This window comes from Aulonocara sp. 'chitande type north' Nkhata Bay, linkage group LG23, assembly GCF_057382095.1.
Source record: "Aulonocara sp. 'chitande type north' Nkhata Bay isolate Kocher_YH1m ecotype deep benthic linkage group LG23, A_spYH_male_GT1.1, whole genome shotgun sequence".
Taxonomy (NCBI): Eukaryota; Metazoa; Chordata; class Actinopteri; order Cichliformes; family Cichlidae; genus Aulonocara; species Aulonocara sp. 'chitande type north' Nkhata Bay.
The window spans coordinates 32,244,411-32,388,589 of NC_141365.1; positions in this window are offsets into that span (position 1 = coordinate 32,244,411).

Consider the following 144,179-nt stretch of genomic DNA (forward strand, 5'->3'; position numbering starts at 1 on the left):
TTTTGATAGAAGACTCAGAAACTCATGTTTATGGCTTTATCTTATAGAACTCAATATCCCCGTGCTGGGCAAACAGGTTTTGCAGCTGTTTGAGCTAAGATTTTAAAATTATTCACATAATGAAAACCTATACTTTGTTTCAGGCGAGTTTCCCATTCAAATGCATGTAACAGTGAGAAACGCACTGTCTTGGCGAAAGAAAGCATTTTCGTACAACTTCATATAAATCGCTGTAACTTTTGATAGAAGACTCAGACAAAAATGTTTATGGCTTTATCTTATAGAACTCAATATCCCCGTGCTGGGCAAACAGGTTTTGCAGCCGTTTGAGCTAAGATTTTAAAATTATTCACATAATGAAAACCTATACTTTGTCTCGGGCGAGTTTCCCATTCAAATGCATGTAACAGTGAGAAACGCATTGTCTTGGCGAAATAAAGCGTTTTTGAACAACTTCATATAAATCGCTGTAACTTTTGATAGAAGACTCAGACAAACATGTTTATGGCTTTATCTTATAGAACTCAATATCCCCGTGCTGGGCAAACAGGTTTTGCAGCCGTTTGAGCTAAGATTTTAAAATTATTCACATAATGAAAACCTATACTTTGTCTCGGGCGAGTTTCCCATTCAAATGCATGTAACAGTGAGAAACGCATTGTCTTGGCGAAATAAAGCGTTTTTGAACAACTTCATATAAATCGCTGTAACTTTTGATAGAAGACTCAGACAAACATGTTTATGGCTTTATCTTATAGAACTCAATATCCCCGTGCTGGGCAAACAGGTTTTGCAGCCGTTTGAGCTAAGATTTTAAAATTATTCACATAATGAAAACCTATACTTTGTCTCGGGCGAGTTTCCCATTCAAATGCATGTAACAGTGAGAAACGCATTGTCTTGGCGAAATAAAGCGTTTTTGAACAACTTCATATAAATCGCTGTAACTTTTGATAGAAGACTCAGACAAACATGTTTATGGCTTTATCTTATAGAACTCAATATCCCCGTGCTGGGCAAACAGGTTTTGCAGCTGTTTGAGCTAAGATTTTAAAATTATTCACATAATGAAAACCTATACTTTGTTTCAGGCGAGTTTCCCATTCAAATGCATGTAACAGTGAGAAACACACTGTCTTGGCGAAAGAAAGCATTTTCGTACAACTTCATATAAATCGCTGTAACTTTTGATAGAAGACTCAGACAAAAATGTTTATGGCTTTATCTTATAGAACTCAATATCCCCGTGCTGGGCAAACAGGTTTTGCAGCCGTTTGAGCTAAGATTTTAAAATTATTCACATAATGAAAACCTATACTTTGTCTCGGGCGAGTTTCCCATTCAAATGCATGTAACAGTGAGAAACGCATTGTCTTGGCGAAATAAAGCGTTTTTGAACAACTTCATATAAATCGCTGTAACTTTTGATAGAAGACTCAGAAACTCATGTTTATGGCTTTATCTTATAGAACTCAATATCCCCGTGCTGGGCAAACAGGTTTTGCAGCCGTTTGAGCTAAGATTTTAAAATTATTCACATAATGAAAACCTATACTTTGTCTCGGGCGAGTTTCCCATTCAAATGCATGTAACAGTGAGAAACGCATTGTCTTGGCGAAATAAAGCGTTTTTGAACAACTTCATATAAATCGCTGTAACTTTTGATAGAAGACTCAGACAAACATGTTTATGGCTTTATCTTATAGAACTCAATATCCCCGTGCTGGGCAAACAGGTTTTGCAGCCGTTTGAGCTAAGATTTTAAAATTATTCACATAATGAAAACCTATACTTTGTTTCAGGCGAGTTTCCCATTCAAATGCATGTAACAGTGAGAAACACACTGTCTTGGCGAAAGAAAGCATTTTCGTACAACTTCATATAAATCGCTGTAACTTTTGATAGAAGACTCAGAAACACATGTTTATGGCTTTATCTTATAGAACTCAATATCCCCGTGCTGGGCAAACAGGTTTTGCAGCCGTTTGAGCTAAGATTTTAAAATTATTCACATAATGAAAACCTATACTTTGTCTCGGGCGAGTTTCCCATTCAAATGCATGTAACAGTGAGAAACACACTGTCTTGGCGAAAGAAAGCATTTTCGTACAACTTCATATAAATCGCTGTAACTTTTGATAGAAGACTCAGAAACACATGTTTATGGCTTTATCTTATAGAACTCAATATCCCCGTGCTGGGCAAACAGGTTTTGCAGCCGTTTGAGCTAAGATTTTAAAATTATTCACATAATGAAAACCTATACTTTGTTTCAGGCGAGTTTCCCATTCAAATGCATGTAACAGTGAGAAACGCATTGTCTTGGCGAAATAAAGCGTTTTTGAACAACTTCATATAAATCGCTGTAACTTTTGATAGAAGACTCAGAAACTCATGTTTATGGCTTTATCTTATAGAACTCAATATCCCCGTGCTGGGCAAACAGGTTTTGCAGCTGTTTGAGCTAAGATTTTAAAATTATTCACATAATGAAAACCTATACTTTGTTTCAGGCGAGTTTCCCATTCAAATGCATGTAACAGTGAGAAACACACTGTCTTGGCGAAAGAAAGCATTTTCGTACAACTTCATATAAATCGCTGTAACTTTTGATAGAAGACTCAGACAAAAATGTTTATGGCTTTATCTTATAGAACTCAATATCCCCGTGCTGGGCAAACAGGTTTTGCAGCCGTTTGAGCTAAGATTTTAAAATTATTCACATAATGAAAACCTATACTTTGTCTCGGGCGAGTTTCCCATTCAAATGCATGTAACAGTGAGAAACGCATTGTCTTGGCGAAATAAAGCGTTTTTGAACAACTTCATATAAATCGCTGTAACTTTTGATAGAAGACTCAGACAAACATGTTTATGGCTTTATCTTATAGAACTCAATATCCCCGTGCTGGGCAAACAGGTTTTGCAGCCGTTTGAGCTAAGATTTTAAAATTATTCACATAATGAAAACCTATACTTTGTCTCGGGCGAGTTTCCCATTCAAATGCATGTAACAGTGAGAAACGCATTGTCTTGGCGAAATAAAGCGTTTTTGAACAACTTCATATAAATCGCTGTAACTTTTGATAGAAGACTCAGACAAACATGTTTATGGCTTTATCTTATAGAACTCAATATCCCCGTGCTGGGCAAACAGGTTTTGCAGCCGTTTGAGCTAAGATTTTAAAATTATTCACATAATGAAAACCTATACTTTGTCTCGGGCGAGTTTCCCATTCAAATGCATGTAACAGTGAGAAACGCATTGTCTTGGCGAAATAAAGCGTTTTTGAACAACTTCATATAAATCGCTGTAACTTTTGATAGAAGACTCAGACAAACATGTTTATGGCTTTATCTTATAGAACTCAATATCCCCGTGCTGGGCAAACAGGTTTTGCAGCTGTTTGAGCTAAGATTTTAAAATTATTCACATAATGAAAACCTATACTTTGTTTCAGGCGAGTTTCCCATTCAAATGCATGTAACAGTGAGAAACACACTGTCTTGGCGAAAGAAAGCATTTTCGTACAACTTCATATAAATCGCTGTAACTTTTGATAGAAGACTCAGACAAAAATGTTTATGGCTTTATCTTATAGAACTCAATATCCCCGTGCTGGGCAAACAGGTTTTGCAGCCGTTTGAGCTAAGATTTTAAAATTATTCACATAATGAAAACCTATACTTTGTCTCGGGCGAGTTTCCCATTCAAATGCATGTAACAGTGAGAAACGCATTGTCTTGGCGAAATAAAGCGTTTTTGAACAACTTCATATAAATCGCTGTAACTTTTGATAGAAGACTCAGAAACTCATGTTTATGGCTTTATCTTATAGAACTCAATATCCCCGTGCTGGGCAAACAGGTTTTGCAGCCGTTTGAGCTAAGATTTTAAAATTATTCACATAATGAAAACCTATACTTTGTCTCGGGCGAGTTTCCCATTCAAATGCATGTAACAGTGAGAAACGCATTGTCTTGGCGAAATAAAGCGTTTTTGAACAACTTCATATAAATCGCTGTAACTTTTGATAGAAGACTCAGACAAACATGTTTATGGCTTTATCTTATAGAACTCAATATCCCCGTGCTGGGCAAACAGGTTTTGCAGCCGTTTGAGCTAAGATTTTAAAATTATTCACATAATGAAAACCTATACTTTGTTTCAGGCGAGTTTCCCATTCAAATGCATGTAACAGTGAGAAACGCATTGTCTTGGCGAAATAAAGCGTTTTTGAACAACTTCATATAAATCGCTGTAACTTTTGATAGAAGACTCAGACAAACATGTTTATGGCTTTATCTTATAGAACTCAATATCCCCGTGCTGGGCAAACAGGTTTTGCAGCCGTTTGAGCTAAGATTTTAAAATTATTCACATAATGAAAACCTATACTTTGTTTCAGGCGAGTTTCCCATTCAAATGCATGTAACAGTGAGAAACACACTGTCTTGGCGAAAGAAAGCATTTTCGTACAACTTCATATAAATCGCTGTAACTTTTGATAGAAGACTCAGAAACACATGTTTATGGCTTTATCTTATAGAACTCAATATCCCCGTGCTGGGCAAACAGGTTTTGCAGCCGTTTGAGCTAAGATTTTAAAATTATTCACATAATGAAAACCTATACTTTGTCTCGGGCGAGTTTCCCATTCAAATGCATGTAACAGTGAGAAACACACTGTCTTGGCGAAAGAAAGCATTTTCGTACAACTTCATATAAATCGCTGTAACTTTTGATAGAAGACTCAGAAACACATGTTTATGGCTTTATCTTATAGAACTCAATATCCCCGTGCTGGGCAAACAGGTTTTGCAGCCGTTTGAGCTAAGATTTTAAAATTATTCACATAATGAAAACCTATACTTTGTTTCAGGCGAGTTTCCCATTCAAATGCATGTAACAGTGAGAAACGCATTGTCTTGGCGAAATAAAGCGTTTTTGAACAACTTCATATAAATCGCTGTAACTTTTGATAGAAGACTCAGACAAACATGTTTATGGCTTTATCTTATAGAACTCAATATCCCCGTGCTGGGCAAACAGGTTTTGCAGCTGTTTGAGCTAAGATTTTAAAATTATTCACATAATGAAAACCTATACTTTGTTTCAGGCGAGTTTCCCATTCAAATGCATGTAACAGTGAGAAACACACTGTCTTGGCGAAAGAAAGCATTTTCGTACAACTTCATATAAATCGCTGTAACTTTTGATAGAAGACTCAGACAAAAATGTTTATGGCTTTATCTTATAGAACTCAATATCCCCGTGCTGGGCAAACAGGTTTTGCAGCCGTTTGAGCTAAGATTTTAAAATTATTCACATAATGAAAACCTATACTTTGTTTCAGGCGAGTTTCCCATTCAAATGCATGTAACAGTGAGAAACGCATTGTCTTGGCGAAATAAAGCGTTTTTGAACAACTTCATATAAATCGCTGTAACTTTTGATAGAAGACTCAGAAACTCATGTTTATGGCTTTATCTTATAGAACTCAATATCCCCGTGCTGGGCAAACAGGTTTTGCAGCTGTTTGAGCTAAGATTTTAAAATTATTCACATAATGAAAACCTATACTTTGTTTCAGGCGAGTTTCCCATTCAAATGCATGTAACAGTGAGAAACACACTGTCTTGGCGAAAGAAAGCATTTTCGTACAACTTCATATAAATCGCTGTAACTTTTGATAGAAGACTCAGACAAAAATGTTTATGGCTTTATCTTATAGAACTCAATATCCCCGTGCTGGGCAAACAGGTTTTGCAGCCGTTTGAGCTAAGATTTTAAAATTATTCACATAATGAAAACCTATACTTTGTCTCGGGCGAGTTTCCCATTCAAATGCATGTAACAGTGAGAAACGCATTGTCTTGGCGAAATAAAGCGTTTTTGAACAACTTCATATAAATCGCTGTAACTTTTGATAGAAGACTCAGAAACTCATGTTTATGGCTTTATCTTATAGAACTCAATATCCCCGTGCTGGGCAAACAGGTTTTGCAGCCGTTTGAGCTAAGATTTTAAAATTATTCACATAATGAAAACCTATACTTTGTCTCGGGCGAGTTTCCCATTCAAATGCATGTAACAGTGAGAAACGCATTGTCTTGGCGAAATAAAGCGTTTTTGAACAACTTCATATAAATCGCTGTAACTTTTGATAGAAGACTCAGACAAACATGTTTATGGCTTTATCTTATAGAACTCAATATCCCCGTGCTGGGCAAACAGGTTTTGCAGCCGTTTGAGCTAAGATTTTAAAATTATTCACATAATGAAAACCTATACTTTGTTTCAGGCGAGTTTCCCATTCAAATGCATGTAACAGTGAGAAACACACTGTCTTGGCGAAAGAAAGCATTTTCGTACAACTTCATATAAATCGCTGTAACTTTTGATAGAAGACTCAGAAACACATGTTTATGGCTTTATCTTATAGAACTCAATATCCCCGTGCTGGGCAAACAGGTTTTGCAGCCGTTTGAGCTAAGATTTTAAAATTATTCACATAATGAAAACCTATACTTTGTCTCGGGCGAGTTTCCCATTCAAATGCATGTAACAGTGAGAAACACACTGTCTTGGCGAAAGAAAGCATTTTCGTACAACTTCATATAAATCGCTGTAACTTTTGATAGAAGACTCAGAAACACATGTTTATGGCTTTATCTTATAGAACTCAATATCCCCGTGCTGGGCAAACAGGTTTTGCAGCCGTTTGAGCTAAGATTTTAAAATTATTCACATAATGAAAACCTATACTTTGTTTCAGGCGAGTTTCCCATTCAAATGCATGTAACAGTGAGAAACGCATTGTCTTGGCGAAATAAAGCGTTTTTGAACAACTTCATATAAATCGCTGTAACTTTTGATAGAAGACTCAGAAACTCATGTTTATGGCTTTATCTTATAGAACTCAATATCCCCGTGCTGGGCAAACAGGTTTTGCAGCTGTTTGAGCTAAGATTTTAAAATTATTCACATAATGAAAACCTATACTTTGTTTCAGGCGAGTTTCCCATTCAAATGCATGTAACAGTGAGAAACACACTGTCTTGGCGAAAGAAAGCATTTTCGTACAACTTCATATAAATCGCTGTAACTTTTGATAGAAGACTCAGACAAAAATGTTTATGGCTTTATCTTATAGAACTCAATATCCCCGTGCTGGGCAAACAGGTTTTGCAGCCGTTTGAGCTAAGATTTTAAAATTATTCACATAATGAAAACCTATACTTTGTCTCGGGCGAGTTTCCCATTCAAATGCATGTAACAGTGAGAAACGCATTGTCTTGGCGAAATAAAGCGTTTTTGAACAACTTCATATAAATCGCTGTAACTTTTGATAGAAGACTCAGACAAACATGTTTATGGCTTTATCTTATAGAACTCAATATCCCCGTGCTGGGCAAACAGGTTTTGCAGCCGTTTGAGCTAAGATTTTAAAATTATTCACATAATGAAAACCTATACTTTGTCTCGGGCGAGTTTCCCATTCAAATGCATGTAACAGTGAGAAACGCATTGTCTTGGCGAAATAAAGCGTTTTTGAACAACTTCATATAAATCGCTGTAACTTTTGATAGAAGACTCAGACAAACATGTTTATGGCTTTATCTTATAGAACTCAATATCCCCGTGCTGGGCAAACAGGTTTTGCAGCCGTTTGAGCTAAGATTTTAAAATTATTCACATAATGAAAACCTATACTTTGTCTCGGGCGAGTTTCCCATTCAAATGCATGTAACAGTGAGAAACGCATTGTCTTGGCGAAATAAAGCGTTTTTGAACAACTTCATATAAATCGCTGTAACTTTTGATAGAAGACTCAGACAAACATGTTTATGGCTTTATCTTATAGAACTCAATATCCCCGTGCTGGGCAAACAGGTTTTGCAGCTGTTTGAGCTAAGATTTTAAAATTATTCACATAATGAAAACCTATACTTTGTTTCAGGCGAGTTTCCCATTCAAATGCATGTAACAGTGAGAAACACACTGTCTTGGCGAAAGAAAGCATTTTCGTACAACTTCATATAAATCGCTGTAACTTTTGATAGAAGACTCAGACAAAAATGTTTATGGCTTTATCTTATAGAACTCAATATCCCCGTGCTGGGCAAACAGGTTTTGCAGCCGTTTGAGCTAAGATTTTAAAATTATTCACATAATGAAAACCTATACTTTGTCTCGGGCGAGTTTCCCATTCAAATGCATGTAACAGTGAGAAACGCATTGTCTTGGCGAAATAAAGCGTTTTTGAACAACTTCATATAAATCGCTGTAACTTTTGATAGAAGACTCAGACAAACATGTTTATGGCTTTATCTTATAGAACTCAATATCCCCGTGCTGGGCAAACAGGTTTTGCAGCCGTTTGAGCTAAGATTTTAAAATTATTCACATAATGAAAACCTATACTTTGTCTCGGGCGAGTTTCCCATTCAAATGCATGTAACAGTGAGAAACGCATTGTCTTGGCGAAATAAAGCGTTTTTGAACAACTTCATATAAATCGCTGTAACTTTTGATAGAAGACTCAGACAAACATGTTTATGGCTTTATCTTATAGAACTCAATATCCCCGTGCTGGGCAAACAGGTTTTGCAGCTGTTTGAGCTAAGATTTTAAAATTATTCACATAATGAAAACCTATACTTTGTTTCAGGCGAGTTTCCCATTCAAATGCATGTAACAGTGAGAAACACACTGTCTTGGCGAAAGAAAGCATTTTCGTACAACTTCATATAAATCGCTGTAACTTTTGATAGAAGACTCAGACAAAAATGTTTATGGCTTTATCTTATAGAACTCAATATCCCCGTGCTGGGCAAACAGGTTTTGCAGCCGTTTGAGCTAAGATTTTAAAATTATTCACATAATGAAAACCTATACTTTGTCTCGGGCGAGTTTCCCATTCAAATGCATGTAACAGTGAGAAACGCATTGTCTTGGCGAAATAAAGCGTTTTTGAACAACTTCATATAAATCGCTGTAACTTTTGATAGAAGACTCAGAAACTCATGTTTATGGCTTTATCTTATAGAACTCAATATCCCCGTGCTGGGCAAACAGGTTTTGCAGCCGTTTGAGCTAAGATTTTAAAATTATTCACATAATGAAAACCTATACTTTGTCTCGGGCGAGTTTCCCATTCAAATGCATGTAACAGTGAGAAACGCATTGTCTTGGCGAAATAAAGCGTTTTTGAACAACTTCATATAAATCGCTGTAACTTTTGATAGAAGACTCAGACAAACATGTTTATGGCTTTATCTTATAGAACTCAATATCCCCGTGCTGGGCAAACAGGTTTTGCAGCCGTTTGAGCTAAGATTTTAAAATTATTCACATAATGAAAACCTATACTTTGTTTCAGGCGAGTTTCCCATTCAAATGCATGTAACAGTGAGAAACGCATTGTCTTGGCGAAATAAAGCGTTTTTGAACAACTTCATATAAATCGCTGTAACTTTTGATAGAAGACTCAGACAAACATGTTTATGGCTTTATCTTATAGAACTCAATATCCCCGTGCTGGGCAAACAGGTTTTGCAGCCGTTTGAGCTAAGATTTTAAAATTATTCACATAATGAAAACCTATACTTTGTTTCAGGCGAGTTTCCCATTCAAATGCATGTAACAGTGAGAAACACACTGTCTTGGCGAAAGAAAGCATTTTCGTACAACTTCATATAAATCGCTGTAACTTTTGATAGAAGACTCAGAAACACATGTTTATGGCTTTATCTTATAGAACTCAATATCCCCGTGCTGGGCAAACAGGTTTTGCAGCCGTTTGAGCTAAGATTTTAAAATTATTCACATAATGAAAACCTATACTTTGTCTCGGGCGAGTTTCCCATTCAAATGCATGTAACAGTGAGAAACACACTGTCTTGGCGAAAGAAAGCATTTTCGTACAACTTCATATAAATCGCTGTAACTTTTGATAGAAGACTCAGAAACACATGTTTATGGCTTTATCTTATAGAACTCAATATCCCCGTGCTGGGCAAACAGGTTTTGCAGCCGTTTGAGCTAAGATTTTAAAATTATTCACATAATGAAAACCTATACTTTGTTTCAGGCGAGTTTCCCATTCAAATGCATGTAACAGTGAGAAACGCATTGTCTTGGCGAAATAAAGCGTTTTTGAACAACTTCATATAAATCGCTGTAACTTTTGATAGAAGACTCAGACAAACATGTTTATGGCTTTATCTTATAGAACTCAATATCCCCGTGCTGGGCAAACAGGTTTTGCAGCTGTTTGAGCTAAGATTTTAAAATTATTCACATAATGAAAACCTATACTTTGTTTCAGGCGAGTTTCCCATTCAAATGCATGTAACAGTGAGAAACACACTGTCTTGGCGAAAGAAAGCATTTTCGTACAACTTCATATAAATCGCTGTAACTTTTGATAGAAGACTCAGACAAAAATGTTTATGGCTTTATCTTATAGAACTCAATATCCCCGTGCTGGGCAAACAGGTTTTGCAGCTGTTTGAGCTAAGATTTTAAAATTATTCACATAATGAAAACCTATACTTTGTTTCAGGCAAGTTTCCCATTCAAATGCATGTAACAGTGAGAAACACACTGTCTTGGCGAAAGAAAGCATTTTCGTACAACTTCATATAAATCGCTGTAACTTTTGATAGAAGACTCAGACAAACATGTTTATGGCTTTATCTTATAGAACTCAATATCCCCGTGCTGGGCAAACAGGTTTTGCAGCTGTTTGAGCTAAGATTTTAAAATTATTCACATAATGAAAACCTATACTTTGTTTCAGGCGAGTTTCCCATTCAAATGCATGTAACAGTGAGAAACGCATTGTCTTGGCGAAATAAAGCGTTTTTGAACAACTTCATATAAATCGCTGTAACTTTTGATAGAAGACTCAGACAAACATGTTTATGGCTTTATCTTATAGAACTCAATATCCCCGTGCTGGGCAAACAGGTTTTGCAGCCGTTTGAGCTAAGATTTTAAAATTATTCACATAATGAAAACCTATACTTTGTTTCAGGCGAGTTTCCCATTCAAATGCATGTAACAGTGAGAAACACACTGTCTTGGCGAAAGAAAGCATTTTCGTACAACTTCATATAAATCGCTGTAACTTTTGATAGAAGACTCAGAAACACATGTTTATGGCTTTATCTTATAGAACTCAATATCCCCGTGCTGGGCAAACAGGTTTTGCAGCCGTTTGAGCTAAGATTTTAAAATTATTCACATAATGAAAACCTATACTTTGTCTCGGGCGAGTTTCCCATTCAAATGCATGTAACAGTGAGAAACGCACTGTCTTGGCGAAAGAAAGCATTTTCGTACAACTTCATATAAATCGCTGTAACTTTTGATAGAAGACTCAGAAACACATGTTTATGGCTTTATCTTATAGAACTCAATATCCCCGTGCTGGGCAAACAGGTTTTGCAGCCGTTTGAGCTAAGATTTTAAAATTATTCACATAATGAAAACCTATACTTTGTTTCAGGCGAGTTTCCCATTCAAATGCATGTAACAGTGAGAAACGCATTGTCTTGGCGAAATAAAGCGTTTTTGAACAACTTCATATAAATCGCTGTAACTTTTGATAGAAGACTCAGAAACTCATGTTTATGGCTTTATCTTATAGAACTCAATATCCCCGTGCTGGGCAAACAGGTTTTGCAGCTGTTTGAGCTAAGATTTTAAAATTATTCACATAATGAAAACCTATACTTTGTCTCGGGCGAGTTTCCCATTCAAATGCATGTAACAGTGAGAAACGCATTGTCTTGGCGAAATAAAGCGTTTTTGAACAACTTCATATAAATCGCTGTAACTTTTGATAGAAGACTCAGACAAACATGTTTATGGCTTTATCTTATAGAACTCAATATCCCCGTGCTGGGCAAACAGGTTTTGCAGCTGTTTGAGCTAAGATTTTAAAATTATTCACATAATGAAAACCTATACTTTGTTTCAGGCGAGTTTCCCATTCAAATGCATGTAACAGTGAGAAACACACTGTCTTGGCGAAAGAAAGCATTTTCGTACAACTTCATATAAATCGCTGTAACTTTTGATAGAAGACTCAGACAAAAATGTTTATGGCTTTATCTTATAGAACTCAATATCCCCGTGCTGGGCAAACAGGTTTTGCAGCCGTTTGAGCTAAGATTTTAAAATTATTCACATAATGAAAACCTATACTTTGTCTCGGGCGAGTTTCCCATTCAAATGCATGTAACAGTGAGAAACGCATTGTCTTGGCGAAATAAAGCGTTTTTGAACAACTTCATATAAATCGCTGTAACTTTTGATAGAAGACTCAGACAAACATGTTTATGGCTTTATCTTATAGAACTCAATATCCCCGTGCTGGGCAAACAGGTTTTGCAGCCGTTTGAGCTAAGATTTTAAAATTATTCACATAATGAAAACCTATACTTTGTCTCGGGCGAGTTTCCCATTCAAATGCATGTAACAGTGAGAAACGCATTGTCTTGGCGAAATAAAGCGTTTTTGAACAACTTCATATAAATCGCTGTAACTTTTGATAGAAGACTCAGACAAACATGTTTATGGCTTTATCTTATAGAACTCAATATCCCCGTGCTGGGCAAACAGGTTTTGCAGCCGTTTGAGCTAAGATTTTAAAATTATTCACATAATGAAAACCTATACTTTGTCTCGGGCGAGTTTCCCATTCAAATGCATGTAACAGTGAGAAACGCATTGTCTTGGCGAAATAAAGCGTTTTTGAACAACTTCATATAAATCGCTGTAACTTTTGATAGAAGACTCAGACAAACATGTTTATGGCTTTATCTTATAGAACTCAATATCCCCGTGCTGGGCAAACAGGTTTTGCAGCTGTTTGAGCTAAGATTTTAAAATTATTCACATAATGAAAACCTATACTTTGTTTCAGGCGAGTTTCCCATTCAAATGCATGTAACAGTGAGAAACGCATTGTCTTGGCGAAATAAAGCGTTTTTGAACAACTTCATATAAATCGCTGTAACTTTTGATAGAAGACTCAGACAAACATGTTTATGGCTTTATCTTATAGAACTCAATATCCCCGTGCTGGGCAAACAGGTTTTGCAGCCGTTTGAGCTAAGATTTTAAAATTATTCACATAATGAAAACCTATACTTTGTTTCAGGCGAGTTTCCCATTCAAATGCATGTAACAGTGAGAAACACACTGTCTTGGCGAAAGAAAGCATTTTCGTACAACTTCATATAAATCGCTGTAACTTTTGATAGAAGACTCAGAAACACATGTTTATGGCTTTATCTTATAGAACTCAATATCCCCGTGCTGGGCAAACAGGTTTTGCAGCCGTTTGAGCTAAGATTTTAAAATTATTCACATAATGAAAACCTATACTTTGTCTCGGGCGAGTTTCCCATTCAAATGCATGTAACAGTGAGAAACGCACTGTCTTGGCGAAAGAAAGCATTTTCGTACAACTTCATATAAATCGCTGTAACTTTTGATAGAAGACTCAGAAACACATGTTTATGGCTTTATCTTATAGAACTCAATATCCCCGTGCTGGGCAAACAGGTTTTGCAGCCGTTTGAGCTAAGATTTTAAAATTATTCACATAATGAAAACCTATACTTTGTTTCAGGCGAGTTTCCCATTCAAATGCATGTAACAGTGAGAAACGCATTGTCTTGGCGAAATAAAGCGTTTTTGAACAACTTCATATAAATCGCTGTAACTTTTGATAGAAGACTCAGAAACTCATGTTTATGGCTTTATCTTATAGAACTCAATATCCCCGTGCTGGGCAAACAGGTTTTGCAGCTGTTTGAGCTAAGATTTTAAAATTATTCACATAATGAAAACCTATACTTTGTCTCGGGCGAGTTTCCCATTCAAATGCATGTAACAGTGAGAAACGCATTGTCTTGGCGAAATAAAGCGTTTTTGAACAACTTCATATAAATCGCTGTAACTTTTGATAGAAGACTCAGACAAACATGTTTATGGCTTTATCTTATAGAACTCAATATCCCCGTGCTGGGCAAACAGGTTTTGCAGCCGTTTGAGCTAAGATTTTAAAATTATTCACATAATGAAAACCTATACTTTGTCTCGGGCGAGTTTCCCATTCAAATGCATGTAACAGTGAGAAACGCATTGTCTTGGCGAAATAAAGCGTTTTTGAACAACTTCATATAAATCGCTGTAACTTTTGATAGAAGACTCAGACAAACATGTTTATGGCTTTATCTTATAGAACTCAATATCCCCGTGCTGGGCAAACAGGTTTTGCAGCTGTTTGAGCTAAGATTTTAAAATTATTCACATAATGAAAACCTATACTTTGTTTCAGGCGAGTTTCCCATTCAAATGCATGTAACAGTGAGAAACGCATTGTCTTGGCGAAATAAAGCGTTTTTGAACAACTTCATATAAATCGCTGTAACTTTTGATAGAAGACTCAGACAAACATGTTTATGGCTTTATCTTATAGAACTCAATATCCCCGTGCTGGGCAAACAGGTTTTGCAGCCGTTTGAGCTAAGATTTTAAAATTATTCACATAATGAAAACCTATACTTTGTCTCGGGCGAGTTTCCCATTCAAATGCATGTAACAGTGAGAAACGCACTGTCTTGGCGAAAGAAAGCATTTTCGTACAACTTCATATAAATCGCTGTAACTTTTGATAGAAGACTCAGAAACACATGTTTATGGCTTTATCTTATAGAACTCAATATCCCCGTGCTGGGCAAACAGGTTTTGCAGCCGTTTGAGCTAAGATTTTAAAATTATTCACATAATGAAAACCTATACTTTGTTTCAGGCGAGTTTCCCATTCAAATGCATGTAACAGTGAGAAACGCATTGTCTTGGCGAAATAAAGCGTTTTTGAACAACTTCATATAAATCGCTGTAACTTTTGATAGAAGACTCAGAAACTCATGTTTATGGCTTTATCTTATAGAACTCAATATCCCCGTGCTGGGCAAACAGGTTTTGCAGCTGTTTGAGCTAAGATTTTAAAATTATTCACATAATGAAAACCTATACTTTGTTTCAGGCGAGTTTCCCATTCAAATGCATGTAACAGTGAGAAACACACTGTCTTGGCGAAAGAAAGCATTTTCGTACAACTTCATATAAATCGCTGTAACTTTTGATAGAAGACTCAGACAAAAATGTTTATGGCTTTATCTTATAGAACTCAATATCCCCGTGCTGGGCAAACAGGTTTTGCAGCCGTTTGAGCTAAGATTTTAAAATTATTCACATAATGAAAACCTATACTTTGTCTCGGGCGAGTTTCCCATTCAAATGCATGTAACAGTGAGAAACGCATTGTCTTGGCGAAATAAAGCGTTTTTGAACAACTTCATATAAATCGCTGTAACTTTTGATAGAAGACTCAGACAAACATGTTTATGGCTTTATCTTATAGAACTCAATATCCCCGTGCTGGGCAAACAGGTTTTGCAGCCGTTTGAGCTAAGATTTTAAAATTATTCACATAATGAAAACCTATACTTTGTCTCGGGCGAGTTTCCCATTCAAATGCATGTAACAGTGAGAAACGCATTGTCTTGGCGAAATAAAGCGTTTTTGAACAACTTCATATAAATCGCTGTAACTTTTGATAGAAGACTCAGACAAACATGTTTATGGCTTTATCTTATAGAACTCAATATCCCCGTGCTGGGCAAACAGGTTTTGCAGCCGTTTGAGCTAAGATTTTAAAATTATTCACATAATGAAAACCTATACTTTGTTTCAGGCGAGTTTCCCATTCAAATGCATGTAACAGTGAGAAACACACTGTCTTGGCGAAAGAAAGCATTTTCGTACAACTTCATATAAATCGCTGTAACTTTTGATAGAAGACTCAGACAAAAATGTTTATGGCTTTATCTTATAGAACTCAATATCCCCGTGCTGGGCAAACAGGTTTTGCAGCCGTTTGAGCTAAGATTTTAAAATTATTCACATAATGAAAACCTATACTTTGTCTCGGGCGAGTTTCCCATTCAAATGCATGTAACAGTGAGAAACGCATTGTCTTGGCGAAATAAAGCGTTTTTGAACAACTTCATATAAATCGCTGTAACTTTTGATAGAAGACTCAGAAACTCATGTTTATGGCTTTATCTTATAGAACTCAATATCCCCGTGCTGGGCAAACAGGTTTTGCAGCCGTTTGAGCTAAGATTTTAAAATTATTCACATAATGAAAACCTATACTTTGTCTCGGGCGAGTTTCCCATTCAAATGCATGTAACAGTGAGAAACGCATTGTCTTGGCGAAATAAAGCGTTTTTGAACAACTTCATATAAATCGCTGTAACTTTTGATAGAAGACTCAGACAAACATGTTTATGGCTTTATCTTATAGAACTCAATATCCCCGTGCTGGGCAAACAGGTTTTGCAGCCGTTTGAGCTAAGATTTTAAAATTATTCACATAATGAAAACCTATACTTTGTTTCAGGCGAGTTTCCCATTCAAATGCATGTAACAGTGAGAAACACACTGTCTTGGCGAAAGAAAGCATTTTCGTACAACTTCATATAAATCGCTGTAACTTTTGATAGAAGACTCAGACAAAAATGTTTATGGCTTTATCTTATAGAACTCAATATCCCCGTGCTGGGCAAACAGGTTTTGCAGCCGTTTGAGCTAAGATTTTAAAATTATTCACATAATGAAAACCTATACTTTGTCTCGGGCGAGTTTCCCATTCAAATGCATGTAACAGTGAGAAACGCATTGTCTTGGCGAAATAAAGCGTTTTTGAACAACTTCATATAAATCGCTGTAACTTTTGATAGAAGACTCAGAAACTCATGTTTATGGCTTTATCTTATAGAACTCAATATCCCCGTGCTGGGCAAACAGGTTTTGCAGCCGTTTGAGCTAAGATTTTAAAATTATTCACATAATGAAAACCTATACTTTGTCTCGGGCGAGTTTCCCATTCAAATGCATGTAACAGTGAGAAACGCATTGTCTTGGCGAAATAAAGCGTTTTTGAACAACTTCATATAAATCGCTGTAACTTTTGATAGAAGACTCAGACAAACATGTTTATGGCTTTATCTTATAGAACTCAATATCCCCGTGCTGGGCAAACAGGTTTTGCAGCCGTTTGAGCTAAGATTTTAAAATTATTCACATAATGAAAACCTATACTTTGTTTCAGGCGAGTTTCCCATTCAAATGCATGTAACAGTGAGAAACACACTGTCTTGGCGAAAGAAAGCATTTTCGTACAACTTCATATAAATCGCTGTAACTTTTGATAGAAGACTCAGACAAAAATGTTTATGGCTTTATCTTATAGAACTCAATATCCCCGTGCTGGGCAAACAGGTTTTGCAGCCGTTTGAGCTAAGATTTTAAAATTATTCACATAATGAAAACCTATACTTTGTCTCGGGCGAGTTTCCCATTCAAATGCATGTAACAGTGAGAAACGCATTGTCTTGGCGAAATAAAGCGTTTTTGAACAACTTCATATAAATCGCTGTAACTTTTGATAGAAGACTCAGAAACTCATGTTTATGGCTTTATCTTATAGAACTCAATATCCCCGTGCTGGGCAAACAGGTTTTGCAGCCGTTTGAGCTAAGATTTTAAAATTATTCACATAATGAAAACCTATACTTTGTCTCGGGCGAGTTTCCCATTCAAATGCATGTAACAGTGAGAAACGCATTGTCTTGGCGAAATAAAGCGTTTTTGAACAACTTCATATAAATCGCTGTAACTTTTGATAGAAGACTCAGACAAACATGTTTATGGCTTTATCTTATAGAACTCAATATCCCCGTGCTGGGCAAACAGGTTTTGCAGCCGTTTGAGCTAAGATTTTAAAATTATTCACATAATGAAAACCTATACTTTGTTTCAGGCGAGTTTCCCATTCAAATGCATGTAACAGTGAGAAACGCATTGTCTTGGCGAAATAAAGCGTTTTTGAACAACTTCATATAAATCGCTGTAACTTTTGATAGAAGACTCAGACAAACATGTTTATGGCTTTATCTTATAGAACTCAATATCCCCGTGCTGGGCAAACAGGTTTTGCAGCCGTTTGAGCTAAGATTTTAAAATTATTCACATAATGAAAACCTATACTTTGTTTCAGGCGAGTTTCCCATTCAAATGCATGTAACAGTGAGAAACACACTGTCTTGGCGAAAGAAAGCATTTTCGTACAACTTCATATAAATCGCTGTAACTTTTGATAGAAGACTCAGAAACACATGTTTATGGCTTTATCTTATAGAACTCAATATCCCCGTGCTGGGCAAACAGGTTTTGCAGCCGTTTGAGCTAAGATTTTAAAATTATTCACATAATGAAAACCTATACTTTGTCTCGGGCGAGTTTCCCATTCAAATGCATGTAACAGTGAGAAACACACTGTCTTGGCGAAAGAAAGCATTTTCGTACAACTTCATATAAATCGCTGTAACTTTTGATAGAAGACTCAGAAACACATGTTTATGGCTTTATCTTATAGAACTCAATATCCCCGTGCTGGGCAAACAGGTTTTGCAGCCGTTTGAGCTAAGATTTTAAAATTATTCACATAATGAAAACCTATACTTTGTCTCGGGCGAGTTTCCCATTCAAATGCATGTAACAGTGAGAAACACACTGTCTTGGCGAAAGAAAGCATTTTCGTACAACTTCATATAAATCGCTGTAACTTTTGATAGAAGACTCAGAAACACATGTTTATGGCTTTATCTTATAGAACTCAATATCCCCGTGCTGGGCAAACAGGTTTTGCAGCCGTTTGAGCTAAGATTTTAAAATTATTCACATAATGAAAACCTATACTTTGTTTCAGGCGAGTTTCCCATTCAAATGCATGTAACAGTGAGAAACGCATTGTCTTGGCGAAATAAAGCGTTTTTGAACAACTTCATATAAATCGCTGTAACTTTTGATAGAAGACTCAGAAACTCATGTTTATGGCTTTATCTTATAGAACTCAATATCCCCGTGCTGGGCAAACAGGTTTTGCAGCTGTTTGAGCTAAGATTTTAAAATTATTCACATAATGAAAACCTATACTTTGTTTCAGGCGAGTTTCCCATTCAAATGCATGTAACAGTGAGAAACACACTGTCTTGGCGAAAGAAAGCATTTTCGTACAACTTCATATAAATCGCTGTAACTTTTGATAGAAGACTCAGACAAAAATGTTTATGGCTTTATCTTATAGAACTCAATATCCCCGTGCTGGGCAAACAGGTTTTGCAGCCGTTTGAGCTAAGATTTTAAAATTATTCACATAATGAAAACCTATACTTTGTCTCGGGCGAGTTTCCCATTCAAATGCATGTAACAGTGAGAAACGCATTGTCTTGGCGAAATAAAGCGTTTTTGAACAACTTCATATAAATCGCTGTAACTTTTGATAGAAGACTCAGACAAACATGTTTATGGCTTTATCTTATAGAACTCAATATCCCCGTGCTGGGCAAACAGGTTTTGCAGCCGTTTGAGCTAAGATTTTAAAATTATTCACATAATGAAAACCTATACTTTGTTTCAGGCGAGTTTCCCATTCAAATGCATGTAACAGTGAGAAACACACTGTCTTGGCGAAAGAAAGCATTTTCGTACAACTTCATATAAATCGCTGTAACTTTTGATAGAAGACTCAGAAACACATGTTTATGGCTTTATCTTATAGAACTCAATATCCCCGTGCTGGGCAAACAGGTTTTGCAGCCGTTTGAGCTAAGATTTTAAAATTATTCACATAATGAAAACCTATACTTTGTCTCGGGCGAGTTTCCCATTCAAATGCATGTAACAGTGAGAAACACACTGTCTTGGCGAAAGAAAGCATTTTCGTACAACTTCATATAAATCGCTGTAACTTTTGATAGAAGACTCAGAAACACATGTTTATGGCTTTATCTTATAGAACTCAATATCCCCGTGCTGGGCAAACAGGTTTTGCAGCCGTTTGAGCTAAGATTTTAAAATTATTCACATAATGAAAACCTATACTTTGTTTCAGGCGAGTTTCCCATTCAAATGCATGTAACAGTGAGAAACACACTGTCTTGGCGAAAGAAAGCATTTTCGTACAACTTCATATAAATCGCTGTAACTTTTGATAGAAGACTCAGACAAAAATGTTTATGGCTTTATCTTATAGAACTCAATATCCCCGTGCTGGGCAAACAGGTTTTGCAGCCGTTTGAGCTAAGATTTTAAAATTATTCACATAATGAAAACCTATACTTTGTCTCGGGCGAGTTTCCCATTCAAATGCATGTAACAGTGAGAAACACACTGTCTTGGCGAAAGAAAGCATTTTCGTACAACTTCATATAAATCGCTGTAACTTTTGATAGAAGACTCAGAAACACATGTTTATGGCTTTATCTTATAGAACTCAATATCCCCGTGCTGGGCAAACAGGTTTTGCAGCCGTTTGAGCTAAGATTTTAAAATTATTCACATAATGAAAACCTATACTTTGTTTCAGGCGAGTTTCCCATTCAAATGCATGTAACAGTGAGAAACGCATTGTCTTGGCGAAATAAAGCGTTTTTGAACAACTTCATATAAATCGCTGTAACTTTTGATAGAAGACTCAGAAACTCATGTTTATGGCTTTATCTTATAGAACTCAATATCCCCGTGCTGGGCAAACAGGTTTTGCAGCCGTTTGAGCTAAGATTTTAAAATTATTCACATAATGAAAACCTATACTTTGTCTCGGGCGAGTTTCCCATTCAAATGCATGTAACAGTGAGAAACGCATTGTCTTGGCGAAATAAAGCGTTTTTGAACAACTTCATATAAATCGCTGTAACTTTTGATAGAAGACTCAGACAAAAATGTTTATGGCTTTATCTTATAGAACTCAATATCCCCGTGCTGGGCAAACAGGTTTTGCAGCCGTTTGAGCTAAGATTTTAAAATTATTCACATAATGAAAACCTATACTTTGTCTCGGGCGAGTTTCCCATTCAAATGCATGTAACAGTGAGAAACGCATTGTCTTGGCGAAATAAAGCGTTTTTGAACAACTTCATATAAATCGCTGTAACTTTTGATAGAAGACTCAGACAAACATGTTTATGGCTTTATCTTATAGAACTCAATATCCCCGTGCTGGGCAAACAGGTTTTGCAGCCGTTTGAGCTAAGATTTTAAAATTATTCACATAATGAAAACCTATACTTTGTTTCAGGCGAGTTTCCCATTCAAATGCATGTAACAGTGAGAAACACACTGTCTTGGCGAAAGAAAGCATTTTCGTACAACTTCATATAAATCGCTGTAACTTTTGATAGAAGACTCAGACAAAAATGTTTATGGCTTTATCTTATAGAACTCAATATCCCCGTGCTGGGCAAACAGGTTTTGCAGCTGTTTGAGCTAAGATTTTAAAATTATTCACATAATGAAAACCTATACTTTGTTTCAGGCGAGTTTCCCATTCAAATGCATGTAACAGTGAGAAACGCATTGTCTTGGCGAAATAAAGCGTTTTTGAACAACTTCATATAAATCGCTGTAACTTTTGATAGAAGACTCAGACAAACATGTTTATGGCTTTATCTTATAGAACTCAATATCCCCGTGCTGGGCAAACAGGTTTTGCAGCCGTTTGAGCTAAGATTTTAAAATTATTCACATAATGAAAACCTATACTTTGTTTCAGGCGAGTTTCCCATTCAAATGCATGTAACAGTGAGAAACACACTGTCTTGGCGAAAGAAAGCATTTTCGTACAACTTCATATAAATCGCTGTAACTTTTGATAGAAGACTCAGAAACACATGTTTATGGCTTTATCTTATAGAACTCAATATCCCCGTGCTGGGCAAACAGGTTTTGCAGCCGTTTGAGCTAAGATTTTAAAATTATTCACATAATGAAAACCTATACTTTGTCTCGGGCGAGTTTCCCATTCAAATGCATGTAACAGTGAGAAACACACTGTCTTGGCGAAAGAAAGCATTTTCGTACAACTTCATATAAATCGCTGTAACTTTTGATAGAAGACTCAGAAACACATGTTTATGGCTTTATCTTATAGAACTCAATATCCCCGTGCTGGGCAAACAGGTTTTGCAGCCGTTTGAGCTAAGATTTTAAAATTATTCACATAATGAAAACCTATACTTTGTCTCGGGCGAGTTTCCCATTCAAATGCATGTAACAGTGAGAAACGCATTGTCTTGGCGAAATAAAGCGTTTTTGAACAACTTCATATAAATCGCTGTAACTTTTGATAGAAGACTCAGAAACTCATGTTTATGGCTTTATCTTATAGAACTCAATATCCCCGTGCTGGGCAAACAGGTTTTGCAGCTGTTTGAGCTAAGATTTTAAAATTATTCACATAATGAAAACCTATACTTTGTTTCAGGCGAGTTTCCCATTCAAATGCATGTAACAGTGAGAAACACACTGTCTTGGCGAAAGAAAGCATTTTCGTACAACTTCATATAAATCGCTGTAACTTTTGATAGAAGACTCAGACAAAAATGTTTATGGCTTTATCTTATAGAACTCAATATCCCCGTGCTGGGCAAACAGGTTTTGCAGCCGTTTGAGCTAAGATTTTAAAATTATTCACATAATGAAAACCTATACTTTGTCTCGGGCGAGTTTCCCATTCAAATGCATGTAACAGTGAGAAACGCATTGTCTTGGCGAAATAAAGCATTTTCGTACAACTTCATATAAATCGCTGTAACTTTTGATAGAAGACTCAGAAACACATGTTTATGGCTTTATCTTATAGAACTCAATATCCCCGTGCTGGGCAAACAGGTTTTGCAGCCGTTTGAGCTAAGATTTTAAAATTATTCACATAATGAAAACCTATACTTTGTTTCAGGCGAGTTTCCCATTCAAATGCATGTAACAGTGAGAAACGCATTGTCTTGGCGAAATAAAGCGTTTTTGAACAACTTCATATAAATCGCTGTAACTTTTGATAGAAGACTCAGAAACTCATGTTTATGGCTTTATCTTATAGAACTCAATATCCCCGTGCTGGGCAAACAGGTTTTGCAGCCGTTTGAGCTAAGATTTTAAAATTATTCACATAATGAAAACCTATACTTTGTCTCGGGCGAGTTTCCCATTCAAATGCATGTAACAGTGAGAAACGCATTGTCTTGGCGAAATAAAGCGTTTTTGAACAACTTCATATAAATCGCTGTAACTTTTGATAGAAGACTCAGACAAAAATGTTTATGGCTTTATCTTATAGAACTCAATATCCCCGTGCTGGGCAAACAGGTTTTGCAGCCGTTTGAGCTAAGATTTTAAAATTATTCACATAATGAAAACCTATACTTTGTCTCGGGCGAGTTTCCCATTCAAATGCATGTAACAGTGAGAAACGCATTGTCTTGGCGAAATAAAGCGTTTTTGAACAACTTCATATAAATCGCTGTAACTTTTGATAGAAGACTCAGACAAACATGTTTATGGCTTTATCTTATAGAACTCAATATCCCCGTGCTGGGCAAACAGGTTTTGCAGCCGTTTGAGCTAAGATTTTAAAATTATTCACATAATGAAAACCTATACTTTGTTTCAGGCGAGTTTCCCATTCAAATGCATGTAACAGTGAGAAACACACTGTCTTGGCGAAAGAAAGCATTTTCGTACAACTTCATATAAATCGCTGTAACTTTTGATAGAAGACTCAGACAAAAATGTTTATGGCTTTATCTTATAGAACTCAATATCCCCGTGCTGGGCAAACAGGTTTTGCAGCTGTTTGAGCTAAGATTTTAAAATTATTCACATAATGAAAACCTATACTTTGTTTCAGGCGAGTTTCCCATTCAAATGCATGTAACAGTGAGAAACGCATTGTCTTGGCGAAATAAAGCGTTTTTGAACAACTTCATATAAATCGCTGTAACTTTTGATAGAAGACTCAGACAAACATGTTTATGGCTTTATCTTATAGAACTCAATATCCCCGTGCTGGGCAAACAGGTTTTGCAGCCGTTTGAGCTAAGATTTTAAAATTATTCACATAATGAAAACCTATACTTTGTTTCAGGCGAGTTTCCCATTCAAATGCATGTAACAGTGAGAAACACACTGTCTTGGCGAAAGAAAGCATTTTCGTACAACTTCATATAAATCGCTGTAACTTTTGATAGAAGACTCAGAAACACATGTTTATGGCTTTATCTTATAGAACTCAATATCCCCGTGCTGGGCAAACAGGTTTTGCAGCCGTTTGAGCTAAGATTTTAAAATTATTCACATAATGAAAACCTATACTTTGTCTCGGGCGAGTTTCCCATTCAAATGCATGTAACAGTGAGAAACACACTGTCTTGGCGAAAGAAAGCATTTTCGTACAACTTCATATAAATCGCTGTAACTTTTGATAGAAGACTCAGAAACACATGTTTATGGCTTTATCTTATAGAACTCAATATCCCCGTGCTGGGCAAACAGGTTTTGCAGCCGTTTGAGCTAAGATTTTAAAATTATTCACATAATGAAAACCTATACTTTGTCTCGGGCGAGTTTCCCATTCAAATGCATGTAACAGTGAGAAACACACTGTCTTGGCGAAAGAAAGCATTTTCGTACAACTTCATATAAATCGCTGTAACTTTTGATAGAAGACTCAGAAACACATGTTTATGGCTTTATCTTATAGAACTCAATATCCCCGTGCTGGGCAAACAGGTTTTGCAGCCGTTTGAGCTAAGATTTTAAAATTATTCACATAATGAAAACCTATACTTTGTTTCAGGCGAGTTTCCCATTCAAATGCATGTAACAGTGAGAAACGCATTGTCTTGGCGAAATAAAGCGTTTTTGAACAACTTCATATAAATCGCTGTAACTTTTGATAGAAGACTCAGAAACTCATGTTTATGGCTTTATCTTATAGAACTCAATATCCCCGTGCTGGGCAAACAGGTTTTGCAGCTGTTTGAGCTAAGATTTTAAAATTATTCACATAATGAAAACCTATACTTTGTTTCAGGCGAGTTTCCCATTCAAATGCATGTAACAGTGAGAAACACACTGTCTTGGCGAAAGAAAGCATTTTCGTACAACTTCATATAAATCGCTGTAACTTTTGATAGAAGACTCAGACAAAAATGTTTATGGCTTTATCTTATAGAACTCAATATCCCCGTGCTGGGCAAACAGGTTTTGCAGCCGTTTGAGCTAAGATTTTAAAATTATTCACATAATGAAAACCTATACTTTGTCTCGGGCGAGTTTCCCATTCAAATGCATGTAACAGTGAGAAACGCATTGTCTTGGCGAAATAAAGCGTTTTTGAACAACTTCATATAAATCGCTGTAACTTTTGATAGAAGACTCAGACAAACATGTTTATGGCTTTATCTTATAGAACTCAATATCCCCGTGCTGGGCAAACAGGTTTTGCAGCCGTTTGAGCTAAGATTTTAAAATTATTCACATAATGAAAACCTATACTTTGTTTCAGGCGAGTTTCCCATTCAAATGCATGTAACAGTGAGAAACACACTGTCTTGGCGAAAGAAAGCATTTTCGTACAACTTCATATAAATCGCTGTAACTTTTGATAGAAGACTCAGAAACACATGTTTATGGCTTTATCTTATAGAACTCAATATCCCCGTGCTGGGCAAACAGGTTTTGCAGCCGTTTGAGCTAAGATTTTAAAATTATTCACATAATGAAAACCTATACTTTGTCTCGGGCGAGTTTCCCATTCAAATGCATGTAACAGTGAGAAACACACTGTCTTGGCGAAAGAAAGCATTTTCGTACAACTTCATATAAATCGCTGTAACTTTTGATAGAAGACTCAGAAACACATGTTTATGGCTTTATCTTATAGAACTCAATATCCCCGTGCTGGGCAAACAGGTTTTGCAGCCGTTTGAGCTAAGATTTTAAAATTATTCACATAATGAAAACCTATACTTTGTTTCAGGCGAGTTTCCCATTCAAATGCATGTAACAGTGAGAAACACACTGTCTTGGCGAAAGAAAGCATTTTCGTACAACTTCATATAAATCGCTGTAACTTTTGATAGAAGACTCAGACAAAAATGTTTATGGCTTTATCTTATAGAACTCAATATCCCCGTGCTGGGCAAACAGGTTTTGCAGCCGTTTGAGCTAAGATTTTAAAATTATTCACATAATGAAAACCTATACTTTGTCTCGGGCGAGTTTCCCATTCAAATGCATGTAACAGTGAGAAACACACTGTCTTGGCGAAAGAAAGCATTTTCGTACAACTTCATATAAATCGCTGTAACTTTTGATAGAAGACTCAGAAACACATGTTTATGGCTTTATCTTATAGAACTCAATATCCCCGTGCTGGGCAAACAGGTTTTGCAGCCGTTTGAGCTAAGATTTTAAAATTATTCACATAATGAAAACCTATACTTTGTTTCAGGCGAGTTTCCCATTCAAATGCATGTAACAGTGAGAAACGCATTGTCTTGGCGAAATAAAGCGTTTTTGAACAACTTCATATAAATCGCTGTAACTTTTGATAGAAGACTCAGAAACTCATGTTTATGGCTTTATCTTATAGAACTCAATATCCCCGTGCTGGGCAAACAGGTTTTGCAGCCGTTTGAGCTAAGATTTTAAAATTATTCACATAATGAAAACCTATACTTTGTCTCGGGCGAGTTTCCCATTCAAATGCATGTAACAGTGAGAAACGCATTGTCTTGGCGAAATAAAGCGTTTTTGAACAACTTCATATAAATCGCTGTAACTTTTGATAGAAGACTCAGACAAAAATGTTTATGGCTTTATCTTATAGAACTCAATATCCCCGTGCTGGGCAAACAGGTTTTGCAGCCGTTTGAGCTAAGATTTTAAAATTATTCACATAATGAAAACCTATACTTTGTCTCGGGCGAGTTTCCCATTCAAATGCATGTAACAGTGAGAAACGCATTGTCTTGGCGAAATAAAGCGTTTTTGAACAACTTCATATAAATCGCTGTAACTTTTGATAGAAGACTCAGACAAACATGTTTATGGCTTTATCTTATAGAACTCAATATCCCCGTGCTGGGCAAACAGGTTTTGCAGCCGTTTGAGCTAAGATTTTAAAATTATTCACATAATGAAAACCTATACTTTGTTTCAGGCGAGTTTCCCATTCAAATGCATGTAACAGTGAGAAACACACTGTCTTGGCGAAAGAAAGCATTTTCGTACAACTTCATATAAATCGCTGTAACTTTTGATAGAAGACTCAGACAAAAATGTTTATGGCTTTATCTTATAGAACTCAATATCCCCGTGCTGGGCAAACAGGTTTTGCAGCTGTTTGAGCTAAGATTTTAAAATTATTCACATAATGAAAACCTATACTTTGTTTCAGGCGAGTTTCCCATTCAAATGCATGTAACAGTGAGAAACGCATTGTCTTGGCGAAATAAAGCGTTTTTGAACAACTTCATATAAATCGCTGTAACTTTTGATAGAAGACTCAGACAAACATGTTTATGGCTTTATCTTATAGAACTCAATATCCCCGTGCTGGGCAAACAGGTTTTGCAGCCGTTTGAGCTAAGATTTTAAAATTATTCACATAATGAAAACCTATACTTTGTTTCAGGCGAGTTTCCCATTCAAATGCATGTAACAGTGAGAAACACACTGTCTTGGCGAAAGAAAGCATTTTCGTACAACTTCATATAAATCGCTGTAACTTTTGATAGAAGACTCAGAAACACATGTTTATGGCTTTATCTTATAGAACTCAATATCCCCGTGCTGGGCAAACAGGTTTTGCAGCCGTTTGAGCTAAGATTTTAAAATTATTCACATAATGAAAACCTATACTTTGTCTCGGGCGAGTTTCCCATTCAAATGCATGTAACAGTGAGAAACACACTGTCTTGGCGAAAGAAAGCATTTTCGTACAACTTCATATAAATCGCTGTAACTTTTGATAGAAGACTCAGAAACACATGTTTATGGCTTTATCTTATAGAACTCAATATCCCCGTGCTGGGCAAACAGGTTTTGCAGCCGTTTGAGCTAAGATTTTAAAATTATTCACATAATGAAAACCTATACTTTGTCTCGGGCGAGTTTCCCATTCAAATGCATGTAACAGTGAGAAACGCATTGTCTTGGCGAAATAAAGCGTTTTTGAACAACTTCATATAAATCGCTGTAACTTTTGATAGAAGACTCAGAAACTCATGTTTATGGCTTTATCTTATAGAACTCAATATCCCCGTGCTGGGCAAACAGGTTTTGCAGCTGTTTGAGCTAAGATTTTAAAATTATTCACATAATGAAAACCTATACTTTGTTTCAGGCGAGTTTCCCATTCAAATGCATGTAACAGTGAGAAACACACTGTCTTGGCGAAAGAAAGCATTTTCGTACAACTTCATATAAATCGCTGTAACTTTTGATAGAAGACTCAGACAAAAATGTTTATGGCTTTATCTTATAGAACTCAATATCCCCGTGCTGGGCAAACAGGTTTTGCAGCCGTTTGAGCTAAGATTTTAAAATTATTCACATAATGAAAACCTATACTTTGTCTCGGGCGAGTTTCCCATTCAAATGCATGTAACAGTGAGAAACGCATTGTCTTGGCGAAATAAAGCATTTTCGTACAACTTCATATAAATCGCTGTAACTTTTGATAGAAGACTCAGAAACACATGTTTATGGCTTTATCTTATAGAACTCAATATCCCCGTGCTGGGCAAACAGGTTTTGCAGCCGTTTGAGCTAAGATTTTAAAATTATTCACATAATGAAAACCTATACTTTGTTTCAGGCGAGTTTCCCATTCAAATGCATGTAACAGTGAGAAACGCATTGTCTTGGCGAAATAAAGCGTTTTTGAACAACTTCATATAAATCGCTGTAACTTTTGATAGAAGACTCAGAAACTCATGTTTATGGCTTTATCTTATAGAACTCAATATCCCCGTGCTGGGCAAACAGGTTTTGCAGCCGTTTGAGCTAAGATTTTAAAATTATTCACATAATGAAAACCTATACTTTGTCTCGGGCGAGTTTCCCATTCAAATGCATGTAACAGTGAGAAACGCATTGTCTTGGCGAAATAAAGCGTTTTTGAACAACTTCATATAAATCGCTGTAACTTTTGATAGAAGACTCAGACAAAAATGTTTATGGCTTTATCTTATAGAACTCAATATCCCCGTGCTGGGCAAACAGGTTTTGCAGCCGTTTGAGCTAAGATTTTAAAATTATTCACATAATGAAAACCTATACTTTGTTTCAGGCGAGTTTCCCATTCAAATGCATGTAACAGTGAGAAACACACTGTCTTGGCGAAAGAAAGCATTTTCGTACAACTTCATATAAATCGCTGTAACTTTTGATAGAAGACTCAGACAAAAATGTTTATGGCTTTATCTTATAGAACTCAATATCCCCGTGCTGGGCAAACAGGTTTTGCAGCCGTTTGAGCTAAGATTTTAAAATTATTCACATAATGAAAACCTATACTTTGTCTCGGGCGAGTTTCCCATTCAAATGCATGTAACAGTGAGAAACGCATTGTCTTGGCGAAATAAAGCATTTTCGTACAACTTCATATAAATCGCTGTAACTTTTGATAGAAGACTCAGAAACACATGTTTATGGCTTTATCTTATAGAACTCAATATCCCCGTGCTGGGCAAACAGGTTTTGCAGCCGTTTGAGCTAAGATTTTAAAATTATTCACATAATGAAAACCTATACTTTGTTTCAGGCGAGTTTCCCATTCAAATGCATGTAACAGTGAGAAACGCATTGTCTTGGCGAAATAAAGCGTTTTTGAACAACTTCATATAAATCGCTGTAACTTTTGATAGAAGACTCAGAAACTCATGTTTATGGCTTTATCTTATAGAACTCAATATCCCCGTGCTGGGCAAACAGGTTTTGCAGCCGTTTGAGCTAAGATTTTAAAATTATTCACATAATGAAAACCTATACTTTGTCTCGGGCGAGTTTCCCATTCAAATGCATGTAACAGTGAGAAACGCATTGTCTTGGCGAAATAAAGCGTTTTTGAACAACTTCATATAAATCGCTGTAACTTTTGATAGAAGACTCAGACAAAAATGTTTATGGCTTTATCTTATAGAACTCAATATCCCCGTGCTGGGCAAACAGGTTTTGCAGCCGTTTGAGCTAAGATTTTAAAATTATTCACATAATGAAAACCTATACTTTGTCTCGGGCGAGTTTCCCATTCAAATGCATGTAACAGTGAGAAACGCATTGTCTTGGCGAAATAAAGCGTTTTTGAACAACTTCATATAAATCGCTGTAACTTTTGATAGAAGACTCAGACAAACATGTTTATGGCTTTATCTTATAGAACTCAATATCCCCGTGCTGGGCAAACAGGTTTTGCAGCCGTTTGAGCTAAGATTTTAAAATTATTCACATAATGAAAACCTATACTTTGTTTCAGGCGAGTTTCCCATTCAAATGCATGTAACAGTGAGAAACACACTGTCTTGGCGAAAGAAAGCATTTTCGTACAACTTCATATAAATCGCTGTAACTTTTGATAGAAGACTCAGACAAAAATGTTTATGGCTTTATCTTATAGAACTCAATATCCCCGTGCTGGGCAAACAGGTTTTGCAGCTGTTTGAGCTAAGATTTTAAAATTATTCACATAATGAAAACCTATACTTTGTTTCAGGCGAGTTTCCCATTCAAATGCATGTAACAGTGAGAAACGCATTGTCTTGGCGAAATAAAGCGTTTTTGAACAACTTCATATAAATCGCTGTAACTTTTGATAGAAGACTCAGACAAACATGTTTATGGCTTTATCTTATAGAACTCAATATCCCCGTGCTGGGCAAACAGGTTTTGCAGCCGTTTGAGCTAAGATTTTAAAATTATTCACATAATGAAAACCTATACTTTGTTTCAGGCGAGTTTCCCATTCAAATGCATGTAACAGTGAGAAACACACTGTCTTGGCGAAAGAAAGCATTTTCGTACAACTTCATATAAATCGCTGTAACTTTTGATAGAAGACTCAGAAACACATGTTTATGGCTTTATCTTATAGAACTCAATATCCCCGTGCTGGGCAAACAGGTTTTGCAGCCGTTTGAGCTAAGATTTTAAAATTATTCACATAATGAAAACCTATACTTTGTCTCGGGCGAGTTTCCCATTCAAATGCATGTAACAGTGAGAAACACACTGTCTTGGCGAAAGAAAGCATTTTCGTACAACTTCATATAAATCGCTGTAACTTTTGATAGAAGACTCAGAAACACATGTTTATGGCTTTATCTTATAGAACTCAATATCCCCGTGCTGGGCAAACAGGTTTTGCAGCCGTTTGAGCTAAGATTTTAAAATTATTCACATAATGAAAACCTATACTTTGTCTCGGGCGAGTTTCCCATTCAAATGCATGTAACAGTGAGAAACGCATTGTCTTGGCGAAATAAAGCGTTTTTGAACAACTTCATATAAATCGCTGTAACTTTTGATAGAAGACTCAGAAACTCATGTTTATGGCTTTATCTTATAGAACTCAATATCCCCGTGCTGGGCAAACAGGTTTTGCAGCTGTTTGAGCTAAGATTTTAAAATTATTCACATAATGAAAACCTATACTTTGTTTCAGGCGAGTTTCCCATTCAAATGCATGTAACAGTGAGAAACACACTGTCTTGGCGAAAGAAAGCATTTTCGTACAACTTCATATAAATCGCTGTAACTTTTGATAGAAGACTCAGACAAAAATGTTTATGGCTTTATCTTATAGAACTCAATATCCCCGTGCTGGGCAAACAGGTTTTGCAGCCGTTTGAGCTAAGATTTTAAAATTATTCACATAATGAAAACCTATACTTTGTCTCGGGCGAGTTTCCCATTCAAATGCATGTAACAGTGAGAAACGCATTGTCTTGGCGAAATAAAGCGTTTTTGAACAACTTCATATAAATCGCTGTAACTTTTGATAGAAGACTCAGACAAACATGTTTATGGCTTTATCTTATAGAACTCAATATCCCCGTGCTGGGCAAACAGGTTTTGCAGCCGTTTGAGCTAAGATTTTAAAATTATTCACATAATGAAAACCTATACTTTGTTTCAGGCGAGTTTCCCATTCAAATGCATGTAACAGTGAGAAACACACTGTCTTGGCGAAAGAAAGCATTTTCGTACAACTTCATATAAATCGCTGTAACTTTTGATAGAAGACTCAGACAAAAATGTTTATGGCTTTATCTTATAGAACTCAATATCCCCGTGCTGGGCAAACAGGTTTTGCAGCCGTTTGAGCTAAGATTTTAAAATTATTCACATAATGAAAACCTATACTTTGTCTCGGGCGAGTTTCCCATTCAAATGCATGTAACAGTGAGAAACGCATTGTCTTGGCGAAATAAAGCGTTTTTGAACAACTTCATATAAATCGCTGTAACTTTTGATAGAAGACTCAGAAACTCATGTTTATGGCTTTATCTTATAGAACTCAATATCCCCGTGCTGGGCAAACAGGTTTTGCAGCCGTTTGAGCTAAGATTTTAAAATTATTCACATAATGAAAACCTATACTTTGTCTCGGGCGAGTTTCCCATTCAAATGCATGTAACAGTGAGAAACGCATTGTCTTGGCGAAATAAAGCGTTTTTGAACAACTTCATATAAATCGCTGTAACTTTTGATAGAAGACTCAGACAAACATGTTTATGGCTTTATCTTATAGAACTCAATATCCCCGTGCTGGGCAAACAGGTTTTGCAGCCGTTTGAGCTAAGATTTTAAAATTATTCACATAATGAAAACCTATACTTTGTTTCAGGCGAGTTTCCCATTCAAATGCATGTAACAGTGAGAAACACACTGTCTTGGCGAAAGAAAGCATTTTCGTACAACTTCATATAAATCGCTGTAACTTTTGATAGAAGACTCAGAAACTCATGTTTATGGCTTTATCTTATAGAACTCAATATCCCCGTGCTGGGCAAACAGGTTTTGCAGCCGTTTGAGCTAAGATTTTAAAATTATTCACATAATGAAAACCTATACTTTGTCTCGGGCGAGTTTCCCATTCAAATGCATGTAACAGTGAGAAACGCATTGTCTTGGCGAAATAAAGCGTTTTTGAACAACTTCATATAAATCGCTGTAACTTTTGATAGAAGACTCAGAAACTCATGTTTATGGCTTTATCTTATAGAACTCAATATCCCCGTGCTGGGCAAACAGGTTTTGCAGCCGTTTGAGCTAAGATTTTAAAATTATTCACATAATGAAAACCTATACTTTGTCTCGGGCGAGTTTCCCATTCAAATGCATGTAACAGTGAGAAACGCATTGTCTTGGCGAAATAAAGCGTTTTTGAACAACTTCATATAAATCGCTGTAACTTTTGATAGAAGACTCAGACAAACATGTTTATGGCTTTATCTTATAGAACTCAATATCCCCGTGCTGGGCAAACAGGTTTTGCAGCCGTTTGAGCTAAGATTTTAAAATTATTCACATAATGAAAACCTATACTTTGTTTCAGGCGAGTTTCCCATTCAAATGCATGTAACAGTGAGAAACACACTGTCTTGGCGAAAGAAAGCATTTTCGTACAACTTCATATAAATCGCTGTAACTTTTGATAGAAGACTCAGACAAAAATGTTTATGGCTTTATCTTATAGAACTCAATATCCCCGTGCTGGGCAAACAGGTTTTGCAGCCGTTTGAGCTAAGATTTTAAAATTATTCACATAATGAAAACCTATACTTTGTCTCGGGCGAGTTTCCCATTCAAATGCATGTAACAGTGAGAAACGCATTGTCTTGGCGAAATAAAGCGTTTTTGAACAACTTCATATAAATCGCTGTAACTTTTGATAGAAGACTCAGAAACTCATGTTTATGGCTTTATCTTATAGAACTCAATATCCCCGTGCTGGGCAAATAGGTTTTGCAGCCGTTTGAGCTAAGATTTTAAAATTATTCACATAATGAAAACCTATACTTTGTCTCGGGCGAGTTTCCCATTCAAATGCATGTAACAGTGAGAAACGCATTGTCTTGGCGAAATAAAGCGTTTTTGAACAACTTCATATAAATCGCTGTAACTTTTGATAGAAGACTCAGACAAACATGTTTATGGCTTTATCTTATAGAACTCAATATCCCCGTGCTGGGCAAACAGGTTTTGCAGCCGTTTGAGCTAAGATTTTAAAATTATTCACATAATGAAAACCTATACTTTGTCTCGGGCGAGTTTCCCATTCAAATGCATGTAACAGTGAGAAACGCATTGTCTTGGCGAAATAAAGCGTTTTTGAACAACTTCATATAAATCGCTGTAACTTTTGATAGAAGACTCAGAAACTCATGTTTATGGCTTTATCTTATAGAACTCAATATCCCCGTGCTGGGCAAACAGGTTTTGCAGCCGTTTGAGCTAAGATTTTAAAATTATTCACATAATGAAAACCTATACTTTGTCTCGGGCGAGTTTCCCATTCAAATGCATGTAACAGTGAGAAACGCATTGTCTTGGCGAAATAAAGCGTTTTTGAACAACTTCATATAAATCGCTGTAACTTTTGATAGAAGACTCAGACAAACATGTTTATGGCTTTATCTTATAGAACTCAATATCCCCGTGCTGGGCAAACAGGTTTTGCAGCCGTTTGAGCTAAGATTTTAAAATTATTCACATAATGAAAACCTATACTTTGTTTCAGGCGAGTTTCCCATTCAAATGCATGTAACAGTGAGAAACACACTGTCTTGGCGAAAGAAAGCATTTTCGTACAACTTCATATAAATCGCTGTAACTTTTGATAGAAGACTCAGACAAAAATGTTTATGGCTTTATCTTATAGAACTCAATATCCCCGTGCTGGGCAAACAGGTTTTGCAGCCGTTTGAGCTAAGATTTTAAAATTATTCACATAATGAAAACCTATACTTTGTCTCGGGCGAGTTTCCCATTCAAATGCATGTAACAGTGAGAAACGCATTGTCTTGGCGAAATAAAGCGTTTTTGAACAACTTCATATAAATCGCTGTAACTTTTGATAGAAGACTCAGACAAACATGTTTATGGCTTTATCTTATAGAACTCAATATCCCCGTGCTGGGCAAACAGGTTTTGCAGCTGTTTGAGCTAAGATTTTAAAATTATTCACATAATGAAAACCTATACTTTGTTTCAGGCGAGTTTCCCATTCAAATGCATGTAACAGTGAGAAACGCATTGTCTTGGCGAAATAAAGCGTTTTTGAACAACTTCATATAAATCGCTGTAACTTTTGATAGAAGACTCAGACAAACATGTTTATGGCTTTATCTTATAGAACTCAATATCCCCGTGCTGGGCAAACAGGTTTTGCAGCCGTTTGAGCTAAGATTTTAAAATTATTCACATAATGAAAACCTATACTTTGTTTCAGGCGAGTTTCCCATTCAAATGCATGTAACAGTGAGAAACACACTGTCTTGGCGAAAGAAAGCATTTTCGTACAACTTCATATAAATCGCTGTAACTTTTGATAGAAGACTCAGAAACACATGTTTATGGCTTTATCTTATAGAACTCAATATCCCCGTGCTGGGCAAACAGGTTTTGCAGCCGTTTGAGCTAAGATTTTAAAATTATTCACATAATGAAAACCTATACTTTGTCTCGGGCGAGTTTCCCATTCAAATGCATGTAACAGTGAGAAACGCATTGTCTTGGCGAAATAAAGCGTTTTTGAACAACTTCATATAAATCGCTGTAACTTTTGATAGAAGACTCAGAAACTCATGTTTATGGCTTTATCTTATAGAACTCAATATCCCCGTGCTGGGCAAACAGGTTTTGCAGCCGTTTGAGCTAAGATTTTAAAATTATTCACATAATGAAAACCTATACTTTGTCTCGGGCGAGTTTCCCATTCAAATGCATGTAACAGTGAGAAACGCATTGTCTTGGCGAAATAAAGCGTTTTTGAACAACTTCATATAAATCGCTGTAACTTTTGATAGAAGACTCAGACAAACATGTTTATGGCTTTATCTTATAGAACTCAATATCCCCGTGCTGGGCAAACAGGTTTTGCAGCCGTTTGAGCTAAGATTTTAAAATTATTCACATAATGAAAACCTATACTTTGTTTCAGGCGAGTTTCCCATTCAAATGCATGTAACAGTGAGAAACACACTGTCTTGGCGAAAGAAAGCATTTTCGTACAACTTCATATAAATCGCTGTAACTTTTGATAGAAGACTCAGACAAAAATGTTTATGGCTTTATCTTATAGAACTCAATATCCCCGTGCTGGGCAAACAGGTTTTGCAGCCGTTTGAGCTAAGATTTTAAAATTATTCACATAATGAAAACCTATACTTTGTCTCGGGCGAGTTTCCCATTCAAATGCATGTAACAGTGAGAAACGCATTGTCTTGGCGAAATAAAGCGTTTTTGAACAACTTCATATAAATCGCTGTAACTTTTGATAGAAGACTCAGAAACTCATGTTTATGGCTTTATCTTATAGAACTCAATATCCCCGTGCTGGGCAAACAGGTTTTGCAGCCGTTTGAGCTAAGATTTTAAAATTATTCACATAATGAAAACCTATACTTTGTCTCGGGCAAGTTTCCCATTCAAATGCATGTAACAGTGAGAAACGCATTGTCTTGGCGAAATAAAGCGTTTTTGAACAACTTCATATAAATCGCTGTAACTTTTGATAGAAGACTCAGACAAACATGTTTATGGCTTTATCTTATAGAACTCAATATCCCCGTGCTGGGCAAACAGGTTTTGCAGCCGTTTGAGCTAAGATTTTAAAATTATTCACATAATGAAAACCTATACTTTGTCTCGGGCGAGTTTCCCATTCAAATGCATGTAACAGTGAGAAACGCATTGTCTTGGCGAAATAAAGCGTTTTTGAACAACTTCATATAAATCGCTGTAACTTTTGATAGAAGACTCAGACAAACATGTTTATGGCTTTATCTTATAGAACTCAATATCCCCGTGCTGGGCAAACAGGTTTTGCAGCCGTTTGAGCTAAGATTTTAAAATTATTCACATAATGAAAACCTATACTTTGTCTCGGGCGAGTTTCCCATTCAAATGCATGTAACAGTGAGAAACGCATTGTCTTGGCGAAATAAAGCGTTTTTGAACAACTTCATATAAATCGCTGTAACTTTTGATAGAAGACTCAGACAAACATGTTTATGGCTTTATCTTATAGAACTCAATATCCCCGTGCTGGGCAAACAGGTTTTGCAGCCGTTTGAGCTAAGATTTTAAAATTATTCACATAATGAAAACCTATACTTTGTTTCAGGCGAGTTTCCCATTCAAATGCATGTAACAGTGAGAAACACACTGTCTTGGCGAAAGAAAGCATTTTCGTACAACTTCATATAAATCGCTGTAACTTTTGATAGAAGACTCAGACAAAAATGTTTATGGCTTTATCTTATAGAACTCAATATCCCCGTGCTGGGCAAACAGGTTTTGCAGCCGTTTGAGCTAAGATTTTAAAATTATTCACATAATGAAAACCTATACTTTGTCTCGGGCGAGTTTCCCATTCAAATGCATGTAACAGTGAGAAACGCATTGTCTTGGCGAAATAAAGCGTTTTTGAACAACTTCATATAAATCGCTGTAACTTTTGATAGAAGACTCAGAAACTCATGTTTATGGCTTTATCTTATAGAACTCAATATCCCCGTGCTGGGCAAACAGGTTTTGCAGCCGTTTGAGCTAAGATTTTAAAATTATTCACATAATGAAAACCTATACTTTGTCTCGGGCGAGTTTCCCATTCAAATGCATGTAACAGTGAGAAACGCATTGTCTTGGCGAAATAAAGCGTTTTTGAACAACTTCATATAAATCGCTGTAACTTTTGATAGAAGACTCAGACAAACATGTTTATGGCTTTATCTTATAGAACTCAATATCCCCGTGCTGGGCAAACAGGTTTTGCAGCCGTTTGAGCTAAGATTTTAAAATTATTCACATAATGAAAACCTATACTTTGTTTCAGGCGAGTTTCCCATTCAAATGCATGTAACAGTGAGAAACACACTGTCTTGGCGAAAGAAAGCATTTTCGTACAACTTCATATAAATCGCTGTAACTTTTGATAGAAGACTCAGACAAAAATGTTTATGGCTTTATCTTATAGAACTCAATATCCCCGTGCTGGGCAAACAGGTTTTGCAGCCGTTTGAGCTAAGATTTTAAAATTATTCACATAATGAAAACCTATACTTTGTCTCGGGCGAGTTTCCCATTCAAATGCATGTAACAGTGAGAAACGCATTGTCTTGGCGAAATAAAGCGTTTTTGAACAACTTCATATAAATCGCTGTAACTTTTGATAGAAGACTCAGAAACTCATGTTTATGGCTTTATCTTATAGAACTCAATATCCCCGTGCTGGGCAAACAGGTTTTGCAGCCGTTTGAGCTAAGATTTTAAAATTATTCACATAATGAAAACCTATACTTTGTCTCGGGCGAGTTTCCCATTCAAATGCATGTAACAGTGAGAAACGCATTGTCTTGGCGAAATAAAGCGTTTTTGAACAACTTCATATAAATCGCTGTAACTTTTGATAGAAGACTCAGACAAACATGTTTATGGCTTTATCTTATAGAACTCAATATCCCCGTGCTGGGCAAACAGGTTTTGCAGCCGTTTGAGCTAAGATTTTAAAATTATTCACATAATGAAAACCTATACTTTGTCTCGGGCGAGTTTCCCATTCAAATGCATGTAACAGTGAGAAACGCATTGTCTTGGCGAAATAAAGCGTTTTTGAACAACTTCATATAAATCGCTGTAACTTTTGATAGAAGACTCAGACAAACATGTTTATGGCTTTATCTTATAGAACTCAATATCCCCGTGCTGGGCAAACAGGTTTTGCAGCCGTTTGAGCTAAGATTTTAAAATTATTCACATAATGAAAACCTATACTTTGTTTCAGGCGAGTTTCCCATTCAAATGCATGTAACAGTGAGAAACACACTGTCTTGGCGAAAGAAAGCATTTTCGTACAACTTCATATAAATCGCTGTAACTTTTGATAGAAGACTCAGACAAAAATGTTTATGGCTTTATCTTATAGAACTCAATATCCCCGTGCTGGGCAAACAGGTTTTGCAGCCGTTTGAGCTAAGATTTTAAAATTATTCACATAATGAAAACCTATACTTTGTCTCGGGCGAGTTTCCCATTCAAATGCATGTAACAGTGAGAAACGCATTGTCTTGGCGAAATAAAGCGTTTTTGAACAACTTCATATAAATCGCTGTAACTTTTGATAGAAGACTCAGAAACTCATGTTTATGGCTTTATCTTATAGAACTCAATATCCCCGTGCTGGGCAAACAGGTTTTGCAGCCGTTTGAGCTAAGATTTTAAAATTATTCACATAATGAAAACCTATACTTTGTCTCGGGCGAGTTTCCCATTCAAATGCATGTAACAGTGAGAAACGCATTGTCTTGGCGAAATAAAGCGTTTTTGAACAACTTCATATAAATCGCTGTAACTTTTGATAGAAGACTCAGACAAACATGTTTATGGCTTTATCTTATAGAACTCAATATCCCCGTGCTGGGCAAACAGGTTTTGCAGCCGTTTGAGCTAAGATTTTAAAATTATTCACATAATGAAAACCTATACTTTGTTTCAGGCGAGTTTCCCATTCAAATGCATGTAACAGTGAGAAACACACTGTCTTGGCGAAAGAAAGCATTTTCGTACAACTTCATATAAATCGCTGTAACTTTTGATAGAAGACTCAGACAAAAATGTTTATGGCTTTATCTTATAGAACTCAATATCCCCGTGCTGGGCAAACAGGTTTTGCAGCCGTTTGAGCTAAGATTTTAAAATTATTCACATAATGAAAACCTATACTTTGTCTCGGGCGAGTTTCCCATTCAAATGCATGTAACAGTGAGAAACGCATTGTCTTGGCGAAATAAAGCGTTTTTGAACAACTTCATATAAATCGCTGTAACTTTTGATAGAAGACTCAGAAACTCATGTTTATGGCTTTATCTTATAGAACTCAATATCCCCGTGCTGGGCAAACAGGTTTTGCAGCCGTTTGAGCTAAGATTTTAAAATTATTCACATAATGAAAACCTATACTTTGTCTCGGGCGAGTTTCCCATTCAAATGCATGTAACAGTGAGAAACGCATTGTCTTGGCGAAATAAAGCGTTTTTGAACAACTTCATATAAATCGCTGTAACTTTTGATAGAAGACTCAGACAAACATGTTTATGGCTTTATCTTATAGAACTCAATATCCCCGTGCTGGGCAAACAGGTTTTGCAGCCGTTTGAGCTAAGATTTTAAAATTATTCACATAATGAAAACCTATACTTTGTTTCAGGCGAGTTTCCCATTCAAATGCATGTAACAGTGAGAAACACACTGTCTTGGCGAAAGAAAGCATTTTCGTACAACTTCATATAAATCGCTGTAACTTTTGATAGAAGACTCAGACAAAAATGTTTATGGCTTTATCTTATAGAACTCAATATCCCCGTGCTGGGCAAACAGGTTTTGCAGCCGTTTGAGCTAAGATTTTAAAATTATTCACATAATGAAAACCTATACTTTGTCTCGGGCGAGTTTCCCATTCAAATGCATGTAACAGTGAGAAACGCATTGTCTTGGCGAAATAAAGCGTTTTTGAACAACTTCATATAAATCGCTGTAACTTTTGATAGAAGACTCAGACAAACATGTTTATGGCTTTATCTTATAGAACTCAATATCCCCGTGCTGGGCAAACAGGTTTTGCAGCTGTTTGAGCTAAGATTTTAAAATTATTCACATAATGAAAACCTATACTTTGTTTCAGGCGAGTTTCCCATTCAAATGCATGTAACAGTGAGAAACGCATTGTCTTGGCGAAATAAAGCGTTTTTGAACAACTTCATATAAATCGCTGTAACTTTTGATAGAAGACTCAGAAACTCATGTTTATGGCTTTATCTTATAGAACTCAATATCCCCGTGCTGGGCAAACAGGTTTTGCAGCCGTTTGAGCTAAGATTTTAAAATTATTCACATAATGAAAACCTATACTTTGTTTCAGGCGAGTTTCCCATTCAAATGCATGTAACAGTGAGAAACACACTGTCTTGGCGAAAGAAAGCATTTTCGTACAACTTCATATAAATCGCTGTAACTTTTGATAGAAGACTCAGAAACACATGTTTATGGCTTTATCTTATAGAACTCAATATCCCCGTGCTGGGCAAACAGGTTTTGCAGCCGTTTGAGCTAAGATTTTAAAATTATTCACATAATGAAAACCTATACTTTGTCTCGGGCGAGTTTCCCATTCAAATGCATGTAACAGTGAGAAACGCATTGTCTTGGCGAAATAAAGCGTTTTTGAACAACTTCATATAAATCGCTGTAACTTTTGATAGAAGACTCAGACAAACATGTTTATGGCTTTATCTTATAGAACTCAATATCCCCGTGCTGGGCAAACAGGTTTTGCAGCCGTTTGAGCTAAGATTTTAAAATTATTCACATAATGAAAACCTATACTTTGTTTCAGGCGAGTTTCCCATTCAAATGCATGTAACAGTGAGAAACGCATTGTCTTGGCGAAATAAAGCGTTTTTGAACAACTTCATATAAATCGCTGTAACTTTTGATAGAAGACTCAGACAAACATGTTTATGGCTTTATCTTATAGAACTCAATATCCCCGTGCTGGGCAAACAGGTTTTGCAGCCGTTTGAGCTAAGATTTTAAAATTATTCACATAATGAAAACCTATACTTTGTTTCAGGCGAGTTTCCCATTCAAATGCATGTAACAGTGAGAAACGCATTGTCTTGGCGAAATAAAGCGTTTTTGAACAACTTCATATAAATCGCTGTAACTTTTGATAGAAGACTCAGAAACTCATGTTTATGGCTTTATCTTATAGAACTCAATATCCCCGTGCTGGGCAAACAGGTTTTGCAGCCGTTTGAGCTAAGATTTTAAAATTATTCACATAATGAAAACCTATACTTTGTCTCGGGCGAGTTTCCCATTCAAATGCATGTAACAGTGAGAAACACACTGTCTTGGCGAAAGAAAGCATTTTCGTACAACTTCATATAAATCGCTGTAACTTTTGATAGAAGACTCAGAAACACATGTTTATGGCTTTATCTTATAGAACTCAATATCCCCGTGCTGGGCAAACAGGTTTTGCAGCCGTTTGAGCTAAGATTTTAAAATTATTCACATAATGAAAACCTATACTTTGTTTCAGGCGAGTTTCCCATTCAAATGCATGTAACAGTGAGAAACGCATTGTCTTGGCTAAATAAAGCGTTTTTGAACAACTTCATATAAATCGCTGTAACTTTTGATAGAAGACTCAGAAACTCATGTTTATGGCTTTATCTTATAGAACTCAATATCCCCGTGCTGGGCAAACAGGTTTTGCAGCCGTTTGAGCTAAGATTTTAAAATTATTCACATAATGAAAACCTATACTTTGTTTCAGGCGAGTTTCCCATTCAAATGCATGTAACAGTGAGAAACACACTGTCTTGGCGAAAGAAAGCATTTTCGTACAACTTCATATAAATCGCTGTAACTTTTGATAGAAGACTCAGAAACACATGTTTATGGCTTTATCTTATAGAACTCAATATCCCCGTGCTGGGCAAACAGGTTTTGCAGCCGTTTGAGCTAAGATTTTAAAATTATTCACATAATGAAAACCTATACTTTGTCTCGGGCGAGTTTCCCATTCAAATGCATGTAACAGTGAGAAACGCATTGTCTTGGCGAAATAAAGCGTTTTTGAACAACTTCATATAAATCGCTGTAACTTTTGATAGAAGACTCAGACAAACATGTTTATGGCTTTATCTTATAGAACTCAATATCCCCGTGCTGGGCAAACAGGTTTTGCAGCCGTTTGAGCTAAGATTTTAAAATTATTCACATAATGAAAACCTATACTTTGTTTCAGGCGAGTTTCCCATTCAAATGCATGTAACAGTGAGAAACGCATTGTCTTGGCGAAATAAAGCGTTTTTGAACAACTTCATATAAATCGCTGTAACTTTTGATAGAAGACTCAGACAAAAATGTTTATGGCTTTATCTTATAGAACTCAATATCCCCGTGCTGGGCAAACAGGTTTTGCAGCCGTTTGAGCTAAGATTTTAAAATTATTCACATAATGAAAACCTATACTTTGTCTCGGGCGAGTTTCCCATTCAAATGCATGTAACAGTGAGAAACACACTGTCTTGGCGAAAGAAAGCATTTTCGTACAACTTCATATAAATCGCTGTAACTTTTGATAGAAGACTCAGAAACACATGTTTATGGCTTTATCTTATAGAACTCAATATCCCCGTGCTGGGCAAACAGGTTTCGCAGCCGTTTGAGCTAAGATTTTAAAATTATTCACATAATGAAAACCTATACTTTGTTTCAGGCGAGTTTCCCATTCAAATGCATGTAACAGTGAGAAACGCATTGTCTTGGCGAAATAAAGCGTTTTTGAACAACTTCATATAAATCGCTGTAACTTTTGATAGAAGACTCAGAAACTCATGTTTATGGCTTTATCTTATAGAACTCAATATCCCCGTGCTGGGCAAACAGGTTTTGCAGCCGTTTGAGCTAAGATTTTAAAATTATTCACATAATGAAAACCTATACTTTGTTTCAGGCGAGTTTCCCATTCAAATGCATGTAACAGTGAGAAACACACTGTCTTGGCGAAAGAAAGCATTTTCGTACAACTTCATATAAATCGCTGTAACTTTTGATAGAAGACTCAGAAACACATGTTTATGGCTTTATCTTATAGAACTCAATATCCCCGTGCTGGGCAAACAGGTTTTGCAGCCGTTTGAGCTAAGATTTTAAAATTATTCACATAATGAAAACCTATACTTTGTCTCGGGCGAGTTTCCCATTCAAATGCATGTAACAGTGAGAAACGCATTGTCTTGGCGAAATAAAGCGTTTTTGAACAACTTCATATAAATCGCTGTAACTTTTGATAGAAGACTCAGACAAACATGTTTATGGCTTTATCTTATAGAACTCAATATCCCCGTGCTGGGCAAACAGGTTTTGCAGCCGTTTGAGCTAAGATTTTAAAATTATTCACATAATGAAAACCTATACTTTGTTTCAGGCGAGTTTCCCATTCAAATGCATGTAACAGTGAGAAACACACTGTCTTGGCGAAAGAAAGCATTTTCGTACAACTTCATATAAATCGCTGTAACTTTTGATAGAAGACTCAGAAACACATGTTTATGGCTTTATCTTATAGAACTCAATATCCCCGTGCTGGGCAAACAGGTTTTGCAGCCGTTTGAGCTAAGATTTTAAAATTATTCACATAATGAAAACCTATACTTTGTCTCGGGCGAGTTTCCCATTCAAATGCATGTAACAGTGAGAAACACACTGTCTTGGCGAAAGAAAGCATTTTCGTACAACTTCATATAAATCGCTGTAACTTTTGATAGAAGACTCAGAAACACATGTTTATGGCTTTATCTTATAGAACTCAATATCCCCGTGCTGGGCAAACAGGTTTTGCAGCCGTTTGAGCTAAGATTTTAAAATTATTCACATAATGAAAACCTATACTTTGTCTCGGGCGAGTTTCCCATTCAAATGCATGTAACAGTGAGAAACGCATTGTCTTGGCGAAATAAAGCGTTTTTGAACAACTTCATATAAATCGCTGTAACTTTTGATAGAAGACTCAGAAACTCATGTTTATGGCTTTATCTTATAGAACTCAATATCCCCGTGCTGGGCAAACAGGTTTTGCAGCCGTTTGAGCTAAGATTTTAAAATTATTCACATAATGAAAACCTATACTTTGTCTCGGGCAAGTTTCCCATTCAAATGCATGTAACAGTGAGAAACGCATTGTCTTGGCGAAATAAAGCGTTTTTGAACAACTTCATATAAATCGCTGTAACTTTTGATAGAAGACTCAGACAAACATGTTTATGGCTTTATCTTATAGAACTCAATATCCCCGTGCTGGGCAAACAGGTTTTGCAGCCGTTTGAGCTAAGATTTTAAAATTATTCACATAATGAAAACCTATACTTTGTCTCGGGCGAGTTTCCCATTCAAATGCATGTAACAGTGAGAAACGCATTGTCTTGGCGAAATAAAGCGTTTTTGAACAACTTCATATAAATCGCTGTAACTTTTGATAGAAGACTCAGACAAACATGTTTATGGCTTTATCTTATAGAACTCAATATCCCCGTGCTGGGCAAACAGGTTTTGCAGCCGTTTGAGCTAAGATTTTAAAATTATTCACATAATGAAAACCTATACTTTGTCTCGGGCGAGTTTCCCATTCAAATGCATGTAACAGTGAGAAACGCATTGTCTTGGCGAAATAAAGCGTTTTTGAACAACTTCATATAAATCGCTGTAACTTTTGATAGAAGACTCAGACAAACATGTTTATGGCTTTATCTTATAGAACTCAATATCCCCGTGCTGGGCAAACAGGTTTTGCAGCCGTTTGAGCTAAGATTTTAAAATTATTCACATAATGAAAACCTATACTTTGTTTCAGGCGAGTTTCCCATTCAAATGCATGTAACAGTGAGAAACACACTGTCTTGGCGAAAGAAAGCATTTTCGTACAACTTCATATAAATCGCTGTAACTTTTGATAGAAGACTCAGACAAAAATGTTTATGGCTTTATCTTATAGAACTCAATATCCCCGTGCTGGGCAAACAGGTTTTGCAGCCGTTTGAGCTAAGATTTTAAAATTATTCACATAATGAAAACCTATACTTTGTCTCGGGCGAGTTTCCCATTCAAATGCATGTAACAGTGAGAAACGCATTGTCTTGGCGAAATAAAGCGTTTTTGAACAACTTCATATAAATCGCTGTAACTTTTGATAGAAGACTCAGAAACTCATGTTTATGGCTTTATCTTATAGAACTCAATATCCCCGTGCTGGGCAAACAGGTTTTGCAGCCGTTTGAGCTAAGATTTTAAAATTATTCACATAATGAAAACCTATACTTTGTCTCGGGCGAGTTTCCCATTCAAATGCATGTAACAGTGAGAAACGCATTGTCTTGGCGAAATAAAGCGTTTTTGAACAACTTCATATAAATCGCTGTAACTTTTGATAGAAGACTCAGACAAACATGTTTATGGCTTTATCTTATAGAACTCAATATCCCCGTGCTGGGCAAACAGGTTTTGCAGCCGTTTGAGCTAAGATTTTAAAATTATTCACATAATGAAAACCTATACTTTGTTTCAGGCGAGTTTCCCATTCAAATGCATGTAACAGTGAGAAACACACTGTCTTGGCGAAAGAAAGCATTTTCGTACAACTTCATATAAATCGCTGTAACTTTTGATAGAAGACTCAGACAAAAATGTTTATGGCTTTATCTTATAGAACTCAATATCCCCGTGCTGGGCAAACAGGTTTTGCAGCCGTTTGAGCTAAGATTTTAAAATTATTCACATAATGAAAACCTATACTTTGTCTCGGGCGAGTTTCCCATTCAAATGCATGTAACAGTGAGAAACGCATTGTCTTGGCGAAATAAAGCGTTTTTGAACAACTTCATATAAATCGCTGTAACTTTTGATAGAAGACTCAGAAACTCATGTTTATGGCTTTATCTTATAGAACTCAATATCCCCGTGCTGGGCAAACAGGTTTTGCAGCCGTTTGAGCTAAGATTTTAAAATTATTCACATAATGAAAACCTATACTTTGTCTCGGGCGAGTTTCCCATTCAAATGCATGTAACAGTGAGAAACGCATTGTCTTGGCGAAATAAAGCGTTTTTGAACAACTTCATATAAATCGCTGTAACTTTTGATAGAAGACTCAGACAAACATGTTTATGGCTTTATCTTATAGAACTCAATATCCCCGTGCTGGGCAAACAGGTTTTGCAGCCGTTTGAGCTAAGATTTTAAAATTATTCACATAATGAAAACCTATACTTTGTTTCAGGCGAGTTTCCCATTCAAATGCATGTAACAGTGAGAAACACACTGTCTTGGCGAAAGAAAGCATTTTCGTACAACTTCATATAAATCGCTGTAACTTTTGATAGAAGACTCAGACAAAAATGTTTATGGCTTTATCTTATAGAACTCAATATCCCCGTGCTGGGCAAACAGGTTTTGCAGCCGTTTGAGCTAAGATTTTAAAATTATTCACATAATGAAAACCTATACTTTGTCTCGGGCGAGTTTCCCATTCAAATGCATGTAACAGTGAGAAACGCATTGTCTTGGCGAAATAAAGCGTTTTTGAACAACTTCATATAAATCGCTGTAACTTTTGATAGAAGACTCAGAAACTCATGTTTATGGCTTTATCTTATAGAACTCAATATCCCCGTGCTGGGCAAACAGGTTTTGCAGCCGTTTGAGCTAAGATTTTAAAATTATTCACATAATGAAAACCTATACTTTGTCTCGGGCGAGTTTCCCATTCAAATGCATGTAACAGTGAGAAACGCATTGTCTTGGCGAAATAAAGCGTTTTTGAACAACTTCATATAAATCGCTGTAACTTTTGATAGAAGACTCAGACAAACATGTTTATGGCTTTATCTTATAGAACTCAATATCCCCGTGCTGGGCAAACAGGTTTTGCAGCCGTTTGAGCTAAGATTTTAAAATTATTCACATAATGAAAACCTATACTTTGTCTCGGGCGAGTTTCCCATTCAAATGCATGTAACAGTGAGAAACGCATTGTCTTGGCGAAATAAAGCGTTTTTGAACAACTTCATATAAATCGCTGTAACTTTTGATAGAAGACTCAGACAAACATGTTTATGGCTTTATCTTATAGAACTCAATATCCCCGTGCTGGGCAAACAGGTTTTGCAGCCGTTTGAGCTAAGATTTTAAAATTATTCACATAATGAAAACCTATACTTTGTTTCAGGCGAGTTTCCCATTCAAATGCATGTAACAGTGAGAAACACACTGTCTTGGCGAAAGAAAGCATTTTCGTACAACTTCATATAAATCGCTGTAACTTTTGATAGAAGACTCAGACAAAAATGTTTATGGCTTTATCTTATAGAACTCAATATCCCCGTGCTGGGCAAACAGGTTTTGCAGCCGTTTGAGCTAAGATTTTAAAATTATTCACATAATGAAAACCTATACTTTGTCTCGGGCGAGTTTCCCATTCAAATGCATGTAACAGTGAGAAACGCATTGTCTTGGCGAAATAAAGCGTTTTTGAACAACTTCATATAAATCGCTGTAACTTTTGATAGAAGACTCAGAAACTCATGTTTATGGCTTTATCTTATAGAACTCAATATCCCCGTGCTGGGCAAACAGGTTTTGCAGCCGTTTGAGCTAAGATTTTAAAATTATTCACATAATGAAAACCTATACTTTGTCTCGGGCGAGTTTCCCATTCAAATGCATGTAACAGTGAGAAACGCATTGTCTTGGCGAAATAAAGCGTTTTTGAACAACTTCATATAAATCGCTGTAACTTTTGATAGAAGACTCAGACAAACATGTTTATGGCTTTATCTTATAGAACTCAATATCCCCGTGCTGGGCAAACAGGTTTTGCAGCCGTTTGAGCTAAGATTTTAAAATTATTCACATAATGAAAACCTATACTTTGTTTCAGGCGAGTTTCCCATTCAAATGCATGTAACAGTGAGAAACACACTGTCTTGGCGAAAGAAAGCATTTTCGTACAACTTCATATAAATCGCTGTAACTTTTGATAGAAGACTCAGACAAAAATGTTTATGGCTTTATCTTATAGAACTCAATATCCCCGTGCTGGGCAAACAGGTTTTGCAGCCGTTTGAGCTAAGATTTTAAAATTATTCACATAATGAAAACCTATACTTTGTTTCAGGCGAGTTTCCCATTCAAATGCATGTAACAGTGAGAAACGCATTGTCTTGGCTAAATAAAGCGTTTTTGAACAACTTCATATAAATCGCTGTAACTTTTGATAGAAGACTCAGAAACTCATGTTTATGGCTTTATCTTATAGAACTCAATATCCCCGTGCTGGGCAAACAGGTTTTGCAGCCGTTTGAGCTAAGATTTTAAAATTATTCACATAATGAAAACCTATACTTTGTCTCGGGCGAGTTTCCCATTCAAATGCATGTAACAGTGAGAAACGCATTGTCTTGGCGAAATAAAGCGTTTTTGAACAACTTCATATAAATCGCTGTAACTTTTGATAGAAGACTCAGACAAACATGTTTATGGCTTTATCTTATAGAACTCAATATCCCCGTGCTGGGCAAACAGGTTTTGCAGCCGTTTGAGCTAAGATTTTAAAATTATTCACATAATGAAAACCTATACTTTGTTTCAGGCGAGTTTCCCATTCAAATGCATGTAACAGTGAGAAACACACTGTCTTGGCGAAAGAAAGCATTTTCGTACAACTTCATATAAATCGCTGTAACTTTTGATAGAAGACTCAGACAAAAATGTTTATGGCTTTATCTTATAGAACTCAATATCCCCGTGCTGGGCAAACAGGTTTTGCAGCCGTTTGAGCTAAGATTTTAAAATTATTCACATAATGAAAACCTATACTTTGTCTCGGGCGAGTTTCCCATTCAAATGCATGTAACAGTGAGAAACGCATTGTCTTGGCGAAATAAAGCGTTTTTGAACAACTTCATATAAATCGCTGTAACTTTTGATAGAAGACTCAGACAAACATGTTTATGGCTTTATCTTATAGAACTCAATATCCCCGTGCTGGGCAAACAGGTTTTGCAGCTGTTTGAGCTAAGATTTTAAAATTATTCACATAATGAAAACCTATACTTTGTCTCGGGCGAGTTTCCCATTCAAATGCATGTAACAGTGAGAAACACACTGTCTTGGCGAAAGAAAGCATTTTCGTACAACTTCATATAAATCGCTGTAACTTTTGATAGAAGACTCAGAAACACATGTTTATGGCTTTATCTTATAGAACTCAATATCCCCGTGCTGGGCAAACAGGTTTCGCAGCCGTTTGAGCTAAGATTTTAAAATTATTCACATAATGAAAACCTATACTTTGTTTCAGGCGAGTTTCCCATTCAAATGCATGTAACAGTGAGAAACGCATTGTCTTGGCGAAATAAAGCGTTTTTGAACAACTTCATATAAATCGCTGTAACTTTTGATAGAAGACTCAGAAACTCATGTTTATGGCTTTATCTTATAGAACTCAATATCCCCGTGCTGGGCAAACAGGTTTTGCAGCCGTTTGAGCTAAGATTTTAAAATTATTCACATAATGAAAACCTATACTTTGTTTCAGGCGAGTTTCCCATTCAAATGCATGTAACAGTGAGAAACACACTGTCTTGGCGAAAGAAAGCATTTTCGTACAACTTCATATAAATCGCTGTAACTTTTGATAGAAGACTCAGAAACACATGTTTATGGCTTTATCTTATAGAACTCAATATCCCCGTGCTGGGCAAACAGGTTTTGCAGCCGTTTGAGCTAAGATTTTAAAATTATTCACATAATGAAAACCTATACTTTGTCTCGGGCGAGTTTCCCATTCAAATGCATGTAACAGTGAGAAACGCATTGTCTTGGCGAAATAAAGCGTTTTTGAACAACTTCATATAAATCGCTGTAACTTTTGATAGAAGACTCAGACAAACATGTTTATGGCTTTATCTTATAGAACTCAATATCCCCGTGCTGGGCAAACAGGTTTTGCAGCCGTTTGAGCTAAGATTTTAAAATTATTCACATAATGAAAACCTATACTTTGTTTCAGGCGAGTTTCCCATTCAAATGCATGTAACAGTGAGAAACACACTGTCTTGGCGAAAGAAAGCATTTTCGTACAACTTCATATAAATCGCTGTAACTTTTGATAGAAGACTCAGAAACACATGTTTATGGCTTTATCTTATAGAACTCAATATCCCCGTGCTGGGCAAACAGGTTTTGCAGCCGTTTGAGCTAAGATTTTAAAATTATTCACATAATGAAAACCTATACTTTGTCTCGGGCGAGTTTCCCATTCAAATGCATGTAACAGTGAGAAACACACTGTCTTGGCGAAAGAAAGCATTTTCGTACAACTTCATATAAATCGCTGTAACTTTTGATAGAAGACTCAGAAACACATGTTTATGGCTTTATCTTATAGAACTCAATATCCCCGTGCTGGGCAAACAGGTTTTGCAGCCGTTTGAGCTAAGATTTTAAAATTATTCACATAATGAAAACCTATACTTTGTTTCAGGCGAGTTTCCCATTCAAATGCATGTAACAGTGAGAAACGCATTGTCTTGGCGAAATAAAGCGTTTTTGAACAACTTCATATAAATCGCTGTAACTTTTGATAGAAGACTCAGACAAAAATGTTTATGGCTTTATCTTATAGAACTCAATATCCCCGTGCTGGGCAAACAGGTTTTGCAGCCGTTTGAGCTAAGATTTTAAAATTATTCACATAATGAAAACCTATACTTTGTCTCGGGCGAGTTTCCCATTCAAATGCATGTAACAGTGAGAAACGCATTGTCTTGGCGAAATAAAGCGTTTTTGAACAACTTCATATAAATCGCTGTAACTTTTGATAGAAGACTCAGACAAACATGTTTATGGCTTTATCTTATAGAACTCAATATCCCCGTGCTGGGCAAACAGGTTTTGCAGCTGTTTGAGCTAAGATTTTAAAATTATTCACATAATGAAAACCTATACTTTGTTTCAGGCGAGTTTCCCATTCAAATGCATGTAACAGTGAGAAACGCATTGTCTTGGCGAAATAAAGCGTTTTTGAACAACTTCATATAAATCGCTGTAACTTTTGATAGAAGACTCAGACAAACATGTTTATGGCTTTATCTTATAGAACTCAATATCCCCGTGCTGGGCAAACAGGTTTTGCAGCCGTTTGAGCTAAGATTTTAAAATTATTCACATAATGAAAACCTATACTTTGTTTCAGGCGAGTTTCCCATTCAAATGCATGTAACAGTGAGAAACACACTGTCTTGGCGAAAGAAAGCATTTTCGTACAACTTCATATAAATCGCTGTAACTTTTGATAGAAGACTCAGAAACACATGTTTATGGCTTTATCTTATAGAACTCAATATCCCCGTGCTGGGCAAACAGGTTTTGCAGCCGTTTGAGCTAAGATTTTAAAATTATTCACATAATGAAAACCTATACTTTGTCTCGGGCGAGTTTCCCATTCAAATGCATGTAACAGTGAGAAACACACTGTCTTGGCGAAAGAAAGCATTTTCGTACAACTTCATATAAATCGCTGTAACTTTTGATAGAAGACTCAGAAACACATGTTTATGGCTTTATCTTAGAACTCAATATCCCCGTGCTGGGCAAACAGGTTTTGCAGCCGTTTGAGCTAAGATTTTAAAATTATTCACATAATGAAAACCTATACTTTGTTTCAGGCGAGTTTCCCATTCAAATGCATGTAACAGTGAGAAACGCATTGTCTTGGCGAAATAAAGCGTTTTTGAACAACTTCATATAAATCGCTGTAACTTTTGATAGAAGACTCAGAAACTCATGTTTATGGCTTTATCTTATAGAACTCAATATCCCCGTGCTGGGCAAACAGGTTTTGCAGCCGTTTGAGCTAAGATTTTAAAATTATTCACATAATGAAAACCTATACTTTGTTTCAGGCGAGTTTCCCATTCAAATGCATGTAACAGTGAGAAACGCATTGTCTTGGCGAAATAAAGCGTTTTTGAACAACTTCATATAAATCGCTGTAACTTTTGATAGAAGACTCAGAAACTCATGTTTATGGCTTTATCTTATAGAACTCAATATCCCCGTGCTGGGCAAACAGGTTTTGCAGCCGTTTGAGCTAAGATTTTAAAATTATTCACATAATGAAAACCTATACTTTGTCTCGGGCGAGTTTCCCATTCAAATGCATGTAACAGTGAGAAACGCATTGTCTTGGCGAAATAAAGCGTTTTTGAACAACTTCATATAAATCGCTGTAACTTTTGATAGAAGACTCAGACAAACATGTTTATGGCTTTATCTTATAGAACTCAATATCCCCGTGCTGGGCAAACAGGTTTTGCAGCCGTTTGAGCTAAGATTTTAAAATTATTCACATAATGAAAACCTATACTTTGTTTCAGGCGAGTTTCCCATTCAAATGCATGTAACAGTGAGAAACACACTGTCTTGGCGAAAGAAAGCATTTTCGTACAACTTCATATAAATCGCTGTAACTTTTGATAGAAGACTCAGACAAAAATGTTTATGGCTTTATCTTATAGAACTCAATATCCCCATGCTGGGCAAACAGGTTTTGCAGCCGTTTGAGCTAAGATTTTAAAATTATTCACATAATGAAAACCTATACTTTGTCTCGGGCGAGTTTCCCATTCAAATGCATGTAACAGTGAGAAACGCATTGTCTTGGCGAAATAAAGCGTTTTTGAACAACTTCATATAAATCGCTGTAACTTTTGATAGAAGACTCAGAAACTCATGTTTATGGCTTTATCTTATAGAACTCAATATCCCCGTGCTGGGCAAACAGGTTTTGCAGCTGTTTGAGCTAAGATTTTAAAATTATTCACATAATGAAAACCTATACTTTGTTTCAGGCGAGTTTCCCATTCAAATGCATGTAACAGTGAGAAACGCATTGTCTTGGCGAAATAAAGCGTTTTTGAACAACTTCATATAAATCGCTGTAACTTTTGATAGAAGACTCAGAAACTCATGTTTATGGCTTTATCTTATAGAACTCAATATCCCCGTGCTGGGCAAACAGGTTTTGCAGCTGTTTGAGCTAAGATTTTAAAATTATTCACATAATGAAAACCTATACTTTGTTTCAGGCGAGTTTCCCATTCAAATGCATGTAACAGTGAGAAACACACTGTCTTGGCGAAAGAAAGCATTTTCGTACAACTTCATATAAATCGCTGTAACTTTTGATAGAAGACTCAGACAAAAATGTTTATGGCTTTATCTTATAGAACTCAATATCCCCGTGCTGGGCAAACAGGTTTTGCAGCCGTTTGAGCTAAGATTTTAAAATTATTCACATAATGAAAACCTATACTTTGTCTCGGGCGAGTTTCCCATTCAAATGCATGTAACAGTGAGAAACGCATTGTCTTGGCGAAATAAAGCGTTTTTGAACAACTTCATATAAATCGCTGTAACTTTTGATAGAAGACTCAGAAACTCATGTTTATGGCTTTATCTTATAGAACTCAATATCCCCGTGCTGGGCAAACAGGTTTTGCAGCCGTTTGAGCTAAGATTTTAAAATTATTCACATAATGAAAACCTATACTTTGTCTCGGGCGAGTTTCCCATTCAAATGCATGTAACAGTGAGAAACGCATTGTCTTGGCGAAATAAAGCGTTTTTGAACAACTTCATATAAATCGCTGTAACTTTTGATAGAAGACTCAGACAAACATGTTTATGGCTTTATCTTATAGAACTCAATATCCCCGTGCTGGGCAAACAGGTTTTGCAGCTGTTTGAGCTAAGATTTTAAAATTATTCACATAATGAAAACCTATACTTTGTCTCGGGCGAGTTTCCCATTCAAATGCATGTAACAGTGAGAAACACACTGTCTTGGCGAAATAAAGCGTTTTTGAACAACTTCATATAAATCGCTGTAACTTTTGATAGAAGACTCAGACAAACATGTTTATGGCTTTATCTTATAGAACTCAATATCCCCGTGCTGGGCAAACAGGTTTTGCAGCCGTTTGAGCTAAGATTTTAAAATTATTCACATAATGAAAACCTATACTTTGTTTCAGGCGAGTTTCCCATTCAAATGCATGTAACAGTGAGAAACACACTGTCTTGGCGAAAGAAAGCATTTTCGTACAACTTCATATAAATCGCTGTAACTTTTGATAGAAGACTCAGACAAAAATGTTTATGGCTTTATCTTATAGAACTCAATATCCCCGTGCTGGGCAAACAGGTTTTGCAGCCGTTTGAGCTAAGATTTTAAAATTATTCACATAATGAAAACCTATACTTTGTCTCGGGCGAGTTTCCCATTCAAATGCATGTAACAGTGAGAAACACACTGTCTTGGCGAAAGAAAGCGTTTTCGTACAACTTCATATAAATCGCTGTAACTTTTGATAGAAGACTCAGACAAACATGTTTATGGCTTTATCTTATAGAACTCAATATCCCCGTGCTGGGCAAACAGGTTTTGCAGCCGTTTGAGCTAAGATTTTAAAATTATTCACATAATGAAAACCTATACTTTGTTTCAGGCGAGTTTCCCATTCAAATGCATGTAACAGTGAGAAACGCATTGTCTTGGCGAAATAAAGCGTTTTTGAACAACTTCATATAAATCGCTGTAACTTTTGATAGAAGACTCAGACAAACATGTTTATGGCTTTATCTTATAGAACTCAATATCCCCGTGCTGGGCAAACAGGTTTTGCAGCCGTTTGAGCTAAGATTTTAAAATTATTCACATAATGAAAACCTATACTTTGTCTCGGGCGAGTTTCCCATTCAAATGCATGTAACAGTGAGAAACGCATTGTCTTGGCGAAATAAAGCGTTTTTGAACAACTTCATATAAATCGCTGTAACTTTTGATAGAAGACTCAGACAAACATGTTTATGGCTTTATCTTATAGAACTCAATATCCCCGTGCTGGGCAAACAGGTTTTGCAGCCGTTTGAGCTAAGATTTTAAAATTATTCACATAATGAAAACCTATACTTTGTCTCGGGCGAGTTTCCCATTCAAATGCATGTAACAGTGAGAAACACACTGTCTTGGCGAAAGAAAGCGTTTTCGTACAACTTCATATAAATCGCTGTAACTTTTGATAGAAGACTCAGACAAACATGTTTATGGCTTTATCTTATAGAACTCAATATCCCAGTGCTGGGCAAACAGGTTTTGCAGCCGTTTGAGCTAAGATTTTAAAATTATTCACATAATGAAAACCTATACTTTGTCTCGGGCGAGTTTCCCATTCAAATGCATGTAACAGTGAGAAACACACTGTCTTGGCGAAAGAAAGCGTTTTCGTACAACTTCATATAAATCGCTGTAACTTTTGATAGAAGACTCAGAAACACATGTTTATGGCTTTATCTTATAGAACTCAATATCCCCGTGCTGGGCAAACAGGTTTTGCAGCCGTTTGAGCTAAGATTTTAAAATTATTCACATAATGAAAACCTATACTTTGTCTCGGGCGAGTTTCCCATTCAAATGCATGTAACAGTGAGAAACGCATTGTCTTGGCGAAATAAAGCGTTTTTGAACAACTTCATATAAATCGCTGTAACTTTTGATAGAAGACTCAGACAAACATGTTTATGGCTTTATCTTATAGAACTCAATATCCCCGTGCTGGGCAAACAGGTTTTGCAGCCGTTTGAGCTAAGATTTTAAAATTATTCACATAATGAAAACCTATACTTTGTCTCGGGCGAGTTTCCCATTCAAATGCATGTAACAGTGAGAAACACACTGTCTTGGCGAAAGAAAGCGTTTTCGTACAACTTCATATAAATCGCTGTAACTTTTGATAGAAGACTCAGACAAACATGTTTATGGCTTTATCTTATAGAACTCAATATCCCAGTGCTGGGCAAACAGGTTTTGCAGCCGTTTGAGCTAAGATTTTAAAATTATTCACATAATGAAAACCTATACTTTGTTTCAGGCGAGTTTCCCATTCAAATGCATGTAACAGTGAGAAACACACTGTCTTGGCGAAAGAAAGCGTTTTCGTACAACTTCATATAAATCGCTGTAACTTTTGATAGAAGACTCAGAAACACATGTTTATGGCTTTATCTTATAGAACTCAATATCCCCGTGCTGGGCAAACAGGTTTTGCAGCCGTTTGAGCTAAGATTTTAAAATTATTCACATAATGAAAACCTATACTTTGTCTCGGGCGAGTTTCCCATTCAAATGCATGTAACAGTGAGAAACGCATTGTCTTGGCGAAATAAAGCGTTTTTGAACAACTTCATATAAATCGCTGTAACTTTTGATAGAAGACTCAGACAAACATGTTTATGGCTTTATCTTATAGAACTCAATATCCCCGTGCTGGGCAAACAGGTTTTGCAGCTGTTTGAGCTAAGATTTTAAAATTATTCACATAATGAAAACCTATACTTTGTCTCGGGCGAGTTTCCCATTCAAATGCATGTAACAGTGAGAAACGCATTGTCTTGGCGAAATAAAGCGTTTTTGAACAACTTCATATAAATCGCTGTAACTTTTGATAGAAGACTCAGAAACACATGTTTATGGCTTTATCTTATAGAACTCAATATCCCCGTGCTGGGCAAACAGGTTTTGCAGCCGTTTGAGCTAAGATTTTAAAATTATTCACATAATGAAAACCTATACTTTGTCTCGGGCGAGTTTCCCATTCAAATGCATGTAACAGTGAGAAACACACTGTCTTGGCGAAAGAAAGCGTTTTCGTACAACTTCATATAAATCGCTGTAACTTTTGATAGAAGACTCAGACAAACATGTTTATGGCTTTATCTTATAGAACTCAATATCCCCGTGCTGGGCAAACAGGTTTTGCAGCCGTTTGAGCTAAGATTTTAAAATTATTCACATAATGAAAACCTATACTTTGTTTCAGGCGAGTTTCCCATTCAAATGCATGTAACAGTGAGAAACGCATTGTCTTGGCGAAATAAAGCGTTTTTGAACAACTTCATATAAATCGCTGTAACTTTTGATAGAAGACTCAGACAAACATGTTTATGGCTTTATCTTATAGAACTCAATATCCCCGTGCTGGGCAAACAGGTTTTGCAGCCGTTTGAGCTAAGATTTTAAAATTATTCACATAATGAAAACCTATACTTTGTCTCGGGCGAGTTTCCCATTCAAATGCATGTAACAGTGAGAAACACACTGTCTTGGCGAAAGAAAGCGTTTTCGTACAACTTCATATAAATCGCTGTAACTTTTGATAGAAGACTCAGACAAAAATGTTTATGGCTTTATCTTATAGAACTCAATATCCCCGTGCTGGGCAAACAGGTTTTGCAGCCGTTTGAGCTAAGATTTTAAAATTATTCACATAATGAAAACCTATACTTTGTCTCGGGCGAGTTTCCCATTCAAATGCATGTAACAGTGAGAAACGCATTGTCTTGGCGAAATAAAGCGTTTTTGAACAACTTCATATAAATCGCTGTAACTTTTGATAGAAGACTCAGACAAACATGTTTATGGCTTTATCTTATAGAACTCAATATCCCCGTGCTGGGCAAACAGGTTTTGCAGCTGTTTGAGCTAAGATTTTAAAATTATTCACATAATGAAAACCTATACTTTGTCTCGGGCGAGTTTCCCATTCAAATGCATGTAACAGTGAGAAACACACTGTCTTGGCGAAAGAAAGCGTTTTCGTACAACTTCATATAAATCGCTGTAACTTTTGATAGAAGACTCAGACAAACATGTTTATGGCTTTATCTTATAGAACTCAATATCCCCGTGCTGGGCAAACAGGTTTTGCAGCCGTTTGAGCTAAGATTTTAAAATTATTCACATAATGAAAACCTATACTTTGTTTCAGGCGAGTTTCCCATTCAAATGCATGTAACAGTGAGAAACGCATTGTCTTGGCGAAATAAAGCGTTTTTGAACAACTTCATATAAATCGCTGTAACTTTTGATAGAAGACTCAGACAAACATGTTTATGGCTTTATCTTATAGAACTCAATATCCCCGTGCTGGGCAAACAGGTTTTGCAGCCGTTTGAGCTAAGATTTTAAAATTATTCACATAATGAAAACCTATACTTTGTCTCGGGCGAGTTTCCCATTCAAATGCATGTAACAGTGAGAAACACACTGTCTTGGCGAAAGAAAGCGTTTTCGTACAACTTCATATAAATCGCTGTAACTTTTGATAGAAGACTCAGAAACACATGTTTATGGCTTTATCTTATAGAACTCAATATCCCCGTGCTGGGCAAACAGGTTTTGCAGCCGTTTGAGCTAAGATTTTAAAATTATTCACATAATGAAAACCTATACTTTGTCTCGGGCGAGTTTCCCATTCAAATGCATGTAACAGTGAGAAACGCATTGTCTTGGCGAAATAAAGCGTTTTTGAACAACTTCATATAAATCGCTGTAACTTTTGATAGAAGACTCAGACAAACATGTTTATGGCTTTATCTTATAGAACTCAATATCCCCGTGCTGGGCAAACAGGTTTTGCAGCCGTTTGAGCTAAGATTTTAAAATTATTCACATAATGAAAACCTATACTTTGTCTCGGGCGAGTTTCCCATTCAAATGCATGTAACAGTGAGAAACACACTGTCTTGGCGAAAGAAAGCGTTTTCGTACAACTTCATATAAATCGCTGTAACTTTTGATAGAAGACTCAGACAAACATGTTTATGGCTTTATCTTATAGAACTCAATATCCCCGTGCTGGGCAAACAGGTTTTGCAGCCGTTTGAGCTAAGATTTTAAAATTATTCACATAATGAAAACCTATACTTTGTTTCAGGCGAGTTTCCCATTCAAATGCATGTAACAGTGAGAAACACACTGTCTTGGCGAAAGAAAGCGTTTTCGTACAACTTCATATAAATCGCTGTAACTTTTGATAGAAGACTCAGACAAACATGTTTATGGCTTTATCTTATAGAACTCAATATCCCCGTGCTGGGCAAACAGGTTTTGCAGCCGTTTGAGCTAAGATTTTAAAATTATTCACATAATGAAAACCTATACTTTGTCTCGGGCGAGTTTCCCATTCAAATGCATGTAACAGTGAGAAACACACTGTCTTGGCGAAAGAAAGCGTTTTCGTACAACTTCATATAAATCGCTGTAACTTTTGATAGAAGACTCAGACAAACATGTTTATGGCTTTATCTTATAGAACTCAATATCCCCGTGCTGGGCAAACAGGTTTTGCAGCCGTTTGAGCTAAGATTTTAAAATTATTCACATAATGAAAACCTATACTTTGTTTCAGGCGAGTTTCCCATTCAAATGCATGTAACAGTGAGAAACGCATTGTCTTGGCGAAATAAAGCGTTTTTGAACAACTTCATATAAATCGCTGTAACTTTTGATAGAAGACTCAGACAAACATGTTTATGGCTTTATCTTATAGAACTCAATATCCCCGTGCTGGGCAAACAGGTTTTGCAGCCGTTTGAGCTAAGATTTTAAAATTATTCACATAATGAAAACCTATACTTTGTCTCGGGCGAGTTTCCCATTCAAATGCATGTAACAGTGAGAAACACACTGTCTTGGCGAAAGAAAGCGTTTTCGTACAACTTCATATAAATCGCTGTAACTTTTGATAGAAGACTCAGAAACACATGTTTATGGCTTTATCTTATAGAACTCAATATCCCCGTGCTGGGCAAACAGGTTTTGCAGCCGTTTGAGCTAAGATTTTAAAATTATTCACATAATGAAAACCTATACTTTGTCTCGGGCGAGTTTCCCATTCAAATGCATGTAACAGTGAGAAACGCATTGTCTTGGCGAAATAAAGCGTTTTTGAACAACTTCATATAAATCGCTGTAACTTTTGATAGAAGACTCAGACAAACATGTTTATGGCTTTATCTTATAGAACTCAATATCCCCGTGCTGGGCAAACAGGTTTTGCAGCCGTTTGAGCTAAGATTTTAAAATTATTCACATAATGAAAACCTATACTTTGTCTCGGGCGAGTTTCCCATTCAAATGCATGTAACAGTGAGAAACACACTGTCTTGGCGAAAGAAAGCGTTTTCGTACAACTTCATATAAATCGCTGTAACTTTTGATAGAAGACTCAGACAAACATGTTTATGGCTTTATCTTATAGAACTCAATATCCCCGTGCTGGGCAAACAGGTTTTGCAGCCGTTTGAGCTAAGATTTTAAAATTATTCACATAATGAAAACCTATACTTTGTTTCAGGCGAGTTTCCCATTCAAATGCATGTAACAGTGAGAAACACACTGTCTTGGCGAAAGAAAGCGTTTTCGTACAACTTCATATAAATCGCTGTAACTTTTGATAGAAGACTCAGACAAACATGTTTATGGCTTTATCTTATAGAACTCAATATCCCCGTGCTGGGCAAACAGGTTTTGCAGCCGTTTGAGCTAAGATTTTAAAATTATTCACATAATGAAAACCTATACTTTGTCTCGGGCGAGTTTCCCATTCAAATGCATGTAACAGTGAGAAACACACTGTCTTGGCGAAAGAAAGCGTTTTCGTACAACTTCATATAAATCGCTGTAACTTTTGATAGAAGACTCAGAAACACATGTTTATGGCTTTATCTTATAGAACTCAATATCCCCGTGCTGGGCAAACAGGTTTTGCAGCCGTTTGAGCTAAGATTTTAAAATTATTCACATAATGAAAACCTATACTTTGTCTCGGGCGAGTTTCCCATTCAAATGCATGTAACAGTGAGAAACGCATTGTCTTGGCGAAATAAAGCGTTTTTGAACAACTTCATATAAATCGCTGTAACTTTTGATAGAAGACTCAGACAAACATGTTTATGGCTTTATCTTATAGAACTCAATATCCCCGTGCTGGGCAAACAGGTTTTGCAGCCGTTTGAGCTAAGATTTTAAAATTATTCACATAATGAAAACCTATACTTTGTCTCGGGCGAGTTTCCCATTCAAATGCATGTAACAGTGAGAAACACACTGTCTTGGCGAAAGAAAGCGTTTTCGTACAACTTCATATAAATCGCTGTAACTTTTGATAGAAGACTCAGACAAACATGTTTATGGCTTTATCTTATAGAACTCAATATCCCCGTGCTGGGCAAACAGGTTTTGCAGCCGTTTGAGCTAAGATTTTAAAATTATTCACATAATGAAAACCTATACTTTGTTTCAGGCGAGTTTCCCATTCAAATGCATGTAACAGTGAGAAACACACTGTCTTGGCGAAAGAAAGCGTTTTCGTACAACTTCATATAAATCGCTGTAACTTTTGATAGAAGACTCAGACAAACATGTTTATGGCTTTATCTTATAGAACTCAATATCCCCGTGCTGGGCAAACAGGTTTTGCAGCCGTTTGAGCTAAGATTTTAAAATTATTCACATAATGAAAACCTATACTTTGTCTCGGGCGAGTTTCCCATTCAAATGCATGTAACAGTGAGAAACACACTGTCTTGGCGAAAGAAAGCGTTTTCGTACAACTTCATATAAATCGCTGTAACTTTTGATAGAAGACTCAGACAAACATGTTTATGGCTTTATCTTATAGAACTCAATATCCCCGTGCTGGGCAAACAGGTTTTGCAGCCGTTTGAGCTAAGATTTTAAAATTATTCACATAATGAAAACCTATACTTTGTCTCGGGCGAGTTTCCCATTCAAATGCATGTAACAGTGAGAAACACACTGTCTTGGCGAAAGAAAGCGTTTTCGTACAACTTCATATAAATCGCTGTAACTTTTGATAGAAGACTCAGAAACACATGTTTATGGCTTTATCTTATAGAACTCAATATCCCCGTGCTGGGCAAACAGGTTTTGCAGCCGTTTGAGCTAAGATTTTAAAATTATTCACATAATGAAAACCTATACTTTGTCTCGGGCGAGTTTCCCATTCAAATGCATGTAACAGTGAGAAACGCATTGTCTTGGCGAAATAAAGCGTTTTTGAACAACTTCATATAAATCGCTGTAACTTTTGATAGAAGACTCAGACAAACATGTTTATGGCTTTATCTTATAGAACTCAATATCCCCGTGCTGGGCAAACAGGTTTTGCAGCCGTTTGAGCTAAGATTTTAAAATTATTCACATAATGAAAACCTATACTTTGTTTCAGGCGAGTTTCCCATTCAAATGCATGTAACAGTGAGAAACACACTGTCTTGGCGAAAGAAAGCGTTTTCGTACAACTTCATATAAATCGCTGTAACTTTTGATAGAAGACTCAGACAAACATGTTTATGGCTTTATCTTATAGAACTCAATATCCCCGTGCTGGGCAAACAGGTTTTGCAGCCGTTTGAGCTAAGATTTTAAAATTATTCACATAATGAAAACCTATACTTTGTCTCGGGCGAGTTTCCCATTCAAATGCATGTAACAGTGAGAAACACACTGTCTTGGCGAAAGAAAGCGTTTTCGTACAACTTCATATAAATCGCTGTAACTTTTGATAGAAGACTCAGACAAACATGTTTATGGCTTTATCTTATAGAACTCAATATCCCCGTGCTGGGCAAACAGGTTTTGCAGCCGTTTGAGCTAAGATTTTAAAATTATTCACATAATGAAAACCTATACTTTGTCTCGGGCGAGTTTCCCATTCAAATGCATGTAACAGTGAGAAACACACTGTCTTGGCGAAAGAAAGCGTTTTCGTACAACTTCATATAAATCGCTGTAACTTTTGATAGAAGACTCAGAAACACATGTTTATGGCTTTATCTTATAGAACTCAATATCCCCGTGCTGGGCAAACAGGTTTTGCAGCCGTTTGAGCTAAGATTTTAAAATTATTCACATAATGAAAACCTATACTTTGTTTCAGGCGAGTTTCCCATTCAAATGCATGTAACAGTGAGAAACGCATTGTCTTGGCGAAATAAAGCGTTTTTGAACAACTTCATATAAATCGCTGTAACTTTTGATAGAAGACTCAGACAAACATGTTTATGGCTTTATCTTATAGAACTCAATATCCCCGTGCTGGGCAAACAGGTTTTGCAGCCGTTTGAGCTAAGATTTTAAAATTATTCACATAATGAAAACCTATACTTTGTTTCAGGCGAGTTTCCCATTCAAATGCATGTAACAGTGAGAAACGCATTGTCTTGGCGAAATAAAGCGTTTTTGAACAACTTCATATAAATCGCTGTAACTTTTGATAGAAGACTCAGACAAACATGTTTATGGCTTTATCTTATAGAACTCAATATCCCCGTGCTGGGCAAACAGGTTTTGCAGCTGTTTGAGCTAAGATTTTAAAATTATTCACATAATGAAAACCTATACTTTGTCTCGGGCGAGTTTCCCATTCAAATGCATGTAACAGTGAGAAACACACTGTCTTGGCGAAAGAAAGCGTTTTCGTACAACTTCATATAAATCGCTGTAACTTTTGATAGAAGACTCAGAAACACATGTTTATGGCTTTATCTTATAGAACTCAATATCCCCGTGCTGGGCAAACAGGTTTTGCAGCCGTTTGAGCTAAGATTTTAAAATTATTCACATAATGAAAACCTATACTTTGTCTCGGGCGAGTTTCCCATTCAAATGCATGTAACAGTGAGAAACGCATTGTCTTGGCGAAATAAAGCGTTTTTGAACAACTTCATATAAATCGCTGTAACTTTTGATAGAAGACTCAGACAAACATGTTTATGGCTTTATCTTATAGAACTCAATATCCCCGTGCTGGGCAAACGGGTTTTGCAGCCGTTTGAGCTAAGATTTTAAAATTATTCACATAATGAAAACCTATACTTTGTCTCGGGCGAGTTTCCCATTCAAATGCATGTAACAGTGAGAAACACACTGTCTTGGCGAAAGAAAGCGTTTTCGTACAACTTCATATAAATCGCTGTAACTTTTGATAGAAGACTCAGACAAACATGTTTATGGCTTTATCTTATAGAACTCAATATCCCCGTGCTGGGCAAACAGGTTTTGCAGCCGTTTGAGCTAAGATTTTAAAATTATTCACATAATGAAAACCTATACTTTGTTTCAGGCGAGTTTCCCATTCAAATGCATGTAACAGTGAGAAACACACTGTCTTGGCGAAAGAAAGCGTTTTCGTACAACTTCATATAAATCGCTGTAACTTTTGATAGAAGACTCAGACAAACATGTTTATGGCTTTATCTTATAGAACTCAATATCCCCGTGCTGGGCAAACAGGTTTTGCAGCCGTTTGAGCTAAGATTTTAAAATTATTCACATAATGAAAACCTATACTTTGTCTCGGGCGAGTTTCCCATTCAAATGCATGTAACAGTGAGAAACACACTGTCTTGGCGAAAGAAAGCGTTTTCGTACAACTTCATATAAATCGCTGTAACTTTTGATAGAAGACTCAGAAACACATGTTTATGGCTTTATCTTATAGAACTCAATATCCCCGTGCTGGGCAAACAGGTTTTGCAGCCGTTTGAGCTAAGATTTTAAAATTATTCACATAATGAAAACCTATACTTTGTCTCGGGCGAGTTTCCCATTCAAATGCATGTAACAGTGAGAAACGCATTGTCTTGGCGAAATAAAGCGTTTTTGAACAACTTCATATAAATCGCTGTAACTTTTGATAGAAGACTCAGACAAACATGTTTATGGCTTTATCTTATAGAACTCAATATCCCCGTGCTGGGCAAACAGGTTTTGCAGCCGTTTGAGCTAAGATTTTAAAATTATTCACATAATGAAAACCTATACTTTGTCTCGGGCGAGTTTCCCATTCAAATGCATGTAACAGTGAGAAACACACTGTCTTGGCGAAAGAAAGCGTTTTCGTACAACTTCATATAAATCGCTGTAACTTTTGATAGAAGACTCAGACAAACATGTTTATGGCTTTATCTTATAGAACTCAATATCCCCGTGCTGGGCAAACAGGTTTTGCAGCCGTTTGAGCTAAGATTTTAAAATTATTCACATAATGAAAACCTATACTTTGTTTCAGGCGAGTTTCCCATTCAAATGCATGTAACAGTGAGAAACACACTGTCTTGGCGAAAGAAAGCGTTTTCGTACAACTTCATATAAATCGCTGTAACTTTTGATAGAAGACTCAGACAAACATGTTTATGGCTTTATCTTATAGAACTCAATATCCCCGTGCTGGGCAAACAGGTTTTGCAGCCGTTTGAGCTAAGATTTTAAAATTATTCACATAATGAAAACCTATACTTTGTCTCGGGCGAGTTTCCCATTCAAATGCATGTAACAGTGAGAAACGCATTGTCTTGGCGAAATAAAGCGTTTTTGAACAACTTCATATAAATCGCTGTAACTTTTGATAGAAGACTCAGACAAACATGTTTATGGCTTTATCTTATAGAACTCAATATCCCCGTGCTGGGCAAACAGGTTTTGCAGCCGTTTGAGCTAAGATTTTAAAATTATTCACATAATGAAAACCTATACTTTGTCTCGGGCGAGTTTCCCATTCAAATGCATGTAACAGTGAGAAACACACTGTCTTGGCGAAAGAAAGCGTTTTCGTACAACTTCATATAAATCGCTGTAACTTTTGATAGAAGACTCAGAAACACATGTTTATGGCTTTATCTTATAGAACTCAATATCCCCGTGCTGGGCAAACAGGTTTTGCAGCCGTTTGAGCTAAGATTTTAAAATTATTCACATAATGAAAACCTATACTTTGTCTCGGGCGAGTTTCCCATTCAAATGCATGTAACAGTGAGAAACGCATTGTCTTGGCGAAATAAAGCGTTTTTGAACAACTTCATATAAATCGCTGTAACTTTTGATAGAAGACTCAGACAAACATGTTTATGGCTTTATCTTATAGAACTCAATATCCCCGTGCTGGGCAAACAGGTTTTGCAGCCGTTTGAGCTAAGATTTTAAAATTATTCACATAATGAAAACCTATACTTTGTTTCAGGCGAGTTTCCCATTCAAATGCATGTAACAGTGAGAAACGCATTGTCTTGGCGAAAGAAAGCGTTTTCGTACAACTTCATATAAATCGCTGTAACTTTTGATAGAAGACTCAGACAAACATGTTTATGGCTTTATCTTATAGAACTCAATATCCCCGTGCTGGGCAAACAGGTTTTGCAGCCGTTTGAGCTAAGATTTTAAAATTATTCACATAATGAAAACCTATACTTTGTCTCGGGCGAGTTTCCCATTCAAATGCATGTAACAGTGAGAAACGCATTGTCTTGGCGAAATAAAGCGTTTTTGAACAACTTCATATAAATCGCTGTAACTTTTGATAGAAGACTCAGACAAACATGTTTATGGCTTTATCTTATAGAACTCAATATCCCCGTGCTGGGCAAACAGGTTTTGCAGCCGTTTGAGCTAAGATTTTAAAATTATTCACATAATGAAAACCTATACTTTGTCTCGGGCGAGTTTCCCATTCAAATGCATGTAACAGTGAGAAACACACTGTCTTGGCGAAAGAAAGCGTTTTCGTACAACTTCATATAAATCGCTGTAACTTTTGATAGAAGACTCAGAAACACATGTTTATGGCTTTATCTTATAGAACTCAATATCCCCGTGCTGGGCAAACAGGTTTTGCAGCCGTTTGAGCTAAGATTTTAAAATTATTCACATAATGAAAACCTATACTTTGTCTCGGGCGAGTTTCCCATTCAAATGCATGTAACAGTGAGAAACGCATTGTCTTGGCGAAATAAAGCGTTTTTGAACAACTTCATATAAATCGCTGTAACTTTTGATAGAAGACTCAGACAAACATGTTTATGGCTTTATCTTATAGAACTCAATATCCCCGTGCTGGGCAAACAGGTTTTGCAGCCGTTTGAGCTAAGATTTTAAAATTATTCACATAATGAAAACCTATACTTTGTCTCGGGCGAGTTTCCCATTCAAATGCATGTAACAGTGAGAAACACACTGTCTTGGCGAAAGAAAGCGTTTTCGTACAACTTCATATAAATCGCTGTAACTTTTGATAGAAGACTCAGACAAACATGTTTATGGCTTTATCTTATAGAACTCAATATCCCCGTGCTGGGCAAACAGGTTTTGCAGCCGTTTGAGCTAAGATTTTAAAATTATTCACATAATGAAAACCTATACTTTGTTTCAGGCGAGTTTCCCATTCAAATGCATGTAACAGTGAGAAACACACTGTCTTGGCGAAAGAAAGCGTTTTCGTACAACTTCATATAAATCGCTGTAACTTTTGATAGAAGACTCAGACAAACATGTTTATGGCTTTATCTTATAGAACTCAATATCCCCGTGCTGGGCAAACAGGTTTTGCAGCCGTTTGAGCTAAGATTTTAAAATTATTCACATAATGAAAACCTATACTTTGTCTCGGGCGAGTTTCCCATTCAAATGCATGTAACAGTGAGAAACGCATTGTCTTGGCGAAATAAAGCGTTTTTGAACAACTTCATATAAATCGCTGTAACTTTTGATAGAAGACTCAGACAAACATGTTTATGGCTTTATCTTATAGAACTCAATATCCCCGTGCTGGGCAAACAGGTTTTGCAGCCGTTTGAGCTAAGATTTTAAAATTATTCACATAATGAAAACCTATACTTTGTTTCAGGCGAGTTTCCCATTCAAATGCATGTAACAGTGAGAAACGCATTGTCTTGGCGAAATAAAGCGTTTTTGAACAACTTCATATAAATCGCTGTAACTTTTGATAGAAGACTCAGACAAACATGTTTATGGCTTTATCTTATAGAACTCAATATCCCCGTGCTGGGCAAACAGGTTTTGCAGCTGTTTGAGCTAAGATTTTAAAATTATTCACATAATGAAAACCTATACTTTGTCTCGGGCGAGTTTCCCATTCAAATGCATGTAACAGTGAGAAACACACTGTCTTGGCGAAAGAAAGCGTTTTCGTACAACTTCATATAAATCGCTGTAACTTTTGATAGAAGACTCAGAAACACATGTTTATGGCTTTATCTTATAGAACTCAATATCCCCGTGCTGGGCAAACAGGTTTTGCAGCCGTTTGAGCTAAGATTTTAAAATTATTCACATAATGAAAACCTATACTTTGTCTCGGGCGAGTTTCCCATTCAAATGCATGTAACAGTGAGAAACGCATTGTCTTGGCGAAATAAAGCGTTTTTGAACAACTTCATATAAATCGCTGTAACTTTTGATAGAAGACTCAGACAAACATGTTTATGGCTTTATCTTATAGAACTCAATATCCCCGTGCTGGGCAAACGGGTTTTGCAGCCGTTTGAGCTAAGATTTTAAAATTATTCACATAATGAAAACCTATACTTTGTCTCGGGCGAGTTTCCCATTCAAATGCATGTAACAGTGAGAAACACACTGTCTTGGCGAAAGAAAGCGTTTTCGTACAACTTCATATAAATCGCTGTAACTTTTGATAGAAGACTCAGACAAACATGTTTATGGCTTTATCTTATAGAACTCAATATCCCCGTGCTGGGCAAACAGGTTTTGCAGCCGTTTGAGCTAAGATTTTAAAATTATTCACATAATGAAAACCTATACTTTGTTTCAGGCGAGTTTCCCATTCAAATGCATGTAACAGTGAGAAACACACTGTCTTGGCGAAAGAAAGCGTTTTCGTACAACTTCATATAAATCGCTGTAACTTTTGATAGAAGACTCAGACAAACATGTTTATGGCTTTATCTTATAGAACTCAATATCCCCGTGCTGGGCAAACAGGTTTTGCAGCCGTTTGAGCTAAGATTTTAAAATTATTCACATAATGAAAACCTATACTTTGTCTCGGGCGAGTTTCCCATTCAAATGCATGTAACAGTGAGAAACACACTGTCTTGGCGAAAGAAAGCGTTTTCGTACAACTTCATATAAATCGCTGTAACTTTTGATAGAAGACTCAGAAACACATGTTTATGGCTTTATCTTATAGAACTCAATATCCCCGTGCTGGGCAAACAGGTTTTGCAGCCGTTTGAGCTAAGATTTTAAAATTATTCACATAATGAAAACCTATACTTTGTCTCGGGCGAGTTTCCCATTCAAATGCATGTAACAGTGAGAAACGCATTGTCTTGGCGAAATAAAGCGTTTTTGAACAACTTCATATAAATCGCTGTAACTTTTGATAGAAGACTCAGACAAACATGTTTATGGCTTTATCTTATAGAACTCAATATCCCCGTGCTGGGCAAACAGGTTTTGCAGCCGTTTGAGCTAAGATTTTAAAATTATTCACATAATGAAAACCTATACTTTGTCTCGGGCGAGTTTCCCATTCAAATGCATGTAACAGTGAGAAACACACTGTCTTGGCGAAAGAAAGCGTTTTCGTACAACTTCATATAAATCGCTGTAACTTTTGATAGAAGACTCAGACAAACATGTTTATGGCTTTATCTTATAGAACTCAATATCCCCGTGCTGGGCAAACAGGTTTTGCAGCCGTTTGAGCTAAGATTTTAAAATTATTCACATAATGAAAACCTATACTTTGTTTCAGGCGAGTTTCCCATTCAAATGCATGTAACAGTGAGAAACACACTGTCTTGGCGAAAGAAAGCGTTTTCGTACAACTTCATATAAATCGCTGTAACTTTTGATAGAAGACTCAGACAAACATGTTTATGGCTTTATCTTATAGAACTCAATATCCCCGTGCTGGGCAAACAGGTTTTGCAGCCGTTTGAGCTAAGATTTTAAAATTATTCACATAATGAAAACCTATACTTTGTCTCGGGCGAGTTTCCCATTCAAATGCATGTAACAGTGAGAAACGCATTGTCTTGGCGAAATAAAGCGTTTTTGAACAACTTCATATAAATCGCTGTAACTTTTGATAGAAGACTCAGACAAACATGTTTATGGCTTTATCTTATAGAACTCAATATCCCCGTGCTGGGCAAACAGGTTTTGCAGCCGTTTGAGCTAAGATTTTAAAATTATTCACATAATGAAAACCTATACTTTGTCTCGGGCGAGTTTCCCATTCAAATGCATGTAACAGTGAGAAACACACTGTCTTGGCGAAAGAAAGCGTTTTCGTACAACTTCATATAAATCGCTGTAACTTTTGATAGAAGACTCAGAAACACATGTTTATGGCTTTATCTTATAGAACTCAATATCCCCGTGCTGGGCAAACAGGTTTTGCAGCCGTTTGAGCTAAGATTTTAAAATTATTCACATAATGAAAACCTATACTTTGTCTCGGGCGAGTTTCCCATTCAAATGCATGTAACAGTGAGAAACGCATTGTCTTGGCGAAATAAAGCGTTTTTGAACAACTTCATATAAATCGCTGTAACTTTTGATAGAAGACTCAGACAAACATGTTTATGGCTTTATCTTATAGAACTCAATATCCCCGTGCTGGGCAAACAGGTTTTGCAGCCGTTTGAGCTAAGATTTTAAAATTATTCACATAATGAAAACCTATACTTTGTTTCAGGCGAGTTTCCCATTCAAATGCATGTAACAGTGAGAAACGCATTGTCTTGGCGAAAGAAAGCGTTTTCGTACAACTTCATATAAATCGCTGTAACTTTTGATAGAAGACTCAGACAAACATGTTTATGGCTTTATCTTATAGAACTCAATATCCCCGTGCTGGGCAAACAGGTTTTGCAGCCGTTTGAGCTAAGATTTTAAAATTATTCACATAATGAAAACCTATACTTTGTCTCGGGCGAGTTTCCCATTCAAATGCATGTAACAGTGAGAAACGCATTGTCTTGGCGAAATAAAGCGTTTTTGAACAACTTCATATAAATCGCTGTAACTTTTGATAGAAGACTCAGACAAACATGTTTATGGCTTTATCTTATAGAACTCAATATCCCCGTGCTGGGCAAACAGGTTTTGCAGCCGTTTGAGCTAAGATTTTAAAATTATTCACATAATGAAAACCTATACTTTGTCTCGGGCGAGTTTCCCATTCAAATGCATGTAACAGTGAGAAACACACTGTCTTGGCGAAAGAAAGCGTTTTCGTACAACTTCATATAAATCGCTGTAACTTTTGATAGAAGACTCAGAAACACATGTTTATGGCTTTATCTTATAGAACTCAATATCCCCGTGCTGGGCAAACAGGTTTTGCAGCCGTTTGAGCTAAGATTTTAAAATTATTCACATAATGAAAACCTATACTTTGTCTCGGGCGAGTTTCCCATTCAAATGCATGTAACAGTGAGAAACGCATTGTCTTGGCGAAATAAAGCGTTTTTGAACAACTTCATATAAATCGCTGTAACTTTTGATAGAAGACTCAGACAAACATGTTTATGGCTTTATCTTATAGAACTCAATATCCCCGTGCTGGGCAAACAGGTTTTGCAGCCGTTTGAGCTAAGATTTTAAAATTATTCACATAATGAAAACCTATACTTTGTCTCGGGCGAGTTTCCCATTCAAATGCATGTAACAGTGAGAAACACACTGTCTTGGCGAAAGAAAGCGTTTTCGTACAACTTCATATAAATCGCTGTAACTTTTGATAGAAGACTCAGACAAACATGTTTATGGCTTTATCTTATAGAACTCAATATCCCCGTGCTGGGCAAACAGGTTTTGCAGCCGTTTGAGCTAAGATTTTAAAATTATTCACATAATGAAAACCTATACTTTGTTTCAGGCGAGTTTCCCATTCAAATGCATGTAACAGTGAGAAACACACTGTCTTGGCGAAAGAAAGCGTTTTCGTACAACTTCATATAAATCGCTGTAACTTTTGATAGAAGACTCAGACAAACATGTTTATGGCTTTATCTTATAGAACTCAATATCCCCGTGCTGGGCAAACAGGTTTTGCAGCCGTTTGAGCTAAGATTTTAAAATTATTCACATAATGAAAACCTATACTTTGTCTCGGGCGAGTTTCCCATTCAAATGCATGTAACAGTGAGAAACGCATTGTCTTGGCGAAATAAAGCGTTTTTGAACAACTTCATATAAATCGCTGTAACTTTTGATAGAAGACTCAGACAAACATGTTTATGGCTTTATCTTATAGAACTCAATATCCCCGTGCTGGGCAAACAGGTTTTGCAGCCGTTTGAGCTAAGATTTTAAAATTATTCACATAATGAAAACCTATACTTTGTCTCGGGCGAGTTTCCCATTCAAATGCATGTAACAGTGAGAAACACACTGTCTTGGCGAAAGAAAGCGTTTTCGTACAACTTCATATAAATCGCTGTAACTTTTGATAGAAGACTCAGAAACACATGTTTATGGCTTTATCTTATAGAACTCAATATCCCCGTGCTGGGCAAACAGGTTTTGCAGCCGTTTGAGCTAAGATTTTAAAATTATTCACATAATGAAAACCTATACTTTGTCTCGGGCGAGTTTCCCATTCAAATGCATGTAACAGTGAGAAACGCATTGTCTTGGCGAAATAAAGCGTTTTTGAACAACTTCATATAAATCGCTGTAACTTTTGATAGAAGACTCAGACAAACATGTTTATGGCTTTATCTTATAGAACTCAATATCCCCGTGCTGGGCAAACAGGTTTTGCAGCCGTTTGAGCTAAGATTTTAAAATTATTCACATAATGAAAACCTATACTTTGTTTCAGGCGAGTTTCCCATTCAAATGCATGTAACAGTGAGAAACGCATTGTCTTGGCGAAAGAAAGCGTTTTCGTACAACTTCATATAAATCGCTGTAACTTTTGATAGAAGACTCAGACAAACATGTTTATGGCTTTATCTTATAGAACTCAATATCCCCGTGCTGGGCAAACAGGTTTTGCAGCCGTTTGAGCTAAGATTTTAAAATTATTCACATAATGAAAACCTATACTTTGTCTCGGGCGAGTTTCCCATTCAAATGCATGTAACAGTGAGAAACACACTGTCTTGGCGAAAGAAAGCGTTTTCGTACAACTTCATATAAATCGCTGTAACTTTTGATAGAAGACTCAGAAACACATGTTTATGGCTTTATCTTATAGAACTCAATATCCCCGTGCTGGGCAAACAGGTTTTGCAGCCGTTTGAGCTAAGATTTTAAAATTATTCACATAATGAAAACCTATACTTTGTCTCGGGCGAGTTTCCCATTCAAATGCATGTAACAGTGAGAAACGCATTGTCTTGGCGAAATAAAGCGTTTTTGAACAACTTCATATAAATCGCTGTAACTTTTGATAGAAGACTCAGACAAACATGTTTATGGCTTTATCTTATAGAACTCAATATCCCCGTGCTGGGCAAACAGGTTTTGCAGCCGTTTGAGCTAAGATTTTAAAATTATTCACATAATGAAAACCTATACTTTGTCTCGGGCGAGTTTCCCATTCAAATGCATGTAACAGTGAGAAACACACTGTCTTGGCGAAAGAAAGCGTTTTTGTACAACTTCATATAAATCGCTGTAACTTTTGATAGAAGACTCAGACAAACATGTTTATGGCTTTATCTTATAGAACTCAATATCCCCGTGCTGGGCAAACAGGTTTTGCAGCCGTTTGAGCTAAGATTTTAAAATTATTCACATAATGAAAACCTATACTTTGTTTCAGGCGAGTTTCCCATTCAAATGCATGTAACAGTGAGAAACACACTGTCTTGGCGAAAGAAAGCGTTTTCGTACAACTTCATATAAATCGCTGTAACTTTTGATAGAAGACTCAGACAAACATGTTTATGGCTTTATCTTATAGAACTCAATATCCCCGTGCTGGGCAAACAGGTTTTGCAGCCGTTTGAGCTAAGATTTTAAAATTATTCACATAATGAAAACCTATACTTTGTCTCGGGCGAGTTTCCCATTCAAATGCATGTAACAGTGAGAAACACACTGTCTTGGCGAAAGAAAGCGTTTTCGTACAACTTCATATAAATCGCTGTAACTTTTGATAGAAGACTCAGACAAACATGTTTATGGCTTTATCTTATAGAACTCAATATCCCCGTGCTGGGCAAACAGGTTTTGCAGCCGTTTGAGCTAAGATTTTAAAATTATTCACATAATGAAAACCTATACTTTGTCTCGGGCGAGTTTCCCATTCAAATGCATGTAACAGTGAGAAACACACTGTCTTGGCGAAAGAAAGCGTTTTCGTACAACTTCATATAAATCGCTGTAACTTTTGATAGAAGACTCAGAAACACATGTTTATGGCTTTATCTTATAGAACTCAATATCCCCGTGCTGGGCAAACAGGTTTTGCAGCCGTTTGAGCTAAGATTTTAAAATTATTCACATAATGAAAACCTATACTTTGTCTCGGGCGAGTTTCCCATTCAAATGCATGTAACAGTGAGAAACGCATTGTCTTGGCGAAATAAAGCGTTTTTGAACAACTTCATATAAATCGCTGTAACTTTTGATAGAAGACTCAGACAAACATGTTTATGGCTTTATCTTATAGAACTCAATATCCCCGTGCTGGGCAAACAGGTTTTGCAGCCGTTTGAGCTAAGATTTTAAAATTATTCACATAATGAAAACCTATACTTTGTCTCGGGCGAGTTTCCCATTCAAATGCATGTAACAGTGAGAAACACACTGTCTTGGCGAAAGAAAGCGTTTTCGTACAACTTCATATAAATCGCTGTAACTTTTGATAGAAGACTCAGAAACACATGTTTATGGCTTTATCTTATAGAACTCAATATCCCCGTGCTGGGCAAACAGGTTTTGCAGCCGTTTGAGCTAAGATTTTAAAATTATTCACATAATGAAAACCTATACTTTGTCTCGGGCGAGTTTCCCATTCAAATGCATGTAACAGTGAGAAACGCATTGTCTTGGCGAAATAAAGCGTTTTTGAACAACTTCATATAAATCGCTGTAACTTTTGATAGAAGACTCAGACAAACATGTTTATGGCTTTATCTTATAGAACTCAATATCCCCGTGCTGGGCAAACAGGTTTTGCAGCCGTTTGAGCTAAGATTTTAAAATTATTCACATAATGAAAACCTATACTTTGTCTCGGGCGAGTTTCCCATTCAAATGCATGTAACAGTGAGAAACACACTGTCTTGGCGAAAGAAAGCGTTTTCGTACAACTTCATATAAATCGCTGTAACTTTTGATAGAAGACTCAGAAACACATGTTTATGGCTTTATCTTATAGAACTCAATATCCCCGTGCTGGGCAAACAGGTTTTGCAGCCGTTTGAGCTAAGATTTTAAAATTATTCACATAATGAAAACCTATACTTTGTCTCGGGCGAGTTTCCCATTCAAATGCATGTAACAGTGAGAAACACACTGTCTTGGCGAAAGAAAGCGTTTTCGTACAACTTCATATAAATCGCTGTAACTTTTGATAGAAGACTCAGAAACACATGTTTATGGCTTTATCTTATAGAACTCAATATCCCCGTGCTGGGCAAACAGGTTTTGCAGCCGTTTGAGCTAAGATTTTAAAATTATTCACATAATGAAAACCTATACTTTGTCTCGGGCGAGTTTCCCATTCAAATGCATGTAACAGTTTTGCAGCCGTTTGAGCTAAGATTTTAAAATTATTCACATAATGAAAACCTATACTTTGTCTCGGGCGAGTTTCCCATTCAAATGCATGTAACAGTGAGAAACGCATTGTCTTGGCGAAATAAAGCGTTTTTGAACAACTTCATATAAATCGCTGTAACTTTTGATAGAAGACTCAGACAAACATGTTTATGGCTTTATCTTATAGAACTCAATATCCCCGTGCTGGGCAAACAGGTTTTGCAGCCGTTTGAGCTAAGATTTTAAAATTATTCACATAATGAAAACCTATACTTTGTCTCGGGCGAGTTTCCCATTCAAATGCATGTAACAGTGAGAAACACACTGTCTTGGCGAAAGAAAGCGTTTTCGTACAACTTCATATAAATCGCTGTAACTTTTGATAGAAGACTCAGAAACACATGTTTATGGCTTTATCTTATAGAACTCAATATCCCCGTGCTGGGCAAACAGGTTTTGCAGCCGTTTGAGCTAAGATTTTAAAATTATTCACATAATGAAAACCTATACTTTGTCTCGGGCGAGTTTCCCATTCAAATGCATGTAACAGTGAGAAACACACTGTCTTGGCGAAAGAAAGCGTTTTCGTACAACTTCATATAAATCGCTGTAACTTTTGATAGAAGACTCAGAAACACATGTTTATGGCTTTATCTTATAGAACTCAATATCCCCGTGCTGGGCAAACAGGTTTTGCAGCCGTTTGAGCTAAGATTTTAAAATTATTCACATAATGAAAACCTATACTTTGTCTCGGGCGAGTTTCCCATTCAAATGCATGTAACAGTGAGAAACGCATTGTCTTGGCGAAATAAAGCGTTTTTGAACAACTTCATATAAATCGCTGTAACTTTTGATAGAAGACTCAGACAAACATGTTTATGGCTTTATCTTATAGAACTCAATATCCCCGTGCTGGGCAAACAGGTTTTGCAGCCGTTTGAGCTAAGATTTTAAAATTATTCACATAATGAAAACCTATACTTTGTCTCGGGCGAGTTTCCCATTCAAATGCATGTAACAGTGAGAAACACACTGTCTTGGCGAAAGAAAGCGTTTTCGTACAACTTCATATAAATCGCTGTAACTTTTGATAGAAGACTCAGAAACACATGTTTATGGCTTTATCTTATAGAACTCAATATCCCCGTGCTGGGCAAACAGGTTTTGCAGCCGTTTGAGCTAAGATTTTAAAATTATTCACATAATGAAAACCTATACTTTGTCTCGGGCGAGTTTCCCATTCAAATGCATGTAACAGTGAGAAACGCATTGTCTTGGCGAAATAAAGCGTTTTTGAACAACTTCATATAAATCGCTGTAACTTTTGATAGAAGACTCAGACAAACATGTTTATGGCTTTATCTTATAGAACTCAATATCCCCGTGCTGGGCAAACAGGTTTTGCAGCCGTTTGAGCTAAGATTTTAAAATTATTCACATAATGAAAACCTATACTTTGTCTCGGGCGAGTTTCCCATTCAAATGCATGTAACAGTGAGAAACACACTGTCTTGGCGAAAGAAAGCGTTTTCGTACAACTTCATATAAATCGCTGTAACTTTTGATAGAAGACTCAGACAAACATGTTTATGGCTTTATCTTATAGAACTCAATATCCCCGTGCTGGGCAAACAGGTTTTGCAGCCGTTTGAGCTAAGATTTTAAAATTATTCACATAATGAAAACCTATACTTTGTCTCGGGCGAGTTTCCCATTCAAATGCATGTAACAGTGAGAAACGCATTGTCTTGGCGAAATAAAGCGTTTTTGAACAACTTCATATAAATCGCTGTAACTTTTGATAGAAGACTCAGACAAACATGTTTATGGCTTTATCTTATAGAACTCAATATCCCCGTGCTGGGCAAACAGGTTTTGCAGCCGTTTGAGCTAAGATTTTAAAATTATTCACATAATGAAAACCTATACTTTGTCTCGGGCGAGTTTCCCATTCAAATGCATGTAACAGTGAGAAACACACTGTCTTGGCGAAAGAAAGCGTTTTCGTACAACTTCATATAAATCGCTGTAACTTTTGATAGAAGACTCAGAAACACATGTTTATGGCTTTATCTTATAGAACTCAATATCCCCGTGCTGGGCAAACAGGTTTTGCAGCCGTTTGAGCTAAGATTTTAAAATTATTCACATAATGAAAACCTATACTTTGTCTCGGGCGAGTTTCCCATTCAAATGCATGTAACAGTGAGAAACGCATTGTCTTGGCGAAATAAAGCGTTTTTGAACAACTTCATATAAATCGCTGTAACTTTTGATAGAAGACTCAGACAAACATGTTTATGGCTTTATCTTATAGAACTCAATATCCCCGTGCTGGGCAAACAGGTTTTGCAGCCGTTTGAGCTAAGATTTTAAAATTATTCACATAATGAAAACCTATACTTTGTCTCGGGCGAGTTTCCCATTCAAATGCATGTAACAGTGAGAAACACACTGTCTTGGCGAAAGAAAGCGTTTTCGTACAACTTCATATAAATCGCTGTAACTTTTGATAGAAGACTCAGACAAACATGTTTATGGCTTTATCTTATAGAACTCAATATCCCCGTGCTGGGCAAACAGGTTTTGCAGCCGTTTGAGCTAAGATTTTAAAATTATTCACATAATGAAAACCTATACTTTGTCTCGGGCGAGTTTCCCATTCAAATGCATGTAACAGTGAGAAACACACTGTCTTGGCGAAAGAAAGCATTTTCGTACAACTTCATATAAATCGCTGTAACTTTTGATAGAAGACTCAGAAACACATGTTTATGGCTTTATCTTATAGAACTCAATATCCCCGTGCTGGGCAAACAGGTTTTGCAGCCGTTTGAGCTAAGATTTTAAAATTATTCACATAATGAAAACCTATACTTTGTCTCGGGCGAGTTTCCCATTCAAATGCATGTAACAGTGAGAAACGCATTGTCTTGGCGAAATAAAGCGTTTTTGAACAACTTCATATAAATCGCTGTAACTTTTGATAGAAGACTCAGACAAACATGTTTATGGCTTTATCTTATAGAACTCAATATCCCCGTGCTGGGCAAACAGGTTTTGCAGCCGTTTGAGCTAAGATTTTAAAATTATTCACATAATGAAAACCTATACTTTGTCTCGGGCGAGTTTCCCATTCAAATGCATGTAACAGTGAGAAACACACTGTCTTGGCGAAAGAAAGCATTTTCGTACAACTTCATATAAATCGCTGTAACTTTTGATAGAAGACTCAGAAACACATGTTTATGGCTTTATCTTATAGAACTCAATATCCCCGTGCTGGGCAAACAGGTTTTGCAGCCGTTTGAGCTAAGATTTTAAAATTATTCACATAATGAAAACCTATACTTTGTCTCGGGCGAGTTTCCCATTCAAATGCATGTAACAGTGAGAAACACACTGTCTTGGCGAAAGAAAGCGTTTTCGTACAACTTCATATAAATCGCTGTAACTTTTGATAGAAGACTCAGAAACACATGTTTATGGCTTTATCTTATAGAACTCAATATCCCCGTGCTGGGCAAACAGGTTTTGCAGCCGTTTGAGCTAAGATTTTAAAATTATTCACATAATGAAAACCTATACTTTGTCTCGGGCGAGTTTCCCATTCAAATGCATGTAACAGTGAGAAACGCATTGTCTTGGCGAAATAAAGCGTTTTTGAACAACTTCATATAAATCGCTGTAACTTTTGATAGAAGACTCAGACAAACATGTTTATGGCTTTATCTTATAGAACTCAATATCCCCGTGCTGGGCAAACAGGTTTTGCAGCCGTTTGAGCTAAGATTTTAAAATTATTCACATAATGAAAACCTATACTTTGTCTCGGGCGAGTTTCCCATTCAAATGCATGTAACAGTGAGAAACACACTGTCTTGGCGAAAGAAAGCGTTTTCGTACAACTTCATATAAATCGCTGTAACTTTTGATAGAAGACTCAGAAACACATGTTTATGGCTTTATCTTATAGAACTCAATATCCCCGTGCTGGGCAAACAGGTTTTGCAGCCGTTTGAGCTAAGATTTTAAAATTATTCACATAATGAAAACCTATACTTTGTCTCGGGCGAGTTTCCCATTCAAATGCATGTAACAGTGAGAAACGCATTGTCTTGGCGAAATAAAGCGTTTTTGAACAACTTCATATAAATCGCTGTAACTTTTGATAGAAGACTCAGACAAACATGTTTATGGCTTTATCTTATAGAACTCAATATCCCCGTGCTGGGCAAACAGGTTTTGCAGCCGTTTGAGCTAAGATTTTAAAATTATTCACATAATGAAAACCTATACTTTGTCTCGGGCGAGTTTCCCATTCAAATGCATGTAACAGTGAGAAACACACTGTCTTGGCGAAAGAAAGCGTTTTCGTACAACTTCATATAAATCGCTGTAACTTTTGATAGAAGACTCAGACAAACATGTTTATGGCTTTATCTTATAGAACTCAATATCCCCGTGCTGGGCAAACAGGTTTTGCAGCCGTTTGAGCTAAGATTTTAAAATTATTCACATAATGAAAACCTATACTTTGTCTCGGGCGAGTTTCCCATTCAAATGCATGTAACAGTGAGAAACACACTGTCTTGGCGAAAGAAAGCATTTTCGTACAACTTCATATAAATCGCTGTAACTTTTGATAGAAGACTCAGAAACACATGTTTATGGCTTTATCTTATAGAACTCAATATCCCCGTGCTGGGCAAACAGGTTTTGCAGCCGTTTGAGCTAAGATTTTAAAATTATTCACATAATGAAAACCTATACTTTGTCTCGGGCGAGTTTCCCATTCAAATGCATGTAACAGTGAGAAACGCATTGTCTTGGCGAAATAAAGCGTTTTTGAACAACTTCATATAAATCGCTGTAACTTTTGATAGAAGACTCAGACAAACATGTTTATCGCTTTATCTTATAGAACTCAATATCCCCGTGCTGGGCAAACAGGTTTTGCAGCCGTTTGAGCTAAGATTTTAAAATTATTCACATAATGAAAACCTATACTTTGTCTCGGGCGAGTTTCCCATTCAAATGCATGTAACAGTGAGAAACACACTGTCTTGGCGAAAGAAAGCGTTTTCGTACAACTTCATATAAATCGCTGTAACTTTTGATAGAAGACTCAGACAAACATGTTTATGGCTTTATCTTATAGAACTCAATATCCCCGTGCTGGGCAAACAGGTTTTGCAGCCGTTTGAGCTAAGATTTTAAAATTATTCACATAATGAAAACCTATACTTTGTCTCGGGCGAGTTTCCCATTCAAATGCATGTAACAGTGAGAAACACACTGTCTTGGCGAAAGAAAGCATTTTCGTACAACTTCATATAAATCGCTGTAACTTTTGATAGAAGACTCAGAAACACATGTTTATGGCTTTATCTTATAGAACTCAATATCCCCGTGCTGGGCAAACAGGTTTTGCAGCCGTTTGAGCTAAGATTTTAAAATTATTCACATAATGAAAACCTATACTTTGTCTCGGGCGAGTTTCCCATTCAAATGCATGTAACAGTGAGAAACGCATTGTCTTGGCGAAATAAAGCGTTTTTGAACAACTTCATATAAATCGCTGTAACTTTTGATAGAAGACTCAGACAAACATGTTTATCGCTTTATCTTATAGAACTCAATATCCCCGTGCTGGGCAAACAGGTTTTGCAGCCGTTTGAGCTAAGATTTTAAAATTATTCACATAATGAAAACCTATACTTTGTCTCGGGCGAGTTTCCCATTCAAATGCATGTAACAGTGAGAAACACACTGTCTTGGCGAAAGAAAGCGTTTTCGTACAACTTCATATAAATCGCTGTAACTTTTGATAGAAGACTCAGACAAACATGTTTATGGCTTTATCTTATAGAACTCAATATCCCCGTGCTGGGCAAACAGGTTTTGCAGCCGTTTGAGCTAAGATTTTAAAATTATTCACATAATGAAAACCTATACTTTGTCTCGGGCGAGTTTCCCATTCAAATGCATGTAACAGTGAGAAACACACTGTCTTGGCGAAAGAAAGCGTTTTCGTACAACTTCATATAAATCGCTGTAACTTTTGATAGAAGACTCAGACAAACATGTTTATGGCTTTATCTTATAGAACTCAATATCCCCGTGCTGGGCAAACAGGTTTTGCAGCCGTTTGAGCTAAGATTTTAAAATTATTCACATAATGAAAACCTATACTTTGTCTCGGGCGAGTTTCCCATTCAAATGCATGTAACAGTGAGAAACACACTGTCTTGGCGAAAGAAAGCATTTTCGTACAACTTCATATAAATCGCTGTAACTTTTGATAGAAGACTCAGAAACACATGTTTATGGCTTTATCTTATAGAACTCAATATCCCCGTGCTGGGCAAACAGGTTTTGCAGCCGTTTGAGCTAAGATTTTAAAATTATTCACATAATGAAAACCTATACTTTGTCTCGGGCGAGTTTCCCATTCAAATGCATGTAACAGTGAGAAACGCATTGTCTTGGCGAAATAAAGCGTTTTTGAACAACTTCATATAAATCGCTGTAACTTTTGATAGAAGACTCAGACAAACATGTTTATGGCTTTATCTTATAGAACTCAATATCCCCGTGCTGGGCAAACAGGTTTTGCAGCCGTTTGAGCTAAGATTTTAAAATTATTCACATAATGAAAACCTATACTTTGTCTCGGGCGAGTTTCCCATTCAAATGCATGTAACAGTGAGAAACACACTGTCTTGGCGAAAGAAAGCGTTTTCGTACAACTTCATATAAATCGCTGTAACTTTTGATAGAAGACTCAGACAAACATGTTTATGGCTTTATCTTATAGAACTCAATATCCCCGTGCTGGGCAAACAGGTTTTGCAGCCGTTTGAGCTAAGATTTTAAAATTATTCACATAATGAAAACCTATACTTTGTCTCGGGCGAGTTTCCCATTCAAATGCATGTAACAGTGAGAAACACACTGTCTTGGCGAAAGAAAGCGTTTTCGTACAACTTCATATAAATCGCTGTAACTTTTGATAGAAGACTCAGACAAACATGTTTATGGCTTTATCTTATAGAACTCAATATCCCCGTGCTGGGCAAACAGGTTTTGCAGCCGTTTGAGCTAAGATTTTAAAATTATTCACATAATGAAAACCTATACTTTGTTTCAGGCGAGTTTCCCATTCAAATGCATGTAACAGTGAGAAACGCATTGTCTTGGCGAAATAAAGCGTTTTTGAACAACTTCATATAAATCGCTGTAACTTTTGATAGAAGACTCAGACAAACATGTTTATGGCTTTATCTTATAGAACTCAATATCCCCGTGCTGGGCAAACAGGTTTTGCAGCCGTTTGAGCTAAGATTTTAAAATTATTCACATAATGAAAACCTATACTTTGTCTCGGGCGAGTTTCCCATTCAAATGCATGTAACAGTGAGAAACGCATTGTCTTGGCGAAATAAAGCGTTTTTGAACAACTTCATATAAATCGCTGTAACTTTTGATAGAAGACTCAGACAAACATGTTTATGGCTTTATCTTATAGAACTCAATATCCCCGTGCTGGGCAAACAGGTTTTGCAGCCGTTTGAGCTAAGATTTTAAAATTATTCACATAATGAAAACCTATACTTTGTCTCGGGCGAGTTTCCCATTCAAATGCATGTAACAGTGAGAAACACACTGTCTTGGCGAAAGAAAGCGTTTTCGTACAACTTCATATAAATCGCTGTAACTTTTGATAGAAGACTCAGAAACACATGTTTATGGCTTTATCTTATAGAACTCAATATCCCCGTGCTGGGCAAACAGGTTTTGCAGCCGTTTGAGCTAAGATTTTAAAATTATTCACATAATGAAAACCTATACTTTGTTTCAGGCGAGTTTCCCATTCAAATGCATGTAACAGTGAGAAACGCATTGTCTTGGCGAAAGAAAGCGTTTTCGTACAACTTCATATAAATCGCTGTAACTTTTGATAGAAGACTCAGACAAACATGTTTATGGCTTTATCTTATAGAACTCAATATCCCCGTGCTGGGCAAACAGGTTTTGCAGCCGTTTGAGCTAAGATTTTAAAATTATTCACATAATGAAAACCTATACTTTGTTTCAGGCGAGTTTCCCATTCAAATGCATGTAACAGTGAGAAACGCATTGTCTTGGCGAAATAAAGCGTTTTTGAACAACTTCATATAAATCGCTGTAACTTTTGATAGAAGACTCAGACAAACATGTTTATGGCTTTATCTTATAGAACTCAATATCCCCGTGCTGGGCAAACAGGTTTTGCAGCCGTTTGAGCTAAGATTTTAAAATTATTCACATAATGAAAACCTATACTTTGTCTCGGGCGAGTTTCCCATTCAAATGCATGTAACAGTGAGAAACGCATTGTCTTGGCGAAATAAAGCGTTTTTGAACAACTTCATATAAATCGCTGTAACTTTTGATAGAAGACTCAGACAAACATGTTTATGGCTTTATCTTATAGAACTCAATATCCCCGTGCTGGGCAAACAGGTTTTGCAGCCGTTTGAGCTAAGATTTTAAAATTATTCACATAATGAAAACCTATACTTTGTCTCGGGCGAGTTTCCCATTCAAATGCATGTAACAGTGAGAAACACACTGTCTTGGCGAAAGAAAGCGTTTTCGTACAACTTCATATAAATCGCTGTAACTTTTGATAGAAGACTCAGAAACACATGTTTATGGCTTTATCTTATAGAACTCAATATCCCCGTGCTGGGCAAACAGGTTTTGCAGCCGTTTGAGCTAAGATTTTAAAATTATTCACATAATGAAAACCTATACTTTGTCTCGGGCGAGTTTCCCATTCAAATGCATGTAACAGTGAGAAACGCATTGTCTTGGCGAAATAAAGCGTTTTTGAACAACTTCATATAAATCGCTGTAACTTTTGATAGAAGACTCAGACAAACATGTTTATGGCTTTATCTTATAGAACTCAATATCCCCGTGCTGGGCAAACAGGTTTTGCAGCCGTTTGAGCTAAGATTTTAAAATTATTCACATAATGAAAACCTATACTTTGTCTCGGGCGAGTTTCCCATTCAAATGCATGTAACAGTGAGAAACACACTGTCTTGGCGAAAGAAAGCATTTTCGTACAACTTCATATAAATCGCTGTAACTTTTGATAGAAGACTCAGACAAACATGTTTATGGCTTTATCTTATAGAACTCAATATCCCCGTGCTGGGCAAACAGGTTTTGCAGCCGTTTGAGCTAAGATTTTAAAATTATTCACATAATGAAAACCTATACTTTGTTTCAGGCGAGTTTCCCATTCAAATGCATGTAACAGTGAGAAACACACTGTCTTGGCGAAAGAAAGCGTTTTCGTACAACTTCTTATAAATCGCTGTAACTTTTGATAGAAGACTCAGACAAACATGTTTATGGCTTTATCTTATAGAACTCAATATCCCCGTGCTGGGCAAACAGGTTTTGCAGCCGTTTGAGCTAAGATTTTAAAATTATTCACATAATGAAAACCTATACTTTGTTTCAGGCGAGTTTCCCATTCAAATGCATGTAACAGTGAGAAACACACTGTCTTGGCGAAAGAAAGCGTTTTCGTACAACTTCATATAAATCGCTGTAACTTTTGATAGAAGACTCAGACAAACATGTTTATGGCTTTATCTTATAGAACTCAATATCCCCGTGCTGGGCAAACAGGTTTTGCAGCCGTTTGAGCTAAGATTTTAAAATTATTCACATAATGAAAACCTATACTTTGTTTCAGGCGAGTTTCCCATTCAAATGCATGTAACAGTGAGAAACGCATTGTCTTGGCGAAATAAAGCGTTTTTGAACAACTTCATATAAATCGCTGTAACTTTTGATAGAAGACTCAGACAAACATGTTTATGGCTTTATCTTATAGAACTCAATATCCCCGTGCTGGGCAAACAGGTTTTGCAGCCGTTTGAGCTAAGATTTTAAAATTATTCACATAATGAAAACCTATACTTTGTCTCGGGCGAGTTTCCCATTCAAATGCATGTAACAGTGAGAAACGCATTGTCTTGGCGAAATAAAGCGTTTTTGAACAACTTCATATAAATCGCTGTAACTTTTGATAGAAGACTCAGACAAACATGTTTATGGCTTTATCTTATAGAACTCAATATCCCCGTGCTGGGCAAACAGGTTTTGCAGCCGTTTGAGCTAAGATTTTAAAATTATTCACATAATGAAAACCTATACTTTGTCTCGGGCGAGTTTCCCATTCAAATGCATGTAACAGTGAGAAACACACTGTCTTGGCGAAAGAAAGCGTTTTCGTACAACTTCATATAAATCGCTGTAACTTTTGATAGAAGACTCAGAAACACATGTTTATGGCTTTATCTTATAGAACTCAATATCCCCGTGCTGGGCAAACAGGTTTTGCAGCCGTTTGAGCTAAGATTTTAAAATTATTCACATAATGAAAACCTATACTTTGTTTCAGGCGAGTTTCCCATTCAAATGCATGTAACAGTGAGAAACACACTGTCTTGGCGAAAGAAAGCGTTTTCGTACAACTTCATATAAATCGCTGTAACTTTTGATAGAAGACTCAGACAAACATGTTTATGGCTTTATCTTATAGAACTCAATATCCCCGTGCTGGGCAAACAGGTTTTGCAGCCGTTTGAGCTAAGATTTTAAAATTATTCACATAATGAAAACCTATACTTTGTTTCAGGCGAGTTTCCCATTCAAATGCATGTAACAGTGAGAAACGCATTGTCTTGGCGAAATAAAGCGTTTTTGAACAACTTCATATAAATCGCTGTAACTTTTGATAGAAGACTCAGACAAACATGTTTATGGCTTTATCTTATAGAACTCAATATCCCCGTGCTGGGCAAACAGGTTTTGCAGCCGTTTGAGCTAAGATTTTAAAATTATTCACATAATGAAAACCTATACTTTGTCTCGGGCGAGTTTCCCATTCAAATGCATGTAACAGTGAGAAACGCATTGTCTTGGCGAAATAAAGCGTTTTTGAACAACTTCATATAAATCGCTGTAACTTTTGATAGAAGACTCAGACAAACATGTTTATGGCTTTATCTTATAGAACTCAATATCCCCGTGCTGGGCAAACAGGTTTTGCAGCCGTTTGAGCTAAGATTTTAAAATTATTCACATAATGAAAACCTATACTTTGTCTCGGGCGAGTTTCCCATTCAAATGCATGTAACAGTGAGAAACACACTGTCTTGGCGAAAGAAAGCGTTTTCGTACAACTTCATATAAATCGCTGTAACTTTTGATAGAAGACTCAGAAACACATGTTTATGGCTTTATCTTATAGAACTCAATATCCCCGTGCTGGGCAAACAGGTTTTGCAGCCGTTTGAGCTAAGATTTTAAAATTATTCACATAATGAAAACCTATACTTTGTTTCAGGCGAGTTTCCCATTCAAATGCATGTAACAGTGAGAAACGCATTGTCTTGGCGAAATAAAGCGTTTTTGAACAACTTCATATAAATCGCTGTAACTTTTGATAGAAGACTCAGACAAACATGTTTATGGCTTTATCTTATAGAACTCAATATCCCCGTGCTGGGCAAACAGGTTTTGCAGCCGTTTGAGCTAAGATTTTAAAATTATTCACATAATGAAAACCTATACTTTGTCTCGGGCGAGTTTCCCATTCAAATGCATGTAACAGTGAGAAACGCATTGTCTTGGCGAAATAAAGCGTTTTTGAACAACTTCATATAAATCGCTGTAACTTTTGATAGAAGACTCAGACAAACATGTTTATGGCTTTATCTTATAGAACTCAATATCCCCGTGCTGGGCAAACAGGTTTTGCAGCCGTTTGAGCTAAGATTTTAAAATTATTCACATAATGAAAACCTATACTTTGTCTCGGGCGAGTTTCCCATTCAAATGCATGTAACAGTGAGAAACACACTGTCTTGGCGAAAGAAAGCGTTTTCGTACAACTTCATATAAATCGCTGTAACTTTTGATAGAAGACTCAGAAACACATGTTTATGGCTTTATCTTATAGAACTCAATATCCCCGTGCTGGGCAAACAGGTTTTGCAGCCGTTTGAGCTAAGATTTTAAAATTATTCACATAATGAAAACCTATACTTTGTTTCAGGCGAGTTTCCCATTCAAATGCATGTAACAGTGAGAAACGCATTGTCTTGGCGAAAGAAAGCGTTTTCGTACAACTTCATATAAATCGCTGTAACTTTTGATAGAAGACTCAGACAAACATGTTTATGGCTTTATCTTATAGAACTCAATATCCCCGTGCTGGGCAAACAGGTTTTGCAGCCGTTTGAGCTAAGATTTTAAAATTATTCACATAATGAAAACCTATACTTTGTTTCAGGCGAGTTTCCCATTCAAATGCATGTAACAGTGAGAAACGCATTGTCTTGGCGAAATAAAGCGTTTTTGAACAACTTCATATAAATCGCTGTAACTTTTGATAGAAGACTCAGACAAACATGTTTATGGCTTTATCTTATAGAACTCAATATCCCCGTGCTGGGCAAACAGGTTTTGCAGCCGTTTGAGCTAAGATTTTAAAATTATTCACATAATGAAAACCTATACTTTGTCTCGGGCGAGTTTCCCATTCAAATGCATGTAACAGTGAGAAACGCATTGTCTTGGCGAAATAAAGCGTTTTTGAACAACTTCATATAAATCGCTGTAACTTTTGATAGAAGACTCAGACAAACATGTTTATGGCTTTATCTTATAGAACTCAATATCCCCGTGCTGGGCAAACAGGTTTTGCAGCCGTTTGAGCTAAGATTTTAAAATTATTCACATAATGAAAACCTATACTTTGTCTCGGGCGAGTTTCCCATTCAAATGCATGTAACAGTGAGAAACACACTGTCTTGGCGAAAGAAAGCGTTTTCGTACAACTTCATATAAATCGCTGTAACTTTTGATAGAAGACTCAGAAACACATGTTTATGGCTTTATCTTATAGAACTCAATATCCCCGTGCTGGGCAAACAGGTTTTGCAGCCGTTTGAGCTAAGATTTTAAAATTATTCACATAATGAAAACCTATACTTTGTCTCGGGCGAGTTTCCCATTCAAATGCATGTAACAGTGAGAAACGCATTGTCTTGGCGAAATAAAGCGTTTTTGAACAACTTCATATAAATCGCTGTAACTTTTGATAGAAGACTCAGACAAACATGTTTATGGCTTTATCTTATAGAACTCAATATCCCCGTGCTGGGCAAACAGGTTTTGCAGCCGTTTGAGCTAAGATTTTAAAATTATTCACATAATGAAAACCTATACTTTGTCTCGGGCGAGTTTCCCATTCAAATGCATGTAACAGTGAGAAACACACTGTCTTGGCGAAAGAAAGCATTTTCGTACAACTTCATATAAATCGCTGTAACTTTTGATAGAAGACTCAGACAAACATGTTTATGGCTTTATCTTATAGAACTCAATATCCCCGTGCTGGGCAAACAGGTTTTGCAGCCGTTTGAGCTAAGATTTTAAAATTATTCACATAATGAAAACCTATACTTTGTTTCAGGCGAGTTTCCCATTCAAATGCATGTAACAGTGAGAAACACACTGTCTTGGCGAAAGAAAGCGTTTTCGTACAACTTCTTATAAATCGCTGTAACTTTTGATAGAAGACTCAGACAAACATGTTTATGGCTTTATCTTATAGAACTCAATATCCCCGTGCTGGGCAAACAGGTTTTGCAGCCGTTTGAGCTAAGATTTTAAAATTATTCACATAATGAAAACCTATACTTTGTTTCAGGCGAGTTTCCCATTCAAATGCATGTAACAGTGAGAAACACACTGTCTTGGCGAAAGAAAGCGTTTTCGTACAACTTCATATAAATCGCTGTAACTTTTGATAGAAGACTCAGACAAACATGTTTATGGCTTTATCTTATAGAACTCAATATCCCCGTGCTGGGCAAACAGGTTTTGCAGCCGTTTGAGCTAAGATTTTAAAATTATTCACATAATGAAAACCTATACTTTGTTTCAGGCGAGTTTCCCATTCAAATGCATGTAACAGTGAGAAACGCATTGTCTTGGCGAAATAAAGCGTTTTTGAACAACTTCATATAAATCGCTGTAACTTTTGATAGAAGACTCAGACAAACATGTTTATGGCTTTATCTTATAGAACTCAATATCCCCGTGCTGGGCAAACAGGTTTTGCAGCCGTTTGAGCTAAGATTTTAAAATTATTCACATAATGAAAACCTATACTTTGTCTCGGGCGAGTTTCCCATTCAAATGCATGTAACAGTGAGAAACGCATTGTCTTGGCGAAATAAAGCGTTTTTGAACAACTTCATATAAATCGCTGTAACTTTTGATAGAAGACTCAGACAAACATGTTTATGGCTTTATCTTATAGAACTCAATATCCCCGTGCTGGGCAAACAGGTTTTGCAGCCGTTTGAGCTAAGATTTTAAAATTATTCACATAATGAAAACCTATACTTTGTCTCGGGCGAGTTTCCCATTCAAATGCATGTAACAGTGAGAAACACACTGTCTTGGCGAAAGAAAGCGTTTTCGTACAACTTCATATAAATCGCTGTAACTTTTGATAGAAGACTCAGAAACACATGTTTATGGCTTTATCTTATAGAACTCAATATCCCCGTGCTGGGCAAACAGGTTTTGCAGCCGTTTGAGCTAAGATTTTAAAATTATTCACATAATGAAAACCTATACTTTGTCTCGGGCGAGTTTCCCATTCAAATGCATGTAACAGTGAGAAACGCATTGTCTTGGCGAAATAAAGCGTTTTTGAACAACTTCATATAAATCGCTGTAACTTTTGATAGAAGACTCAGACAAACATGTTTATGGCTTTATCTTATAGAACTCAATATCCCCGTGCTGGGCAAACAGGTTTTGCAGCCGTTTGAGCTAAGATTTTAAAATTATTCACATAATGAAAACCTATACTTTGTTTCAGGCGAGTTTCCCATTCAAATGCATGTAACAGTGAGAAACGCATTGTCTTGGCGAAAGAAAGCGTTTTCGTACAACTTCATATAAATCGCTGTAACTTTTGATAGAAGACTCAGACAAACATGTTTATGGCTTTATCTTATAGAACTCAATATCCCCGTGCTGGGCAAACAGGTTTTGCAGCCGTTTGAGCTAAGATTTTAAAATTATTCACATAATGAAAACCTATACTTTGTTTCAGGCGAGTTTCCCATTCAAATGCATGTAACAGTGAGAAACGCATTGTCTTGGCGAAATAAAGCGTTTTTGAACAACTTCATATAAATCGCTGTAACTTTTGATAGAAGACTCAGACAAACATGTTTATGGCTTTATCTTATAGAACTCAATATCCCCGTGCTGGGCAAACAGGTTTTGCAGCCGTTTGAGCTAAGATTTTAAAATTATTCACATAATGAAAACCTATACTTTGTCTCGGGCGAGTTTCCCATTCAAATGCATGTAACAGTGAGAAACGCATTGTCTTGGCGAAATAAAGCGTTTTTGAACAACTTCATATAAATCGCTGTAACTTTTGATAGAAGACTCAGACAAACATGTTTATGGCTTTATCTTATAGAACTCAATATCCCCGTGCTGGGCAAACAGGTTTTGCAGCCGTTTGAGCTAAGATTTTAAAATTATTCACATAATGAAAACCTATACTTTGTCTCGGGCGAGTTTCCCATTCAAATGCATGTAACAGTGAGAAACACACTGTCTTGGCGAAAGAAAGCGTTTTCGTACAACTTCATATAAATCGCTGTAACTTTTGATAGAAGACTCAGAAACACATGTTTATGGCTTTATCTTATAGAACTCAATATCCCCGTGCTGGGCAAACAGGTTTTGCAGCCGTTTGAGCTAAGATTTTAAAATTATTCACATAATGAAAACCTATACTTTGTCTCGGGCGAGTTTCCCATTCAAATGCATGTAACAGTGAGAAACGCATTGTCTTGGCGAAATAAAGCGTTTTTGAACAACTTCATATAAATCGCTGTAACTTTTGATAGAAGACTCAGACAAACATGTTTATGGCTTTATCTTATAGAACTCAATATCCCCGTGCTGGGCAAACAGGTTTTGCAGCCGTTTGAGCTAAGATTTTAAAATTATTCACATAATGAAAACCTATACTTTGTCTCGGGCGAGTTTCCCATTCAAATGCATGTAACAGTGAGAAACACACTGTCTTGGCGAAAGAAAGCATTTTCGTACAACTTCATATAAATCGCTGTAACTTTTGATAGAAGACTCAGACAAACATGTTTATGGCTTTATCTTATAGAACTCAATATCCCCGTGCTGGGCAAACAGGTTTTGCAGCCGTTTGAGCTAAGATTTTAAAATTATTCACATAATGAAAACCTATACTTTGTTTCAGGCGAGTTTCCCATTCAAATGCATGTAACAGTGAGAAACACACTGTCTTGGCGAAAGAAAGCGTTTTCGTACAACTTCTTATAAATCGCTGTAACTTTTGATAGAAGACTCAGACAAACATGTTTATGGCTTTATCTTATAGAACTCAATATCCCCGTGCTGGGCAAACAGGTTTTGCAGCCGTTTGAGCTAAGATTTTAAAATTATTCACATAATGAAAACCTATACTTTGTCTCGGGCGAGTTTCCCATTCAAATGCATGTAACAGTGAGAAACACACTGTCTTGGCGAAAGAAAGCGTTTTCGTACAACTTCATATAAATCGCTGTAACTTTTGATAGAAGACTCAGACAAACATGTTTATGGCTTTATCTTATAGAACTCAATATCCCCGTGCTGGGCAAACAGGTTTTGCAGCCGTTTGAGCTAAGATTTTAAAATTATTCACATAATGAAAACCTATACTTTGTTTCAGGCGAGTTTCCCATTCAAATGCATGTAACAGTGAGAAACGCATTGTCTTGGCGAAATAAAGCGTTTTTGAACAACTTCATATAAATCGCTGTAACTTTTGATAGAAGACTCAGACAAACATGTTTATGGCTTTATCTTATAGAACTCAATATCCCCGTGCTGGGCAAACAGGTTTTGCAGCCGTTTGAGCTAAGATTTTAAAATTATTCACATAATGAAAACCTATACTTTGTCTCGGGCGAGTTTCCCATTCAAATGCATGTAACAGTGAGAAACGCATTGTCTTGGCGAAATAAAGCGTTTTTGAACAACTTCATATAAATCGCTGTAACTTTTGATAGAAGACTCAGACAAACATGTTTATGGCTTTATCTTATAGAACTCAATATCCCCGTGCTGGGCAAACAGGTTTTGCAGCCGTTTGAGCTAAGATTTTAAAATTATTCACATAATGAAAACCTATACTTTGTCTCGGGCGAGTTTCCCATTCAAATGCATGTAACAGTGAGAAACACACTGTCTTGGCGAAAGAAAGCGTTTTCGTACAACTTCATATAAATCGCTGTAACTTTTGATAGAAGACTCAGACAAACATGTTTATGGCTTTATCTTATAGAACTCAATATCCCCGTGCTGGGCAAACAGGTTTTGCAGCCGTTTGAGCTAAGATTTTAAAATTATTCACATAATGAAAACCTATGCTTTGTTTCAGGCGAGTTTCCCATTCAAATGCATGTAACAGTGAGAAACACACTGTCTTGGCGAAAGAAAGCGTTTTCGTACAACTTCATATAAATCGCTGTAACTTTTGATAGAAGACTCAGACAAACATGTTTATGGCTTTATCTTATAGAACTCAATATCCCCGTGCTGGGCAAACAGGTTTTGCAGCCGTTTGAGCTAAGATTTTAAAATTATTCACATAATGAAAACCTATACTTTGTCTCGGGCGAGTTTCCCATTCAAATGCATGTAACAGTGAGAAACACACTGTCTTGGCGAAAGAAAGCGTTTTCGTACAACTTCATATAAATCGCTGTAACCTTTGATAGAAGACTCAGACAAACATGTTTATGGCTTTATCTTATAGAACTCAATATCCCCGTGCTGGGCAAACAGGTTTTGCAGCCGTTTGAGCTAAGATTTTAAAATTATTCACATAATGAAAACCTATACTTTGTCTCGGGCGAGTTTCCCATTCAAATGCATGTAACAGTGAGAAACACACTGTCTTGGCGAAAGAAAGCGTTTTCGTACAACTTCATATAAATCGCTGTAACTTTTGATAGAAGACTCAGACAAACATGTTTATGGCTTTATCTTATAGAACTCAATATCCCCGTGCTGGGCAAACAGGTTTTGCAGCCGTTTGAGCTAAGATTTTAAAATTATTCACATAATGAAAACCTATACTTTGTTTCAGGCGAGTTTCCCATTCAAATGCATGTAACAGTGAGAAACACACTGTCTTGGCGAAAGAAAGCGTTTTCGTACAACTTCATATAAATCGCTGTAACCTTTGATAGAAGACTCAGACAAACATGTTTATGGCTTTATCTTATAGAACTCAATATCCCCGTGCTGGGCAAACAGGTTTTGCAGCCGTTTGAGCTAAGATTTTAAAATTATTCACATAATGAAAACCTATACTTTGTCTCGGGCGAGTTTCCCATTCAAATGCATGTAACAGTGAGAAACACACTGTCTTGGCGAAAGAAAGCGTTTTCGTACAACTTCATATAAATCGCTGTAACTTTTGATAGAAGACTCAGACAAACATGTTTATGGCTTTATCTTATAGAACTCAATATCCCCGTGCTGGGCAAACAGGTTTTGCAGCCGTTTGAGCTAAGATTTTAAAATTATTCACATAATGAAAACCTATACTTTGTTTCAGGCGAGTTTCCCATTCAAATGCATGTAACAGTGAGAAACACACTGTCTTGGCGAAAGAAAGCATTTTCGTACAACTTCATATAAATCGCTGTAACTTTTGATAGAAGACTCAGACAAAAATGTTTATGGCTTTATCTTATAGAACTCAATATCCCCGTGCTGGGCAAACAGGTTTTGCAGCCGTTTGAGCTAAGATTTTAAAATTATTCACATAATGAAAACCTATACTTTGTCTCGGGCGAGTTTCCCATTCAAATGCATGTAACAGTGAGAAACACACTGTCTTGGCGAAAGAAAGCGTTTTCGTACAACTTCATATAAATCGCTGTAACTTTTGATAGAAGACTCAGAAACACATGTTTATGGCTTTATCTTATAGAACTCAATATCCCCGTGCTGGGCAAACAGGTTTTGCAGCCGTTTGAGCTAAGATTTTAAAATTATTCACATAATGAAAACCTATACTTTGTTTCAGGCGAGTTTCCCATTCAAATGCATGTAACAGTGAGAAACACACTGTCTTGGCGAAATAAAGCGTTTTCGTACAACTTCATATAAATCGCTGTAACTTTTGATAGAAGACTCAGACAAACATGTTTATGGCTTTATCTTATAGAACTCAATATCCCCGTGCTGGGCAAACAGGTTTTGCAGCCGTTTGAGCTAAGATTTTAAAATTATTCACATAATGAAAACCTATACTTTGTCTCGGGCGAGTTTCCCATTCAAATGCATGTAACAGTGAGAAACACACTGTCTTGGCGAAAGAAAGCGTTTTCGTACAACTTCATATAAATCGCTGTAACTTTTGATAGAAGACTCAGACAAACATGTTTATGGCTTTATCTTATAGAACTCAATATCCCCGTGCTGGGCAAACAGGTTTTGCAGCCGTTTGAGCTAAGATTTTAAAATTATTCACATAATGAAAGCCTATACTTTGTTTCAGGCGAGTTTCCCATTCAAATGCATGTAACAGTGAGAAACACACTGTCTTGGCGAAAGAAAGCATTATCGTACAACTTCATATAAATCGCTGTAACTTTTGATAGAAGACTCAGACAAAAATGTTTATGGCTTTATCTTATAGAACTCAATATCCCCGTGCTGGGCAAACAGGTTTTGCAGCCGTTTGAGCTAAGATTTTAAAATTATTCACATAATGAAAACCTATACTTTGTCTCGGGCGAGTTTCCCATTCAAATGCATGTAACAGTGAGAAACACACTGTCTTGGCGAAAGAAAGCGTTTTCGTACAACTTCATATAAATCGCTGTAACTTTTGATAGAAGACTCAGACAAACATGTTTATGGCTTTATCTTATAGAACTCAATATCCCCGTGCTGGGCAAACAGGTTTTGCAGCCGTTTGAGCTAAGATTTTAAAATTATTCACATAATGAAAACCTATACTTTGTTTCAGGCGAGTTTCCCATTCAAATGCATGTAACAGTGAGAAACACACTGTCTTGGCGAAAGAAAGCGTTTTCGTACAACTTCATATAAATCGCTGTAACCTTTGATAGAAGACTCAGACAAACATGTTTATGGCTTTATCTTATAGAACTCAATATCCCCGTGCTGGGCAAACAGGTTTTGCAGCCGTTTGAGCTAAGATTTTAAAATTATTCACATAATGAAAACCTATACTTTGTCTCGGGCGAGTTTCCCATTCAAATGCATGTAACAGTGAGAAACACACTGTCTTGGCGAAAGAAAGCGTTTTCGTACAACTTCATATAAATCGCTGTAACTTTTGATAGAAGACTCAGACAAACATGTTTATGGCTTTATCTTATAGAACTCAATATCCCCGTGCTGGGCAAACAGGTTTTGCAGCCGTTTGAGCTAAGATTTTAAAATTATTCACATAATGAAAACCTATACTTTGTTTCAGGCGAGTTTCCCATTCAAATGCATGTAACAGTGAGAAACACACTGTCTTGGCGAAAGAAAGCGTTTTCGTACAACTTCATATAAATCGCTGTAACTTTTGATAGAAGACTCAGAAACACATGTTTATGGCTTTATCTTATAGAACTCAATATCCCCGTGCTGGGCAAACAGGTTTTGCAGCCGTTTGAGCTAAGATTTTAAAATTATTCACATAATGAAAACCTATACTTTGTTTCAGGCGAGTTTCCCATTCAAATGCATGTAACAGTGAGAAACACACTGTCTTGGCGAAATAAAGCGTTTTCGTACAACTTCATATAAATCGCTGTAACTTTTGATAGAAGACTCAGACAAACATGTTTATGGCTTTATCTTATAGAACTCAATATCCCCGTGCTGGGCAAACAGGTTTTGCAGCCGTTTGAGCTAAGATTTTAAAATTATTCACATAATGAAAACCTATACTTTGTCTCGGGCGAGTTTCCCATTCAAATGCATGTAACAGTGAGAAACACACTGTCTTGGCAAAAGAAAGCGTTTTCGTACAACTTCATATAAATCGCTGTAACTTTTGATAGAAGACTCAGACAAACATGTTTATGGCTTTATCTTATAGAACTCAATATCCCCGTGCTGGGCAAACAGGTTTTGCAGCCGTTTGAGCTAAGATTTTAAAATTATTCACATAATGAAAGCCTATACTTTGTTTCAGGCGAGTTTCCCATTCAAATGCATGTAACAGTGAGAAACACACTGTCTTGGCGAAAGAAAGCATTATCGTACAACTTCATATAAATCGCTGTAACTTTTGATAGAAGACTCAGACAAAAATGTTTATGGCTTTATCTTATAGAACTCAATATCCCCGTGCTGGGCAAACAGGTTTTGCAGCCGTTTGAGCTAAGATTTTAAAATTATTCACATAATGAAAACCTATACTTTGTCTCGGGCGAGTTTCCCATTCAAATGCATGTAACAGTGTGAAACGCATTGTCTTGGCGAAATAAAGCGTTTTTGAACAACTTCATATAAATCGGTGTAACTTTTGATAGAAGACTCAGAAACACATGTTTATGGCTTTATCTTATAGAACTCAATATCCCCGTGCTGGGCAAACAGGTTTTGCAGCCGTTTGAGCTAAGATTTTAAAATTATTCACATAATGAAAACCTATACTTTGTCTCGGGCGAGTTTCCCATTCAAATGCATGTAACAGTGTGAAACGCATTGTCTTGGCGAAATAAAGCGTTTTTGAACAACTTCATATAAATCGCTGTAACTTTTGATAGAAGACTCAGACAAACATGTTTATGGCTTTATCTTATAGAACTCAATATCCCCGTGCTGGGCAAACAGGTTTTGCAGCCGTTTGAGCTAAGATTTTAAAATTATTCACATAATGAAAACCTATACTTTGTTTCAGGCGAGTTTCCCATTCAAATGCATGTAACAGTGAGAAACACACTGTCTTGGCGAAAGAAAGCATTTTCGTACAACTTCATATAAATCGCTGTAACTTTTGATAGAAGACTCAGACAAAAATGTTTATGGCTTTATCTTATAGAACTCAATATCCCCGTGCTGGGCAAACAGGTTTTGCAGCCGTTTGAGCTAAGATTTTAAAATTATTCACATAATGAAAACCTATACTTTGTCTCGGGCGAGTTTCCCATTCAAATGCATGTAACAGTGAGAAACACACTGTCTTGGCAAAAGAAAGCGTTTTCGTACAACTTCATATAAATCGCTGTAACTTTTGATAGAAGACTCAGAAACACATGTTTATGGCTTTATCTTATAGAACTCAATATCCCCGTGCTGGGCAAACAGGTTTTGCAGCCGTTTGAGCTAAGATTTTAAAATTATTCACATAATGAAAACCTATACTTTGTTTCAGGCGAGTTTCCCATTCAAATGCATGTAACAGTGAGAAACACACTGTCTTGGCGAAATAAAGCGTTTTCGTACAACTTCATATAAATCGCTGTAACTTTTGATAGAAGACTCAGACAAACATGTTTATGGCTTTATCTTATAGAACTCAATATCCCCGTGCTGGGCAAACAGGTTTTGCAGCCGTTTGAGCTAAGATTTTAAAATTATTCACATAATGAAAACCTATACTTTGTCTCGGGCGAGTTTCCCATTCAAATGCATGTAACAGTGAGAAACGCATTGTCTTGGCGAAATAAAGCGTTTTTGAACAACTTCATATAAATCGCTGTAACTTTTGATAGAAGACTCAGACAAACATGTTTATGGCTTTATCTTATAGAACTCAATATCCCCGTGCTGGGCAAACAGGTTTTGCAGCCGTTTGAGCTAAGATTTTAAAATTATTCACATAATGAAAACCTATACTTTGTCTCGGGCGAGTTTCCCATTCAAATGCATGTAACAGTGTGAAACGCATTGTCTTGGCGAAATAAAGCGTTTTTGAACAACTTCATATAAATCGCTGTAACTTTTGATAGAAGACTCAGACAAACATGTTTATGGCTTTATCTTATAGAACTCAATATCCCCGTGCTGGGCAAACAGGTTTTGCAGCTGTTTGAGCTAAGATTTTAAAATTATTCACATAATGAAAACCTATACTTTGTTTCAGGCGAGTTTCCCATTCAAATGCATGTAACAGTGAGAAACACACTGTCTTGGCGAAAGAAAGCATTTTCGTACAACTTCATATAAATCGCTGTAACTTTTGATAGAAGACTCAGAAACTCATGTTTATGGCTTTATCTTATAGAACTCAATATCCCCGTGCTGGGCAAACAGGTTTTGCAGCCGTTTGAGCTAAGATTTTAAAATTATTCACATAATGAAAACCTATACTTTGTTTCAGGCGAGTTTCCCATTCAAATGCATGTAACAGTGAGAAACACACTGTCTTGGCGAAAGAAAGCATTTTCGTACAACTTCATATAAATCGCTGTAACTTTTGATAGAAGACTCAGAAACACATGTTTATGGCTTTATCTTATAGAACTCAATATCCCCGTGCTGGGCAAACAGGTTGCAGCCGTTTGAGCTAAGATTTTAAAATTATTCACATAATGAAAACCTATACTTTGTCTCGGGCGAGTTTCCCATTCAAATGCATGTAACAGTGAGAAACACACTGTCTTGGCGAAATAAAGCGTTTTTGAACAACTTCATATAAATCGCTGTAACTTTTGATAGAAGACTCAGACAAACATGTTTATGGCTTTATCCTATATAACTCAATATCCCCGTGCTGGGCAAACAGGTTTTGCAGCCGTTTGAGCTAAGATTTTAAAATTATTCACATAATGAAAACCTATACTTTGTCTCGGGCGAGTTTCCCATTCAAATGCATGTAACAGTGTGAAACGCATTGTCTTGGCGAAATAAAGCGTTTTTGAACAACTTCATATAAATCGGTGTAACTTTTGATAGAAGACTCAGAAACACATGTTTATGGCTTTATCTTATAGAACTCAATATCCCCGTGCTGGGCAAACAGGTTTTGCAGCCGTTTGAGCTAAGATTTTAAAATTATTCACATAATGAAAACCTATACTTTGTCTCGGGCGAGTTTCCCATTCAAATGCATGTAACAGTGTGAAACGCATTGTCTTGGCGAAATAAAGCGTTTTTGAACAACTTCATATAAATCGCTGTAACTTTTGATAGAAGACTCAGACAAACATGTTTATGGCTTTATCTTATAGAACTCAATATCCCCGTGCTGGGCAAACAGGTTTTGCAGCCGTTTGAGCTAAGATTTTAAAATTATTCACATAATGAAAACCTATACTTTGTTTCAGGCGAGTTTCCCATTCAAATGCATGTAACAGTGAGAAACACACTGTCTTGGCGAAAGAAAGCATTTTCGTACAACTTCATATAAATCGCTGTAACTTTTGATAGAAGACTCAGACAAAAATGTTTATGGCTTTATCTTATAGAACTCAATATCCCCGTGCTGGGCAAACAGGTTTTGCAGCCGTTTGAGCTAAGATTTTAAAATTATTCACATAATGAAAACCTATACTTTGTCTCGGGCGAGTTTCCCATTCAAATGCATGTAACAGTGAGAAACACACTGTCTTGGCAAAAGAAAGCGTTTTCGTACAACTTCATATAAATCGCTGTAACTTTTGATAGAAGACTCAGAAACACATGTTTATGGCTTTATCTTATAGAACTCAATATCCCCGTGCTGGGCAAACAGGTTTTGCAGCCGTTTGAGCTAAGATTTTAAAATTATTCACATAATGAAAACCTATACTTTGTTTCAGGCGAGTTTCCCATTCAAATGCATGTAACAGTGAGAAACACACTGTCTTGGCGAAAGAAAGCGTTTTCGTACAACTTCTTATAAATCGCTGTAACTTTTGATAGAAGACTCAGACAAACATGTTTATGGCTTTATCTTATAGAACTCAATATCCCCGTGCTGGGCAAACAGGTTTTGCAGCCGTTTGAGCTAAGATTTTAAAATTATTCACATAATGAAAACCTATACTTTGTCTCGGGCGAGTTTCCCATTCAAATGCATGTAACAGTGAGAAACACACTGTCTTGGCGAAAGAAAGCGTTTTCGTACAACTTCATATAAATCGCTGTAACTTTTGATAGAAGACTCAGAAACACATGTTTATGGCTTTATCTTATAGAACTCAATATCCCCGTGCTGGGCAAACAGGTTTTGCAGCCGTTTGAGCTAAGATTTTAAAATTATTCACATAATGAAAACCTATACTTTGTCTCGGGCGAGTTTCCCATTCAAATGCATGTAACAGTGAGAAACACACTGTCTTGGCGAAAGAAAGCGTTTTCGTACAACTTCATATAAATCGCTGTAACTTTTGATAGAAGACTCAGACAAACATGTTTATGGCTTTATCTTATAGAACTCAATATCCCCGTGCTGGGCAAACAGGTTTTGCAGCCGTTTGAGCTAAGATTTTAAAATTATTCACATAATGAAAACCTATACTTTGTCTCGGGCGAGTTTCCCATTCAAATGCATGTAACAGTGTGAAACGCATTGTCTTGGCGAAATAAAGCGTTTTTGAACAACTTCATATAAATCGCTGTAACTTTTGATAGAAGACTCAGACAAACATGTTTATGGCTTTATCTTATAGAACTCAATATCCCCGTGCTGGGCAAACAGGTTTTGCAGCCGTTTGAGCTAAGATTTTAAAATTATTCACATAATGAAAACCTATACTTTGTTTCAGGCGAGTTTCCCATTCAAATGCATGTAACAGTGAGAAACACACTGTCTTGGCGAAAGAAAGCATTTTCGTACAACTTCATATAAATCGCTGTAACTTTTGATAGAAGACTCAGACAAAAATGTTTATGGCTTTATCTTATAGAACTCAATATCCCCGTGCTGGGCAAACAGGTTTTGCAGCCGTTTGAGCTAAGATTTTAAAATTATTCACATAATGAAAACCTATACTTTGTCTCGGGCGAGTTTCCCATTCAAATGCATGTAACAGTGAGAAACACACTGTCTTGGCAAAAGAAAGCGTTTTCGTACAACTTCATATAAATCGCTGTAACTTTTGATAGAAGACTCAGAAACACATGTTTATGGCTTTATCTTATAGAACTCAATATCCCCGTGCTGGGCAAACAGGTTTTGCAGCCGTTTGAGCTAAGATTTTAAAATTATTCACATAATGAAAACCTATACTTTGTTTCAGGCGAGTTTCCCATTCAAATGCATGTAACAGTGAGAAACACACTGTCTTGGCGAAATAAAGCGTTTTCGTACAACTTCATATAAATCGCTGTAACTTTTGATAGAAGACTCAGACAAACATGTTTATGGCTTTATCTTATAGAACTCAATATCCCCGTGCTGGGCAAACAGGTTTTGCAGCCGTTTGAGCTAAGATTTTAAAATTATTCACATAATGAAAACCTATACTTTGTCTCGGGCGAGTTTCCCATTCAAATGCATGTAACAGTGAGAAAGGCATTGTCTTGGCGAAATAAAGCGTTTTTGAACAACTTCATATAAATCGCTGTAACTTTTGATAGAAGACTCAGACAAACATGTTTATGGCTTTATCTTATAGAACTCAATATCCCCGTGCTGGGCAAACAGGTTTTGCAGCCGTTTGAGCTAAGATTTTAAAATTATTCACATAATGAAAACCTATACTTTGTCTCGGGCGAGTTTCCCATTCAAATGCATGTAACAGTGTGAAACGCATTGTCTTGGCGAAATAAAGCGTTTTTGAACAACTTCATATAAATCGCTGTAACTTTTGATAGAAGACTCAGACAAACATGTTTATGGCTTTATCTTATAGAACTCAATATCCCCGTGCTGGGCAAACAGGTTTTGCAGCTGTTTGAGCTAAGATTTTAAAATTATTCACATAATGAAAACCTATACTTTGTTTCAGGCGAGTTTCCCATTCAAATGCATGTAACAGTGAGAAACACACTGTCTTGGCGAAAGAAAGCATTTTCGTACAACTTCATATAAATCGCTGTAACTTTTGATAGAAGACTCAGAAACTCATGTTTATGGCTTTATCTTATAGAACTCAATATCCCCGTGCTGGGCAAACAGGTTTTGCAGCCGTTTGAGCTAAGATTTTAAAATTATTCACATAATGAAAACCTATACTTTGTTTCAGGCGAGTTTCCCATTCAAATGCATGTAACAGTGAGAAACACACTGTCTTGGCGAAAGAAAGCATTTTCGTACAACTTCATATAAATCGCTGTAACTTTTGATAGAAGACTCAGAAACACATGTTTATGGCTTTATCTTATAGAACTCAATATCCCCGTGCTGGGCAAACAGGTTGCAGCCGTTTGAGCTAAGATTTTAAAATTATTCACATAATGAAAACCTATACTTTGTCTCGGGCGAGTTTCCCATTCAAATGCATGTAACAGTGAGAAACACACTGTCTTGGCGAAATAAAGCGTTTTTGAACAACTTCATATAAATCGCTGTAACTTTTGATAGAAGACTCAGACAAACATGTTTATGGCTTTATCCTATATAACTCAATATCCCCGTGCTGGGCAAACAGGTTTTGCAGCCGTTTGAGCTAAGATTTTAAAATTATTCACATAATGAAAACCTATACTTTGTCTCGGGCGAGTTTCCCATTCAAATGCATGTAACAGTGTGAAACGCATTGTCTTGGCGAAATAAAGCGTTTTTGAACAACTTCATATAAATCGGTGTAACTTTTGATAGAAGACTCAGAAACACATGTTTATGGCTTTATCTTATAGAACTCAATATCCCCGTGCTGGGCAAACAGGTTTTGCAGCCGTTTGAGCTAAGATTTTAAAATTATTCACATAATGAAAACCTATACTTTGTCTCGGGCGAGTTTCCCATTCAAATGCATGTAACAGTGTGAAACGCATTGTCTTGGCGAAATAAAGCGTTTTTGAACAACTTCATATAAATCGCTGTAACTTTTGATAGAAGACTCAGACAAACATGTTTATGGCTTTATCTTATAGAACTCAATATCCCCGTGCTGGGCAAACAGGTTTTGCAGCCGTTTGAGCTAAGATTTTAAAATTATTCACATAATGAAAACCTATACTTTGTTTCAGGCGAGTTTCCCATTCAAATGCATGTAACAGTGAGAAACACACTGTCTTGGCGAAAGAAAGCATTTTCGTACAACTTCATATAAATCGCTGTAACTTTTGATAGAAGACTCAGACAAAAATGTTTATGGCTTTATCTTATAGAACTCAATATCCCCGTGCTGGGCAAACAGGTTTTGCAGCCGTTTGAGCTAAGATTTTAAAATTATTCACATAATGAAAACCTATACTTTGTCTCGGGCGAGTTTCCCATTCAAATGCATGTAACAGTGAGAAACACACTGTCTTGGCAAAAGAAAGCGTTTTCGTACAACTTCATATAAATCGCTGTAACTTTTGATAGAAGACTCAGAAACACATGTTTATGGCTTTATCTTATAGAACTCAATATCCCCGTGCTGGGCAAACAGGTTTTGCAGCCGTTTGAGCTAAGATTTTAAAATTATTCACATAATGAAAACCTATACTTTGTTTCAGGCGAGTTTCCCATTCAAATGCATGTAACAGTGAGAAACACACTGTCTTGGCGAAAGAAAGCGTTTTCGTACAACTTCTTATAAATCGCTGTAACTTTTGATAGAAGACTCAGACAAACATGTTTATGGCTTTATCTTATAGAACTCAATATCCCCGTGCTGGGCAAACAGGTTTTGCAGCCGTTTGAGCTAAGATTTTAAAATTATTCACATAATGAAAACCTATACTTTGTCTCGGGCGAGTTTCCCATTCAAATGCATGTAACAGTGAGAAACACACTGTCTTGGCGAAAGAAAGCGTTTTCGTACAACTTCATATAAATCGCTGTAACTTTTGATAGAAGACTCAGAAACACATGTTTATGGCTTTATCTTATAGAACTCAATATCCCCGTGCTGGGCAAACAGGTTTTGCAGCCGTTTGAGCTAAGATTTTAAAATTATTCACATAATGAAAACCTATACTTTGTCTCGGGCGAGTTTCCCATTCAAATGCATGTAACAGTGAGAAACACACTGTCTTGGCGAAAGAAAGCGTTTTCGTACAACTTCATATAAATCGCTGTAACTTTTGATAGAAGACTCAGACAAACATGTTTATGGCTTTATCTTATAGAACTCAATATCCCCGTGCTGGGCAAACAGGTTTTGCAGCCGTTTGAGCTAAGATTTTAAAATTATTCACATAATGAAAACCTATACTTTGTCTCGGGCGAGTTTCCCATTCAAATGCATGTAACAGTGTGAAACGCATTGTCTTGGCGAAATAAAGCGTTTTTGAACAACTTCATATAAATCGGTGTAACTTTTGATAGAAGACTCAGAAACACATGTTTATGGCTTTATCTTATAGAACTCAATATCCCCGTGCTGGGCAAACAGGTTTTGCAGCCGTTTGAGCTAAGATTTTAAAATTATTCACATAATGAAAACCTATACTTTGTCTCGGGCGAGTTTCCCATTCAAATGCATGTAACAGTGTGAAACGCATTGTCTTGGCGAAATAAAGCGTTTTTGAACAACTTCATATAAATCGCTGTAACTTTTGATAGAAGACTCAGACAAACATGTTTATGGCTTTATCTTATAGAACTCAATATCCCCGTGCTGGGCAAACAGGTTTTGCAGCCGTTTGAGCTAAGATTTTAAAATTATTCACATAATGAAAACCTATACTTTGTTTCAGGCGAGTTTCCCATTCAAATGCATGTAACAGTGAGAAACACACTGTCTTGGCGAAAGAAAGCGTTTTCGTACAACTTCTTATAAATCGCTGTAACTTTTGATAGAAGACTCAGACAAACATGTTTATGGCTTTATCTTATAGAACTCAATATCCCCGTGCTGGGCAAACAGGTTTTGCAGCCGTTTGAGCTAAGATTTTAAAATTATTCACATAATGAAAACCTATACTTTGTCTCGGGCGAGTTTCCCATTCAAATGCATGTAACAGTGAGAAACACACTGTCTTGGCGAAAGAAAGCGTTTTCGTACAACTTCATATAAATCGCTGTAACTTTTGATAGAAGACTCAGAAACACATGTTTATGGCTTTATCTTATAGAACTCAATATCCCCGTGCTGGGCAAACAGGTTTTGCAGCCGTTTGAGCTAAGATTTTAAAATTATTCACATAATGAAAACCTATACTTTGTCTCGGGCGAGTTTCCCATTCAAATGCATGTAACAGTGAGAAACACACTGTCTTGGCGAAAGAAAGCGTTTTCGTACAACTTCATATAAATCGCTGTAACTTTTGATAGAAGACTCAGACAAACATGTTTATGGCTTTATCTTATAGAACTCAATATCCCCGTGCTGGGCAAACAGGTTTTGCAGCCGTTTGAGCTAAGATTTTAAAATTATTCACATAATGAAAACCTATACTTTGTCTCGGGCGAGTTTCCCATTCAAATGCATGTAACAGTGTGAAACGCATTGTCTTGGCGAAATAAAGCGTTTTTGAACAACTTCATATAAATCGCTGTAACTTTTGATAGAAGACTCAGACAAACATGTTTATGGCTTTATCTTATAGAACTCAATATCCCCGTGCTGGGCAAACAGGTTTTGCAGCCGTTTGAGCTAAGATTTTAAAATTATTCACATAATGAAAACCTATACTTTGTTTCAGGCGAGTTTCCCATTCAAATGCATGTAACAGTGAGAAACACACTGTCTTGGCGAAAGAAAGCATTTTCGTACAACTTCATATAAATCGCTGTAACTTTTGATAGAAGACTCAGACAAAAATGTTTATGGCTTTATCTTATAGAACTCAATATCCCCGTGCTGGGCAAACAGGTTTTGCAGCCGTTTGAGCTAAGATTTTAAAATTATTCACATAATGAAAACCTATACTTTGTCTCGGGCGAGTTTCCCATTCAAATGCATGTAACAGTGAGAAACACACTGTCTTGGCAAAAGAAAGCGTTTTCGTACAACTTCATATAAATCGCTGTAACTTTTGATAGAAGACTCAGAAACACATGTTTATGGCTTTATCTTATAGAACTCAATATCCCCGTGCTGGGCAAACAGGTTTTGCAGCCGTTTGAGCTAAGATTTTAAAATTATTCACATAATGAAAACCTATACTTTGTTTCAGGCGAGTTTCCCATTCAAATGCATGTAACAGTGAGAAACACACTGTCTTGGCGAAATAAAGCGTTTTCGTACAACTTCATATAAATCGCTGTAACTTTTGATAGAAGACTCAGACAAACATGTTTATGGCTTTATCTTATAGAACTCAATATCCCCGTGCTGGGCAAACAGGTTTTGCAGCCGTTTGAGCTAAGATTTTAAAATTATTCACATAATGAAAACCTATACTTTGTCTCGGGCGAGTTTCCCATTCAAATGCATGTAACAGTGAGAAAGGCATTGTCTTGGCGAAATAAAGCGTTTTTGAACAACTTCATATAAATCGCTGTAACTTTTGATAGAAGACTCAGACAAACATGTTTATGGCTTTATCTTATAGAACTCAATATCCCCGTGCTGGGCAAACAGGTTTTGCAGCTGTTTGAGCTAAGATTTTAAAATTATTCACATAATGAAAACCTATACTTTGTTTCAGGCGAGTTTCCCATTCAAATGCATGTAACAGTGAGAAACACACTGTCTTGGCGAAAGAAAGCATTTTCGTACAACTTCATATAAATCGCTGTAACTTTTGATAGAAGACTCAGAAACTCATGTTTATGGCTTTATCTTATAGAACTCAATATCCCCGTGCTGGGCAAACAGGTTTTGCAGCCGTTTGAGCTAAGATTTTAAAATTATTCACATAATGAAAACCTATACTTTGTTTCAGGCGAGTTTCCCATTCAAATGCATGTAACAGTGAGAAACACACTGTCTTGGCGAAAGAAAGCATTTTCGTACAACTTCATATAAATCGCTGTAACTTTTGATAGAAGACTCAGAAACACATGTTTATGGCTTTATCTTATAGAACTCAATATCCCCGTGCTGGGCAAACAGGTTGCAGCCGTTTGAGCTAAGATTTTAAAATTATTCACATAATGAAAACCTATACTTTGTCTCGGGCGAGTTTCCCATTCAAATGCATGTAACAGTGAGAAACACACTGTCTTGGCGAAATAAAGCGTTTTTGAACAACTTCATATAAATCGCTGTAACTTTTGATAGAAGACTCAGACAAACATGTTTATGGCTTTATCCTATATAACTCAATATCCCCGTGCTGGGCAAACAGGTTTTGCAGCCGTTTGAGCTAAGATTTTAAAATTATTCACATAATGAAAACCTATACTTTGTCTCGGGCGAGTTTCCCATTCAAATGCATGTAACAGTGTGAAACGCATTGTCTTGGCGAAATAAAGCGTTTTTGAACAACTTCATATAAATCGGTGTAACTTTTGATAGAAGACTCAGAAACACATGTTTATGGCTTTATCTTATAGAACTCAATATCCCCGTGCTGGGCAAACAGGTTTTGCAGCCGTTTGAGCTAAGATTTTAAAATTATTCACATAATGAAAACCTATACTTTGTCTCGGGCGAGTTTCCCATTCAAATGCATGTAACAGTGTGAAACGCATTGTCTTGGCGAAATAAAGCGTTTTTGAACAACTTCATATAAATCGCTGTAACTTTTGATAGAAGACTCAGACAAACATGTTTATGGCTTTATCTTATAGAACTCAATATCCCCGTGCTGGGCAAACAGGTTTTGCAGCCGTTTGAGCTAAGATTTTAAAATTATTCACATAATGAAAACCTATACTTTGTTTCAGGCGAGTTTCCCATTCAAATGCATGTAACAGTGAGAAACACACTGTCTTGGCGAAAGAAAGCATTTTCGTACAACTTCATATAAATCGCTGTAACTTTTGATAGAAGACTCAGACAAAAATGTTTATGGCTTTATCTTATAGAACTCAATATCCCCGTGCTGGGCAAACAGGTTTTGCAGCCGTTTGAGCTAAGATTTTAAAATTATTCACATAATGAAAACCTATACTTTGTCTCGGGCGAGTTTCCCATTCAAATGCATGTAACAGTGAGAAACACACTGTCTTGGCAAAAGAAAGCGTTTTCGTACAACTTCATATAAATCGCTGTAACTTTTGATAGAAGACTCAGAAACACATGTTTATGGCTTTATCTTATAGAACTCAATATCCCCGTGCTGGGCAAACAGGTTTTGCAGCCGTTTGAGCTAAGATTTTAAAATTATTCACATAATGAAAACCTATACTTTGTTTCAGGCGAGTTTCCCATTCAAATGCATGTAACAGTGAGAAACACACTGTCTTGGCGAAAGAAAGCGTTTTCGTACAACTTCTTATAAATCGCTGTAACTTTTGATAGAAGACTCAGACAAACATGTTTATGGCTTTATCTTATAGAACTCAATATCCCCGTGCTGGGCAAACAGGTTTTGCAGCCGTTTGAGCTAAGATTTTAAAATTATTCACATAATGAAAACCTATACTTTGTCTCGGGCGAGTTTCCCATTCAAATGCATGTAACAGTGAGAAACACACTGTCTTGGCGAAAGAAAGCGTTTTCGTACAACTTCATATAAATCGCTGTAACTTTTGATAGAAGACTCAGAAACACATGTTTATGGCTTTATCTTATAGAACTCAATATCCCCGTGCTGGGCAAACAGGTTTTGCAGCCGTTTGAGCTAAGATTTTAAAATTATTCACATAATGAAAACCTATACTTTGTCTCGGGCGAGTTTCCCATTCAAATGCATGTAACAGTGAGAAACACACTGTCTTGGCGAAAGAAAGCGTTTTCGTACAACTTCATATAAATCGCTGTAACTTTTGATAGAAGACTCAGACAAACATGTTTATGGCTTTATCTTATAGAACTCAATATCCCCGTGCTGGGCAAACAGGTTTTGCAGCCGTTTGAGCTAAGATTTTAAAATTATTCACATAATGAAAACCTATACTTTGTCTCGGGCGAGTTTCCCATTCAAATGCATGTAACAGTGTGAAACGCATTGTCTTGGCGAAATAAAGCGTTTTTGAACAACTTCATATAAATCGGTGTAACTTTTGATAGAAGACTCAGAAACACATGTTTATGGCTTTATCTTATAGAACTCAATATCCCCGTGCTGGGCAAACAGGTTTTGCAGCCGTTTGAGCTAAGATTTTAAAATTATTCACATAATGAAAACCTATACTTTGTCTCGGGCGAGTTTCCCATTCAAATGCATGTAACAGTGTGAAACGCATTGTCTTGGCGAAATAAAGCGTTTTTGAACAACTTCATATAAATCGCTGTAACTTTTGATAGAAGACTCAGACAAACATGTTTATGGCTTTATCTTATAGAACTCAATATCCCCGTGCTGGGCAAACAGGTTTTGCAGCCGTTTGAGCTAAGATTTTAAAATTATTCACATAATGAAAACCTATACTTTGTCTCGGGCGAGTTTCCCATTCAAATGCATGTAACAGTGAGAAACACACTGTCTTGGCAAAAGAAAGCGTTTTCGTACAACTTCATATAAATCGCTGTAACTTTTGATAGAAGACTCAGAAACACATGTTTATGGCTTTATCTTATAGAACTCAATATCCCCGTGCTGGGCAAACAGGTTTTGCAGCCGTTTGAGCTAAGATTTTAAAATTATTCACATAATGAAAACCTATACTTTGTTTCAGGCGAGTTTCCCATTCAAATGCATGTAACAGTGAGAAACACACTGTCTTGGCGAAATAAAGCGTTTTCGTACAACTTCATATAAATCGCTGTAACTTTTGATAGAAGACTCAGACAAACATGTTTATGGCTTTATCTTATAGAACTCAATATCCCCGTGCTGGGCAAACAGGTTTTGCAGCCGTTTGAGCTAAGATTTTAAAATTATTCACATAATGAAAACCTATACTTTGTCTCGGGCGAGTTTCCCATTCAAATGCATGTAACAGTGAGAAACGCATTGTCTTGGCGAAATAAAGCGTTTTTGAACAACTTCATATAAATCGCTGTAACTTTTGATAGAAGACTCAGACAAACATGTTTATGGCTTTATCTTATAGAACTCAATATCCCCGTGCTGGGCAAACAGGTTTTGCAGCCGTTTGAGCTAAGATTTTAAAATTATTCACATAATGAAAACCTATACTTTGTCTCGGGCGAGTTTCCCATTCAAATGCATGTAACAGTGTGAAACGCATTGTCTTGGCGAAATAAAGCGTTTTTGAACAACTTCATATAAATCGCTGTAACTTTTGATAGAAGACTCAGACAAACATGTTTATGGCTTTATCTTATAGAACTCAATATCCCCGTGCTGGGCAAACAGGTTTTGCAGCTGTTTGAGCTAAGATTTTAAAATTATTCACATAATGAAAACCTATACTTTGTTTCAGGCGAGTTTCCCATTCAAATGCATGTAACAGTGAGAAACACACTGTCTTGGCGAAAGAAAGCATTTTCGTACAACTTCATATAAATCGCTGTAACTTTTGATAGAAGACTCAGAAACTCATGTTTATGGCTTTATCTTATAGAACTCAATATCCCCGTGCTGGGCAAACAGGTTTTGCAGCCGTTTGAGCTAAGATTTTAAAATTATTCACATAATGAAAACCTATACTTTGTTTCAGGCGAGTTTCCCATTCAAATGCATGTAACAGTGAGAAACACACTGTCTTGGCGAAAGAAAGCATTTTCGTACAACTTCATATAAATCGCTGTAACTTTTGATAGAAGACTCAGAAACACATGTTTATGGCTTTATCTTATAGAACTCAATATCCCCGTGCTGGGCAAACAGGTTGCAGCCGTTTGAGCTAAGATTTTAAAATTATTCACATAATGAAAACCTATACTTTGTCTCGGGCGAGTTTCCCATTCAAATGCATGTAACAGTGAGAAACACACTGTCTTGGCGAAATAAAGCGTTTTTGAACAACTTCATATAAATCGCTGTAACTTTTGATAGAAGACTCAGACAAACATGTTTATGGCTTTATCTTATAGAACTCAATATCCCCGTGCTGGGCAAACAGGTTTTGCAGCCGTTTGAGCTAAGATTTTAAAATTATTCACATAATGAAAACCTATACTTTGTTTCAGGCGAGTTTCCCATTCAAATGCATGTAACAGTGAGAAACACACTGTCTTGGCGAAAGAAAGCATTTTCGTACAACTTCATATAAATCGCTGTAACTTTTGATAGAAGACTGAGACAAAAATGTTTATGGCTTTATCTTATAGAACTCAATATCCCCGTGCTGGGCAAACAGGTTTTGCAGCCGTTTGAGCTAAGATTTTAAAATTATTCACATAATGAAAACCTATACTTTGTCTCGGGCGAGTTTCCCATTCAAATGCATGTAACAGTGAGAAACACACTGTCTTGGCAAAAGAAAGCGTTTTCGTACAACTTCATATAAATCGCTGTAACTTTTGATAGAAGACTCAGAAACACATGTTTATGGCTTTATCTTATAGAACTCAATATCCCCGTGCTGGGCAAACAGGTTTTGCAGCCGTTTGAGCTAAGATTTTAAAATTATTCACATAATGAAAACCTATACTTTGTTTCAGGCGAGTTTCCCATTCAAATGCATGTAACAGTGAGAAACACACTGTCTTGGCGAAATAAAGCGTTTTCGTACAACTTCATATAAATCGCTGTAACTTTTGATAGAAGACTCAGACAAACATGTTTATGGCTTTATCTTATAGAACTCAATATCCCCGTGCTGGGCAAACAGGTTTTGCAGCCGTTTGAGCTAAGATTTTAAAATTATTCACATAATGAAAACCTATACTTTGTCTCGGGCGAGTTTCCCATTCAAATGCATGTAACAGTGAGAAACGCATTGTCTTGGCGAAATAAAGCGTTTTTGAACAACTTCATATAAATCGCTGTAACTTTTGATAGAAGACTCAGACAAACATGTTTATGGCTTTATCTTATAGAACTCAATATCCCCGTGCTGGGCAAACAGGTTTTGCAGCCGTTTGAGCTAAGATTTTAAAATTATTCACATAATGAAAACCTATACTTTGTCTCGGGCGAGTTTCCCATTCAAATGCATGTAACAGTGTGAAACGCATTGTCTTGGCGAAATAAAGCGTTTTTGAACAACTTCATATAAATCGCTGTAACTTTTGATAGAAGACTCAGACAAACATGTTTATGGCTTTATCTTATAGAACTCAATATCCCCGTGCTGGGCAAACAGGTTTTGCAGCTGTTTGAGCTAAGATTTTAAAATTATTCACATAATGAAAACCTATACTTTGTTTCAGGCGAGTTTCCCATTCAAATGCATGTAACAGTGAGAAACACACTGTCTTGGCGAAAGAAAGCATTTTCGTACAACTTCATATAAATCGCTGTAACTTTTGATAGAAGACTCAGAAACTCATGTTTATGGCTTTATCTTATAGAACTCAATATCCCCGTGCTGGGCAAACAGGTTTTGCAGCCGTTTGAGCTAAGATTTTAAAATTATTCACATAATGAAAACCTATACTTTGTTTCAGGCGAGTTTCCCATTCAAATGCATGTAACAGTGAGAAACACACTGTCTTGGCGAAAGAAAGCATTTTCGTACAACTTCATATAAATCGCTGTAACTTTTGATAGAAGACTCAGAAACACATGTTTATGGCTTTATCTTATAGAACTCAATATCCCCGTGCTGGGCAAACAGGTTGCAGCCGTTTGAGCTAAGATTTTAAAATTATTCACATAATGAAAACCTATACTTTGTCTCGGGCGAGTTTCCCATTCAAATGCATGTAACAGTGAGAAACACACTGTCTTGGCGAAATAAAGCGTTTTTGAACAACTTCATATAAATCGCTGTAACTTTTGATAGAAGACTCAGACAAACATGTTTATGGCTTTATCCTATATAACTCAATATCCCCGTGCTGGGCAAACAGGTTTTGCAGCCGTTTGAGCTAAGATTTTAAAATTATTCACATAATGAAAACCTATACTTTTTCTCGGGCGAGTTTCCCATTCAAATGCATGTAACAGTGTGAAACGCATTGTCTTGGCGAAATAAAGCGTTTTTGAACAACTTCATATAAATCGCTGTAACTTTTGATAGAAGACTCAGACAAACATGTTTATGGCTTTATCTTATAGAACTCAATATCCCCGTGCTGGGCAAACAGGTTTTGCAGCTGTTTGAGCTAAGATTTTAAAATTATTCACATAATGAAAACCTATACTTTGTTTCAGGCGAGTTTCCCATTCAAATGCATGTAACAGTGAGAAACACACTGTCTTGGCGAAAGAAAGCATTTTCGTACAACTTCATATAAATCGCTGTAACTTTTGATAGAAGACTCAGAAACTCATGTTTATGGCTTTATCTTATAGAACTCAATATCCCCGTGCTGGGCAAACAGGTTTTGCAGCCGTTTGAGCTAAGATTTTAAAATTATTCACATAATGAAAACCTATACTTTGTTTCAGGCGAGTTTCCCATTCAAATGCATGTAACAGTGAGAAACACACTGTCTTGGCGAAAGAAAGCATTTTCGTACAACTTCATATAAATCGCTGTAACTTTTGATAGAAGACTCAGAAACACATGTTTATGGCTTTATCTTATAGAACTCAATATCCCCGTGCTGGGCAAACAGGTTGCAGCCGTTTGAGCTAAGATTTTAAAATTATTCACATAATGAAAACCTATACTTTGTCTCGGGCGAGTTTCCCATTCAAATGCATGTAACAGTGAGAAACACACTGTCTTGGCGAAATAAAGCGTTTTTGAACAACTTCATATAAATCGCTGTAACTTTTGATAGAAGACTCAGACAAACATGTTTATGGCTTTATCCTATATAACTCAATATCCCCGTGCTGGGCAAACAGGTTTTGCAGCCGTTTGAGCTAAGATTTTAAAATTATTCACATAATGAAAACCTATACTTTGTTTCAGGCGAGTTTCCCATTCAAATGCATGTAACAGTGAGAAACACACTGTCTTGGCGAAATAAAGCGTTTTTGAACAACTTCATATAAATCGCTGTAACTTTTGATAGAAGACTCAGACAAACATGTTTATGGCTTTATCTTATAGAACTCAATATCCCCGTTGCAGCCGTTTGAGCTAAGATTTTAAAATTATTCACATAATGAAAACCTATACTTTGTCTCGGGCGAGTTTCCCATTCAAATGCATGTAACAGTGAGAAACACACTGTCTTGGCGAAATAAAGCGTTTTTGAACAACTTCATATAAATCGCTGTAACTTTTGATAGAAGACTCAGACAAACATGTTTATGGCTTTATCTTATAGAACTCAATATCCCCGTGCTGGGCAAACAGGTTTTGCAGCCGATTGAGCTAAGATTTTAAAATTATTCACATAATGAAAACCTATACTTTGTTTCAGGCGAGTTTCCCATTCAAATGCATGTAACAGTGAGAAACACACTGTCTTGGCGAAATAAAGCGTTTTTGAACAACTTCATATAAATCGCTGTAACTTTTGATAGAAGACTCAGACAAACATGTTTATGGCTTTATCTTATAGAACTCAATATCCCCGTGCTGGGCAAACAGATTTTGCAGCCGATTGAGCTAAGATTTTAAAATTATTCACATAATGAAAACCTATACTTAGTTTCAGGCGAGTTTCCCATTCAAATGCATGTAACAGTGAGAAACACACTGTCTTGGCAAAATAAAGCGTTTTTGAACAACTTCATATAAATCGCTGTAACTTTTGATAGAAGACTCAGACAAACATGTTTATGGCTTTATCTTATAGAACTCAATATCCCCGTGCTGGGCAAACAGGTTTTGCAGCCGTTTGAGCTAAGATTTTAAAATTATTCACATAATGAAAACCTATACTTTGTCTCGGGCGAGTTTCCCATTCAAATGCATGTAACAGTGAGAAACACACTCTCTTGGCGAAATAAAGCGTTTTCGTACAACTTCATATAAATCGCTGTAACCTTTGATAGAAGACTCAGACAAACATGTTTATGGCTTTATCTTATAGAACTCAATATCCCCGTGCTGGGCAAACAGGTTTTGCAGCCGTTTGAGCTAAGATTTTAAAATTATTCACATAATGAAAACCTATACTTTGTTTCAGGCGAGTTTCCCATTCAAATGCATGTAACAGTGAGAAACACACTGTCTTGGAGAAATAAAGCGTTTTTGAACAACTTCATATAAATCGCTGTAACTTTTGATAGAAGACTCAGACAAACATGTTTATGGCTTTATCTTATAGAACTCAATATCCCCGTGCTGGGCAAACAGGTTTTGCAGCCGTTTGAGCTAAGATTTTAAAATTATTCACATAATGAAAATCTATACTTTGTCTCGGGCGAGTTTCCCATTCAAATGCATGTAACAGTGAGAAACTAATTGTCTTGGCGAAATAAAGCGTTTTTGAACAACTTCATATAAATCGCTGTAACTTTTGATAGAAGACTCAGACAAACATGTTTATGGCTTTATCTTATAGAACTCAATATCCCCGTTGCAGCCGTTTGAGCTAAGATTTTAAAATTATTCACATAATGAAAACCTATACTTTGTTTCAGGCGAGTTTCCCATTCAAATGCATGTAACAGTGAGGAACACACTGTCTTGGCGAAAGAAAGCATTTTCGTACAACTTCATATAAATCGCTGTAACTTTTGATAGAAGACTCAGACAAAAATGTTTATGGCTTTATCTTATAGAACTCAATATCCCCGTGCTGGGCAAACAGGTTTTGCAGCTGTTTGAGCTAAGATTTTAAAATTATTCACATAATGAAAACCTATACTTTGTCTCGGGCGAGTTTCCCATTCAAATGCATGTAACAGTGTGAAACACACTGTCTTGGCGAAAGAAAGCGTTTTCGTACAACTTCATATAAATCGCTGTAACTTTTGATAGAAGACTCAGAAACACATGTTTATGGCTTTATCTTATAGAACTCAATATCCCCGTGCTGGGCAAACAGGTTTTGCAGCCGTTTGAGCTAAGATTTTAAAATTATTCACATAATGAAAACCTATACTTTGTCTCGGGCGAGTTTCCCATTCAAATGCATGTAACAGTGAGAAACACACTGTCTTGGCGAAAGAAAGCGTTTTCGTACAACTTCATATAAATCGCTGTAACTTTTGATAGAAGACTCAGACAAACATGTTTATGGCTTTATCTTATAGAACTCAATATCCCCGTGCTGGGCAAACAGGTTTTGCAGCCGTTTGAGCTAAGATTTTAAAATTATTCACATAATGAAAACCTATACTTTGTCTCGGGCGAGTTTCCCATTCAAATGCATGTAACAGTGAGAAACACACTGTCTTGGCGAAAGAAAGCGTTTTCGTACAACTTCATATAAATCGCTGTAACTCTTGATAGAAGACTCAGACAAACATGTTTATGGCTTTATCTTATAGAACTCAATATCCCCGTGCTGGGCAAACAGGTTTTGCAGCCGTTTGAGCTAAGATTTTAAAATTATTCACATAATGAAAATCTATACTTTGTCTCGGGCGAGTTTCCCATTCAAATGCATGTAACAGTGAGAAACTAATTGTCTTGGCGAAATAAAGCGTTTTTGAACAACTTCATATAAATCGCTGTAACTTTTGATAGAAGACTCAGACAAACATGTTTATGGCTTTATCTTATAGAACTCAATATCCCCGTTGCAGCCGTTTGAGCTAAGATTTTAAAATTATTCACATAATGAAAACCTATACTTTGTTTCAGGCGAGTTTCCCATTCAAATGCATGTAACAGTGAGGAACACACTGTCTTGGCGAAAGAAAGCATTTTCGTACAACTTCATATAAATCGCTGTAACTTTTGATAGAAGACTCAGACAAAAATGTTTATGGCTTTATCTTATAGAACTCAATATCCCCGTGCTGGGCAAACAGGTTTTGCAGCTGTTTGAGCTAAGATTTTAAAATTATTCACATAATGAAAACCTATACTTTGTCTCGGGCGAGTTTCCCATTCAAATGCATGTAACAGTGTGAAACACACTGTCTTGGCGAAAGAAAGCGTTTTCGTACAACTTCATATAAATCGCTGTAACTTTTGATAGAAGACTCAGACAAACATGTTTATGGCTTTATCTTATAGAACTCAATATCCCCGTGCTGGGCAAACAGGTTTTGCAGCCGTTTGAGCTAAGATTTTAAAATTATTCACATAATGAAAACCTATACTTTGTTTCAGGCGAGTTTCCCATTCAAATGCATGTAACAGTGTGAAACGCACTGTCTTGGCGAAAGAAAGCATTTTCGTACAACTTCATATAAATCGCTGTAACTTTTGATAGAAGACTCAGAAACACATGTTTATGGCTTTATCTTATAGAACTCAATATCCCCGTGCTGGGCAAACAGGTTTTGCAGCCGTTTGAGCTAAGATTTTAAAATTATTCACATAATGAAAACCTATACTTTGTCTCGGGCGAGTTTCCCATTCAAATGCATGTAACAGTGAGAAACACACTGTCTTGGCGAAAGAAAGCGTTTTCGTACAACTTCATATAAATCGCTGTAACTTTTGATAGAAGACTCAGACAAACATGTTTATGGCTTTATCTTATAGAACTCAATATCCCCGTGCTGGGCAAACAGGTTTTGCAGCCGTTTGAGCTAAGATTTTAAAATTATTCACATAATGAAAACCTATACTTTGTCTCGGGCGAGTTTCCCATTCAAATGCATGTAACAGTGAGAAACACACTGTCTTGGCGAAAGAAAGCGTTTTCGTACAACTTCATATAAATCGCTGTAACTCTTGATAGAAGACTCAGACAAACATGTTTATGGCTTTATCTTATAGAACTCAATATCCCCATGCTGGGCAAACAGGTTTTGCAGCCGTTTGAGCTAAGATTTTAAAATTATTCACATAATGAAAACCTATACTTTGTTTCAGGCGAGTTTCCCATTCAAATGCATGTAACAGTGAGGAACACACTGTCTTGGCGAAAGAAAGCATTTTCGTACAACTTCATATAAATCGCTGTAACTTTTGATAGAAGACTCAGACAAAAATGTTTATGGCTTTATCTTATAGAACTCAATATCCCCGTGCTGGGCAAACAGGTTTTGCAGCCGTTTGAGCTAAGATTTTAAAATTATTCACATAATGAAAACCTATACTTTGTTTCAGGCGAGTTTCCCATTCAAATGCATGTAACAGTGAGAAACACACTGTCTTGGCGAAAGAAAGCATTTTCGTACAACTTCATATAAATCGCTGTAACTTTTGATAGAAGACTCAGACAAAAATGTTTATGGCTTTATCTTATAGAACTCAATATCCCCGTGCTGGGCAAACAGGTTTGCAGCCGTTTGAGCTAAGATTTTAAAATTATTCACATAATGAAAACCTATACTTTGTCTCGGGCGAGTTTCCCATTCAAATGCATGTAACAGTGTGAAACGCATTGTCTTGGCGAAATAAAGCGTTTTTGAACAACTTCATATAAATCGGTGTAACTTTTGATAGAAGACTCAGAAACACATGTTTATGGCTTTATCTTATAGAACTCAATATCCCCGTGCTGGGCAAACAGGTTTTGCAGCCGTTTGAGCTAAGATTTTAAAATTATTCACATAATGAAAACCTATACTTTGTCTCGGGCGAGTTTCCCATTCAAATGCATGTAACAGTGTGAAACGCATTGTCTTGGCGAAATAAAGCGTTTTTGAACAACTTCATATAAATCGCTGTAACTTTTGATAGAAGACTCAGACAAACATGTTTATGGCTTTATCTTATAGAACTCAATATCCCCGTGCTGGGCAAACAGGTTTTGCAGCCGTTTGAGCTAAGATTTTAAAATTATTCACATAATGAAAACCTATACTTTGTCTCGGGCGAGTTTCCCATTCAAATGCATGTAACAGTGTGAAACGCATTGTCTTGGCGAAAGAAAGCATTTTTGAACAACTTCATATAAATCGCTGTAACTTTTGATAGAAGACTCAGACAAACATGTTTATGGCTTTATCTTATAGAACTCAATATCCCCGTGCTGGGCAAACAGGTTTTGCAGCTGTTTGAGCTAAGATTTTAAAATTATTCACATAATGAAAACCTATACTTTGTCTCGGGCGAGTTTCCCATTCAAATGCATGTAACAGTGAGAAACACACTGTCTTGGCGAAAGAAAGCATTTTCGTACAACTTCATATAAATCGCTGTAACTTTTGATAGAAGACTCAGACAAACATGTTTATGGCTTTATCTTATAGAACTCAATATCCCCGTGCTGGGCAAACAGGTTTTGCAGCTGTTTGAGCTAAGATTTTAAAATTATTCACATAATGAAAACCTATACTTTGTTTCAGGCGAGTTTCCCATTCAAATGCATGTAACAGTGAGAAACACACTGTCTTGGCGAAATAAAGCGTTTTTGAACAACTTCATATAAATCGCTGTAACTTTTGATAGAAGACTCAGACAAACATGTTTATGGCTTTATCTTATAGAACTCAATATCCCCGTGCTGGGCAAACAGGTTTTGCAGCCGTTTGAGCTAAGATTTTAAAATTATTCACATAATGAAAACCTATACTTTGTCTCGGGCGAGTTTCCCATTCAAATGCATGTAACAGTGAGAAACGCATTGTCTTGGCGAAATAAAGCGTTTTTGAACAACTTCATATAAATCGCTGTAACTTTTGATAGAAGACTCAGACAAACATGTTTATGGCTTTATCTTATAGAACTCAATATCCCCGTGCTGGGCAAACAGGTTTTGCAGCTGTTTGAGCTAAGATTTTAAAATTATTCACATAATGAAAACCTATACTTTGTTTCAGGCGAGTTTCCCATTCAAATGCATGTAACAGTGAGAAACACACTGTCTTGGCGAAAGAAAGCATTTTGGTACAACTTCATATAAATCGCTGTAACTTTTGATAGAAGACTCAGAAACTCATGTTTATGGCTTTATCTTATAGAACTCAATATCCCCGTGCTGGGCAAACAGGTTTTGCAGCCGTTTGAGCTAAGATTTTAAAATTATTCACATAATGAAAACCTATACTTTGTTTCAGGCGAGTTTCCCATTCAAATGCATGTAACAGTGAGAAACACACTGTCTTGGCGAAAGAAAGCATTTTCGTACAACTTCATATAAATCGCTGTAACTTTTGATAGAAGACTCAGACAAACATGTTTATGGCTTTATCTTATAGAACTCAATATCCCCGTGCTGGGCAAACAGGTTTTGCAGCTGTTTGAGCTAAGATTTTAAAATTATTCACATAATGAAAACCTATACTTTGTTTCAGGCGAGTTTCCCATTCAAATGCATGTAACAGTGAGAAACACACTGTCTTGGCGAAAGAAAGCATTTTTGAACAACTTCATATAAATCGCTGTAACTTTTGATAGAAGACTCAGACAAACATGTTTATGGCTTTATCTTATAGAACTCAATATCCCCGTGCTGGGCAAACAGGTTTTGCAGCCGTTTGAGCTAAGATTTTAAAATTATTCACATAATGAAAACCTATACTTTGTCTCGGGCGAGTTTCCCATTCAAATGCATGTAACAGTGAGAAACGCATTGTCTTGGCGAAATAAAGCGTTTTTGAACAACTTCATATAAATCGCTGTAACTTTTGATAGAAGACTCAGACAAACATGTTTATGGCTTTATCTTATAGAACTCAATATCCCCGTGCTGGGCAAACAGGTTTTGCAGCCGTTTGAGCTAAGATTTTAAAATTATTCACATAATGAAAACCTATACTTTGTCTCGGGCGAGTTTCCCATTCAAATGCATGTAACAGTGTGAAACGCATTGTCTTGGCGAAATAAAGCGTTTTTGAACAACTTCATATAAATCGCTGTAACTTTTGATAGAAGACTCAGACAAACATGTTTATGGCTTTATCTTATAGAACTCAATATCCCCGTGCTGGGCAAACAGGTTTTGCAGCCGTTTGAGCTAAGATTTTAAAATTATTCACATAATGAAAACCTATACTTTGTCTCGGGCGAGTTTCCCATTCAAATGCATGTAACAGTGTGAAACGCATTGTCTTGGCGAAATAAAGCGTTTTTGAACAACTTCATATAAATCGCTGTAACTTTTGATAGAAGACTCAGACAAACATGTTTATGGCTTTATCTTATAGAACTCAATATCCCCGTGCTGGGCAAACAGGTTTTGCAGCCGTTTGAGCTAAGATTTTAAAATTATTCACATAATGAAAACCTATACTTTGTTTCAGGCGAGTTTCCCATTCAAATGCATGTAACAGTGAGAAACACACTGTCTTGGCGAAAGAAAGCATTTTCGTACAACTTCATATAAATCGCTGTAACTTTTGATAGAAGACTCAGACAAACATGTTTATGGCTTTATCTTATAGAACTCAATATCCCCGTGCTGGGCAAACAGGTTTTGCAGCTGTTTGAGCTAAGATTTTAAAATTATTCACATAATGAAAACCTATACTTTGTTTCAGGCGAGTTTCCCATTCAAATGCATGTAACAGTGAGAAACACACTGTCTTGGCGAAAGAAAGCATTTTTGAACAACTTCATATAAATCGCTGTAACTTTTGATAGAAGACTCAGACAAACATGTTTATGGCTTTATCTTATAGAACTCAATATCCCCGTGCTGGGCAAACAGGTTTTGCAGCCGTTTGAGCTAAGATTTTAAAATTATTCACATAATGAAAACCTATACTTTGTCTCGGGCGAGTTTCCCATTCAAATGCATGTAACAGTGAGAAACGCATTGTCTTGGCGAAATAAAGCGTTTTTGAACAACTTCATATAAATCGCTGTAACTTTTGATAGAAGACTCAGACAAACATGTTTATGGCTTTATCTTATAGAACTCAATATCCCCGTGCTGGGCAAACAGGTTTTGCAGCTGTTTGAGCTAAGATTTTAAAATTATTCACATAATGAAAACCTATACTTTGTTTCAGGCGAGTTTCCCATTCAAATGCATGTAACAGTGAGAAACACACTGTCTTGGCGAAAGAAAGCATTTTCGTACAACTTCATATAAATCGCTGTAACTTTTGATAGAAGACTCAGAAACTCATGTTTATGGCTTTATCTTATAGAACTCAATATCCCCGTGCTGGGCAAACAGGTTTTGCAGCCGTTTGAGCTAAGATTTTAAAATTATTCACATAATGAAAACCTATACTTTGTTTCAGGCGAGTTTCCCATTCAAATGCATGTAACAGTGAGAAACACACTGTCTTGGCGAAAGAAAGCATTTTCGTACAACTTCATATAAATCGCTGTAACTTTTGATAGAAGACTCAGACAAACATGTTTATGGCTTTATCTTATAGAACTCAATATCCCCGTGCTGGGCAAACAGGTTTTGCAGCTGTTTGAGCTAAGATTTTAAAATTATTCACATAATGAAAACCTATACTTTGTTTCAGGCGAGTTTCCCATTCAAATGCATGTAACAGTGAGAAACACACTGTCTTGGCGAAAGAAAGCATTTTTGAACAACTTCATATAAATCGCTGTAACTTTTGATAGAAGACTCAGACAAACATGTTTATGGCTTTATCTTATAGAACTCAATATCCCCGTGCTGGGCAAACAGGTTTTGCAGCCGTTTGAGCTAAGATTTTAAAATTATTCACATAATGAAAACCTATACTTTGTCTCGGGCGAGTTTCCCATTCAAATGCATGTAACAGTGAGAAACGCATTGTCTTGGCGAAATAAAGCGTTTTTGAACAACTTCATATAAATCGCTGTAACTTTTGATAGAAGACTCAGACAAACATGTTTATGGCTTTATCTTATAGAACTCAATATCCCCGTGCTGGGCAAACAGGTTTTGCAGCTGTTTGAGCTAAGATTTTAAAATTATTCACATAATGAAAACCTATACTTTGTTTCAGGCGAGTTTCCCATTCAAATGCATGTAACAGTGAGAAACACACTGTCTTGGCGAAAGAAAGCATTTTCGTACAACTTCATATAAATCGCTGTAACTTTTGATAGAAGACTCAGACAAACATGTTTATGGCTTTATCTTATAGAACTCAATATCCCCGTGCTGGGCAAACAGGTTTTGCAGCTGTTTGAGCTAAGATTTTAAAATTATTCACATAATGAAAACCTATACTTTGTTTCAGGCGAGTTTCCCATTCAAATGCATGTAACAGTGAGAAACACACTGTCTTGGCGAAAGAAAGCATTTTTGAACAACTTCATATAAATCGCTGTAACTTTTGATAGAAGACTCAGACAAACATGTTTATGGCTTTATCTTATAGAACTCAATATCCCCGTGCTGGGCAAACAGGTTTTGCAGCCGTTTGAGCTAAGATTTTAAAATTATTCACATAATGAAAACCTATACTTTGTCTCGGGCGAGTTTCCCATTCAAATGCATGTAACAGTGAGAAACGCATTGTCTTGGCGAAATAAAGCGTTTTTGAACAACTTCATATAAATCGCTGTAACTTTTGATAGAAGACTCAGACAAACATGTTTATGGCTTTATCTTATAGAACTCAATATCCCCGTGCTGGGCAAACAGGTTTTGCAGCTGTTTGAGCTAAGATTTTAAAATTATTCACATAATGAAAACCTATACTTTGTTTCAGGCGAGTTTCCCATTCAAATGCATGTAACAGTGAGAAACACACTGTCTTGGCGAAAGAAAGCATTTTCGTACAACTTCATATAAATCGCTGTAACTTTTGATAGAAGACTCAGAAACTCATGTTTATGGCTTTATCTTATAGAACTCAATATCCCCGTGCTGGGCAAACAGGTTTTGCAGCCGTTTGAGCTAAGATTTTAAAATTATTCACATAATGAAAACCTATACTTTGTTTCAGGCGAGTTTCCCATTCAAATGCATGTAACAGTGAGAAACACACTGTCTTGGCGAAAGAAAGCATTTTCGTACAACTTCATATAAATCGCTGTAACTTTTGATAGAAGACTCAGACAAACATGTTTATGGCTTTATCTTATAGAACTCAATATCCCCGTGCTGGGCAAACAGGTTTTGCAGCTGTTTGAGCTAAGATTTTAAAATTATTCACATAATGAAAACCTATACTTTGTTTCAGGCGAGTTTCCCATTCAAATGCATGTAACAGTGAGAAACACACTGTCTTGGCGAAAGAAAGCATTTTTGAACAACTTCATATAAATCGCTGTAACTTTTGATAGAAGACTCAGACAAACATGTTTATGGCTTTATCTTATAGAACTCAATATCCCCGTGCTGGGCAAACAGGTTTTGCAGCCGTTTGAGCTAAGATTTTAAAATTATTCACATAATGAAAACCTATACTTTGTCTCGGGCGAGTTTCCCATTCAAATGCATGTAACAGTGAGAAACGCATTGTCTTGGCGAAATAAAGCGTTTTTGAACAACTTCATATAAATCGCTGTAACTTTTGATAGAAGACTCAGACAAACATGTTTATGGCTTTATCTTATAGAACTCAATATCCCCGTGCTGGGCAAACAGGTTTTGCAGCCGTTTGAGCTAAGATTTTAAAATTATTCACATAATGAAAACCTATACTTTGTCTCGGGCGAGTTTCCCATTCAAATGCATGTAACAGTGTGAAACGCATTGTCTTGGCGAAATAAAGCGTTTTTGAACAACTTCATATAAATCGCTGTAACTTTTGATAGAAGACTCAGACAAACATGTTTATGGCTTTATCTTATAGAACTCAATATCCCCGTGCTGGGCAAACAGGTTTTGCAGCCGTTTGAGCTAAGATTTTAAAATTATTCACATAATGAAAACCTATACTTTGTTTCAGGCGAGTTTCCCATTCAAATGCATGTAACAGTGAGAAACACACTGTCTTGGCGAAAGAAAGCATTTTCGTACAACTTCATATAAATCGCTGTAACTTTTGATAGAAGACTCAGAAACACATGTTTATGGCTTTATCTTATAGAACTCAATATCCCCGTGCTGGGCAAACAGGTTTTGCAGCCGTTTGAGCTAAGATTTTAAAATTATTCACATAATGAAAACCTATACTTTGTCTCGGGCGAGTTTCCCATTCAAATGCATGTAACAGTGAGAAACACACTGTCTTGGCGAAATAAAGCGTTTTTGAACAACTTCATATAAATCGCTGTAACTTTTGATAGAAGACTCAGACAAACATGTTTATGGCTTTATCTTATAGAACTCAATATCCCCGTGCTGGGCAAACAGGTTTTGCAGCTGTTTGAGCTAAGATTTTAAAATTATTCACATAATGAAAACCTATACTTTGTTTCAGGCGAGTTTCCCATTCAAATGCATGTAACAGTGAGAAACACACTGTCTTGGCGAAAGAAAGCATTTTTGAACAACTTCATATAAATCGCTGTAACTTTTGATAGAAGACTCAGACAAACATGTTTATGGCTTTATCTTATAGAACTCAATATCCCCGTGCTGGGCAAACAGGTTTTGCAGCCGTTTGAGCTAAGATTTTAAAATTATTCACATAATGAAAACCTATACTTTGTCTCGGGCGAGTTTCCCATTCAAATGCATGTAACAGTGAGAAACGCATTGTCTTGGCGAAATAAAGCGTTTTTGAACAACTTCATATAAATCGCTGTAACTTTTGATAGAAGACTCAGACAAACATGTTTATGGCTTTATCTTATAGAACTCAATATCCCCGTGCTGGGCAAACAGGTTTTGCAGCCGTTTGAGCTAAGATTTTAAAATTATTCACATAATGAAAACCTATACTTTGTCTCGGGCGAGTTTCCCATTCAAATGCATGTAACAGTGTGAAACGCATTGTCTTGGCGAAATAAAGCGTTTTTGAACAACTTCATATAAATCGCTGTAACTTTTGATAGAAGACTCAGACAAACATGTTTATGGCTTTATCTTATAGAACTCAATATCCCCGTGCTGGGCAAACAGGTTTTGCAGCCGTTTGAGCTAAGATTTTAAAATTATTCACATAATGAAAACCTATACTTTGTCTCGGGCGAGTTTCCCATTCAAATGCATGTAACAGTGTGAAACGCATTGTCTTGGCGAAATAAAGCGTTTTTGAACAACTTCATATAAATCGCTGTAACTTTTGATAGAAGACTCAGACAAACATGTTTATGGCTTTATCTTATAGAACTCAATATCCCCGTGCTGGGCAAACAGGTTTTGCAGCTGTTTGAGCTAAGATTTTAAAATTATTCACATAATGAAAACCTATACTTTGTTTCAGGCGAGTTTCCCATTCAAATGCATGTAACAGTGAGAAACACACTGTCTTGGCGAAAGAAAGCATTTTTGAACAACTTCATATAAATCGCTGTAACTTTTGATAGAAGACTCAGACAAACATGTTTATGGCTTTATCTTATAGAACTCAATATCCCCGTGCTGGGCAAACAGGTTTTGCAGCCGTTTGAGCTAAGATTTTAAAATTATTCACATAATGAAAACCTATACTTTGTCTCGGGCGAGTTTCCCATTCAAATGCATGTAACAGTGAGAAACGCATTGTCTTGGCGAAATAAAGCGTTTTTGAACAACTTCATATAAATCGCTGTAACTTTTGATAGAAGACTCAGACAAACATGTTTATGGCTTTATCTTATAGAACTCAATATCCCCGTGCTGGGCAAACAGGTTTTGCAGCTGTTTGAGCTAAGATTTTAAAATTATTCACATAATGAAAACCTATACTTTGTTTCAGGCGAGTTTCCCATTCAAATGCATGTAACAGTGAGAAACACACTGTCTTGGCGAAAGAAAGCATTTTCGTACAACTTCATATAAATCGCTGTAACTTTTGATAGAAGACTCAGAAACTCATGTTTATGGCTTTATCTTATAGAACTCAATATCCCCGTGCTGGGCAAACAGGTTTTGCAGCCGTTTGAGCTAAGATTTTAAAATTATTCACATAATGAAAACCTATACTTTGTTTCAGGCGAGTTTCCCATTCAAATGCATGTAACAGTGAGAAACACACTGTCTTGGCGAAAGAAAGCATTTTCGTACAACTTCATATAAATCGCTGTAACTTTTGATAGAAGACTCAGACAAACATGTTTATGGCTTTATCTTATAGAACTCAATATCCCCGTGCTGGGCAAACAGGTTTTGCAGCTGTTTGAGCTAAGATTTTAAAATTATTCACATAATGAAAACCTATACTTTGTTTCAGGCGAGTTTCCCATTCAAATGCATGTAACAGTGAGAAACACACTGTCTTGGCGAAAGAAAGCATTTTTGAACAACTTCATATAAATCGCTGTAACTTTTGATAGAAGACTCAGACAAACATGTTTATGGCTTTATCTTATAGAACTCAATATCCCCGTGCTGGGCAAACAGGTTTTGCAGCCGTTTGAGCTAAGATTTTAAAATTATTCACATAATGAAAACCTATACTTTGTCTCGGGCGAGTTTCCCATTCAAATGCATGTAACAGTGAGAAACGCATTGTCTTGGCGAAATAAAGCGTTTTTGAACAACTTCATATAAATCGCTGTAACTTTTGATAGAAGACTCAGACAAACATGTTTATGGCTTTATCTTATAGAACTCAATATCCCCGTGCTGGGCAAACAGGTTTTGCAGCCGTTTGAGCTAAGATTTTAAAATTATTCACATAATGAAAACCTATACTTTGTCTCGGGCGAGTTTCCCATTCAAATGCATGTAACAGTGTGAAACGCATTGTCTTGGCGAAATAAAGCGTTTTTGAACAACTTCATATAAATCGCTGTAACTTTTGATAGAAGACTCAGACAAACATGTTTATGGCTTTATCTTATAGAACTCAATATCCCCGTGCTGGGCAAACAGGTTTTGCAGCCGTTTGAGCTAAGATTTTAAAATTATTCACATAATGAAAACCTATACTTTGTTTCAGGCGAGTTTCCCATTCAAATGCATGTAACAGTGAGAAACACACTGTCTTGGCGAAAGAAAGCATTTTCGTACAACTTCATATAAATCGCTGTAACTTTTGATAGAAGACTCAGAAACACATGTTTATGGCTTTATCTTATAGAACTCAATATCCCCGTGCTGGGCAAACAGGTTTTGCAGCCGTTTGAGCTAAGATTTTAAAATTATTCACATAATGAAAACCTATACTTTGTCTCGGGCGAGTTTCCCATTCAAATGCATGTAACAGTGAGAAACACACTGTCTTGGCGAAATAAAGCGTTTTTGAACAACTTCATATAAATCGCTGTAACTTTTGATAGAAGACTCAGACAAACATGTTTATGGCTTTATCTTATAGAACTCAATATCCCCGTGCTGGGCAAACAGGTTTTGCAGCTGTTTGAGCTAAGATTTTAAAATTATTCACATAATGAAAACCTATACTTTGTTTCAGGCGAGTTTCCCATTCAAATGCATGTAACAGTGAGAAACACACTGTCTTGGCGAAAGAAAGCATTTTTGAACAACTTCATATAAATCGCTGTAACTTTTGATAGAAGACTCAGACAAACATGTTTATGGCTTTATCTTATAGAACTCAATATCCCCGTGCTGGGCAAACAGGTTTTGCAGCCGTTTGAGCTAAGATTTTAAAATTATTCACATAATGAAAACCTATACTTTGTCTCGGGCGAGTTTCCCATTCAAATGCATGTAACAGTGAGAAACGCATTGTCTTGGCGAAATAAAGCGTTTTTGAACAACTTCATATAAATCGCTGTAACTTTTGATAGAAGACTCAGACAAACATGTTTATGGCTTTATCTTATAGAACTCAATATCCCCGTGCTGGGCAAACAGGTTTTGCAGCCGTTTGAGCTAAGATTTTAAAATTATTCACATAATGAAAACCTATACTTTGTCTCGGGCGAGTTTCCCATTCAAATGCATGTAACAGTGTGAAACGCATTGTCTTGGCGAAATAAAGCGTTTTTGAACAACTTCATATAAATCGCTGTAACTTTTGATAGAAGACTCAGACAAACATGTTTATGGCTTTATCTTATAGAACTCAATATCCCCGTGCTGGGCAAACAGGTTTTGCAGCCGTTTGAGCTAAGATTTTAAAATTATTCACATAATGAAAACCTATACTTTGTTTCAGGCGAGTTTCCCATTCAAATGCATGTAACAGTGAGAAACACACTGTCTTGGCGAAAGAAAGCATTTTCGTACAACTTCATATAAATCGCTGTAACTTTTGATAGAAGACTCAGAAACACATGTTTATGGCTTTATCTTATAGAACTCAATATCCCCGTGCTGGGCAAACAGGTTTTGCAGCCGTTTGAGCTAAGATTTTAAAATTATTCACATAATGAAAACCTGTACTTTGTCTCGGGCGAGTTTCCCATTCAAATGCATGTAACAGTGAGAAACACACTGTCTTGGCGAAATAAAGCGTTTTTGAACAACTTCATATAAATCGCTGTAACTTTTGATAGAAGACTCAGACAAACATGTTTATGGCTTTATCCTATATAACTCAATATCCCCGTGCTGGGCAAACAGGTTTTGCAGCCGTTTGAGCTAAGATTTTAAAATTATTCACATAATGAAAACCTATACTTTGTTTCAGGCGAGTTTCCCATTCAAATGCATGTAACAGTGAGAAACACACTGTCTTGGCGAAATAAAGCGTTTTTGAACAACTTCATATAAATCGCTGTAACTTTTGATAGAAGACTCAGACAAACATGTTTATGGCTTTATCTTATAGAACTCAATATCCCCGTTGCAGCCGTTTGAGCTAAGATTTTAAAATTATTCACATAATGAAAACCTATACTTTGTCTCGGGCGAGTTTCCCATTCAAATGCATGTAACAGTGAGAAACACACTGTCTTGGCGAAATAAAGCGTTTTTGAACAACTTCATATAAATCGCTGTAACTTTTGATAGAAGACTCAGACAAACATGTTTATGGCTTTATCTTATAGAACTCAATATCCCCGTGCTGGGCAAACAGGTTTTGCAGCCGATTGAGCTAAGATTTTAAAATTATTCACATAATGAAAACCTATACTTTGTTTCAGGCGAGTTTCCCATTCAAATGCATGTAACAGTGAGAAACACACTGTCTTGGCGAAATAAAGCGTTTTTGAACAACTTCATATAAATCGCTGTAACTTTTGATAGAAGACTCAGACAAACATGTTTATGGCTTTATCTTATAGAACTCAATATCCCCGTGCTGGGCAAACAGGTTTTGCAGCCGTTTGAGCTAAGATTTTAAAATTATTCACATAATGAAAACCTATACTTTGTTTCAGGCGAGTTTCCCATTCAAATGCATGTAACAGTGAGAAACACACTGTCTTGGCGAAATAAAGCGTTTTTGAACAACTTCATATAAATCGCTGTAACTTTTGATAGAAGACTCAGACAAACATGTTTATGGCTTTATCTTATAGAACTCAATATCCCCGTGCTGGGCAAACAGGTTTTGCAGCTGTTTGAGCTAAGATTTTAAAATTATTCACATAATGAAAACCTATACTTTGTTTCAGGCGAGTTTCCCATTCAAATGCATGTAACAGTGAGAAACACACTGTCTTGGCGAAAGAAAGCATTTTTGAACAACTTCATATAAATCGCTGTAACTTTTGATAGAAGACTCAGACAAACATGTTTATGGCTTTATCTTATAGAACTCAATATCCCCGTGCTGGGCAAACAGGTTTTGCAGCCGTTTGAGCTAAGATTTTAAAATTATTCACATAATGAAAACCTATACTTTGTTTCAGGCGAGTTTCCCATTCAAATGCATGTAACAGTGAGAAACACACTGTCTTGGCAAAATAAAGCGTTTTTGAACAACTTCATATAAATCGCTTTAACTTTTGATAGAAGACTCAGACAAACATGTTTATGGCTTTATCTTATAGAACTCAATATCCCCGTTGCAGCCGTTTGAGCTAAGATTTTAAAATTATTCACATAATGAAAACCTATACTTTGTTTCAGGCGAGTTTCCCATTCAAATGCATGTAACAGTGAGAAACACACTGTCTTGGCGAAATAAAGCGTTTTTGAACAACTTCATATAAATCGCTGTAACTTTTGATAGAAGACTCAGACAAACATGTTTATGGCTTTATCTTATAGAACTCAATATCCCCGTTGCAGCCGTTTGAGCTAAGATTTTAAAATTATTCACATAATGAAAACCTATACTTTGTCTCGGGCGAGTTTCCCATTCAAATGCATGTAACAGTGAGAAACTAATTGTCTTGGCGAAATAAAGCGTTTTTGAACAACTTCATATAAATCGCTGTAACTTTTGATAGAAGACTCAGACAAACATGTTTATGGCTTTATCTTATATAACTCAATATCCCCGTGCTGGGCAAACAGATTTTGCAGCCGATTGAGCTAAGATTTTAAAATTATTCACATAATGAAAACCTATACTTTGTTTCAGGCGAGTTTCCCATTCAAATGCATGTAACAGTGAGAAACACACTGTCTTGGCGAAATAAAGCGTTTTTGAACAACTTCATATAAATCGCTGTAACTTTTGATAGAAGACTCAGACAAACATGTTTATGGCTTTATCTTATAGAACTCAATATCCCCGTGCTGGGCAAACAGGTTTTGCAGCCGATTGAGCTAAGATTTTAAAATTATTCACATAATGAAAACCTATACTTTGTTTCAGGCGAGTTTCCCATTCAAATGCATGTAACAGTGAGAAACACACTGTCTTGGCGAAATAAAGCGTTTTTGAACAACTTCATATAAATCGCTGTAACTTTTGATAGAAGACTCAGACAAACATGTTTATGGCTTTATCTTATAGAACTCAATATCCCCGTTGCAGCCGTTTGAGCTAAGATTTTAAAATTATTCACATAATGAAAACCTATACTTTGTCTCGGGCGAGTTTCCCATTCAAATGCATGTAACAGTGAGAAACACACTGTCTTGGCGAAATAAAGCGTTTTTGAACAACTTCATATAAATCGCTGTAACTTTTGATAGAAGACTCAGACAAACATGTTTATGGCTTTATCTTATAGAACTCAATATCCCCGTGCTGGGCAAACAGATTTTGCAGCCGTTTGAGCTAAGATTTTAAAATTATTCACATAATGAAAACCTATACTTTGTTTCAGGCGAGTTTCCCATTCAAATGCATGTAACAGTGAGAAACACACTGTCTTGGCGAAATAAAGCGTTTTTGAACAACTTCATATAAATCGCTGTAACTTTTGATAGAAGACTCAGACAAACATGTTTATGGCTTTATCTTATAGAACTCAATATCCCCGTGCTGGGCAAACAGGTTTTGCAGCCGTTTGAGCTAAGATTTTAAAATTATTCACATAATGAAAACCTATACTTTGTTTCAGGCGAGTTTCCCATTCAAATGCATGTAACAGTGAGAAACACACTGTCTTGGCAAAATAAAGCGTTTTTGAACAACTTCATATAAATCGCTGTAACCTTTGATAGAAGACTCAGACAAACATGTTTATGGCTTTATCTTATAGAACTCAATATCCCCGTGCTGGGCAAACAGGTTTTGCAGCCGTTTGAGCTAAGATTTTAAAATTATTCACATAATGAAAACCTATACTTTGTCTCGGGCGAGTTTCCCATTCAAATGCATGTAACAGTGTGAAACGCATTGTCTTGGCGAAATAAAGCATTTTTGAACAACTTCATATAAATCGCTGTAACTTTTGATAGAAGACTCAGACAAACATGTTTATGGCTTTATCTTATAGAACTCAATATTCCCGTTCTGGGCAAACAGGTTTTGCAGCCGTTTGAGCTAAGATTTTAAAATTATTCACATAATGAAAACCTATACTTTGTCTTGGGCGAGTTTCCCATTCACATGCATGTAACAGTGAGAAACACACTGTCTTGGCGAAAGAAAGCATTTTCGTACAACTTCATATAAATCGCTTTAACTTTTGATAGAAGACTCAGACAAACATGTTTATGGCTTTATCTTATAGAACTCAATATCCCCGTTGCAGCCGTTTGAGCTAAGATTTTAAAATTATTCACATAATGAAAACCTATACTTTGTCTCGGGCGAGTTTCCCATTCAAATGCATGTAACAGTGAGAAACACATTGTCTTGGCGAAATAAAGCGTTTTTGAACAACTTCATATAAATCGCTGTAACTTTTGATAGAAGACTCAGACAAACATGTTTATGGCTTTATCTTATAGAACTCAATATCCCCGTGCTGGGCAAACAGATTTTGCAGCCGATTGAGCTAAGATTTTAAAATTATTCACATAATGAAAACCTATACTTTGTCTCGGGCGAGTTTCCCATTCAAATGCATGTAACAGTGAGAAACTAATTGTCTTGGCGAAATAAAGCGTTTTTGAACAACTTCATATAAATCGCTGTATCTTTTGATAGAAGACTCAGACACACATGTTTATGGCTTTATCTTATATAACTCAATATCCCCTTGCTGGGCAAACAGGTTTTGCAGCCGATTGAGCTAAGATTTTAAAATTATTCACATAATGAAAACCTATACTTTGTTTCAGGCGAGTTTCCCATTCAAATGCATGTAACAGTGAGAAACACACTGTCTTGGCGAAATAAAGCGTTTTTGAACAACTTCATATAAATCGCTGTATCTTTTGATAGAAGACTCAGACACACATGTTTATGGCTTTATCTTATATAACTCAATATCCCCTTGCTGGGCAAACAGGTTTTGCAGCCGATTGAGCTAAGATTTTAAAATTATTCACATAATGAAAACCTATACTTTGTTTCAGGCGAGTTTCCCATTCAAATGCATGTAACAGTGAGAAACACATTGTCTTGGCGAAATAAAGCGTTTTTGAACAACTTCATATAAATCGCTTTAACTTTTGATAGAAGACTCAGACAAACATGTTTATGGCTTTATCTTATAGAACTCAATATCCCCGTTGCAGCCGTTTGAGCTAAGATTTTAAAATTATTCACATAATGAAAACCTATACTTTGTTTCAGGCGAGTTTCCCATTCAAATGCATGTAACAGTGAGAAACACACTGTCTTGGCGAAATAAAGCGTTTTTGAACAACTTCATATAAATCGCTTTAACTTTTGATAGAAGACTCAGACAAACATGTTTATGGCTTTATCTTATAGAACTCAATATCCCCGTTGCAGCCGTTTGAGCTAAGATTTTAAAATTATTCACATAATGAAAACCTATACTTTGTCTCGGGCGAGTTTCCCATTCAAATGCATGTAACAGTGAGAAACACACTCTCTTGGCGAAATAAAGCATTTTCGTACAACTTCATATAAATCGCTGTAACCTTTGATAGAAGACTCAGACAAACATGTTTATGGCTTTATCTTATAGAACTCAATATCCCCGTGCTGGGCAAACAGGTTTTGCAGCCGTTTGAGCTAAGATTTTAAAATTATTCACATAATGAAAACCTATACTTTGTTTCAGGCGAGTTTCCCATTCAAATGCATGTAACAGTGAGAAACACACTGTCTTGGCGAAATAAAGCGTTTTTGAACAACTTCATATAAATCGCTTTAACTTTTGATAGAAGACTCAGACAAACATGTTTATGGCTTTATCTTATAGAACTCAATATCCCCGTTGCAGCCGTTTGAGCTAAGATTTTAAAATTATTCACATAATGAAAACCTATACTTTGTTTCAGGCGAGCTTCCCATTCAAATGCATGTAACAGTGAGAAACACACTGTCTTGGCGAAATAAAGCGTTTTTGAACAACTTCATATAAATCGCTTTAACTTTTGATAGAAGACTCAGACAAACATGTTTATGGCTTTATCTTATAGAACTCAATATCCCCGTTGCAGCCGTTTGAGCTAAGATTTTAAAATTATTCACATAATGAAAACCTATACTTTGTCTCGGGCGAGTTTCCCATTCAAATGCATGTAACAGTGAGAAACACACTCTCTTGGCGAAATAAAGCATTTTCGTACAACTTCATATAAATCGCTGTAACCTTTGATAGAAGACTCAGACAAACATGTTTATGGCTTTATCTTATAGAACTCAATATCCCCGTGCTGGGCAAACAGGTTTTGCAGCCGTTTGAGCTAAGATTTTAAAATTATTCACATAATGAAAACCTATACTTTGTCTCGGGCGAGTTTCCCATTCAAATGCATGTAACAGTAAGAAACACACTCTCTTGGCGAAATAAAGCATTTTCGTACAACTTCATATAAATCGCTGTAACCAGTGGGAAGGAAAAACTCCCTTTTAACAGGAAGAAACCTCCGGCAGAACCAGGCTCAGGGAGGGGCGGCCATCTGCTGCGACCGGTTGGGGTGAGAGAAGGAAGACAGGATAAAAGACATGCTGTGGAAGAGAGACAGAGGTTAACAACAGATATGATTCAATGCAGAGAGGTCTGTTAATACATAGTGAGTGAGAAAGGTGACTGGAAAGGAAAAACTCAATGCATCATGGGAATCCCCCGGCAGCCTATGTCTATTGCAGCATAACTAAGGGAGGATTCAGGGTCACCTGGTCCAGCCCTAACTATATGCTTTAGCAAAAAGGAAAGTTTTAAGCCTAATCTTGAAAGTAGAGATAGTGTCCGTCTCCTGAATCCAAACTGGAAGCTGGTTCCACAGAAGAGGGGCCTGAAAACTGAAGGCTCTCCCTCCCATTCTACTTTTAAATACTCTAGGAACAACAAGTAGGCCTGCAGAGCGAGAGCGAAGTGCTCTAATAGGGTGATATGGTACTACAAGGTCATTAAGATAAGATGGGGCCTGATTATTTAAGACCTTGTATGTGAGGAGCAGGATTTTGAATTCAATTCTGGATTTAACAGGAAGCCAATGAAGGGAAGCCAAAACAGGAGAAATATGCTCTCTCTTTCTAGTCCCTGTCAGTACTCTTGCTGCAGCATTTTGGATTAGCTGAAGGCTTTTCAGTGAGTTTTTTGGACATCCTGATAATAATGAATTACAGTAGTCCAGCCTGGAAGTAATAAATGCGTGAACTAGTTTTTCAGCGTCACTCTGAGACAGGATATTTCTAATTTTAGAGATATTGCGCAAATGGAAGAACGCAGTCTTACATATTTGTTTAATATGTGCATTGAAGGACATGTCCTGGTCAAAAATGACTCCAAGGTTCCTCACAGCGTTACTGGAGGCCAAGGTAATGCCATCCAGAGTAAGAATCTGGTTAGATACCATATTTCTAGGCTTTTCAGGGCCGAGTACAATAACCTCAGTTTTATCTGAATTAAGAAGCAGAAAGTTAGCGGCCATCCAGGTCTTTATGTCTTTAAGACATTCCTGCAGTTTAACTAATTGGTGTGTGTTATCTGGCTTCATGGACAGATAGAGCTGGGTGTCATCTGCATAGCAGTGAAAATGTATGCTATGTCTTCTAATGATGCTGCCTAAGGGAAGCATGTATAATGTAAACAGAATTGGTCCTAGCACTGAACCCTGTGGAACTCCATAATTAACCTCAGTGTGTGAAGAGGACTCTCCATTTACGTGAACAAACTGGAGTCTATTAGATAGATATGATACAAACCACTGCAGTGCAGTACCTGTAATACCTACAGCATGTTCTAATCGCTCTAATAGGATATTATGGTCGACAGTATCGAATGCTGCACTAAGGTCTAGCAGGACAAGCACAGAGATGAGTTCACTGTCAGAGGCCATAAGAAGATCATTTGTAACCTTCACTAAAGCTGTTTCTGTGCCGTGATGAACTCTGAAACCTGACTGAAACTCTTCAAATAAGCCATTCCTCTGCAGATGATCTGTTAGCTGTTTGACAACTACTCTTTCAAGGATTTTTGATATGAAAGGAAGGTTGGAGATTGGCCTATAATTAGTTTCATCAGTTGTTCAGTTCTTATAAAATGTTGTATAATTGTACCAAATCACTGAGGATACATCCAATGGGTAAATCACAATCAACAATTTTACTGTGATATTTGCTCGTGTTTAGAGAATCTCCATTATCTTTGTTACTGAGTTTCCATTTTTGTAGGGCCAAATTTGTATTAAAAATTAATATTTTCATATGATGTGAAATGACTCAATCATTTCTAATTTTTAGAAGAAACCATTCATTAAGTCCCTTAAGGTGAAGATTTCATATATTGATAATGATAAAATGAACACAAATTAAAGGTTTCACTGATAAACACACAATTTTTCCTTGCTTTAAACCCCATGTTCTATATAGATTACAGCTCTGATCTGGAGAACACTATTTTAAAATACTGTGTAGGGTTTTTGTCAAATGATTAAGAAACAGACTCTCTGTCACAAGAGACAGAAAGGTTGTATCTTAAAAGAAAAGTCTCCAAAATTTGGTAGAGTCTGATGTCATGCAGTTTCATAAACATGTATTCTTCCCAAAGAATGACACCTGAAAACTTTGCATTAAATGAACTTTTCTTTTCCCTTTTTAGGAGGCGCCTGATATCAACGTGAAACGCACTGCAGTACTTCGTGCCCTTCCTGTATGTCTATGTCTGTGTCAATTTTGGGCTCCTGAGAGGGGTTATCATCCACTTCCTGCTCCACAAAGGCTTTGTGTGGATACTGACGCTTCACTGTACCATCCTGTCTGGCAACCTCTGCTTCTTTTCGTATTTGTTTTGCAGAACAGATCCGCATGTTCCCTTCAATAAAACCAAGATGACGTGCAATGAATTTATCTGTCCTTATTGGGAGATTTTCATGCTTGAACAGACCATGTTTAATGTTCTTGAACTCTGCTTCAACATTAGCTGAAGTTGCAGTGAGTTTTTCGCTCTGAAATAGGGGAACCATTTCTCCAGTCCAGAGTGGTAGGTATCCTCCCAATCTAATTAGGTGTGGGACGAGCTCAGGTAGATAGTGCATATTGTCTCGATAACCATGATCTTCAGCATGGCACCTGCTCCCCTCACAAATATCTGCCACCCACTGCCTTAAGTCGGTGTTTATTTCTGTGCATGGATCCAATCTAATGTCTTCTTCTTCCTTGTCATCAGAAACAGATATATGGTAAATGGCCTGCATTTGTATAGCGCTTTTCTAGTCCCTAAGGACCCCAAAGCGCTTTACACTACATTCAGTCATTCACCCATTCACACACACATTCACACACTGGCGATGGCAAGCTACATTGTAGCCACAGCTGCCCTGGGGCGCACTGACAGAGGCGAGGCTGCCGGACACTGGCGCCACCGGGCCCTCTGACCACCACCAGTAGGCAAACACGGGGTTAGTATCTTGCCGAAGGATATTTGGCATGCAGCGAGGAGGCAGCCTGGGATCGAACCACCGACCTTCTGATTAGTGGCTGACCTGCTCTGCCACCTGAGCTACAGCCACCCTATATATATATATATATATAGTCTCATCTGCAATTTTTCTTTTCAGATTTGATTTGGACACTTCTGACATAATGGGGTTTCCAAAACTGTCACAGCCTTCTGTCTCACTTAATGCCACAATAGCAATGCTGCGTATTAGGACCTTTGCTTCTTCCAAGGATTGGGACTTGACAAGTTGTGCCATTGATCGCACGTAGAAATCCCTCACCCGATGAGGCTTTTTTCTCAAACAGTCCCACTGGCAAATCATTTTGAATAAGTGTGTCACATCCACTCTAATGAAACATTCAATTCAATTCAATTTTATTTATATAGCGCCAAATCACAACATAAGTCGCCTCAAGGCGCTTCATAGATACAGAGAAAAACCCAACAATCATATGACCCCCTATGAGCAAGCACTTTGGCAACAGTGGGAAGGAAAAACTCCCTTTTAACAGGAAGAAACCTCCGGCAGAACCAGGCTCAGGGAGGGGCGGCCATCTGCTGCGACCGGTTGGGGTGAGAGAAGGAAGACAGGATAAAAGACATGCTGTGGAAGAGAGACAGAGGTTAATAACAGATATAATTCAATGCAGAGAGGTGTGTTAATACATAGTGAGTGAGAAAGGTGACTGGAAAGGAAAAACTCAATGCATCATGGGAATCCCCCGGCAGCCTACGTCTATTGCAGCATAACTAAGGGAGGATTCAGGGTCACCTGGTCCAGCCCTAACTATATGCTTTAGCAAAAAGGAAAGTTTTAAGCCTAATCTTGAAAGTAGAGATAGTGTCCGTCTCCTGAATCCAAACTGGAAGCTGGTTCCACAGAAGAGGGGCCTGAAAACTGAAGGCTTTTATTCGATTCCATTACTGTGGGGGGGCTGGTTGACCTTTTGACCTTTACATTTTCATTAATATCTTTAAAACAGAGGCAGCACAAATGACAATTTTAGCAGCACAAACCAGCACAAACGTAGCACAGTTGATTGACACCAGTTTTGTTTGATTCCATTAATGTGCGGGGGCTGGTTGACCTTTTGACCTTTACATTTTCATTAATATCTTTAAAACAGAGGCAGCACAAACGACAATTTTAGCAGCACAAACCAGCACAAACGTAGCACAGTTGATTGACACCAGTTTTGTTTGATTCCATTAATGTGGGGGGGCTGGTTGACCTTTTGACCTTTACATTTTCATTAATATCTTTAAAACAGAGGCAGCACAAACCAGCACAAACGTAGCACAGTTGATTGACACCAGTTTTGTTTGATTCCATTAATGTGCGGGGGCTGGTTGACCTTTTGACCTTTACATTTTCATTAATATCTTTAAAACAGAGGCAGCACAAACGACAATTTTAGCAGCACAAACCAGCACAAACGTAGCACAGTTGATTGACACCAGTTTTGTTTGATTCCATTAATGTGGGGGGGCTGGTTGACCTTTTGACCTTTACATTTTCATTAATATCTTTAAAACAGAGGCAGCACAAACGACAATTTTAGCAGCACAAACCAGCACAAACGTAGCACAGTTGATTGACACCAGTTTTGTTTGATTCCATTAATGTGCGGGGGCTGGTTGACCTTTTGACCTTTACATTTTCATTAATATCTTTAAAACAGAGGCAGCACAAACGACAATTTTAGCAGCACAAACCAGCACAAACGTAGCACAGTTGATTGACACCAGTTTTGTTTGATTCCATTAATGTGGGGGGGCTGGTTGACCTCTGATGACCTCTACAAATTTTCTTGAATATCTTTAAAATGATAGCGGCACAAACGTAAATTTTTGCAGCACAAACCAGCACAAACGTAGCACAAATGTTTGACATCAATTTTGTTCGATTCCATTAATGTGGGGGGGCTGGTTGACCTTTTGACCTTTACATTTTCATTAATATCTTTAAAACAGAGGCAGCACAAACGACAATTTTAGCAGCACAAACCAGCACAAACGTAGCACAGTTGATTGACACCAGTTTTGTTTGATTCCATTAATGTGGGGGGGCTGGTTGACCTTTTGACCTTTACATTTTCATTAATATCTTTAAAACAGAGGCAGCACAAACCAGCACAAATGTAGCACAGTTGATTGACACCAGTTTTGTTTGATTCCATTAATGTGGGGGGGCTGGTTGACCTTTTGACCATTACATTTTCATTAATATCTTTAAAACAGAGGCAGCACAAATGATAATTTTAGCACAAACGTTTGATACCACTTTTGTTGGATTTGAAGAAGGTGGTGGGGCCAACTTCACTCACATGCTTAATGGCTCAAAACACCTTATGCAATTATAAACTGATACGCACCTACTGGCATGCCCCTTTTAATTTCTTCATAAATGTTATTTAATGTTATTATTACGGCAGCACGGTGGTTAGCACTGTTGCCGCACAGCAAGAAGGTCCTGAGTTCAATTCCACCATCACGCCAGGGTCTTTCTGTGTGGAGTTTGCAGGTTCTCTCGTCATGTTTGCGTGGGCTCTCTCCGGGCTCTCTCCAAAGACATGCAGCTTGTGGTGATAGGTTAATTGGTTAATCCGAATTGCCCATAGGTGTGAATGTGAGTGCGAATGGTTGTCTGTCCCTGTGTGTTGGCCCTGTGACAGACTGGCAACCCTGCCTCTTGCCCTATGACAGCTGGGATAGATTCCAGCACCCCCTGCGACCCTTAAAAGGATAAGCAAATGGATGGATGGATGGAATTTTATTAATATCTTTAAAATAATAGCACCACAAACAAAATTTTTTGCAGCACAAACCTGTGACATCAACTTTTGTTTGATTTGGGTGATGTGGGGGGGCTGGTTGACCTTTTGACCTTTACATTTTCATTAATATCTTTAAAACAGAGGCAGCACAAACGACAATTTTAGCAGCACAAACCAGCACAAACGTAGCACAGTTGATTGACACCAGTTTTGTTTGATTCCATTAATGTGGGGGGGCTGGTTGACCTTTTGACCTTTACATTTTCATTAATATCTTTAAAACAGAAGCCGCACAAACCAGCACAAACGTAGCACAGTTGATTGACACCCATTTTGTTTGATTTGATTAATGTGGGGGGGCTGGTTGACCTCTGATGACCTCTAGAAATTTTGATTAATATCTTTAAAATGATAGCAGCACAAACCAGCACAAACGTTTGATACCACTTTTGTTGGATTTGAAGAAGGTGGGGGGGCCAACTTCACTCACATATGTCATGTCTACAGAATTCTCATTTTTCATGCCTGTGGAGTTTATTATATGGACGTGGTGACAGTGTAAAGACAGCCTGCTCTTCTGATTTAACTTTTCAAGCATTCACACTAATTAGTGTTTAAACCTCCCATGGTTCTATATCTGGGGATGTGGCTTTGGTTTGCACTGATGAAAGCTTATAGTTGAAATGTGTTTGACGGTAAATGGTCAATAAAGAAGACAGCATTTTGTTTTGTTTTTACACAATGATTTTGTCATGTGCTGTGTGCAGGCAGGAACTGTGGACTCAATGTGCAGACACTTGGAGGTAAAAGTGTGAACTCAAAACAGCTTTAACGCTAAACACAAATATAACAAAAGCAAGAATACCAAAAGAAACTTACACAGGCAGCCAAACAGAACACACAGCATAGGATGAGGGAGATCGCAACAAAGACCAAAGAAAACTCAGGGCTTACATACCCAGAGAGAGCCATCAGGGAATGGGAGACAACAGAGAAACACAGCTGGGACAAATAAGGGTAGCGAGACAAGGGAAGCAAATCCAGATACATTAACATGAGACATGGACTTTCAAAGTAAAACAGGAAACATAACACAGACAACGCGGACTTGACGAGGGGATACAGCAGACAGGGGGAGACAGAACAACTATGTAACACAGAGACAGAAACCAGAAGACAGAACTCTAAGAAACCAAAAGCCTAGAAATGATAAATAATGGCAAAATCAAAGTTCAATAATAATGTAAAACTCAAAATTTTGGGTCAACGAACCCAGGCACCCTAACAGATTTATTGTTACAGTTAATTTTTTTCTATTTAATTATTTAGTTACAGTCCACCATACCTCTGATCCCCTGTCAATCCATCCACCCCCTTTTTAATGGTGTATCTGATTCAGGGTCATGAAGGGCTGGAGCAGCTGTCACAGACTGAGCAAGGTACACCCTGTACAGGTCACCAGTCTATGGCAGTGTCCCACTGTGTGTATTTTAAAAAGTACCGCATCTTAAAAACCACGGCTGCAGATAGATGGCCTTGGCAACTCTTCACTACATTATGAGGGGGATTTTATTATAGCAAATGACAAAAAAAAATGGACCACTCATGATCTATTCAAAATACAATCTAGAGATGTTTTAGTCCCTTAAAGAGAGCTAATTATCTTTGTTTCCAGCTCCATACTTTAATTTGTGCACTACAGCAAATTTGTGTGATTCA